Genomic DNA, 116,192 nt, shown 5'->3' with positions numbered 1-116,192 from the left:
TTCGGGTACCCTAAACCCGAAAAATTCTAACATTAACTACCCAAACCCATACCCGAACCCATAATTTCGGGTTTTGGGTACCCAAAAATCGTCGGGTATTGGGACTGGGTCGGGAATACCCGAAACCCGCGGATTAAATTTTCAGGCCTAAAAGCAAGTTTAGTAAAAGATTTGGCTAAAATATTTTCTGTATAGTATCATCCCATTTTGGTTGTGTTTCTTTTGTAAAACAACAAATTGAATCCTTGAATATAGCTAGGTGGATATGGAAGTTTGTGAGGTAACCAAGGAAATAGCAAAATGGGAGAGGGAAAAACTGAAAAACAGGCGCCATTTTGGGTGGAGAAAATAATAAGAGGCGGCAGTTTTAATCAAGGGTAGAAAAGTAAATTTAATTTTTATTGAACCGAAAATTTATGAATAAACCGGTTTTTTTTCTATTGAACCGGATTATGGTTGTACATAATGTGGTTGTCTAGCTTTTCCCATTCTAAAATACCTAACATCAGACAAAATTAATAAGATACCACATCAAGTTAATCAATATGCTTCACCGTCCAATAAAAGCGTGCCACCTGCGGAGCGCGTGGTGCGCCAACTCTCTCTCTCAACACCGGCTCGTCGTTGTCTTGGGAAGACGAGACGAGATGGAGACGCTGGTGAGTTATATTGTGGATACCCTAACAACAAAAGTCTCACCTCCAAATATTTACTCCTACTTAGATACTCCATTTTTCTATCTCTCTGCAACACCAAATTCGCTCTCGTCCACGATCGCACCATCATTTGTCTGCCTTATTCTGCCGCTAGAGTTTGAGTGAAGATTTCATATATGATTCATAACATTTTATCAATAAAATATTTAAGGAAAGTGAAGAAAATTTATGAGCTGAGTAGCTAGCCTTAATTACTAGGATTAGATAGAGTAGTAGGTAGTTGTAGGATATTATGAAATTACTATGGGGCATTTTTGGTTGCTTAATTAAGAAAACAGAAGATTATTTTTTTCATTTGAGTAATGATACTGAATTTCTGTGCGTACTTGATTAGTTTGGAAGTATTTTTCGAATATAAATTAATCATTAGTACACAAGGAAATACATAATTGATGGATTTGTATCAAATGATTAAGGATATTTTACAAATTATCATTAGTACCCAAGGAATACAAATCCAATTGGGATCATCTATATCATTTTCCACTCCATCTTATATTACATAAACATACTCAGATGATATAGGTGATCCTTAATGATACAAATCCATCAATTTTGATTACGAGAATAAGAAATTCAATAATGACATGTTTGATAGGGATGATAACTTATTTAGGGATGAAAATTCATAAATAAAAATAATATTTTTGTTCATGAATTTCCATCCCTAGTTTATCTTCTTGATATGATCATCATTTAATAACTAGAGTCATTGTTCTGGTAAAATCTTTTACGCAAAGTACCGCTAAAAGTCTCGAAAAAAGCATATAATAAATCAGAATTAAAGTATTAGGTCAATAATGAATCTTTTATATACTCCAGTCTCGGAAAAATGCTAAACACTCGGTTGATATCCAGTGGATGATTAGAAGCCAGAATCTATCACAGAAATGGGCGATAAAACGACTTTGACAAATTATGAGCTTATTCCCACGCGCCAATGATCGCGTGAACTTGCTGATTCCCCGTTCCAAAACTGCTGTAGATATCTATCTGTAAAGCTTCCAGCAGAGTCTCCCACATCTCGAACGTGGCCGGCTCTCTCCCTCTCTCTCCACTCCCACACATTGCCAGCTCACTGATTTGTGCTTCTGCTGCACTACACATGCATAGAACTACTCGTATTTGTTTATGGATGGCTCCGTAGATCTAGATCATCCTCGCACTTCGCCGCCGCCGATGGAACCCCCTGGAGGAGAAGCCACCTCTTCTTCCAGCTCCACTCACCTCTCCGTTAAGTTCGCCAATGATGTCGCTACCGCTTCTCCCCCTTCCAACGGTCGCAGCAACTCTTCAGGTGAAGCTAGGGCTAGAATAGTGGAATTTTAATTAGAATCAGATGTTTTCGATGATTTGCTTTTGTTAATTATGATCAGTAATTGTGTTTGTTTGAGCTATGCTTGTTGGATCGTTTATTAAATTTGCTGAATTGGCAGGGGGTGGAGAGGCGGTTTTCACTAGAGTGAATACTACGCCTGCAAAAATTTTGAATTGCGGGGAACTGGAGTCTCCTTCGGTGTTGGAACGGTCAAAAACTGATGGGCAAAGGCTTTACAATATACTCCCTGAAGAGGCTGCTCGGATTTATGACAACCAAATTTCTGTTCAGGAGAAGGTCAACATTCTTTCTAAATGGTCCATTAAGTCAGTAACTCTATCATATTGATCAGTAGACAGTGTTGCATGTTTAATGCTTTATAAAAATAAAAATATTAATCGCAGCACTTGAGACGAGTAGGTTCAGTTTTGAAAGCACTCTTTAGTGGTAAGCTAGTATAGATTCTGTTATTCTATGGGACTTTAGATGTCTCATTTATGCAGCAATGTATGTGCGCATGACCAGTTGCTTTATAGATGAGGGAAGGGGTAATAATCTGATTATCGAATACCCCCTCCGTCCCAATAAATATGAGATGTTTGGTTTTTGGCACGGGATTTTATGTAATGTTGTTTTGTGAGTTAATGAAGAGAGAGTAAAGTAAGATTGATGAAAAAGTAGAGATGAAGTTATTTCTACTCTAGGAAACGTTTCATTTTTAATGGGACAAGCATAAAAGGAAACGGTTTCAGTTCTAATGGGACAGAGGGAGTACTTCGTGTGTTGTTATGCTAACTACATGGAGTACCTTTTCGGATGGCTATTCCTAGCCTAAATTCTATTCTTTAGAGGGTGGAGATTGATCAACAACAAGTTTTATGATTTGGCTAAGTTGCAAGCACTAGGTGAAGCGTATGATATTGTAGTCTATATGAAGCAATATTTGTTGGAAACTTTCGCTTAGAGAGTTAGCTTACTTGCTTCATTCAAAGCTACCTGTGGATTTCTTGGTACTTCATTTTGCTTTGAATATTGCCAAGGCTTGCAAGGCTAAAATTAGTTTCAGCTCTTTTTAAACAGTAAACTACATACTATTAAAACACTTGTTCTTGTTCATGCTGATAATTAAACTTTTGGAGATATTTTATGTGTTTTTTATATTTTCTATTTTTACATCCTTTCAGTTCTGGTGGAATTACATATTGGGGAATTCGACACCATATCAGTTACATGCCTTAGAATTTTCTTTTGATTATTAAAAAAACTGCAACCAAAACTCATACATAGAATTTGCCTTGGGGAGTATATTAAATATTTTAAGTACTGCAGCTCAGCTTGTTGAACAGAATAGCTACTGTTAAACATGACGGAACTGTAGAGTTTGAAGTCCCAGTAGATGTTGAACCTCAAATTCTTGGAATTGACACTGAAAGTGTGTACAATGAAGCGGATGAAGAGCCTATTGATGCTACAGAGCTGCAATATATTCCTCCGTTGCAAATTGTAATGCTTATTGTTGGAACTCGTGGGGATGTACAGCCATTTGTTGCCATTGGAAAGCGACTACAGGTATACGAGTAGTTTAAAATAAAGATCATATTATATAGTTGAAGGCAAAGTGAAGGAGAAAGATTGATTAAAACATAAATTACTATAAATGGTGAAATGCCCAACGCCCAAACTCAAGTTCTATATGCAGTTGTTGATGAAGATACTTGGGTGCAGGATTATGGCCATCGTGTTAGATTAGCTACTCATTCCAATTTCAAAGAGTTTGTCTTGTCTTCTGGGCTGGAATTCTATCCTCTTGGTGGTGATCCTAAAGTTCTTGCAGGATGTAAGTTCCTAACAACATTCTTTTATCGGCTCTAGTTCTGAGGAAGAGTGTCTCTCATAATTTTGATTTTTGGTTCCCTCCTTTCATGGTAATTTTTTCAACAGATATGACTATCAATTCGGTGTTGTGTCTGTGTATACCATCTTTTGTTATGGTTCCAAGCCACTTGGGGTTTATATTTATATTATTCCTTAAATATGTGCAAATAGCGGAAAATAGCTATACAAGTGAATTATGACCTATATTCGGTTTCAGCATGACTCTTCGCTGCAATTGTTGAGTCTGAATGTCTTTTAATGGCAGCTGACCAGTTTACACCTTAAAAGTGTACTGATAAATTTATTATTTTCTTCTATAGACATGGTTAAAAACAAAGGGTTTTTACCGTCTGGGCCTTCTGAAATACCTGTACAAAGAAATCAAATGAAGGAGATAATTTTCTCTCTACTTCCAGCATGCAAAGAGCCCGACCTTGATTCTGGGATTCCTTTCAAAGCAGAAGCAATTATTGCTAATCCTCCAGCATATGGTTAGACTACATAACATTTGCTTTCTCTTTTTTGTTTCTCTTCTAACTAGCTGTCCTTATTTTTTATTGATTGATTACTTAGTGTGTATATTTATGAGATGTATGAGGACAACTTTATGGAGTTTAGCTTTTATCATTGGGCTCACCTTTTGGCTTGTAGTCATAGATTTATAGGAGACACAAAGATGAAAATCGAAGTTGCAAGGGTAGTTTGACTTTTGTTTACCACTTAATATATATTTCCGTGCTGCCATTGCAAGGTTTATTTTCTTATTTACTCATTTCCTTGGGGATGAGAAAACAGTTCCTTAGCTTCTCCACCTAAACAATTTGTTACTTTGAGTTCTTGAATGTTGATAAGACATTGGCTAGGGATTAGTGAGACCACAATAATTCAGGCATCCTGGATTGTATGTGAAAATGGTGTTAGACTAAGCAAATTGGTGGACATGGCTTGTTTTTGGTATGCATAGTAGGTGGTAGTTTTTCTAATGTTTTGAGGTATATAGGATATCTGAAATAAAACAGTATATTTCCAAGCTTATCATAAAGAATTCAAACAACTGCTTCAAAAACAGCTTCAAATACAGGATCAGGAAGTACGGTTTGTGGAACCTCAATATCCACAGGCTAATTAGCTGTGCTTCACTTGACTTCTCTCTCTTCCAATTAAGTTCATGAGCTTTTTCTTTCATTTCAATATCCAATCAAGGTCCTTGATGATTTACACATAGTTGCGTATTGATTAACGTTGCATTGGTTGTGCGTATTGAGTGAAAGTCGGAAGCACCGAGTGCATTCAATAATATGGATATTTATGAAATGTATTGAACCATGGATACAAATGGGAATAAATATATAAACTGAAATTGATAAAGAAACGAAAGGGACGAACCGTAATCAAGAAAGGAATGCCTAACCCTAATGGCTCTTGCCGGAACAAACTAATTGGTCCCTCTTGATCATTATCCCTCTTGATCATCCATCTATATATATAGATGAATATAGAGTTCTATTTCAATCCAAATCTAAACAAATAAAAAAGTAAATCAAATTCTAACTTACTTGAATAAATAACAAAATAAAGATAACTATTGGAATAAAAAATCAATGAAGATTTATTCAATATCTTGTAAATAGTTGTAATCTTCTCTATATCTTCACTGATATGATGAAGATATTGATTTGATTTATTTCCAAAGTTTAGGGATATAGGATTATTATTATAAATAGCATTTAAGAATTAGATCAGCTTATCTTTTGAGAGATCACTAATCTGGACGGTTGTAGACCGTGGCCTCTGCTGGAGGATTGGCCTCCTTCGGGGAGGATTATTTTCTTGTAGTTCTTTCTGTTCGAATAATTCCATTCAGTTCTTTCCAGTTTCTGTTCATGTCTTTCAATCTTAGAGGTTCTTTCTAGTTTATGTTCTTGTTCGTTGGTCTCAGCCTTTACTATGTATCATATTATTTTTGTTAAATTGTTACATTACATGTTTGCATTCTTTCTTCTCCACGTTCCATACATTACATGCTCTATGAACTTGTGATACATTCTAAATTGCTGGTCAATAACCAAACAAAACACCTGCCTGCTTTGACCTTCTGTGATGGCATTTTTCAAGTAATGAGAGTGATGTGCTGGTATTGTAGGTGTTTTTTAAGTTATGTTTTGGGTCACAATCAAATGTGGTGTTTATCATCATCCTTAGTCATAAATATGAACCTACTTATCTTTAATTATATACAGGTCATATACATGTTGCAGAGGCTTTGAAGATACCAATTCATATATTTTTTACAATGCCGTGGACGTAAGTCTTCTCTTGGAATTTCTGTTGATGGATATATTTGTTTTTTCTACTGCTGAAAACTAAAAGTTTGACATAAAATTATGACAAACAGGGACGGAACTAGGATCTTTAGAACTGGACAGACGAGATAAAGTTTACATCTTGTAAAACAAATTTTCACAAGGGAGATTACATTTATATATATGTAAAGCGGAGACTGAGATAAATATAAAATACATCATACTAAAATATAATAAAATAAATATACCCTGGGGCTTGGCTCCCCCTGATGACAAATACATTCATCTTGTCTAAATGATAGTTTTTTTCTGCCAGGCCGACCAGTGAATTCCCCCATCCTTTATCTCGTGTTAAGCAGTCAGCTGGATATAGAGTGAGTGATTCCTTTGTTTTCTTCTTACTGCATTTTATACTCCCTCCGTCCATGAAAAATAGTCCCATTTTGCCATTTTGGGATGTCCTCAAAAAATAGTCCCATTTCTAAAACTGGAAAGTTTATAATATCTCACACTTACCCACTTTTTCTCTTCTCTACCATACTTTACTTACTTTTTCTCCATATCTCTTACTTTATCTACTTTTTCTCCTTCTTCTTACTTTACCAATTTCTCATTAAAACTCATGCTATACACAAACGGGACTATTTTTTGTGATGGAGGAAATACTTGTTTAAGAATGTTGTGATTGTGCTTTATGTTTAATTATTTTTAATGAGTGTTTTTGCAGTTATCTTATCAGATAGTTGACTCCTTGATCTGGCTAGGAATAAGAGATATGATAAATGATGTTAGGAAAAAAAAACTCAAGCTACGCCCAGTAACATACTTGAGTGGATCACAGGGCTCTGAATCTGATATTCCACATGGATATATCTGGAGTCCTCATCTTGTTCCTAAACCAAAAGGTTTCATCTCTGAATCATCTACATTAATAACTTATTTAGCTCCTTTTTAAGTGACTCCATTCATATCTAAACTAGAAGTTCCAAACTTGTAATCTTCTTCTTAATTTTCTTCTTTTGCAGCATATGAATTCTGTTTAACTGTAAAAGACGCTTCCGTAGCATGTCTGCATTAGAGTTGCTAATTCCTGGCAATATTATTTGGCAGATTGGGGACCAAAGATTGATGTTGTTGGATTTTGCTTTCTTGATCTTGCGACAAATTACGAGCCACCCGAGCCTCTTTTAAACTGGCTTAAAGCTGGTCCAAAGCCTATATATATTGGTTTTGGCAGTCTGGTGAGTATCCAATTTCCAGCCCCTCAAACTCTCATTTATTGATTTTTTTATAATTGTTTTCTTTTCATTTATAGTACGTAAATGATCGATACACATTTCTCTTTTCTTAGATTTTAGTTTTTAAGAAGTGATTTGTTGTATTATTTGTATATTGCTCTCATGATATGTTAGAGCTATTATAATTGTGGTTTACACGCAATTAGTTTATTGTTGATCATTTCCAGTGTTTCATTTTATTTATTTAAAAAAATCCTTCCACTTTTTGAAAATCAATTAAGCAAAAATTCAGATCTTAATGGAATGGATTTTATGGACAGCCAATTACGGAAGATAATATAAAATCATGATAAATAGTCTTTTCTCAGGTAGTGCAAATGTATTCTGAATGCACACCTAGAATTTCATGTCCTAAAAGGAGTAATGGATTCTGCTCAGACTCAGAAGAAAGATTTCTTTTTTCTCTGTCTCCACCATGAAAAATGCTTCTCTTTTATTAAAGTTTCGACACTTAGCTCTTGTAAAAGGTTTTTATGTTTTGCAACATCCCTTTATTCTTGAGAATAATAAGGATGTCAAATTCAACCTTTCTTTTCAATAATTTCAGCCCGTTCAAGAACCAGAGAAAATGACAAAAATAATTGTTGAAGCTTTAGAAACAACTCAGCAAAGGGGCATAATTAACAAAGGCTGGGGCGGCCTTGGTGACTGTGAGTTTCCTTCTATGATCTTATTGGCTAACTCTACTTGATATTAGTTGTATATATTTCTAAGCTCGTTTAGAATATAACAAATGATCGCAGTGGCAGAAGGGAAGGACTTTGTATACTTGTTGGATAATGTTCCTCATGACTGGCTTTTCTTGCAATGTTCTGCTGTGGTTAGTTATTCTTTTCTCTTTGATCGCTTGACACTTGATTATGTGTGGTCGGCTACATTCTTTATTCGAACAGTTGTATTTGTAACCGGGAACATTTTTTATATTTATTTTAACTAACTAATAACCTAAGCCCAACCGTTTGTAACCAACCAATTGAGGAATCAATATAAAATACTCCCTTTGTCCTAAGAAAATAGTCTCATTTGTGGATGACATGAGTTTTAAGGAAAATCGGTAAAATATGAGAGAAATAGAGGGAGGGAGAAAGTGGGTACACTAGGAGAGAAAGAGAGAAACGTGTTCGAGAAAGTTCCCATTAATAGAAATGGTACCCTCTCCGTTCCGTCCCATAATAGATGTCATACTAATTTTGGTCGTTTTAGTTCCAGAGTATGGGGTTTGCTGTCTGCTACCAGCACTCATGGAAGACAGTTGCCCCAAATTGAATAAAAAATAATTATAAGCATATTGGGTCCAAGTGGTATGCAACCTGCTGCCTCTAAGATTGCCCATTGATGCATAATTAATGAACTTGATTTTCCTTTCTTTCCTTCTATGATTTAGGTTTCTAAAGTTTTAAGTTATTTTGGTATTTATTTGTTTTATTTGTTAATTACATTAAGAAGATGAAAAGATATTGACAATATTAATTGGCTTTGATATTCTTTCTTTCTACCAATTAGAGTTTTCTTTTAGTTTATTTCCTTTAACTTCTTTTTTTCCCTTATGTTTATGATTTCCTATGCGTATATTAAGGCCTCATTGTTGGACTACAAAGACTTATCAACGGTTCCTTTCCTTATACCCATTGTAGCATCATTCATCCACCTTGTATCAGTTCCACTCTTATCCAGTTTTTCACCTTTATCATTTGGTATCAAGAGTGTACTCAAGAGTCAAGACTCAAGAGAAATAGAATTCATAATTTATTAATCTTCGAAGGTGTATCTTTGTAGTTCAACAATAAGACCTTTATATAGGCAAAGGAAACCATAGAAATCCTAAACATAAAGAAAAATAAAACTTAAAAGGAAATAAATTGAAAGGAAACCCTTATTGGCAAAAGGAAATTATATCAAAGCCAATTAATATTGGTCAATAGTTCATCTACTTATTCCAATTAACTAATAAAGCAAATAAATGCCAAAATAACTTAAACTTTAGGAAACCCTAATGCATAGAAGGAAAGGAAAATCAATCTTATTAATTATGTCAACTCCAGCTTTCCGATTAGTGACAGAATGCAGATTCTATAGATGAATATCAAAGTAGATGAGAAAAGGGGGATGATAGAAGAGAAATGGCAGAATCAACTGCAAGAAACCGCTTTATTTGGATGTTAATGGCTAGTTAATTGATTTTCTGGCATTTAGATTTTGTCAACTGTTCTCAGCTCCCTTAAAATTAAATCTATCACACTGACCATGATTTATCTTTGATTACAAAATTGTCATCCAGTGTAGTTGAGATACGAGGTGTGGCTGGCATTGGCCCAAGTCAAGTGGCTGGGGCATAGGGAAAATAGAAGATAGGTTTATATTTATTGTCATTTACACATAGGTAATGTGTCTTTTGATATTTTAAACAAAAAATACTACTCCCTCCGTCCCCAAAGAATATGCACTTTGGGTTCGGCACGGGTTTTAATGTAGAATTGGTAAAGTAAGAGAGAGGTAGAGAAAAAGTAATTAGAGTATTGTTAGTGGAGAATGGGTCCTAACTCATTAGAGAGAAAACACTTTCCAAATTAGAAAGTGCATATTCTTGTGGGACAGACTAAAAAGGAAAGAGTGTATATTCTTGTGGGATGGAGGGAGTAATTAATTTCTCCCTTTGAAACTTAAGATTAAATGTCTATATTTAATGGGGAAAATTCTATAAATGGGCAGTTCTAATAATGTCATTTACAACTCCAATTAATTCTTTTGTTATTCTAATGTACTTAAATAATATAATATGCATGTTAAAAAGCTTACGCTAAATCCAACCTTGAAGAGCAGCCATTCACCAATACATGAGTGACCAAGGACAGTCGGAATCTCAGATTAATTAATGATATGCAGAAAGTTCACCCCTCTTATATTTAAAATGACAAGTAAAAATCTCAAATCAATTGCTGATCAGTTTGTATGGGTACAGTGTTGTTAGGCGCCAGGAAAATTTGTTAAAGTTCTGGGGCACGGAACGACAGAGCACGCCCCAACAAATCAGGGTGCAGTAACTGTTCATCTATAGAAAAATACATGGACACCTGTTCAGATAGCATGATTAAGAGATTGATCCAGAAAAAAATTTCATACATGTATTTTAAATTATTACTACAGTTGTTTGCTAATCATATTTACACAGTGCCACGATTACTCAAATCTTCACCTTTGGGCTATAAACTTTGTTTCAATTTGTAATAGGTGCATCATGGGGGAGCCGGTACAACTGCTGCTGGCCTTAAAGCTGCGGTAACTTTTTAACTCGTGACTGGTACTCACATCTGTGCAACTTAGTCATTAACAACTTGGTTTATTTGTTTGATGTTACCGATGCAGTGTCCAACAACAATCATCCCTTTCTTTGGTGACCAGCCTTTCTGGGGAGAGAGAGTCCATGCCAGAGGTGTAGGTCCTCCACCGATCCCGGTCGATGAGTTTTCACTTAAAAAGTTGGTTGATGCAATCAACTTTATGTTAGATCCGAAGGTATTTTTTGGTTTCTAATATTTTTATTTACTTCCTAATCAGCTTACTCAAAAGTGCCAGTAAGAAATCTTTTCAATAAAATGTAGCATATCATGAATCAAATGCAGCAAGAAGTCTTTTTAATTTTTTTGGTTTGTTAAATTAGTAAATGTGATTAAACCCACTATTTACTGCCTGGTAGGGTGGCACACTAACTAACCACTGATGCGAATTGTTTATGTTGGGTTATATATGTTTATAGGTGTTTATGCTTTCTCATCTAAAAGAAACTCTTCAAGAAATGTTTATCGGCTCAATTTTCTGAAATCTAAAATTTTGGCTTTGACTAAAGCCCCAGAATCCCATCCCAAATCCACACCTTTTATTTTCCTCTGTTTCACTTTCATTGCTATGGAGGCATAACTGAGAACTTGTGTGAGTTAACTTCAGCAAACGATACTACTGTTTTAATAAACACAGGATATGATTTGTTTGGCTAGATTTTCAAATAGGTTTAACTTATTGCAGGTCAAGGAACAGGCAATTGAACTTGCAAAAGCCATGCAAAATGAAGATGGGGTTAGCGGAGCTGTAAATGCATTTCTCAAACATCTATGTAGGAATCTCGAGCCTGACCACAGATCTGCAAAATCAAGCTTATTCTCAGTTCGTTCATGCTTTGGTTGTTCGTAGGTTTGGGTGGATGAGGTATTTACTATTCCCTCATATGTTGATCCCTCTGTTAACTATTATTATTTGATCTTGATTCTTTTCACCCCTTTCGCCACAATATTGCATCGCTGTTGTTGTATCAAAGTGTTTTGTCTTGGCAATAAGAAGAGTCAGTTATATCCTCTTTGAGTCTGTCAAAGTATCTTACATCTTCTTGCTATTATATTTGCTAGTTTTGCTGTGTGAATCAATAAATATGGCTCAATCGCCTGGGATTCTAATGAAAGCCAAATTGCGTTCAAACTGATTATTGCATTTATTCGAATTCCCAGTCTTTGGTAATATCAGAAAAAACTAAGATAAAATAATTGGTGCAAGATGCATATCAGCATGTTGATGAACTGATTAATTCTTGGAAATGATCCAGTGCCAGAGTATATATTTGGATTCTGGATTTATCGCATTGAGAATGTAAACCAAAAATAGAGCCAAATGTATCTTTTGTGCTGCATTGGACTTTCACTTTTCTTAGTTTAGTTTTGGAAGCACTGTTGTTAGTTTATTTGAGCAAGTATACTTGTATTAGTTTATAACTGAGACTAGTAATTGGAAGCCATTTAATGATATTCCATTGACAAAGCAAGGCTCAACAAATCTATCGATTGAAATGATAAATAGTTCAAGTTGTTAATATGCTTCGACAAATGGATCAAATGTCAGAATCACTTGTTCTGTAGGAGTATAGGTCTTAGAAATGTGAATAGAGACACAGCTGGGGTGGTGTGTATCCAGGTCTCAATTTCCTCTTTTTATGGCTTTCATTCATCCATCCCATCCATTGTTGAGCGACTAATTTGGCTGCTTATGGTTATATTTGAGTGGTTAGTTTTGAGTTATTCTCAAATGGATATTTCCGAGTTTCTCATTTGTTACAGTGTCATGGTTTGTGTCGAGATATTAATCGATCCCATAGATTGACACCGTTCTTATACCATGGTAAATTATGTTCCATCCGTCTCATTCAGTATAATGAAAATATGTAAATAGACCTCTGTCCCAAGGAGCATCATTGAATCTTTGGACCGGCTGTCTCACCCTTCCACCCTTCAAAGTACCTACAAATCAATAAGTAAAATAGTCACTGCTTTTGTCGACCTTTGGTCTAATAATCAAAATAAATATGTAAATAAAAACTAGTACTCCCTCCGTCCCATTCAAGATGACCACATTTCCTTTTTTGTTTATTCCAATCATGATGGCCATTTTACAATTTTGGAAATTATCTCCTCCCTCCTCTCTTCTCATTAAAATATTGAGGGAACATTTTTTATGGTCCACGAATTTTGTCAAAATATCATTTTAGGTCCGTGAACTTTGAAAATACCATTTGAGGTCCATCAACTATGGGTTAATATCATTTGAAGTACTTTTTTACTATTTTCAAATTTTTTTGGACGAAAATACCCTCAATATCTTAAGGGTATATATTTTAATAAACTTATCATATACTCATATTCTTTATAAAAATCTCTACTATATATTTTTGATGAATTTTCTAAATATAATTTGACCTTCAATATTATCACTTAATTTTGTGATATGCAAGAAAAGATTCTTATTCAATTTTTTATTATTAAAGAAAAATTCTTTATTCAATTTTAATATTCTTTAATATAAAAAATTGAAGAAGCAATTTTACTTGCATGTCACAAAATTAAGTGATAATATTGAAGGTCAAATTATATTTAAAAAATTCGTAAAAAATATATTGTAAAGATATTTATAAAAAAATACGAGTATATAATAAGTTTATTAAAAATATATACCTTTTAAGGTATTGACTATTGAGGATATTTTTAATAAACTTATCATATACTCATATTTTTTATAAATATCTTTATTATATATTATTGATGAATTTTCTAAATATAATTTGACCTTCAATATTATCACTTAATTTTGTGACATGAAGAAAAGATTCTTATTCAATTTTTTATTATTAAAAAAAAATTCTTTATTCAATTTTATAATTCTTTAATATAAAAAATTGAATAAGCAATTTTGCTTGCATGTCACAAAATTAAGTGATAATATTGAAGGTCAAATTATATCTAGAAAATTCATCAAAAATATATTGTAAAGATATTTATAAATAATATGAGTATATGATAAGTTTATTAAAAAGATATACCCTTTAAGGTATTGACTATTGAGTGTATTTTCGTCCAGAAAAACTTGGAAATAGTAAAAAAGTACTTCAATGATATTAACCAATAGTTGATGGACCTCAAATGATATTTTCAAAGTTCACGGACCTAAAATGATACTTTGGCAAAGTTTGTGGACCAAAAAAGATGTTCTCTCTAAAATATTTAACTACCTTTTTTCTTTCTACTTTATTCTACCTAACAAAACACCCTAAAATCCCGTGCCACTCAAGAATGTGGTCATCTTGAGTGGGACGAATGGAGTATATCAGTAACTATAATGATTTACAATCCCACTAATTGCTTTGTTGTATCATTTCCTCTCCCATGTATTACAAAATATAAAACCAGATAACCATATCCGTACTGATTACACTAACTTTGTTCTTTATTTTGAAATATAATTTGCTATACTTGGTGTGGAATACTGGCCCTTATCTATAATTGGCCTCAGCTATTTTTTTGTCATTGGTCTAATATATATGTAAAAGGCCCAATTTATCTAGTTGGCCCATTCTCAACTAACTGGAGTATTCCGATGGTTGCCATGTCGGTGCTCCCACCAGGATCGCCACTTCTGGCCGTTGGATTCAAGATGTGTTTCTTGTGAGAGCCATTTAGTCTCTCTCTATTTACTTTGAGCCATTCATTCAGTTCTAGACTTCTTCTTGTGTGTGATTAGGGCTTCCTCTATGCATTCTCTCTAGAATTTCTCTCTTTCGCTCTCTTTGTTCTTCGTCTTCGGTCTTCTTCTCCGAGCGTCCTATCTCTTCCTTTTTCGCTCTCTTTGTTCTTCGTCTTCGGTCTTCTTCTCCGAGCGTCCTATCTCTTCCTTTGTGAACATGAACGTCGATATCTCTAGCAAAGGTAACCTCTTAGGTTCCCTTGCAAAGTCACCCTAGATTGAATCTTTTACGTTCAATCTGGAAAGTCAGAGGAGATCTTGACGTTTTTTTGATGAGATTCGAGAGTCCTGTTGTGTTCTTGAGTGATCAAGACTAGGGTTGTCAATTTTTGGCACAACACGATAACCCGACATGAATCCGCACGAAATTAATGGGTTTGGGTCAAAGCTTATTGGGTTCAAGTCCGTATCGGGTCGACATGTTAAGGACACGACGTGTTCGGGTTACCTATTAAGAAATAATATTATTAATTTTTAGTGTTTTAAAAATTATATTTTTTTTGTTAAATTTCTACACTATGAATCTATTGATGTTAATGTTCATCAGATCACATTGTGTAATCAGATTTTAAGTTTTTAATTAGACTCTTAATGATCAGATTCACGGTTTTGTAAATTTTGTTAACCAATAGCAGTTGTTATCAGGTTCTACCGTCTTATTAGATCGTGTTGTTATAGTGTCGTGTCATGTACGTGTTGTTCTCGTGTCGTGTTGACCCATAGTGGTTCGTGTCGTTAATAGGTTTGTCTCGTGTCCGGGTTTAAGGGTAACGGGTCGTGTTCGTGTTCGGGTTTGTGGTTTTCTTAACGGGTCGTGTTCGTGTTTGTCCTTATTGGGTCGTATCGTTAACAGGTTGAACCCAATAACGACCCAACACGCACGATTTGCCACCCCTAATCAGACTTGGAGCGGTTTTGTGCGTCTGTGTGTGCTGAAGTGGTGGTGGTTGTGTAGTAATCGATGAAACCTAAGGTTTCTGAGACGAGCACTTCGGGTGTTGTGTTCTTGATGACCAGTGAGACTTGGAGAGGTTTCGTGCGTCTGTGTGTAGAGATGTCAAATGGGCCGGGCCGACCCAAGCCAGCCCGGCCCAGGCCCGGTATGGGCCGGCCCAGGCCCGGCCCACCAATGAAATGAAGCGGGCTTGGGCTGGGCCGAGTAGATGAATTGTGCTCCAATTGGGCCTTTTTACAAACCCAGGACCGGCCCGAGCCCAGGCCCGGCCCGAGCCCAGGCCCAGGCCCAACCCAGGCCCGGCAGAATCTAATTATTTGCTTGGTTTTATACTACTACTCCTATATTTTTTGTTCTTTCAATTGTTTTAATTGTGGATAACATAATAATATACTAATAACATGTCCATATCTACTATTTATTAATAACATTATGCATAAATATTCAATTAATCAATTATTACTCAACTTAAATCAAAACTTATACTAATAAATTTGATTTTCATATTTATAGAGTAGTATTGACTATTTTTTTTCAAAAATAGAGGATCCTAAAATTGATTGTGGTATAATTATTTTGATATGCATAATTATGGAGATTAGTTGTTAATAATTTATCTCTATCATATATAGTCCCTAATTATAGTGAATAGTGATGACTACTTATCTATTTTACTATTTATATGCAAATTGTAATATGCATTAATGTGTATGCCTTACGGTAGTAGTATTAGTTTCTATGCATATGACTATATGTGTATAAACAATGAAGATTGGATATTATTTCATGCATATTCATTTCTATTAATATATTGTTAGATGCATGATTATTTTATATTTTTATGTTTTCATAAATTTTTTATTAATGATATTATGCAAAAAATAATCAATTAATTAATTACTCAACCTAAACTAAAACTTATAACAAGTTTGATTTCCATAAATACATTTGATTTGCATAATTCAATGGTTAATTGATTTGCATAATTATAGATAGTATTAGTTTTACTTCATATATCTCAATTAAAAATAATTCCATAATTATAGTGTGTCATGATTCTAATTTTGTGGGATAATGTAACATTTATGTGTGTAATCTATAACATTAATACACAAATTTTGTGGGAATATATTAAATTGTAGCAAAATCTTGATTCCTTATTTTGTGGAAATATATATTTATAAATCATTATACACTATATACTATTCCAATATAGAAAAATTAATATTTATCTAGCACAATAAAAATTTTAAACTTGGCCCAAGACCGGCCCAGCCCAGCCCGGCCCACTTACCAACTGGGCCCGGGCTCGGGCTGGGCCCATTATTTATACCAAAACCCAGGCCCGACCTGGCCCGGCACAAACATGGGCCTGGGCCGGGCTGGGCTGAAAAGTCGCTGGGCCTCGCCGGGCCCGGGCCGGGCTGGGCCGGCCCAGCCCACTTGGCACCTCTATCTGTGTGTGTTGAAGTCGTGGTTGTTGTGCAGTAATCGATGAAACCTAGGGTTTTTGAGATGGGCACTTCAGGTGTTGGTTCCACTGGCTTATCTTGTGATTTTCAGTTAAAGGAGGGTTCGCGTGTGGTCGGTGCCGGTGTGAGCTGAGCCACTGCTACGTTCACATACTTGCATGCATTTGTGATTTCTATTCTGTACAATTAGATATTATTGTATTGTTATCTTATAATCCATCTATTGAGTGTACATGTGATACTCTTGAATTGCTTTGGCTTAGATCGGTAAAGATCTAAGTGTAGTTAGGGTGTATCCTTTTCTTATATTTGGATTGCTTCTCTGTTCAAGTGTATTGTTAAGAGAGACTTATCATTTTTTGAACATGTCTTGGTAAATAGTGAATTCTTGGTTATATAACTCTTACACTTGGAATAACGAAAAATTGATTGAGAATTTGTTTAGGATAATTCTGTTAACTCAAATGTGACAATTTTCAATTTAATTTACTCAGATTCCGAAAATATCTAAAATATGACTCTGATCTTAATATATTTGGAAAGACATGTTTATCATCATCCAAATTCCATCATTTAGAATGTGGAAATAGTATAAAAAATGACAACAAAAAATCCATGTCACTATTTTTAGTTTTAAGTCAATTTCTCACCAACTTTTCAGTTGCAATTTGAAAACAACATAAATTCGTTAAGCTATTTAGTATAGAAAGTAAATGATATTGTTTCCTTTTTCCTCTCAAGCTATTACACCTTATTAATAACTTCACGAAAATATACCACTAGTCTTGTAGCTAAGTGATATTTCGTCTCCTATTTGATAAAGCTGAGATTTATGTATGCAAATTCTAATTTTCCACCTCTTAATTAAATTCCAAACGAAGAAAGAAAAGAAAAAAGTGGCATATCTTTCTCAATATAAAAATTGGCATATTAAGCTATGATTTCGCTACTCCCGCATTCCCTAAATATAACATCAGCTGTAGTTCCGTTACCGGCGATAACATCACAGCATTCACATCGATCCTTCTGAAAAATAAAAAATAATTAAATACATCCAATATTTAATTCAAAGAAAATCATAAAAAATAGTTATACTATGTACACATCGATCCTTATCTTCGTGCCATCTTAAGTAGTAGTAGTATGAATTAATAAACTATACTCCTTCCGTCTCATAAAAATATGTGACCTTCTAATCCAACTGTCCAATGAAAATATGGATAGTTGTTCCCATCGATTTACCATATATATGGTTTTGATCTATGAAAACTAGATTTAAATACAGAAACGCAGAACACAGTCATACGTAGGGTATTTTTAGGTCATAGTTAGTTTATTTTTAGGTCATGCTAACAAAGCATGACCTAAAATGATCTTAACATGACATAAACCCGAATTTTATAATATGACCTAAAACTGCTTAACTATGACCTTCCGTATTTTTGGTTAATTATTGACCATTAGATCATCTAATCCTAGGGTCAAGATTTGGGCTGCATTTCTTGATTTAAGCACATACTTGTTTTGATCACGTTCCTATATATATATATATAGGGGTGTGTTAAAATGACAACACTCTTTATTGTAACACCATACCACCATTTTAGGCCATTGGATCTGAAAATCGTGTGCTTGTCATGCTGCCACGTGTAAAAACACGGAGGGGTAAAATAGGAAATTTCTAATTTTACGTTACCAGATTGCAGTGCTGTTCATTGAATATTGTAGTCTTACCACAACAATATTGCAGTTTACCACGACTGCAATATCTAATACAGTAGACTGCAAACCCGTGTTTTTTCACGAAACTTAATCCTAGGCGTCCATAGACGAGATCTAACGGACTATATTGGTGGTATGGTGTTATCCTATTCATGGTGGCACCCTAGTGTGCACCCCTATATATATATATAGGAACGTGATCAAATGAAAACTCTAAATACTGTACAAACTCAAAACTATGATCTGGACCATTGAAAAATGTCAACAGATAACAAAAATACATCAATAGGAAAATGTCAACAGAATTTTAACAGTAGTCAATGATTGATGTTGTGTTGATATTGTATTGATACTGTGTTGGCATTAAAATCTTGAAATTTTACAATGTGTTGATATTTTATTGAAACTGTATTGAAGCTGTGTTGAGGAGTTTTGAGTTTGTACAATATATTAGTTTGCATTCTATCACCGTGACACCGCTCTTAAAATGACACCGTGACACCGCTTATACAGCAATATTATAAACGCTACACAACAATATTACAAACACTACACATAGATTGTTGTATAGTGTGTCGAATATTGCTGGACAAGAAATATTGCTGGATAAAGACCAGCAAATTGCTGATCGTCTTTTTCCAGATTTTTTTTGGCCACGTGGCAACTTATTATTCATCCAAAACCCAGAACTTCAACATTATGTTGGAAATTTCTCAACATATAGATATAACTTTATCAACATAACATGTATATTTAAATCTCAACACAAAGATATAATTTTATCAACACAAATCTATTGAGAAAGTTTTGTCTTTGTGTTGATAATTTTGATACATAATATTGAGATAGTTCTGGGTTCTGGATTAGAAGGTTGGTTTTATTTTAACGCGACCCTATATATATATATATATATAGGTTTGTGTTAAAATGAAAACTCCCCTTAATATGACACCGTGACACCGCTTATACAACAATATTATAAACGCTACACAACAATATTACAAACACTACACAACAATCTATAGATTGCTTTGTATAGTGTGTCGGATATTGCTGTTCAAGAAAAATTGTTGTATAAAGACCAGCACATTGCTGCCCATCTTTTTTCAGATTTTTTTTACCACGTGGCAGCTTATTATTCGTCCACGTGGAATAAATGATTGGCTAGAAATGGTGGTATGGTGTTATTTTAAGGGGTGGTGGCACCCTAACATGCCCATATATATATATATATATCAATTTTTTATAACTCATGCCACTATGGTCCACTATTACAACTCATTAAACACTAATAATGTAGATCTCACTATCCAGTAATATTGTTTAACTATCCTTCTCTTTCTCTCTCTTACTTTACCAATTATGCATTAACTTCTATACCTTTTCAAATGTATGTATTTTTATTGTTAACATTCTATCATCAACTATAAAAAAATCAAATGTAAAAGTTAATAACACATCCTAATTACTTACCGAGCTCTCTAATTAATATTTTCATGTCGATCGATAAATGTCTCATTTGATTTTGACATATGAACATTGTTAATGTAATATGAGTCTCGTTAAAATACGTACCCCAATGCGTTTGGTGGCGGGGGAAAAGACGCGAATATGAGTTAGGACATCGGGACAGTGAGGGTCGCACCAGAGGCACGGGTTCATAGGGCGCGGGGCTGCACGCTCATAAGTGGTGATAATCCCGGGTGCGGAGTGATTGACAACGACATCCTTGAGAAAGAAAACATGGGGAGCTTCGCAGGGATCGCCGGTGGGCAAGCGGGTGTTGAACATGTAGAAAGGCGGGGGGCGATCGCTATCGATCCAAGCCGTGAACGTCTCGATGGGGCTGCGAAGGTGGCTTCTCGGCATCACCCGCTCGTACACGTGGGACGAGTATCCCCACGCGATGGAGATTGTCCACTGCTTTTGCCTCTCGTGGCACACCGTCTGCTGAAGTGTCCGCGACTCGTCTGCCGCGGACGCCTTCATGAGGTGGTGGAGCGCCTCCACTCGGTCCATATTGGGGAATAGTGGCTCCACCGTGTCAAGATGGTGCAGCGACATTAGTGGCGAATTGGAGTGGGAAGACAAGAATCCCGAGATATCACCATGCAGATCGATCTGAATAATAAAATGTTAGTATCATCAATTAAATAGTCATTCATAATTTATCACTAAATATGTTTTTCCAGATAAAAGAATTACTGTAATTAGATTTTCTATTTTCGATCTACATCGATGTAAAGCGATAATTGAAATTACTCCCTTCATCCGTAAAATGTCTCATTCTGTGTCTCATTTACTTTTTTTCTATTTTAGTAAGAGGACCAAACAATTCACCTAAATCATTATATTCACATTTTTTTTAAATCAATACCCCCTCCGTCCAATAGAAGGCCATTTTTTTTATTTTTTCTCATAAAGCCAAACAATTTCTTAAATTTAGTAAATTTGATCCCTTAAATTTGTAGCTCATATTCCACTAATTTACTTTTTTCATTTTTTTTCATAAAGCAAAACAATTTCCTTAAAATCTATGTCAAATCAAAATTAGACTATATATGACAGACAAATGGAGTACTATATAAGTCCTAGTCGCTCATCATATCACCAATTAGTTTAAGATGAAATCCTATAAATTGTTACTCCCCCGTTCGATAGTAGTGGAGTTAGTTTGTCATTATAGTAGTAGAGTCATTTCATTTTTTAGTAAAAGTTAGCACATTTCTTATCACTTACTTTATTCTCTCTTCATCTCTCTACCTTTTTCTTTTCCTACTTTATTCTTTCTTTATTTACACACTTAACACAATTTTTTCTTAATCTTCGTGACGAAAAGAAATGTCTCCACTACTATGGAACGGAGGAAGTATCATAATATTAGAGCGGGTAGGGCTGGCAATTTTTGACACGACACGATAACACGACACGAACCGGCATGAAATTAATGGGTTTGGGTCAGAGCTTATCATGTTCGTGTCCTTATCGGGTCGACCCATTAAGGACACGAAAATTTTGTGTCGTGTTCGTGTCGTGTTCGTGTCGGGTTCGTGTTATCCGCTAACAATGCGTGTTCGTGTTATCCGTTAACACATAATATTTTAATATTATTATTCTTATTAACACATAATATTTTAATATTATTATTCTTATTATTTCATTTTTCAATACTTATTTTCGTGTCACTAAAGGGTTCGTGTCGTGTTGACCCGAAACGGTTCGTGTCGTTAATGGGTTCGTGTCGTGTTCGTGTCTGAGGGTAGCGGGTCGTGTTCGTGTTCGTGTTTGAGGTTTTCTTAACGGGTCGTGTTCGTGTTTGTTGTTATCGTGTTCGTGTCGTTATCGTGTCGACACGATAATGACCCGACACGCACGATTTGCCACCCCTAAGAGCGGGTCATCTAGTGTGAGACAAATTTAATCGACAAACCAGTACTATGTGAACCAAATTTAACTGCAGCTAGACTGAAACTAAAATATTTCTGACTCGACAGTATATTTGGGCTTTAAATTTGAATTAGTTCGATAGAGACCTAAACCCACCCATTCAAAAAAAGTCCACCCTACAAGATTCACTTAAAGAATACCACCGATTAGTTTTAGTATGGAATCCTATGACTTTCTATCAGAGTACGTCATATTCCAAACATTTAGATATATCACAAGCTTTTAGTATTCCCTCCGGCACCCATTAATTGTCCACTTTTGTCATTTTCGTTTGTCCCTCATTAATTGTCCATTTTCATTTTTACCATAAATGGTAAGTAGTCCCACATTACTAACTTATTTTACTCACATTTTATTATAAAATCAATAAATTAAAGTGAGACCCATATTCCACTAACTTTTTAATTCACTTTTCTTTATATTTTTTAAAATCGTATCGGAACCAAAGTGAACAATTAATGAGGGACGGAGGGAGCATTTTGATAAAAACGGATTACCTGATGAAGTCCGTATTCGGGAGAGAGATCAACTCCAAGATCACCAATACACGCGTTAATTATGATGTCAGCGGTAATAAAAAACGGCGCATGTCTTCGAATACAATTGTCCATATCATCAGCCAACGCCTTTGCAAGAGGAAAGCTCAACACAATCCCAGCCCCACCAAACCCTTGATTAAACGAGAACCAAACATTCGACATGTAAAACTCCGACGCCGCACCCAAGTAGTAGTGCTTAGTATGATCATATCTCGCAACCACTTCCACCAAATTCTCCACAAAAAATATCGAATCATCGTCTCCGATCACCACCCACCTCACACTCCCATCGTCTCCGCCCACGTCTCTCACCACCTCCTTTATCCCGTGGACGATCCTCAGCACCATTGGGGCCGCGGCCTTCGCCTCTTTCGACAGCTCGGTGAGGTTGCCCGAAACTTTAAAGGGTGGGGACCGGGCCGGCCACGGGACGAGGTCTCCCGTGGGGGGCACGTCTAGGTACACGTGCCCTCGTGTCTGGTTCGGCCTCCACCACGACTCGATGTAGCTTCTGCGGAAGTGCCAGCCGCCTTCGGAAGCTAAGATTCCGAAGGCGAGGTGGCTGAGATTTGTGGGAGGAGTTGGTTGAGGGGATTTTGTGTGAATGGTGAAAAGGAAATTGGGATTGATTAGGTGATTTGGGAGGGAGATTGTGAATATTAAGTATATGGCTAGGCCTGAAATTATGAGGAGTTTGCAGTGTTTAGCTGCACTGGATTTGTAGGATGAAGCCATTTTCAGGATTGATCAATCAAGAATGATGGTATATACATGTATACTACATTTATATTTATAGGGTATGTTCGGTTTGCAAGATTATACTCCCTTTGTCCGTGAAATAATGTCATATTTTACCATTCGGTATGTCCGTGATTTAATGTCTCATTTACTTTTTCCGTTATAATTAATGGACCTCACCATTCACCTAATTTATTACACTCACATTCTATTATAAAATAAAGTCAATATATAAAAGTGGGGTTCACATTCTACTAACTCATTTTCTTATTTTTCCTTCACAATGTTAAACAATTTCTTAAAATTTGTGCCGAGTCAAAAGGTGACTATAAATAATGGATGGAGGAGTATCTTAGAATTAAATGTATATTGTGTTTGGTTCATGAGATTGAATCTCACAACTCAATCCTAGATGGATAATAATGTAAGAGTAATAATTAGACATAGTCCACCTCCAATTAAATAATCTCACAACTCAATCATAGAAAACATTTCATGATTATTTTGTCTAACAAACTAAATAGCATTAGCATAAGAGGGTACTAATTTCCTAATATCAACACTCAAATGAAAATTGAGACCATACCAATTCGTTCATTTATTAATAGTATTAGTTTGTATCACAAAACATATCCGTTATTGACTTAATATTACTAATATTTTGTGATATTGAAAATTAAGCAATCAATATACTTCTTCCGTCTCATAGAAATAGACTATTTAGGGTTGACAGAAGTTTAAATACGTAATTAGAAAGTAAGAGAGAAGAGAAAAAATAATTGAAATTGTATAGTAAATAATAAGATGCATAAATGATAAAATAAAGAAGGAGAAATACATTGCTATAAATAAATATTGGATATAGATTATTTTACGAAACAGACAAAAATAAAATATATTATATTTTTATAGAACCGAGAGAATATTGCATAATATCAACCGATAATAGTGAATCATCAAATTTATATAGCTCTCGGTTTAATCACAACCCACCTATATTTGTATGGTATATTAGTAATTAATAATCAAAATGTTCACATTAAATGCGAATTGTTGATTTTATCTGTTTTGCTTGATATAACTCATAATCAAAATCTTTTGCTGGATACTATATTAAAGGCGACTTGTTGTCTTATCTCTATAGTTATTTGAAACTGTCTCGTTGTTTAGCAATTCCAAAAAATACCTAATATTCCTTCCATCTCAATAAATATGAAATATTTTGTTTATGGTACGAGATTTTATATAATGTGGTTTTGTAAGTTAATCAAGAGATAATAAAGTAAGAAAGAAAAAAAATATATAGATGGTGTTATTTCTATTTTGTAAAACACTTAAGTTTTAATAGGACAATCCAAAAAGAAAAATTTGTCATTTTAATTGGGCAGAGGGAGTATTGATTGGATTAGAAGTATCCAGAATCATTTTTATATTATCAATATAATATTTTGTTAATTAAATATTTTTTGAGAAACATTTTTATAACCCAAGAATGATGCATTTGGTAATTTTTAAGATTTACTCTCTTTGCCATAATTAAAACACTCATTTTAAATTGACACGGGTTTTAAAAAATAGCAGAAAGAAAACTGGTGAAAAAATTACCCACTTTTATATAAATAGCTATAATTAAAAAACAAGTAAATAAAATTTTAAATTGTGGACATTCTAAAATAGAAAATCGTGTTTTTTCATGGATGGAGGGAGAATGAGGTGAGACATATTTAAGTAACCAATTAGCTAATGAGCCATAGTCAACTCGTTAGAAAAAAAGTGCAGTACTGTTCGATAATAAACGACGTTTTTTAAATGATGAATAGTAAAATGTAATTTAGGCGGGGATTAAATTGAGCAGTTGACAAAAAGTGAAGGAGCTTTTACTTTTTTCTAACACTTGATGCATGTACTTGTTTGAGTTAATACTAGTAAATATCTAATTTCTATTTGATATATTAAGAGCTATATATGATGAAGAGTAATAGCTAAAGATTGGAAGTTTTGGAAATAACGTAGAGAAGAACTAATTATAACTCTAAAATGATTACGAAAGAAAGTGTGTCAAGTAGAGTGGGATGAAGGGAGTATTCTTTTATAAATTTCGAGACATTTTAATTAAATTGTTTCATGATAGTTTGAATCATGTGTTGTGTTTCGTTAAGAGTTCAAACTAATTTTACCATTCTTATGAAAATTTAAGCTATTTTTATATACTCAATAAATCTCAGTAAAGCTCAATTCATGAACACTGATAAACAATTTTTATTTTTTATTTTTTTAATTTCCACAATGGAACCCGGTTCTATTAACCCGATAGAGCATCAAATGGGGCATATATTCTCAAATGAATTAAGAAATACTATCAATTTCTATTTCGAATTTTATCAAACAAGTAAGTTTTTAAACATATTATTGGCATAGTACAAGAACGTTGGGCTGATTTCGAAAGGTATTGTGTTTGCCATCAAGATAGATATTTTTGTATAATCTTTTATAATTTGGATAGTAACTTGGAAAACAAAAAATATATTTGAGGGAGGAGAGAAAGTAGAGAAGAAAGCTAAAATATTCTTTTTTATTAAATCCTCTTAGCCAATGGTTTACAACTTATATCTATATGATGTAGGTCTTCTTTTGGAAAATGGATATTGAATGACAATAACAAAATAAATATAAACCCAACTACGGGCAATGAATAAATACCCTCGATACCCTCGTTGTCATCAAACGAGTTTTTTAGTATTGTGAAATGGAATGCAATTCCTATTAAATGAGTTGTTGGGATAAATTGATATGTACACCAGAGAGAAGGTGATCCAATTAACGGTGGCGTACAATTATTTTGGAGAGGGCCTGGCCCAAAGGATGCCAATGGAGTTCAATTATAAAAAAGTGGAGAATATTCATTTTTTATTGTAAAATAAAAATAGTCATGAAGATGAAAATATAATTATTAGAGTGAATTTCATATAAGTTTTATAATAAAATATGGATGAAATAAATTAGTGGAATATGGGGCATACTTATTATTTATGGTAAAAGTGAAATGTGATTCTTATTATGGGACATACCGAAATAATAAAATGTGACTCTTATAGTGGGACAGATGTAGAATTAATTTAAGATAAAATAATGCTCCCTCCGTCCCACAATAAGAGTCACACTTTGTCATTTTTGTTTGTCCCACAATAAGAGTCACACTTCATTTTTACCATAAATGATAATTAGATCTCACATTTTACTAACTCACTTCACTCACATTTAATTATAAAACTAATATAATAAAGTGGTCTCATATTCCACTAACTTTTTCAAGTCACTATGCTTTACATTTCTTAAAAACCCTTGCCCACAATAGGAGTGACAAAGGGAGTAATAATTATTACTTCTTCCGTCCCAAAAGAATATGCGCTTTGGGTTTGACACAAATTTTAATACAAAATTGATAAATTAAGAAAGGGTTAGAAAGATACAGTAACTAAAGTATTGTTAGTAGAGAATGAGTCTCACCTCATTAGAAAGAAATGAGTTTTCAAAATTAGAAAATGCATATTCTGGTGAGCCGGACTAAAAAAAAGAAAAAATACAAATTCTTGTGGGATGAAAAGAGTATAATTTAATATTATATGAATCATATTTTAATTAAGTATATTATAAATATTTATCAATCACGAGTTATTAGTATTATAATAATATAATAATTAAATATGATTAAAACTATAATTATTCATAATTTGAATTATATTAAAAAATATATTAATTGTTAACTTATAACATAATAATAATAATAATAATAATAATAATAATAATAATAATAATGATGATGATAATAATAATGATAATAATAATAATAATTATTATTATTATAATAATAATAATAGTATAGAAGAAAAAGATAGAGAAGATATATACTCCATCCGTCCGTCATTAGGAGTCCATTTTTGGCGACACGAGTTTTAAGAAATGTTAAAAAAAGTAGATGAAAAAGTTAGTGGAATATGAGTCTCACTTGTATATATTAGTTTTACATAAAAAATGAGTGGAATAAGTTAGTGGAATGTAGGACTTTATTACCATTTATAATAAAAGTGAACATGGCCCTATTCGTGGACGGATTATAATGGTAAAATGAGACTCATATTCGCAGATAAAGGGAGTATATCATTTTAGGTTCTTTTTTCATGTATGCCTAAAAATGCCTTCATGGCGAAAATATGAATTTTAGAGGGTATTTTGAGTTGAAAAATCAGCATCAAGATCTCAAAATGTATTTTTATGTATAAAAGATGATATAAAACAAAGATCAAATACCATTTATTTACAAAAGTGAAAGATCACATATAATTTTTGAAGTGCACTCTTATTATTAAAATCTACTCCCTCCGTCCATGAATAGGAGTCCTGTTTTCTATTTTGGTCCGTCTATGAATAGGAATCCTGGTTCATAATTACCATAAATGGTTAAGAGACCACACATTCCTCTAAATCATTCCACTCACATATCATTTAAAATTAATATATACAAGTGGGACCCCTATTCCACTAACTTTCTTCCACCCACTTTTCTTAACCTTTCTTAAAACCCGTGCCGGATAGAAATGGGACTCCTATTAATGGACGGAGGAAGTACTATTTACTTAAATTATTCTCTTCGATGACGTGGCCAACTAACCCAATAGTCACAATATTGGAACAGCTCCACCTTCACTCTTTTCTCTTGCTTTTCTCCGCATTAACTTTTACAAATCTCCATATTAAATATGAGGTATCGGATCACTTAACTATCAAACGTTCCATGGACTATTTACGCACAACATTAACTAACTCAAAGCAATATCTAAACTTCTTAGTCGGCAATGCTTTCGTCAATATATTTTTGAAGTTTGCACAATTAAAATTGCAAATTAAATAAATTCACAAGAGAATCAATTTTAATAATTATTTAATTCATGCTTAGAACACATGCGAACATGATGATTGCGCATTTAATTCACATAATATAATTAAATTACAGAATTAATTCTTACATAATGATTCTCCAAATGATCGAAGTTGTTTGCTACGCCTCCACGTGAAGAATCTTGAATTGATTGTTGAACCACGAATCTTCTAACCTATGTCCCACTGTAATCTAACTTCCTTATGGGAGGAACTTGTTAGAAATGCAGAGATCTTGAAGGAGAAGACAAGATAAACCAATTGCACACTAGTGTGGAGGCTAGGTTTGGGGTTTTGTGTAGTGTGTACTCCTTGTCTACTCCTCCATCTCTTCATATAGAGTTTGTGGATGGACTAGGTTAAGGATCTATGGGGTTTGGACTGAGCCTCCCCCTTAGACCTTCTTCACTTATTAAATTATAAATTATAATTTAATATAAGGCCAAAGGAATATTTCTTGGACCACTATAGAAGAAATGTTGACCGTCTGTCCAATCCAGGATTACAAGCAATCCGGGTTACCTCATTAATAAATTATTTCCCATGTCAAAGACACCTATATCTATCAATTAATTTGTAGTCTGCAATGGACTTTAACTTAAATATTTTCCAAGAGTTTGTCCAGTTCAAGATGTACATTTAAATATATTTTTCCTATTATTATTCTTGGAATAAATTCCAAACCGGCCGGGTTTTGAATATTAACTTTTCCCGAAAACCTATTGGGGATAGAGTCAAACCACGCAGGCACACGATTCAATGCAATAACAGTCTAACCACGTAGGCACATGATTCAATGCAATAACACAACTGACATCATACTAGTTATTAATTACTATTATCCAAAGTACCAGGAATATTGGGCTACGAAAAATCCGCATCTACTGATAAATCAAAGTAGTGTATAATTAACAACGTATGTCCTATGTTATATGCAAAGATTAAGAAATAATAAATCACCAAGATTCTGTCTTTCAGTAGATAGCAATAATGATGTGTCTATGCTTTAGATACTTTTGGTGCTATACTACACTGTGCCATTAGCTTATCTCAAGGTAAAGATAACTTTTAGATTAGCAATGCAATCTTTCACGATAGGTAGTCAAAGCCTATCTAGGTTGTGAAAATATTTTACTTCTGCAAGGTATCGTGGGAGTCACCTACTGTGTGTTGGGGTTTGTATACTAAAAGATACTTCTAGCGTACATAATTCCTTTGTACAGTCAGTTTGTGCATGTATACAAGAAACACCACATCAACTTGTTTACCTAATTATGAGAGTAAATAATATAGTATTATAAAATATTTATTGAAATATAAATAAACAAGTCTAAGGCTTCTTACTAAGAAGGTTAAAGTAGGGGAATCTGATGATTTCTAATGGGTTCTCCAGTAGAGGACTTGACCGGATCTAGTAAGAAGAAAACGAGTTCACAACCTAAATAGGTTTTGGTTACCTATTTGTATGGTTGTAGTGTTTGTAATAATTCTCTCTTACCTAAGAATAGATTAGTAACACTAGTGTGGTAAAGCACTGAAAGGATCAACACGAAATATATTCTTTATTGCTATCTACTAAAAGAATATATTTCAGAAAATATAGTATTCCTTAGTCTATGCAAATAATATAGATATTGTTTATTTAATCAAACGCCACTTTGACTTATCAATATGTGAGAGTTTTTCGCAACTCAATCATGATATCTTGGTGGTAGTAATTGAATAACATGAAAATATTAGAATATTTTTTCATAGAATTCGCGTGCCCAGTGTGGTAATATTAATCCCCAAGAGGTATTTGAAAAAGGAATTTCTTATTCAGAAAACTGAGCGGTTGGAATTTTATTCCATGAATAATAAATAAAGTTTTAAACTAGAAAAGACTCTTTGGAGAATTAATTTAATTCAAGTCACATAGCAGACAAAGAATTAAATTAATGGATTAAGATAATCTTAAATGCGAGAAATATTATTAAATAAAATGGAACCCAAGTTATTCGTAATTTGGTGATTTAGATAGGAGTCCAATATTATTCTTTAGTGGAACAAAATAATATTCCATAGGATAATAAATTAAATCATGAGTTAATTGATTTAGTAGAATTTAATCTAATGGGTGAGCCCAACATCTAATTCACTCCATGGATCCCCATTCCCCACTCTAGCCCAAACCTAGCCCAACTTATAAATAGTGAGAAGAGATGGGAAAACACACATAACACATTCACACCCCTCAACCCTAACCCTAGCCGCCACTTGTGTGGCTTCTCTCTCTCTCTCTTTTGGCTTGATTTTCGAGTTCCAAGATAAGGGGAAGTTAGGGTTTTTGGTTTAATCTTGTCTTGTTCATTCTTATCCGTAGAATTGAATTGAAACAGATTGTTTTGTGCATTGTTCTTCCTAGATCTCATCAAAATATTATTGATTCTTTAAGATCAGTCCACACGGATGAATAATCAAGGACTTGGGAATAGAGTGGACGATTCGTGGTCAGTAAATCAAGGATTACTAGGAGGTGCTACTAGCAACGTCAATCCTTTAATGGATAAAGAGGTAACAATCAAATCTACATAAAATAGCATAATTTATGTGTTTAGATGTGTTTTACCTATAGATCTAGACTAATTGCATGAAACTGAAATTGAATGCATAATAATCTAAATAGATCTGTAAGGAACTGTTTGTTTTCTGTGTCTTTCGTTGCGGCAACCCCAACACTGTGATGACAAGTTCCACTACCCAGCCATCAATGTAGAAGACTTAGACTTATTTTACTATCCAGCATTTTAATTTATGTAATTAAACATAATTAAAATGGTGAATGTCCATTAAAGTAAAATATGTTGGGGCTACCGCAACGAAAGAAACGGAAAACAAACATATCCTTACAGATCTATTTAGGTGATTATGTATTCGATTCCAATTTCATGCAATTAATCAAGATCTATAGATAAAACACATCAAAACAAACATAATCATGCTTATTTGATGTAGATCTGATTGTAAGCTTTTTATCCATTAAAGGATTGACGTTGCTAGTAGCACCTCCCGGTAATCCTTGATACCATTCTATTCCCACGTCCTTGATTATTCATCCGTGTGGACGGATCTTGAAGAATCAATAAAAGTTTGATGAGATCTAGGAAGAACAATACACAAAACTATCTATCTCGATTCAATTCTATGGATTAGAATGAACAAGACAAGACCAATATAAAACCCTAGATCTCCCTATTGTGATGGCTCAAAAATCGAGGCAATGGGAGAGAGAGAGAGGCCGATTTCTCGGGTGTGCTAGGTTTCTCATCTCTTCACTATTTATAAGGTGAACATGCTGGGCTAGAATGAGGATCCATGGAGTGATTAGATGTTGGGCTAGCCCATTAGACAATAAACTTATCAAATCAATTGACCCATGATTTAATATATTATCCAATGGAATATTATTTTATTCCACGAAAGAATAATATTGAACTCCAAACTATATCACCAAATTACTAAGAGTAGGGATTCATGGAGTGAAATAGATGTTGGTCTCACCCATTAGATAAAATTCTAATTAAATCAATTAACTCATGGTTTAATATATTATCCAATGGAATATTATTTTGTTCCACTAAAGAATAATATTGGACTCCCATCTAAATCACCAAATTACGAATAACTTGGGTTCCATTTTATTTTATAATATTTCTCACGTTTAAGATTATCTTAATCCATTAATTTTATTCTTTGTCTACTATGTGACTTGAACTAAATCAATTCTCCAAAGAGTATTTCTAGTTTGAAACTCTATTTATTATTCATGGAATAAAATTCCAACTGCGCAGTTTTCTGAATAATAAATTCATTTTTCAAACACCTCTTGGGGATTAATCATACCACACTGGGTACGCGAATTCTATGAAATAATATTATAATATTTTCATGTTATTCAACAACTACCATCCAAGATATCATGATTGAGTTGCGAAAAACTCTCACATATTGATAAGTCAAAGTGGCGTCTGATTAAATAAAGAATATCAATAGTATTTGAATAGACTAAGAAATAGTTGTACTAAATTATCTGAAATATATTCTTTCAATAGATAGCAATAAAGAATATATTTCGTGTTGATCCTTTCAGTGTTTTACCACACTAGTGTTATTAATCTCTTCTTAGGTAAGAGAGCATTATCACAAACACTACAACCGTACCAATAGGTAGCCAAAGCTTATCTAGGTTGTGAACTCATTTTTCTTCATACTAGATTCCGGTCAAGTCCCCTAATGGAGAACCCATGGGAAATCATCAGATTCCCATATTTTAACCTTCTTAGTAAGAAGCCTCAGACTTGTTTATTTATATTTCAATAAATAAACTATTATATTATACTTCCTTTGTCCGCCATTAGGAGTTCCGGTCACTTTTGCACACTCGTTTTGTAAAAATAATAATAAATACTCCTTTCGTTCCTTCATAGTTGAGTCATTTTTCCATTTCGGGAAGTTTCTTCATAGTTGAGTCATTTCCAAATATGGTAACTTTTTTCTTTTTCTTACTTTACTCTCTCTTACTTTATTCTCTCTACCTTATTCACTTTATACTTTATTCTCTCTACATTTTCTTCTCTCTTACTCCCTTTGTCCCACTACAAGTGATGAATTTCTTTTGGACACGGGAATTAAGAAAATACTCCCTCCGTTCCATAGTAATAGAGTCATTTTGCTATTTTGGTACGTTCCATAGTAATAGAGTCATTTCCCTTTTTAGTAAAAGTCAACACATTTTTCCACGCCTACTTTACTCTCTCTTACTTTTTTCTCTCTTCATCTCTTTACCTTTTTCATTTTCTACTTTACTCTCCCTTTACTTAACTCACCTAACACAACTTTTCTTAATCTTCGTGCCGAAAAGAAACGCCTCCATTACTATGGAACAGATGGAGTAATATATATTGAGTTAAAGTGGAGAGAGTAAAGTATGAGAGAGGAAAGAGTAAGAGAGATAAAGAGAGAGAAAAGTAAGAGAGAGAGAATAAAGTAAGAGATGGTTGATGTTTTAATTATTTTTAGCTGAAAAAGGAAATTGATCACTTGTGGTGGGACAACTCAAAATGAAAAGTTGATCACTTGTGGTGGGAAGGAGGGAGTACTTTTTTATCTATTTATTAACACACCAACATTTCTTTTTAAAACTCCGTGCCGAATATTTCGCCTCAACATTATTCTCTTTCTTACTTTATGATGTGGTACCCATTGATGATGTTTGATCTACAAATTTTTGTGAGGCTATTTTCAATTTCTCAACACAAAGCAAAAGATAATAAAAGATCCTACCAACAAAAATTGAATCTAAACAAGAAAGGATGGTAGATTGGGAATGAAAAGCATGTGTATAAAGATAAGATAAAAGAGCTACAACCATGGGACCTTGACCAAAACAATGGAAACAACCCTAGGCAACTTTCATTAGCTCTATCACCCCTTGGCTCCACAACTCAATGGATACACCCCATTGATGCATACCTCTACTTGAATCAATCTAGGATGGAAACAAGCAACCTTAAAGGAAGGAATTGGATACAATCCTCAAAGAGGAAACTCTCTAGGGTAGAAACTTTAATTCAGCCAAAATCTAGCAAATAAAATGACATCAAAAAGCATTTATACTAAGGGTCCAAAAATAGAAAATTGCCACAAATCTAAGTATCGGCAGATTCGCCCGGCCGGCCGTTTGTCACAGGCCAAAACGCATGGTCCGGGCGTTCTCTCGGGAAATCACGCCGCTTCGCTATTTCGCCCGGTCGGCGTTTTTCACAAGCGAAAACGCCCGGTCAGGGCGTTCTCACTGGAATCATCGTCGTTTCGCCCGGTCTGGGCGTTCTCTCTGGAATACTCGGTTGGCCCTCGTTTTTCAGCACGATCCTCAACTTCGGCTCCTACGTCGTCCTAGGCTCCTCCCTCATGGACTTTTGAATGAATGTAGCAAGTCCATCCCGAAGCCGTCTCGTCATGGCCCTCGTCGTGGGTCCGCCACGTGAGTTCGTATCATTTTATCATTTGTCCACTTTAACTATTTATTATCATTTTTACAAAACAAGTGTGCAAAAGTGATCGAGACTCGTAATGGCGGTCGGAGGAAGTATTATTTATTCTCATAATTAGGTAAACAAGTGGACATGACATTTCTTGTATACATGATAAACTCATGTTTTAGTCGGTTTAATTGGTCTGTTGAGGTTCTTAATGCTGAGTTTTGATGCTTGAATTGTCTATTTCCAGCCAATTATCCTATATTTTGGAGTTTCATGTGTTTGTTGAGTGTTCTAGGCAGCAGAGCCTTCAAAGAATACACCCGGCCGGGTAAGATGGAATCAGCGTATATGGGTCAGAGAGGGGTCGAAAAACGGCACCAGGCCGGGTGGATTTCCAGCACAAATATCCTACCCGGCCGGGTAAGTCAGTTTGACGTGTTTGACTCCTGAAAACGTGATTTTTGACGGAAAAATCGGGAGAAAAAGGCTAGGGTTGCATTTTGCGAGTGGCATTCTACACTTACCGCCTCCAACACTCACACACACCTCCAAGAACACTTTTTGACAAAGAATTGAAGATTGAAGACTCTAGATCGGAAGATTGAAGACTTCATTCCTAGATTCATTCCACATGAGTTATTAGTATCCATCTCTTATGTCTTTCATTGAATTCTTTGTTTCAAACATGGTTTTTGTGAAGAACATGAGTAGCTAAACATTTCTTGTAGAATTCTTGGTGAAGATGCACTAATTTCATAGTTTTTATCCAATTAATTTTGTTCTTACCTTGCTCTTGTAGTTATTTGATTATTCTTGGGTTTATTCCTTTCAATTGCTTGATCACCACTTAATTGTGTGGGATTAATTAGATTAATCGGGAGATGAAATAATTAATCTGGAAATAAGAATAATTCACACCTTAATACAATAAAACTCGGGAGAGTTGAGGTTTTGAGTGATGTCTTTGACCTAATCGAGCTTTTGGGAGTTACGGTTTTTAGGATTAGAAGGGGACTCCAATCCTAGCACCTAATCTGTTGGTTTCTCACCTCGGGAGGGGGTTTAATCTATAATTGTGGTCGACTTAGTGATTCTAGAGACACCAAAAGGTAAGGCAATTTGATTAGATAAGAACTTGGAATTGTGCATCGGATCCTTGAGTTCTACAATTTTCTCCATATTATCTTTTCACTCCGTGTTTACTTGTTTTTATTTGTTTATTGGCTCATTATATGCTTTTCGTAGTGTTAGAAAAAAACCAAATCTTTCCCGATTCTCTAGATAGTAGTCAACATTTGTTCGTGGTAGTTAAGTTGATACAAATTTGTCTCTATGGGATACGATACTCTTGCTTGCTAATTGCTACACTAGCCCCGTACACTTACGGGTATCATTTGTGTTAAAATAAGTCGAGTCAAATTTTTGGCGCCGTTGTCGTGGCATCTTGGCCCACCAGAGGATTAATACCGGCTATTACATGATTAAGCATCTGGAGAGACAAGCAAAGAAGAATAGTGGGAAACTATGTTGTGGGGGTGTGGTCACCCACCTGGCCCTCAGTTTTCAGGTCGATGTGGAGGAGCGGGCTCCAGATTCGGGGCCAATGTCCATTGATTGAGATTTTTTGAAGAAGTCGGGTATGATCACGGTGGACAGTAGGAGCGCAGGGTACTTCATCCTAGGCCCGAAGACAGTTTTCCGATTCCCCGACCCTTTGCTTACTGCTGTCGGGGGGTGGACTTATCAGGATAATTGGAAAATGAACTCCGGTGACCATTTGGCAAAAATGGAGAGTGACCCTCCCCAGGGCGACGGTCAGCTACCTATGCGTGTGGGCGCTCATCTACTCCAACGCCCAAAGATCCCCGATGAACCCTTGCCTACCCGAGCTAAACAAGAAATGGACGAAGATGAAGAAGAGGAGGCTACAGAGCATGAGCCAGAGGGGAGCAGTCGACCAAAGAGAAGTCGTCCAGTAGGCCGCCCTTCTAGGGACAGCCGAATGGCAGACATAGCCTCAGGGATCCAGCGACTGCAGCTAGGTCAAGACAACCAATGGGAATTTATGCGAAAATGGCGAGAGGAGAACCAGCTATGGATGGCTCGATAAGAATCCCGTTTTGAGGCTTGTGAGACGCGGATAGAGCAACTTCAGGCTCAGGGGGATGCCAGATGGACTGAGGCGCAAGCCTTCTATCAAGCTTATTATGCGAGAGGTAACCCACACCATCCACCTCTCTTCAAACTTATTCCTTCCTCCGCATTGAATAAGTTTGGGGGGGTCTGACGTGTATTGGTGATGCTCTCCCTCCCCACTATCTTGGTGATGATGAACTTCTTGATTGGTCGATGATTCGTGAACTATTTTGATCTTTATTTTGTTTCTATTTGATTTGTGTATGTCCCTCCTATGGGACTTGAATATGGGGATATAATGATCGTATATTGATCCATACTGTGAGGTGTTTATTTTTGGGCGCTTATGATGATTTCTATTGTTGTCTGAAAAATGCTTTGTGAAAATGGCGGGAATATGCTTAATTGGATATGATTTGCTTTTGAGTGAATTGCTTGTTTACTTGTTCAATGCCAATTCCAAGTGAGATTTGAGCCAAACATTCGTTTGTGTGTGATTTTATCAAGTACTTGTTGTTGTTTCTAGAACTTGCTCCTAATCATTTTAAAGTCTACATAGTGAATTTGAATTTAGGAGATGACGTTAGGAATTCTTTGATTTTCCCTTCACAAGCGTAGATATTTTGTCTTAATCCTTAGTCAGCCCTCCTAGCCTAAAAAGTGTCGATTGTTGATTAATTGTGAAATCACTCTCAAAAGTGATAAGCCGACAAACATAAAAGCACATATGAGACGTTGTAAGAAAATAAGGGAGGTATAAGCTAGATGAAGTCTAAAAAAAAAATCAAATAATTTGTGGAGGCATAAGCTAGACGAAGTCTAGAGGAGTTTTTGGTTGAGTTTCTAAATAAGTGGGATTTGGATGGGAGGAAGAAGTTCGACAAAGTCGTACTTATCTGAGATTTGTATGGGAAATGGTGTTTGTTTGGGAATCGTAATATGTGGGGTACTTGTGCTTCGTATTCTTTTCAGCCACTTAGCCTAAATTTTCCCTACTGTCCAAAGAGCCACATTACAACCTTAATAAAGTCCTTTCTGATTTTAGATTCACTTTCACATTCTAGCAGAGGATATGTTTGATTTTGAGCAAGCCTATGGTAAACACTACTTGTATTTTGATTTGAGTGATTTTTATTGAGCCTCTATACACTTGAGAGTGAGAGAAGCATAAAAAAAATAATAAAAAAAAAATTTACACTTCATGATCTTTTGAGGGCATTGAAACCAAGTGATACACGACACAGTAACTCAAGGTAATGTTTGATTGATCTTTGCACACTTCCATGCTACTGTCTTTTTGAATTCATATCTGAAGCAAAGCCCAATTTCACCTCTTGTATGAGTTTATTGTTGTGATCTTCTTCTTCTTATTTGAGGACAAATAAGGTTTCAAGTTTGGGGGAGTTGATAAACTCATGTTTTAGTCGGTTTAATTGGTCTGTAGAGGTGCTTAATGCTGAGTTTTGATGCTTGAATTGTCTATTTCTAGCCAATTATCCTATATTTTGGAGTTTCATGTGTTTGTTGAGTGTTCTAGGACAAATAGATGAAAAAGAGGCAAAAATTCGGCTATTTGGGCAAAGGAGGCAGCGGAGCCTTCAATGAATACACCCGGCCGGGTGAATTTATAGTTGAAAAATCCTACCCGGCCGGGTAAGATGGAATCAGCGTATATGGATCAGAGAGGGGTCGAAAAACGGCACCCGGCCGGGTGGATTTCCAGCACAAATATCCTACCTGGCCGGGTAAGTCAGTTTGACGTGTTTGACTTCTGAAAACGCGATTTTTGACAGTAAAATCGGGAGAAAATGGCTAGGGTTGCATTCTGCGAGTGGCATTCTACACTTACCGCCTCCAACACTCACACACACCTCCAAGAACACTTTGAGACAGAGAATTGAAGATTGAAGACTCTAGATCGGAAGATTGAAGACTTCATTCTTAGATTCATTCCACATGAGTTCTTAGTATCCATCTCTTATGTCTTTCATTGAATTCTTTGTGTCAAACATGGTTTTTGTGAAGAACATGAGTAGCTAAACATTTCTTGTAGAATTCTTGGTGAAGATGCACTAATTTCATAGTTTTTATCCAATTAATTTTGTTCTTACCTTGCTCTTGTAGTTATTTGATTATTCTTGGGTTTATTCCTTTCAATTGCTTGATCACCACTTGATTGTGTAGGATTAATTAGATTAATCGGGAGATGAAATAATTAATCTGGAAATAAGAATAATTCACACCTTAATACAATAAAACTCGGGAGAGTTGAGGTTTTGAGTGAGGTCTTTGACCTAATCGAGCTTTTGGGAGTTATGGGTTTTAGGATTAGAAGGGGACTTCAATCCTAGCACCTAATCTGCAGGTTTCTCACCTCGGGAGGGGGTTTAATCTATAATTGTGGTCGACTTAGTAATTCTAGAGACAATTTGATTGGATAAGAGCTTGGAATTGTGCATCGGATCCTTGAGTTCTACAATTTTCTCCATATTATCTTTTGACTCCATGTTTACTTGTTTTTATTTGTTTATTTGCTCATTATATGATTTTCGTAGTGTTAGAAAAAAACCAAACCTTTTCCGATTCTCTAGATAGTAGTCAACATTTGTTCGTGCTAGTTAAGTTGATATAAATTTGTCTCTGTGGGATACGATACTCTTGCTTGCTAATTGCTACACTAGCCCGTACACTTGCGGGTATCATTTGTGTTAAAATAAGTCGAGTCAATACATGCACAAGCTGACTGTACAAAGGCATGTACGCTCGAATTATTTTTAAGTATACAAACCCTAACAGTTCATTCTACTAAAACAATACTCCCTCCGTCCCTTAAATTTGTCACACTTTGACTGGGCACGGTTTTAACAAATGTAATGGAAAGTTAGTTGAAAAAGTTAGTGGAGAGAGTGGGTCCTACTTTTATATATTATTTTTATAATAAAATGTGAGTTGTAATGAGTTAGTGGAATATGAGGTCCTCTACAATGACGCACCCAGAAAATAGTACCCGTGGGGTCGGATACAATGAAATTTAATACCCCCTCCGTCCCATAATGGATGTCACACTTTTCTTTTTAGTTTGTCTCACAAAAGATGTCACATTTCATTTTTTAGAAAAAGTTCACTTTCACATTAATATAAAATTATATTTTCTCTCTCCATTTAACACACAAAGTAAAACCAAAATCTCCTAAAATCTCGTGTCAGTCCTATAAGTTTGACATCTTTTATGGGACGAAGGGAGTAGATAAAAATGTACTAACATGGGAGTAGATAAAAATGTACTAACATTTAAATAAATATTTAAAAAACATTACAGTAGACACATTTTTTTGTCCGAGATTTTTTATGTGGAATAGTTGGTTTATATGTACATAAAAAAGTGACTAAGTTTTAGTACTCAATATTTTTCATTAATTTAAAAAAATCAGTAAAATAAAATAGAAATACTAATGAAACTAATAAAGCAAATTTTTTTAAAATAACTATGTTTAACTAATCCAGTACCAAAACTAACTAAAGTCCCATAATAAAATAGGTCCAAAACTTTTGGCCTTTAACCTAACTAAAGCAGCCTTTTGAAGGATTGGATGTAATTCAAGTTATCGTGGGGTCGAAAGTGTATCTGTGATGGATGGAAGATCGATTATGTCATTCTCCGGCAGTGCCCGGTGGACCGGCGGTGGGGTCGGTCGACCCCACTCGACCCCATCCGGGTCCGTCTCTGGTCCACTACAAAAAATGGTAAAAAGTGAAATGTGAGTAATTTTGTGGGACGGATGGAAAGGTAAAAATGTGACAAAATTTAAGGCACGGCGGGAGTATCATTCACGAGTCAAGGTCTGAGGTACTCTGCAACTAAATTATCAACCAAAGGAATGATATGGAAGTAGGAATACCAATCTATTCCGTCAAGAAGACCCTTAGTTACTTTTGGAAGACTCATTGGAAAAATTAGGAATCAAACTTTTGTTTTCGACTACTGTCCACCCACATACTGATGGCAAAATTGAGGTAGTACACGGAACTTTAGGATCCTTAAACTCTTGGTGAGTGAGAACAAGAAGTTGTTGGAACTATGTCTTCCTGTTTTGTTGAATTTTCTTACAACAACATTTGTCCATTCTACCACACACCACTCACCGTTTGAGATTGTTTATAACTTTAATGCTTTAAATCCAATGGATTTATTTACTTCCAATTTGCCTTTATCTCTTATTTGTGATGTAGATGGTCACCGTAAGGTTAAGTTCGTTCAAGAGCTTTATGCTTAATCGATTACTTGGCTTTGAAATTTAACTGAGCCACATTGGGTACAACGACGTATTTAGGGCTTCAAATTAACATTGAGTTTAAACTATTTTTCAGAATTTAATGGATTTAGATCTTTTAAGCTACACAGACAACAAATAGAGATTAATAATTTACTACATTTCGATATCAATAATACCGTAATGATAAATGGATGTTTGGATAAAGTTGTAATGTTAACGTCATGAAATATCATCGGTGAATTATAAAGTTGTAATGATATCATCATGAAACATCGTCGGTGAATTATAAAGTTGTAATGCTATCGTCATGAAACATCCAAGTCCAACATACTGTTACAAATTAGAATTGATTGCGTTATATGAAACTCGGACCTTCAAACTTTTGTGTTCAATACACAAACTCCAGCATTAAAATTATGTCGAAAGTAGTTGAAAATTGTAACTAATGGATTCGAAATATGATACTATCAAATAAATGCATGGAAAACAACGTCAATAATTTGTCATAGTTTGATTTTGAAGATGCTGAAAATAAAGTGCTTTTATAACAAAATTTTCCCATTTAATTAAAGATCAGTGGAGAAAAACTGGAAAAAGAAATAATTTCGTATAGTTCCTTTCTTGACTTAATGCCTTATCTCACAGTGATACACCAAAAGTTAATGTTGTTTCGTTCTAATTTATTCATGAAAAGGAATATGGAGTTCACGTGTGACCTTAATTTCAGGAAGTTGATTAACTTTCTTTTGTGTGCAATCGTTTTTCTTATTTTATTTCGCCATTTTTTCCTTTCTCTGTTTTTTTATTCAATAAATTATGTAGCTCGAGTTAAGGTGTTGCAATCTGTGATCAAATCGGTTGGATTATGAAACGGAAGAGAAAAAAATAATACTTCCTCTATCCCACTAGAAATAAAACGTTTTTTTTTTGTTGTCCTATTAAAAATGAAATATTTCTTAAAATAGAAATAACTTTATCTCTACTTTTCCCTATCTCTTACTTTACTCTTTCTTCTTTAACTTACAAAACAACACTATATAAAATCTTGTGCCGAAAAGCAAACATTTCATATTTATTAGGACGGAGGGAGTATATCTCAAAGATATGATAAATATTAAAATAATTATTATGTTTCCCTGGATTTGAGCTTTTGTTTCATTCTTCTTCTTGAGTCAGCTTAGCTCTTGCTTTGTAGATGTTGTTTCTCTGCTCTTCTTGTTATATGGTTAGTCTGTTTTTGTTCTGATGTTTTGCACTCTACCTTACAATGGTTTGTGGTAAGATTTTTTTATTATAAAAAAAAGAAGTATATATTTTAATTCATAAATACGCCTATATCAGGATGTAGAAGATAGGAATTGATTTGATACAAAATGGTAATTTTCAACCAATAAGTGGTTTAGTTGGCATTAATATTTCTTTATATTCGATTATCTAAACAATTAAATTTACATATTTTGTATCACTTCCTTCATATTGGCTTATCTAACAATGATATATTTTGTGTTACTTATGTTATGACCTCAGAAATTATCCTACTACATAATCCTTTTCAACAGAATAGGTTGAATTAGCAAAGCTCAACATTTCCCAGATTTTGAGGCACACCACGTGAAGTGGCTAATTAATTAAATTCTATTTTCGTCCACCCAGACCACTAGTATCAATAGCTTATCTTAGTCTTTAATTGTTTTATTCTTTTGTTTAAAAAATATAATAATATCAGAATCCCACATCAACCGTGTTACTACTATATTACTAATAATGTTCTAACATCTAAAAATAATAATTACCTTTGAATATACAAGCAACAAACTAGGCCGTTGATTCACTTGTTATTAAATTTTTCGGTAGATATATAGTTTTATCAAGTAATCCTTTCTTAATTGGGTTGCGATTAACAGATTAATAAATTAATTCAAATAATAGACATGCTGAATTTAAAACCACTAGATTATTTTCTTGTAAATCGCCAACGTAACTTTGAATTTCCTTATTCGAATTATAGCTTCACGAATCCAATTTTAATTTTAATTACTCCTTTAGTGTAACTACACACTTCGTTAGTATATTTGTAAAAGCTAGGTACTAATACACTGATAATAAAAAAAAAATATGAAAAATGTATAACGGAGGAATAATTGTATTGAAACATTTCTTCTTTGTATAAAGAATTCAATTTGGAATTTTGGACCATTGATTTTTACACGATCTATTGTAGCTATAAAAAGTGCAAATATTCCATGAGACGGGAGTACTTGTTACTCCATTTATTAATAGTGGGTTGAACTATTTTAAAGTTTTTTTTTTTAGTAATAAATTTTGAATTCAAGAAATTAATTAGTGATTGATTAATTTTTTTATCAGTTCATTTATTCTTTTGTACATTTGCATCATAATGTAATGAACTTCTACTGCCAAAGTATGGGAAGTCACTAACTAATATAGGATGTCCACCATCGATACCAACATTTTTATGAGTTGATCCATATACTAGTATTACTGCTATCATTATAAAGTTATTGTTACCAAAACTATGACTCAATTATTTTGAGATGTATCAATTCTCCATTGATATACCTTTCTTACAATTTGAGATATATCAATTCTTCATTGCTATACCTTTCTTATAATCTGGTTGTCAAAGAACACTCTCAGCGACACTCTTATATGCTAAATTGGAGATTTCACTTTATAATTTTCGTTGACAGCTACAATAAAAAGCGGTTATATATATACAAAAATAACAATCTTAATTCTATCCATAATAATAATCTCGTTGGGCCAATAATAATCTCAATTCATTTTGTTTTATTTAGGCTACATAATTAACAAAAAAAAAATTACTCTAAAGAAGCAAAGGTGGAGGTTTAGGTTAGTCACTTTTGATATACTCCATATAATTACAGAAGAACTTTATTATTAATCTTTTATTTGGGATTTAGCAATCTCCTCGTTTTTGTTCCGTAATGGTGAGTTATTTGCTTGAAAATGTTGATGCTCATCTGAGGCTGAGAAGAGTATGGAATTATGCATTATATTGATGCTTAATTAACTAATCCTATATGACATGAAAGTAACTACTGATACAAATTAAAACCACGAAATCGAACAATATTAATATAATCTAATTATATCTAATGTACATCAAACTTAAAGAAAATTTTTGTAAAACTAAAAAAGAGTTGATATTATTATTCTTAAATGTTAATGGTCATTGAAAACTACTGCAAGAATATTTTATTCTTCCTCGGTCCATTATCAATAGTCTCTTCATAGTGGACAACATGGTTTTAGTATAAAGTTAGTAAATTAGATTAATTATAGGGTTTAGCAAGAAAAGTGATTGAGCCCGCGGAAATATTTTTAAATACTAATTATTTTACATGTTAGACCTCCTTTATCTTCGTGATCCCATTTCCTCTGCTCGTAACTTGATCAAACCCAGATTGAAATGGACCAACTAGAAGAGAAGACTACTTATAGAAGAAAAGAATACAATTAAACTAGCACATTCAGATGTGTATACTAGCGAAAATACAGTAAAATTTTGAGTGGAAGCCGGTGAGAAAAATTCTACTTTGGGATGAATAAGTTTACAAACTTCAATAAAGACCATAATAGTATGGCCCAGACATTAATCTTTACTGATTTATTGAGGAAAACAATGCATTACCACATGACCTCTCTGCTAAATTTAAATTCCTCAATAAAAACACGATTAAAAGACAGATTGCACAAACCACGGAACACAGAATCCCGAGGAATAAAATGCCCAACTTTACTAACTCAAATGTGAATTGACCCACACATACACATTTCCTTGTCACATACTTGAAATTAATAATATGAAATTGAATTAATTCTCAAATTGAAGAAGAAGAAAGCAGAGAGATCGAGAAAAGTTAGAGGTGAAGGGAGAGACCCAATGCGAATGCAAAACCCCAGAAAATCATCTTGATTTTGAGGCCAACCGCAATGCCGAGGCATTTCTCCCTCCTCCGTCGCCGCCACCACCACTATTTCTTCTCTTTCCTCCTCCTTCTCTCAAACGCAGCCCTTTGTCCCATCTCCGCCGCCAAAACCGAGGTCGCCCTCCTCTATTCATGGCTCCACTCTTCTTCCTCCTCTTTTCCCGCCTTCTCGACCTGGAACCCTCGCGATTCCGACCCCTGCAACTGGTCATTCATCTCATGCTCCTCCGCCAAATTTGTGACGGAGATTAACATCCAGTCTCTCCACCTCGCATTGCCCTTTCCCTCCAATCTCTCCTCTCTCACATTTCTCCGAACCCTCACCATCTCCGCAGCGAATCTCACCGGAGAAATCCCGCCCGATATCGGCGACTGCGTTTCTCTCAGAGCAATCGATGTTAGCTCCAACAGCCTCACCGGAGCCATTCCGGCAACAATCGGCAAGTTAAAAAACTTGGAGGATTTGATTCTCAACTCTAATCAGCTCACGGGGAAGATTCCTCCCGAGATTGGCAGCTGCGCTAGTTTGAAAAATCTCCTATTGTTCGATAACAGGCTGAGCGGGAGCATCCCCTTCGAGATCGGGAAGCTATTCGGTTTAGAAATCCTGCGCGCCGGCGGCAATCAGGATATAGATGGAAGATTACCTGATGAGATTTCTAACTGTGAGAATTTGGAGGTGTTAGGGTTGGCAGAGACGAAGATCTCCGGTGAAATTCCAGCCTCTTTCGGTAAATTGGGGAAACTTCAGGTGCTGTCGCTTTACACGACTATGCTCTCCGGCGAGATTCCGGCGGAGATAGGGAACTGCTCGGAGCTCGTCGAATTGTATCTTTACGAGAATAGCCTCTCCGGCGCGCTGCCGCGCGAGCTCGGGAAGCTTCAGAAACTGGAGAAATTGCTTCTATGGCAGAACAATTTCGTCGGCTCCATTCCTCAAGAGCTCGGAAACTGCAGAAGCTTAGTCGTGATTGACGTTTCGTTGAACTCATTGACAGGAATTATTCCTCAATCGTTGGGGAATCTCACCAATCTCGAAGAACTGATGCTCAGCAGCAACAACGTCTCCGGCTCAATCCCCGCCGTCCTCTCCAAGGCGTCAAGCCTTATTCAATTTCAGGTGGACAGCAATCAGATTTCCGGCTCCATTCCCCGGGAATTTGGATCGCTGAGCCAGCTTCAGGTCTTCTTCGCATGGGACAACAAGCTCGAAGGCAGCATTCCGGCGGCATTAGGCGGCTGCAGCAGCCTCCAGGCGCTGGATTTGTCGCGTAATTCACTCACCGGAATCATGCCCCCGAGCATTTTCAAGCTCTCGAATCTCACCAAGCTTCTATTGATTTACAACGATTTATCCGGTGCTATTCCGCCAGAGATAGGCGAATGCAGGTCTCTTATCCGGTTGCGATTGGCTGGGAACAAGATCAATGGAAGAATTCCGGTAACAATCGGATTGCTAAGCAATCTGATGTTTCTAGATATCTCCAGCAACCGTCTCAGTGGTCCTGTTCCGGATGAGATCGGCAACTGCAACCAGCTTCAGATGCTCAACCTCGCCGGAAACTCGCTCACTGGAAACCTGCCTAGTTCGATTTCATATCTCAGTAAGCTGGAGGAATTGGACGTTTCGATGAATCAACTTGCTGGCTCAATCCCTAGCAGTTTCGGTGAACTTTTCTCTCTGAGTAGGCTTTTGCTCAGCAGCAATCTATTGTCAGGCGAAATCCCGGCCACACTCGGTCGCTGCTCGCGGCTTCAGTTGCTCGACCTGAGCCAGAATCAGCTGTTTGGGAGCATTCCGGTGCAGATATTTCAGATAGAGGCTCTTGAAATCGCTCTGAATTTAAGTTGGAACGCCCTAACAGGGCAAGTTCCGCCTCAGATTGTGGCTTTGAGCAAGCTCTCTGTTTTGGACCTCTCGCACAACCACCTCAACGGAGAACTCACGCCTCTCTCCGGCCTCGTGAACCTCGTCTCCTTGAACATATCCTACAACAACTTCACCGGCTACCTTCCTGATAACAAGCTTTTCAGGCAGTTATCGAGCACTGAGCTGGCCGGGAACCAGGGCTTATGTGGTCGGGGGCATGACTCGTGCTTCCTTAGAGACCGTGCACAAATGCCTCGTTCGGGGTGGCCCTGGAGGCTGAAACTGGCAATCGCGCTGCTCGCTGCGGTGACTGTCGCCTTGGGCGTGGTCGGGGCAATGGCGGTTATGAGGGTTAGGAGGATGAATAAAGAAGAGAGGGATGCTGAATCCGGAGGTGGTGGTGGTGCATTTTCTTGGAAGTTCACTCCATTTCAGAAGCTGAATTTCACAATCGAACAAGTGGTGGACTGCCTGGTGGAGTCGAACGCGGTCGGGAAGGGATGCTCGGGGATCGTGTACCGAGCAGAGCTGGACAATGGGGAGGTGATCGCGGTGAAGAAGCTGTGGCCGACGACAACGGTGGGGGGTGGGGTGCGGGACTCGTTCTCGGCCGAGGTGAGCACGCTGGGGTCAATACGACACAAGAACATCGTCAAGTTCTTGGGGTGCTGCTGGAACGACAACACGCGGCTACTCATGTACGACTACATGCCGAACGGAAGCCTCGGGAGTTTCCTACATGAGAGGAGGAATGGAGGGTGCCTGGAGTGGGACGTCAGGTACGGAGTCATAGTTGGCGCTGCTCAGGGCTTGGCTTATCTGCACCACGACTGCACCCCTCCTATCGTGCATCGCGACATCAAGGCTAATAATATCTTGATCGGCCTCCATTTCGAGCCCTACATTGCCGATTTTGGACTGGCCAAGCTCGTCCATGATCGAGATTTCACGCGATCTTCCAACACGGTCGCTGGCTCCTATGGTTATATAGCGCCTGGTCCGTCAATACATGCATATGGTTTTTCTCGCTTTCCATTTGCTAGGATAGATAACTCGTTCGTTATGGAGTTATCTTACCTAAAATTACTTAAAATGTTTATTCTTATCGTACATTTTTGTAATGTGCAGAGTATGGGTACTCAATGAAGATCACAGAGAAGAGCGATGTGTACAGCTTTGGAGTTGTGATGCTCGAAGTATTAACGGGCAAGCAGCCGATAGACCCTACCATACCGGAAGGGCTTCACATTGTGGATTGGATGCGGCGCAAAAGAAAGGAAGGAGCCGACGTGCTGGACCCGAGCTTAAGGCACACGACGGAGGTGGAGATTCAAGAGATGATGCAGACTGTTGGAGTTGCTATGCTGTGTGTGCATCCTTCACCGGAGGACCGGCCGACAATGAGGGACGTGGCAGCAATGCTGAAGGAGATTAGGCAAGAGAGGGAGGAGATTAGCAAAGGGTCAGAGATGCAGGAAAAGGGGAGCTGCAACGGAGAGCCATCATCAGCAATGCAGGGATTGTGTTTGAAGACTACTACTAACACTTCATCTTCGTTGCTGCAATCCAATTCCTCTATTGCCAAATTTGGCCTTGCTAAGGAATAAATTTTGTTTCTTTACCTGGCCTTGTACTTATACCGTGGTATTATTCTTTGTGCAAAACTCCAACTTGATGGAAAGAATAAAACTTATTGCACTACAAAAGCCAATGATCACACCTTGTAATTAGAGTAAAATAACATCGTCCTACGTAAATTTTTCATTTTAGCATGTACTTTAAAATTATGCATTTTCATTTTAGGTCACTTTGAACAATGGAATACTTCTACGTATCATTTTATTTACAACTTATACCATACTAATAATTAATAATATAATATATTGTGAACTTCACTATCAACTAATACTATTTAAATAAACACGGCTAATAATATAGATCTTACAATACACTAATACTATTTATCTTTCACCCTCTCTTTACTTTACCAATTACGTGTTAACAACGTGTTAACATCTACTCCCTCCGTCGCCGATTAAGAGTCACACTTTTTCATTTCGGTCTGTCCTCGATTAAGAGTCACACTTCCTACTTACTATATTTGGACATAAAAAAAATAGCTTTATTTTTGGTAAATTTACACAAAATGACATTACCTAACTCCATTTATTACACAAAATGTCATTACCTAACAAATTTATTATACACAAAAAGTCAAAGAGGTCCAACATTCCACTACCTAACTTCATTTATTACATTCAAACACTTCCTTAAAACCCGTGTCCGGTCAAAGTGTGACTCTTAATCGAGGACGGAAGGAGTATGTCGTTTCAAAAGATATTACTCCTTACGTTCCATTAGAAATGAAACATTTGTTTTTCGTCACATGATTTTATGTAGTTTTGTTTTGTGAGTTAATAAGGAGAGAATAAAGTAAAATAAAATAGATGAAAAAATAGAGATAATGTTGTATCCATTTTAGAAAACGTGTTGATTTAATGGGATCATCCAAAAAAGAAAAATGTTTTATTTGTAATGGGATATGGAGTACTATTTTTAGTTGACGTGAGTTATACAAACTCCACGTATTATCATGGTCGCCGACCGACACACTTTGACAATCTTTTCCCTCCTCATGAGCGACCGACACATTTTGACAATTTTTTCATCCTCATCATTTTGCATGTACATAAATGTATAATATAGATAATGGTGAGGCTGTGAGAGGGTCCCACCACAATCCAAAATGCTTATAAATGTTGGCTTTTGTAGTTGTAGTAAAAATCCTTGCCGAATCAAACGTTGACAACATTTTGCAAACAAAAAGGTAGAATATTTTAATTAAAAGAGAAAAGGTAGTTGGATGTAATAATTGATGAGAGAAAGTTGCATTATTATTTCTCAATTTAGACACATGTGATCTTATATGGGATAGACCTAAAAGAAAAACTTGTTATATTTACCGGTGCAGAGGGAATAGTATATCCAAGCTTCTAATCAGGCCTTTATAATGCAACCGAACAGGCACTAACTGTACAACATCTTCATGGAACAACAAAATGTACTAGAATTCAGAACTTATATACAACATCTTCTTGGAACAACAAAATGTACTAGAATTCAGAACTTATATACAACATCTTCTTGGAACAACAAAATGTACTAGAATTCAGAACATATATATCTTCTCATAACAGTCAAACTTACTTACTGACACAGGGCTACAAATTACTCGGTGTTTGTCAAGTAATAGCAATACAAACTACAAAGAAGAGTTTGAACCAAAATATTTAAGTACCACTATTAGGACCATCAATCGTTTCCCATCTACATGACTATACATAACATAGTTTTGGTTCTAAAAACATGATGATTATTCCCAGTCAAGACGAAGTCAATTGAAGCCAATAATATCATACATCACAAGTCATGCCTAAACTTCATCAATTCTCTTTCATGTTCCAATTTCATCTTACCGTTTGTCTGATTGGTGCAAGTGAGGAGCTGTTACCAGCAAGCGAGGATAAGCTGCGTATGTTTCTCCTTGCCGGCTTCTTGGCCTCCAATTTTCCACCCGGCTGTTGCACTTTCACTCCTCGTATCATCTGTATCATCCCAGCATTTGAATAAATAAGATACCTAGAAACGATCATGTAATATGTAGGATTAAAGGTTCTTGAATAGGGCAAAGTTGTAACTCACATATTTGCCACATTTCGTATCCGAGTAGATGACAATGAAATCTCCTTCTTGAAGTTCATTGACCCTCACAAAATCCCCTATGCATGAATAAAATAATAAGATTTGTTAAATCATTAATTTCCTAGTAGTAAGAATATGGTCAGATTGATGTACTCAGCGTTACCTGTGTTCTCAAGAAGGTACATTCTGCTTTTGTTATTAGACCAAAACCTGAAACCCTCAAAATCATATAGAAAGGTGTAGTTCTGATATCCAATTCGACTTAATTCAAAATCATACCTATATCGCATATTCCAAACACGAGAAGTTCCAATATCTTCCATGGCAATGGAAATCCCATCTCTTGTTTCCAGTTCTGGGAGATGGCTTTCAGCCTCTTTCTGGCACCACATTGCAATTTTTGTTCAATTTCCATGAATCAAGAATCCAACTCAAATACATTCTCTCCGGTCCCCATTAAATGTCTCATATTTGATCAAAGCGAGTTTTAAGAAATTTTAAGTGGGGGGGGGGGGGGGGGGGGGGGGAGTTACCCACTTATATATATTAGTTCTATAATAATTGTGAGTAGAATAAGTTAGTGGAATATGAGATTCACTTACTAAATAGTAGTAGTAAAAGTGAAATGAGACATTTATTGTGGACCGTTCAAATAAGAAAATATGAGACATTTAATGGGAACCGAATGGAGTATTAACTTTTATGAAATGGGACAGAGAAGGCAAGTATACTTACTTTTGGCAACACAATTCTTCCCAAGTTGCCAACATCACTTTGCTTCAACACTTTCTGCAGCAAACACTTCAAGTTCTTTTCAGTCTTCCAACCCTATTCACAAAAACCTAGTATTAATTCTAACTCAATCAAGCAAGAATTTCACATACAAAATTAGCAAACCTGTTGTTGCTGCCTATTAGAAGCAGAGACAGCTGCTGCTGCCTGCCGCTGCGGTTGCCTGTTGGAATTAGGTTGCGTTGCTGCGGCCATCCGGGAAGAGGCATCCAAAGACCAGTACCCCAAATCCCCCGGAGAAGCACCGTCATCACCAAGGCGAGGATCATTCAGTCGGTTTTGCAGTTGATTCAAGCGATGGCTTTGGTGTGAATACAAGGAGCGCTGTTGGCGGGCCATTCTCATCTTCCTGGCCTCTCTAGTTGCAGAAGAGCCGAGTCTCATCGACCTTTCCCCATTTGAACCGTGCATCACATAGGGATTACCGTACAAACTCTGCGAGAGCGACCATGACGGAGCTTGCTCGATTACCTGAGGATATTGGCATGGGATTCCATTGACAACCCCGTGCATTGGGTCCACCTCCGGCTGCATCCATTGGGTTGTGTTTGGATGAGGATTGTAGATGAAACTGGGGTTGGGATGGGAAGGAGATTGGGCCTTCTTGTGCAGTTGGTACTGCTCAACCCAGTCGAGGATGAGTTTAAGAAGCTGTTTCTTACCTTCTTTAGTGGTTCCTAAACGCTTGGAAGCGCTTTCAACGGTGGAGCGCTTCAGTTTGATGCTTCTCATATCCTCTGCAGAGATGTGATCCTTGTTTTGTTTCAGCCATTCGAAGAAGATCATCGCCAGTTCGCTGTTCCCTTGCAGGAAGCTCAAACCGCAGCTATCTTCCTCAGGTGGCTGCGCCACCGCCTGTTGATCTTCTTGAGGGCTGTAAACGGACGAGGGGTCCCAGAGCTCGTTACATTCGATCAGATCCATGTACTCCAAGTTCTCCATCACATCGATGCAATCCACGTTACCCAGGCAAGCGTCCATTTTCACCTGATCCTGGAAACATATCCTGGCAATACCGTCTTCATCCACCCAAGAGGTTGCCGAGGAGGGGGAGGAGCTTCCTGTTGTTAGAAAATGATAGAAAAATAAATATAACAATATCTCACACGGTGAAAAAAATGAAGTGAAAATTATATTCCTCGATCCATAAAAAGTATGAACATTTGGTTCGACACGAGTTTTAGTGTGTAATTGATAAAGTAAGAGAGAGAGATATAAAAGGTAGTTAAGTGTTAGTGGATCCACATCATTAGTAATGTAGTGCGATCGTATAAGTTGTAAATAAAATGATGTGTAAATATAATGTGTTTTTCAACCATTCTAAATTAGGAAGTTCATACCACTTCAACAAAAAGAACAGACATGGACACTTTTTAATGCTATTAAAGACTAACGCTATTTTGTTTGTCTAATTATATCACCAACACTCCATAAAATGTCTTTATTGTTGGAACAAAATTTGGGGTAATTATATCACCAACACTCCATAAAATGTCTTTATTGTTGGTGTTCCAACTAAAATTAGAGGACACAAATAGAAACATCCTAAAAAATAAAAGATTAAGATAATTTGTCCTCAACTTATGACGTTTTCTTTTGCGTCTTTGTTTTGTGTCCTTAAAAGATACCCCATCCGTCCCTGAAAAATATAAACATTTGGTTTGGCAGTTTTAATGCATAATTGGAAAAGTAAGAAAGTGATAGCAACAAAAAATTTTAAAGTATTGTTAGTGGAAAATGAGTCCCGTCTAAGAGAAAAAGATTTTTCAAAATTAGAAAGTTCCATATTTTTCACCGACTAAAAGGAAAATAGTTCATACTCCCTCCGTCCGCGAATAGGAGTCTCGGTTCTTTTATACAATAGGCATCATATTCAACTAGCTCATTCCCCTCACATTTCATTTAAAACTAATAAATACAAGTGGAACCAATATACCGCTAACTTTTTTCCACCTACTTTTCTTTATAACATTTCTTAAGATTCCATGCCGAAAAAAATAGGACTTCTATTCACAGACAAAGGGAGTACTTTTTCGGGATTGAATAGAGTAATTAAGTTTTTTGTAGTGTTCTTTTCGGTGACAGACTAATAAGAAAATAGCTCATATTTTTCAGAAACGGATGGAGTATAAGTCACTCTTAGTTTTAAGATGGAAGTTATGAATTTCTATAGTTGTATTAGAGCGGATCGTGGGCCCAATTTAACTAACCTAGCAGTACATTCGAATAGAAATTGAAAATATGACTAATTGAGGGCTAGTTCAACTCCAACCCTGAACCTTGAGGAGGTTGAGTTTTTCGGTAGGAGAGAGGGTGTTGGCAAATTAAAAATAAATACTAGTATAAAGAGATAATTGAAATCACTATTAAAACACATCAATTGGCTTTAGTCACCTGTAACTGGCTTCGGCTCCGGCTCCGGCTCCGGCTGCATGGAGGAGGAGGAGGAGGAGGAGGAGGAACAGGAGGACGTGCAAGGGAATTCCGGCAGTGAGGGGAAGTCATCGTAGAAAATTGAAGCTTCATTGACACCAAAAAGGCCGTCTTGATCTCTATCAAGCCACATTTCTTTGTCATCAATTCGGTCTTCCTCGAAACCAATAGGGTTTGCATTTTCAACACCGCCACCGCCGCCCACCTCCTCAGCTTCGTCACCTGCACAACTGAAATGCAGATCTTGCTCCGCCGCTGCAACTTTGACCATCTTTTATGTCTAAACGGAATTGGTTTCATTTTTGTTGGATATGTATGAGATAGATATAGATATAAGTGGTAAGTGGTATGGAAAAGAGGTTTAATTTTGTAAGTTGTTAAGGAAATAAGTGTGGAAATCTAAATGAGAAGCAACAAAAATCATCTGGATTTAAAAAGTAGCCACTTGCAAATTAAAAAAATCCAGATGCGAAAGCGACTCCTTTCACAAATCTAAATCTAAATCTAAATCATTAAACTAAACAAGATTAACTTGAACAACAAACTAGATTTACAATTGGTTTCCCTTTGTTTTCTTTCCTTGAATGGCTTTTTGTTGGTTTTGGCTGGAGTCTTGCTCCAATCAAAGTAAGAGAGAGAAAGTGAATCGAATGGGGTTTGAACTTTGAAGTTTTAGAGAGAGAAAAGAAGAAAACAACCAAAGTTTTCAGAAAACCTCGGGCTATAGTTCAAAAAAAGAAACCAAACTGATCAAAATATGTAATTGCAAGTTCCACAGTAGCTCAATTTTCTCTCCATTTATAAATAAATATTCAATGCCTATCATATACACATGCAGACATGGTTATATAGAGATAGAGAGAGAAAGATGGGGATTGGACCGAATGAGAGAAAGGCTTCGTATCTCTTTGCTTTTTCACTGCGTGTATGTCTATTATTCTTTGCTCGTAAAACTCAAATACAAATACAAATACAAATACAATGCCAATTCCCCTCTCTCCACTTGCATCTGCCAATAAACTATATTCGTCGTTTGCTGGGGATGAATCTTGTTGCACCAAAAGAGACAGTTGTAATATAAAATTAACTCTTTTCAAATATCATGATTATAATTAAGCTTAATATGTTCATGGGTTTGTTGTTGGGCGCCATGCAGTTTTATTTTTATTTTTTGCATGCGGTGTCGCGTTCTCGTGAATCAAGAGTTTTGTCAAATAGAAACCTGCCACGTCATATACTGTGATGCCGTGGCGATCTGTGGAAGCGGTAGAAATGCGGCGGAGGAACCCACCTTGCCAACTCTGTATTTAAACTGCTTTAGTGAGTGAGAATGAATTAGTGGAATATTAGTTTTATAATAAAATGTGAGTGAGAATGAGTTAGTGGAATATGATGTCCACTACCAAAAATGATAAAAATGAAAGGTGATAAATTTTTAGGGACGAACGGAAATGGAAATAAGTGACAAATTTTTAAAGACAGAGGGAGTAATTTGTAAATACAGTATTTACTAATTTTGTACTGTTCTAATTTATACTATTTCAGCACACTATATACTTTAGTCTTAAAGTTTTATTAGATATAACTGGATTAACTTTTCTACTATTAACTAGATCTTTGCTAAATATACTTTCTCTATCTAAAAAAAAGTAATTATTTATGGCCGATATAAACTCTAATGAGAAATTGGTAAAGTGGAAGAAACAACTCTGCTACAGAAAGACTGAGAGAGTAATATTTTTTATTGATGTTATTATTAGTATTATAATTAATTAATAACTTTCATATTTTGAAACAGATGATTAGTATTTCAAGAAATTATAATCCTGAACAATTCTTGACAAAACAAACAAGTACTCATAGTGTGATTTAAATCAAGAATTTATATGCATCACGCCATAGGCATTTACATCTCTGATTGATTATAAAAATTAATAAGCCTACATAATTTTTTAGTTGAATGTTGTTTATGCTGTAATAACGATAAGCAGGAAGACCACAATGAGTAAGTAATGTCATCTCAAAATTATGTCGTACTTTTGTTTAATTCTTTAATGATGTTATAAAACCTCTGTTTATAATTTATTTTACTATGAAATAAAGGATGGTGCCCATATTTTTGTCATGAATAGGCTTATCGACATTCATATAATTACGACTTACCTGAAAATCAGCATTGATTAATACTCCTTAATGGGCCAACATAGTTTACAAGTTCAAAATCAATACCGAGGCCCGTGAAAGTTCAATGCTAAAATTAGCCTAAATAAAACTAAATTTAGATACAAATAGTTGTGCAACGACCGTAATCGCGGGCCTAAAGCAACGTCAAACACCGCTGTCGATCCACTAGTCGTATGACCCGATACACACTCGAGATCCATTAGCTGAAAAATGCCATCATCGACGCATACCTGCACATGCACGAGCACGAGTGCGGGACATGAGTTAGACATGAGAATTTTGTACTTTATTGCACATTTTCATTATTCATTTTAAATGATCATGTGTAAGAACTTAAGATGAATGCTGAAGTTACCCATAAGCAACAAATCTTAGGTTAGTAGCTTACGTATTTTGAAAGTACAACTTTGATTAATTAATCAACAAGATTCATCATGATTTGCAATTTGCATCAACACGTTGCATTTCAATATATATAATTTTAGCTAATAATATAGTTTTAGGTTGCTGTTAAACATAAACAGATAACATTTTTGATAAAAATTTATAAGATCGTGATTAGGGGTGGCGAAACGGGTTACCCGCGGGTATCCGCACCCGACAAGTCGCCAAATTTGTTGTCCCAATACCCGCCCCGCGGCATATCGGGATTATCCGATACCCATATCGGGTATCCCGTACCCGACACTGCGGGTACCCGTACCCGACCCAAAATCCCAATAAAAAATCTGAAAACCATAATAACCGTCAACGTTCCCTAATTTACTTTATTAATATCGATGGTAATGTTGAATAGATTGAGAATAAAAGTGAGGGGACACTTTATAACTAATTCCGGTGAGTTTTCAATTGTATGTTCGTTGGAATATAAAAATGTTTTAAAAGAACTCTTAGATTATATAAAGTACTTCCATTATTCCCCCTTAATAGAGGCATTTCAATTTCTTCACTCATTTTGGAAATATAATAATAGAAATACTCTTCTCTACATTATTATCTCTCTAACTTTATTTTTTCTCCGTTCTAACTATTTATTTTTAATTTTTCAAAATGAGTGCGTATATGGAACGAAGAGAGTATTAAAAGATAGAATATGGCCAATACTAATAATAATGGGTATTATCGGGACTAATGGGTATACCCACGCGGGTAATGGGTATACCCGTTATACGAATCATATATTTTAGAATCTACAAATTATTTAGTTATATTTTGATTTACCATATCTTTTCCATATTTGTTAGATATTTATTTCTTGCTCAGTAAGTTAGGATAGTAGTATTAGAGTATTATAAATAGGAGCAAATTGTTATCATTTTTAGCCAATCAATTATCAATGAAATACTTTTCCTAAACTTGTCTTGAGCAACAAGAATATTATCTTTCGTCCCTAGTTGTTGTTTGTCGGAGAACGTCCGAAAATCAGCAATTCGTGGTCCATCTTTCGAGAATGTCGAAGGTTCGATCACCTTATCCCTCCGAGAAGTTAGTTAACCGGCCTCGTTACGAAGCACGTCTGTAACAATTGGTGCTCTCATCCTCCATCTTCGTTCATCTATATTTCCCAAAAAAAAAAAAAATTATCAGCCACAGCACCACCATCACAGCCACATCTAATCCTCCATATTCTCTCTTCCGTAACCCAAACACTCACTCATTCAAAAAAAAAAAAAAATCCACTTACAAAAAATCCTCGAACAGAAGCTACATTCTTTTTCTCTTATTAGTTATGGATATTTACCACCAATATCAGCCGCCGCACCAGATACACTCAATGTTTGCAAAATTTGATCGCCTATTGGACATGATAGAAGCCCGTTTGGACACAGCAGATCGGCGCATTAACAACCTCTGTCCACCCATTCACCCCAGGCCAAAACGCTTGGATCCACCTGATCGTCGCACATGGACGGGATACCCGCCCATTGGGTACCGCGATCGCGCGCAGGATGCACGGCCTCGACACCGCAGCGGCTACCACGAGAGGGGCCACCTATTTGATCGCAGAGATCAACGAGTCCAATTGGGGTTCGATCGCTACCCAATTCACACAACGCAGCCGCATCGCCCGAGGTGCTGGGAGCCGACGCAGCAGCAGGACCATGGTTACCCCCCCTTTGATCACCGGCCCCGACGCGCGGAGACGTGCTGGGACCGCCCTCACCATCAGGAGGAGGTGCGAGCGCCGCGAGGCCAGTCTGCCCGCCCCACCGCCGACCAGCCACCGCGCTTGAGCCTCCCGCTGCGGGACCTGTACGGTCAGCCCGCACGCCTGTCCAATCAGACCCCGCACCAGCCTCTATGCTCGCCTACCTGTTGGGACCCGTCTGGATTGCACACGAAGAAGGAATACCCGGCAGACAACATATCTTTTGAGAGATTTGGAAGTGATGATCTATGTTGGGGGAGAAGGTGGTCTCTCTCTCATAATATGTATATTGAGTGCTCAATGCCAAGTCCAGTGTTGAAGAAGAAAGCTACTCCTGGTCTTTGTTCCCGTGGGAGTCGGTGTGAACCAGATTACCAAGTTAGTGTTGGAATGAGAGAGCAAGAAGGAGATGAAACGTTTGATTCATCGAGTTTAGATGAGCAGATTGCATATTCATGTGTTGAAGGCAGAGTTCTTGACTGCATTGATGATCGTGGTAAGGGTGAAGAGGAGCTTTGTGATTCAAAGGATTCCATATTCGAGACAGCAGCCAAAGAAGCCATGGATCATGGCTTGCCTAATGAGAATACGGGATCATCTTTTGTGGAAATCTCCCTATCTTGCAGACCCGATATGAGTACAGAAAAGGAAGAAAAGACATTGTTGAACGATGTAGAGGAGGACAATTCCACTAATGAAGTGAAGAAGGTCGTCGCCTCACTGAGTGTTGTTCAAGTTCCATCAAAAAATGTTGCTGGAAATTATTGGCGCACTAAAGGAGATGGTGCTTACACCGGTTTGCCCGTAATTGTTTGTGTCTGTGTGGATGTGAATGGATGTGTGGCAGAGCTTCCCATTTTAGCATTGAATTTGGACGACCACATCAGTCCACCTTTGTTGATTTTTTACGGAAGTGATGAAAGGAGACGCTCAGTTGTTCGGTGTGTGTTTGATCCAGGAGGAGATGCCTCGCCAAAGTCGGCTTTCAACTCTCTTAGTTGCTTCGTTGTTCCCACCTTGAGGACAAGGTGGATTTCAACGGTGGGGGAGTTGATACGAATCATATATTTTAGGATCTACAAATTATTTAGTTATATTTTGATTTACCATATCTTTTCCATATTTGTTAGATATTTATTTCTTGCTCAGTAAGTTAGGATAGTAGTATTAGAGTATTATAAATAGGAGCGAATTGTTATCATTTTTAGCCAATCAATTATCAATGAAATACTTTTCCTAAACTTGTCTTGAGCAACAAGAATATTATCTTTCGTCCCTAGTTGTTGTTCGTCGGAGAACGTCCGAAAATCAACAATTCGTGGTCCATCTTTCGAGAATGTCGAAGGTTAGATCACCTTATCCCTCCGAGAAGTTAGTTAACCGGCCTCGTTACGTAGCACGTCTGTAACCCGCAAAACTCTAAAACACACCACCCGATCCCACCCCATTTCCCGTTATCGTCGGGTAGCGGATACTCAATACCCGGTGGATAGCGGGTCGAGATGGGAATTACCTATTACCTGCTACCCATTTTGCCACCCCTAATCGTGATACATTTTTTGAAATCTTGAAGATTGCTTTCAATTAAAATAACAATAGCTCAAGAATAGGTTTAATTTTCGGTAAATACATTAACTTTCAACATTTCTTCAATTTTTTTCCAAACTTTTATTTTTGATATAAATACATAATGAACTTTGAGATTTTCTGTTTTTCCCCGACAAAAATTTTCGGCTAATTTAAAGCTGATGTGAAGTACGCTTACTATATTATCATCTACATGGTGAAATCTGGCAAATTAATATAAAAGTTTTTAGCTTGTAATATATGAACTTTTGAAATTTTCCCCTAAATTTTCCTCTATTCTAATTTAAATACATGAATAATGCGATTTTCTACTTTTTTTTCAATGAATAATTTCGATCAAAATAATACTAATAATTTTTCCTTTCTTCTAAATCATAAATTTTGTTTGTTTTGAGAATAAATTTTTTTAATTATAACAATTGTCTAATATCTTGAAAAATTAATAAATTTTAAGAGATGTTGTGAATTATATAATATTACTGATTTTTGTGTCTTGAAAGTTCGTGTATATTTTTCAGCTTCAATATTTGCCATTGTTTGCCACGTTGGCCCTTCTAAGTACACGTCGGCTTCAATTTAAAGAAAAAATAACTTTTTGGAAAAAATCACAAAAATTAAAAGTTCATACATATATTCAGATTTAAAAATAAAAATCACTAGAAAAACTAAAAAATATTGAAAGTTTTTATATATATAGGCAAATAACCCCTTTAAATATAACTAAAATAATCATACTTCAATTTGTAAGTCACTAAAATCAGTTGCAAATATAGCTATACTCCCTCCGTTTTTTAAAAATAGCAACTCTTTCTATTTTAGTCCATTATTTAAAAATAATAACTTTCAAATTTTCTATTTAAGGAAATCTTTACACCCCTATACATCAATTTATTTACCACTTATACCACTAATAAAGTGGGCCTCATAATCCACTAATATTAATTTCATTACTTTTTTCTCTCGCTCTCTCTTATTTTACCAATTTTTCCTCTCTCTCTTACTTTACCAACTTTTTCTCTCTCACTTACTATATCAAATTGTACGTTAAAACCCCGTGCCATTTCAAATACTTCCACTTTTAAAAAATGGAGAGAGTACCTTTTATTTAAAGAGCGATATGTAAAAATTGTTTCTAGAGAATATAGGATATATTTGTGGTACTTCGTAAAAATAAATTACACTCGAAATATCTAGACAAAACTTTTTAACTTATAGAAAATACCTTTTCACTTTCTTTATTTTTTCTTTCCCATTTTATTTTTTTCAGCTTCAAGGGCACCATTGACATTTTTTTTAGCCGCCACTGACTCATTTAATTCGGCTACACGTTTGTCGATTTTTTGCCGATCTTATTTTATCTCTATATGTCTTATTATTAATTATTTGTAGAGGTAATGAAAGTATTGATCATCGCATGATTTAACTATTCAACTTGTCTTCATGTACACTTTTATCTCTCTTATTTTATATTTTATTTTATAGTTTTAATTTTAGACATTTTCTAAATTTTTTTTATTTTTAATTGCTCAGTTGATTCATTTTTTCATAGATAGAAGGTATTGAAGATTAGGAAGGAGATGATTTCAAAAGGAAAACGCAAATAGTTCTCTTAAAATTAATACTTGAAATTAATTAAATATTTCTCCAAATACCTTAAATAAAATTTATTTTCATAAAATACCACAACTCCAGAAGACAATTTTTTATTTATTTAACTTTGGCTTGAAGTTAGCGAGAAATGATTCTATCTAATTATCCGAAACACCAAATATCGGCCTAGCATTAATATGGATCAAGAGAGGTACATTCTAAAAATCGCAAAAAGCTTAATGTAGATATTTAATTCCAATTAAGGTAGTTTTGTCATCAATGATGTAAGTTGGATTGGTCATTAGTTAGGTAAGTTGGATTCGACTGCTTTAACTAACTACTAAATTATTTGTTGGGGGAATACTCTTTCGGGTGCAGACATAACATATTTATATACTTGTAGTTCCATATTAGCTTTATTTGTTTTCTGGTAATACATTTTAAAATCTGAAATTGTATTTGCACTTGAACTAAGAAAAGTGAAACTGAGTTCTATTGTACCTCTAATTTCTCCATTCTTAGTTGAATAGCTAACTTATTTTATGTAGTATGTTCGAGTAAAGATATGTGCATTCCAACTTATGTTTAATATCTCTGAATAATCATTTTAGTTAAGTAAAAGTTAATTCTAACCATAAAATAAAAATACCTAATTTAAATCAATTTTATGATAAAGAGATAACTTTTCCCTTTTTATTACTACATGCAAGTTTAACAAAACTATTGTGGTAAGTCATTGTATAAATTTCCAAAAATTAAATTAATAAACTCACCAAATTTCTTAACTTTTTTTCCTATTTTCTCCATATATTACTCCCTCCGTCCTACTTTAGAAGTCTCAGTTTACCATTTTTGGGTGTCCTACTTTAGGAATCTCGTTTGAAATATTCCATAAATAGTAATAGGTCTTACATTCCACTAACTTTTTTCCACTCATATTTTATTATAAAACTAATACTACTATATAAAAGTAGGACCCACATTCCACTATTTTTTTTCATCAACTTTCCTTTATATTTCTTAAAATCCGTCTCGAACTCAAATGAGACTCCAAAAGTGGGACGGAGAGAGTATTTGTTTCTGTTTAAGCTATTAGTACATATTCCCTCTTTCCCATTAGAAATGAAGCGTTTCCCTTTTTGGGTTGTCCCAATAAAAATGAAACGTTTCCTAAAAAAGAAACAATACTATTTCTACTTTTTCTTCTCTCTTACTTTACTCTCTCTTCATTAACTCACAAAATAACACTGTATAAAATCATGTGCCGGAAATCAAATGTTGCATATTTATTACTTTCTATTTCTTGTCTCCTAGTGTTATAAATTAGGTCAGACCTGTAGGGATCAGGATCACCGTGATTTCACTATTTACCGAGACCTTTTTTATCTTGAGCACAAAGAGGTGTTCAATCTCTCAAGAAAACATACCAAATATAAAGAGAAATATCACTATCAATACACGATAATACGGAACCCTAGCTACACTTGAAATTCATCCAGTTCAAGTCCAGGCTATCCGAAATATCACGTGAACACTAAGTAAAAACGTCAGATCCATGCAGATCTGTAACAAAGAGATGACAACGAAAACTAAACCAAAAGATTGAAGGAATAATGGCTTAGGTTGCACAACAACTGCACCGACCAAGGACTTTTTCAATCTCAACATAGAGTCATAAGCATAGAACCATAGGAATAGTTGAACCAGAAACCCTAGGGTTTCACCGACTACCAGTCTACCACTCGCCACGGCCAATTCAACACGAGATGACACCGCACTCTCAAGAACGCAAACAGAAGTTATATCTTTTCAACTTAGCAGGTGGAACACGATGGTTCAACTAGGCATCCGACTTCACAAGACAAAATAGGAGTTGCCTCTGCTAGAGATTCCCCGTTCTGATCTCACGAATAGAATTGAAGGAATGACTAGAGAGGATGATCGGAACCGATCATCGAAGAGAGTGAAAGGGCTCTAGAGATAAGTGATATCACATAGAGAAAGAGAGAGTAAAGGAATGAATGAAAGAGAGTGAAACGTCGGTGTGAGTTGTATCTCACAAAAGAAGCACAACTCCCATCGGACGACTCATATTCCGGATCCACATGGAGAGCCACGCGACGGCCATCAGTACACCCCCAGGTAATTGATTGGGCCTCACGCATTTTGGGCCTTGCAAAACATATTGGGCTAACATAATAAAACCATAATCGAACCAATAAATGTAGGTCAACAACAAATCCCACTGGGGTAATCAAGCACGGCTCAAGTCGGAATGGGTCAGTCCAGACCAGTTTATCAATGAAATAAAGCGACTATAAACTAGGTTTATTTGTTGAAGTTCAATTTGACAGTTTGTTACTTAGGCACATAACAATCAAAAACTTAATTCAAACCTAGCATAGGTCTGAATAAGACCTACTAATACTAATCTATATTATACTTTTTCCCGTATCTCTTTCTTATATTTTTCCTTCTCTCTCTTATATTTTTTATCATTCTCTTCTGTACAATTTCTCCCTCTCGGAGAAACCAACCTCTAGATCTCAAAACCAATATTCTCATGCTCTATTTAATTTTATAATTTATCCGATAGATATTATCCCTAATTAATATTGTACAAATCACACTGAAAACGTTCAATAAATTTTAACAATAATTTGAGCCCCTAAGAGTTAAAATCCTGGTTTTGACCACCACTGGCTACTCTTGTCGTTATTTTAATGCTTGGAGTCACGGGTGGAAAGATGGTCACAAGATAGCATAGTAAAAGCTAGCAAGCAAACAACATATGCTGCTGTCGCCCCTCACAAAACTATATCAATCCATTGGCTTTCTAACCATACGGTTCAAATTCAATCCCCCACTTTTATATAAATTCTCTTCATTAAAAATCCCATCACTTTTCTAGATTATATTTCCACAAACATCCAAATATATTCATCAGAGGCTCTCCACCAGAGAAATAATGTATGCCCACATAAAAATCATTATAAAATTAATGCTTAAAAAATATCCTGTCTAATTTGCCGGTGTGATACGCCAATTAGATATCCCTCACTTTCAATTTAAATACTTGTTGGAATAACATTTTATTTTATAAGAGAATGATTTCGTCTGGTGAATAATTGACATGTGAGATCGTCTTCCCTTTTCATAGCTCTTATTAATTAATATCATTAGGCCAGCTAGGGTTAAGGCTAGGCTTGAGTACAATAGAGTGGAAAATGCATCTTATGTTTAAATAAGGAAAACAAATGATTTGTTACATAGTTTTGTGCTATGCCATTGCTTTTATTTTGTGGAAATTTGTACTTATAAGCGATTTATCTAATCTTCTAATAGCTTGTAAATTATAAGTGAAATTTGGATGTTAAATAAAAAATCTTTTTCCATGGGTTTACTTATTATAAGATAAGTTGTGATATAATGATAAATAAAGTAGTACATTAAAATGAGAATTGAGAACAATATCAGTTTACTTTATTATAAGATAAGTTGTGATATAATGATAAATAAAGTAGTACATTAAAATGAGAATTGAGAACAATATCAGTTTACTGATTCATGAATGTGAGTTGACATCACAAAATATATCATTTTCAATATTAAAAATTTTAATTATATTTATGATTCAGCTAACTGATATTGAATCAACAACTAAAATATTTTGTTATGCCAACCAATATTAATAGATCAACGAATTGATATGGTTCTCAGATCTCATATTAGTGCCAATCTTAGGAGAATAAAACCTTATTTTCGATAATTTAAGGAAGTTTGAAAGCAATTCAGGATGTAGCATATCTAGAATGTTACCAAAACACTTTATATTTGTGATAGACAAGTTGGACTTTAATAAGTCTATCAAAACAACCCTTCAAAATTTAGTTGAATAGATCTTGAAAAATAATCCAATTACTTTTGAGAAACGTACAAGTTCAGAATAGATGAGAATTTATTTTAAAGAATTCATGGCTTATACTATAAAATATAATCTTTAAGAAAATGACATCCCATCCGTTGATTCTTATAGAGCAATTCCAACTAGATCTCTCAAATTATGCATAAGATTGCAGGTAGAGTTGCTGCACGCAATTAATCTCGTACCACTAGTTTCACTTTAATAAGTATATGTATAAATAAATATCTTTATATGTTGTAGGTGTGCAATATTAATCATTCTTTCTAGTGTGGCAAAATCCACCATTGCTTTGCTTCTATGGCTATGGATTTCATTTGTTGTTGAATTTACTCATTTTATCCATAGATCTTGGATCCTCACTTCACATTACATGAACATAGGAGATGAAGATTTATTTTATTCTTCTTGAAGTGTTGTTGATCCTGCAATTATGCGGATACATTTTGTGCAAAGAGTGCACCAACATTCCAACTCAATCTCACACTCTGAGATACCAACTGCTGACATCGAAGAACGAGACGTGGAAGCACGAGATGCTCTCGCATCATGTCACGCCCACGGATGATTCCTTGTGGTCGAGCTTGTTCCCGAGGAAGATGCTGCAGGAGGAGGACGAGCATAGCTGGGGCGTCGTGTATCGGAAAATGAAGAACTCGGGTGGAGCCAAAGGCGTGTTGAGTGAGGTGTCGTTGCACGATGTCAGATTGGACCCGAAATCCATGCATGGGAGGGCTCAGCAGACTAATCTAGACTACTTGCTCATCTTGGATGTCGATAGGCTCGTCTGGAGCTTTCGCAAGACTGCAGGCTTGGACGCTCCCGGCAGCCCCTATGGCGGGTGGGAGTCCCCGGACATGGAGCTTCGCGGCCACTTTGTCGGTAGGTCTCATTTGTAAACAGAGTACTCTGTTTTGTTTGATTTGATTGTAAATATTTTGTGTATAAGGCATTTATTGATTGATTGAAGGGCACTATTTGAGCGCGTGTGCGCAAATGTGGGCGAGTACTCACAACGAGAGCCTCAAACAGAAGATGAATGCTGTAGTTTCAGCTCTATCAGCATGTCAGCAGAAAATGGGAACCGGCTATCTTTCAGCTTTCCCCTCGGAATTTTTTGACCGTTTTGAGGCTATAAAGCCCGTTTGGGCGCCCTATTACACTATCCACAAGGTTTGGCGTCGTCTTTGCCTGTCTTGCGCAAGTTTTGTGTTTTGAGTTTTGCAAAGTGTTTTGTAATTAAGATTGATAGATGGATGGGAACTTTGGCAGATATTGGCAGGGCTTTTGGATCAGTACAGTTTGGGTGGCAATGAACAAGCATTGAAGATGAGTGTATGGATCGTCGATTACTTCTACAACCGTGTGCAGAACGTGATAGCCAAGTACACAATCGAGAGGCATTGGACATCGTTGAATGAAGAAACTGGAGGCATGAATGATGCTCTTTACCGATTGTACAGCATCACGGTCAGCTTAATTCGCCTCTCCAAAGGATCGTTTATGAATATGGAAAACATTCATTTTCGGTGTATGGTGTTTTGCAGGGTGATCAGAAGCACTTGACATTAGGCCATCTGTTTGATAAGCCATGCTTTCTAGGAATGCTAGCTATTAAGGTAACAATCTTCATTATATGATTAATGTGTATGTTTAGTCATCATGTTGTTGATGCTTTTTCAGTCTTGTTATCTATTTAGGCCGATAGCTTGTCCGGTTTTCATGCCAACACTCACATTCCGGTGGTTGTTGGATCTCAAATGCGGTATGAAATCACAGGCGATCCGTTATACAAGGTATTACGCAAAATTTCGACACAACGCTATTGTATTGTACCTTAACAAACAGTGAGGTTTTCAATAACTTGTGTCTGTCAGGAAATAGGAACATTCTTCATGGATACTGTCAACTCCTCTCATGCATACGCCACGGGAGGAACGTCTGTGTCAGAGTTCTGGTACGAAAATCAGAAATCCAAGCTATAATGTTCATACAAGTAGATTGAATGCTCCTTTATAGTGTCTCTAGATGACAAACAGCCTGATCCAATTCTATTTAGGTCTGATCCGAAGCGTCTAGCTGGTACGTTGCAGACGGAGAATGAGGAATCTTGCACGACATATAACATGCTGAAGGTGTGTTCTCTATTTACTGGTGTGATATATATATATAGGTGACTAAATGGCGATTGTGGGAATGTTCAGGTTTCACGGAACCTGTTCAGATGGACAAAGGAGATGGCGTATGCAGACTACTACGAGCGGGCTCTAACAAATGGTGTGTTGAGCATCCAAAGAGGGACTGAGCCTGGAGTCATGATCTACATGCTACCCTTAGGCCCTGGTACTTCCAAGGCTCACTCCTACCACAAGTGGGGAACGAAATTCGACTCTTTCTGGTGCTGCTATGGCACAGGTACAACAACCTTTTCTTGTGAAGTGAAGCTTGTTTTGTTTCTTGATGTATATCATAATCTTTCCTGGCAACAGGAATTGAATCCTTTTCAAAATTGGGAGATTCAATATACTTTGAGGAGGGAGGAAATACTCCAACTCTTTACATAATACAATACATAAGTAGCTCTCTAAACTGGAAATCTGGAAACATCATCCTGAACCAGCAAGTAGAGCAAATCGCTTCGTGGGATCCACGCCTTCAGATCTCATTTACGTTCACCTCGTCAAAAGAGGTACTATGTCTCACCCCTACGTCAACGTTTCTAATGACAAGGAACGTAAACCAGAAAAGGTTGCATTATTAGTCAAATTTCAACTGAAAAACTAGGCCTCGTTTCACTTGTTTTTGCAGCAAACCGCAAGCGGGACATCTACTTTGAACTTCAGAATACCTCTCTGGACATATTCTAAAGGCTCAAAGGCGACACTCAACGGCCAAAATCTGCCCCTACCATCACCTGGTGAGATTCATTTAGGCTCCAACAGCTATATACTTATAACCTAAAGCAATTTTTTTTCATTGCTCAATGCAGGCAGTTTTCTATCAGTCTCGAGAAGCTGGAGCCGTGGTGATAGTATTACTATTGAACTTCCTATAAGTCTTAGGATGGAGGCAATTAAAGGTATACACAAATATTCACCAAGCATAGTTTTGACATCCGCCATTGTGTCATTGCTAACAAGGATTCTTGATGGTGTTTAGATGACAGGCAAGAATACGCTTCGCTTCAGGCTATATTCTACGGCCCCTACCTCCTTGCCGGCCTCACTCAGAGAGACTGGGACATCAATGCAAAATCAGCCACTGCATTTTCAGACTGGCTAACACCACTCCCATCATCCAAGTACAACTCTCAGCTGATCTCTCTCTCTCAAGGACCCGAGGCAGCGATACTCTTCGTCTCAAACACAAACAACACGTTAAAGATGGCAAGCTTGCCTGAGGCCGGGACAGATGCTGCTGCGAGCGCAACTTTTCGCCTCATTTTGAAAGACCCCGCGGCTCATGAAGACCTCACAGAGCCATGGGATGCTATTGGCAAGTCGGTCGTGCTAGAGCCGTTTGATCTTCCTGGCATGGCCGTCGTGCATCATGGAGAGGGAAAGCCTCTAGGAGTAGTAGCTCACTCAGCTGAGGCTGATGGAGCTGTTTTTCGCCTCGTTAAGGGGCTCGATGGGAAAGATGCAAGCGTGTCGATGGAGTCTGAGGATAAGAAAGGCTGCTACATATGCAGCGGCGGCAGTGACAAGAGCAGCATCAAGCTCAGCTGCATCAGCTCAGGATCATCAGCAGATGATGGATTCAAAGAGGCTGCAAGCTTCACACTTAGAAATGGATTCAACGAGTATCATCCTATCAGTTTTGTGGCAAAAGGGATGAACAGGAATTTCCTTCTTTCTCCTTTGCTTAGCCTTATGGATGAATCTTACACAGTCTACTTCAATATACATTCTTGATAAATTGATTTAGGGATGAGTTGAAATAAATTCTATTTCTCTAAAGTTTCATGAGAATAGATTCAACATTAATGAATTGTGAATACTCATATTCACATTTTTAACCTTTTTCTCTTTCTATAATGTAAATTCACGTGTCTAAATTTCTTCAACTAAATCTTGTTAGACTCAAATTATTCATATTTACTTTTTCACAATAGTAGCATTGTAGCGCAGATGGCTGTCATCTCTGCCTTTCTGTGTTGCAGTCTATCCCATCGGTTGTGTGAAATTATGGTTTTCCATTTTATATAAACTTTTACTCCCTCCGTCCCTCATTAGAAGTCACACTTTGACCGGGCACGGATTTTAAGAAATGTAAATAAAAGTTGGTTTGAAAAAGTTAGTGGAATGTGAGACCCATTTTTTTATATTGGTTTTATAATAAAATGTGAGCGAATTGAGTTAGTGGAATGTGAGACCTACTTACCATTTATGGTAAAAATGAAGTGTGACTCTTAATAGGGGACGGAGGGAGTACTTTAGTACCACTGTTAGTATTTTCCATTTTTGTTTCCCATTTGTATATACGCTGTTTAGCAATTTATATATTAATTTAAGATTATTAAAAAATGACCTTTGCAATAAATAAATATAATTTTGTTCTTTTCCTTTTCATAATTCTTCACTTGTCTAATCGGGTTTCAGGTATCCAATTATCTAACTTTTCGGATTTAGATATCGGATATCTAATACCTGATATCTATTTTAATAGGCCCAAGTTTAGCTATTCATGAAATTGAATAGTAAAATCAAAACTATAAAGATTTCATGTCTAAATAAAAAAGAAACTAGGAAAATATTTGTCCATAACATTTAAATAGAATAGAAATATTATAATCTAATACTTTCTCCATCCCATAATAATTGTCACTCCTTTCCATTTTGGTTCGTCCCACAATAATTGTCACACTTCATTTTTACCATAAATAGTAAGTAGGTCGGTCTCACATTCCCCTAACTCACTTTACTCACATTTTTTATTATAAAATTAATATAAAAAAATGGATCTAACATTTCACTAATTTTTTTAATCTAACAATTCTTTACGTTCCTTAAAATCTGTGTCAATGAGTGTCAATTATTACGGGAGGGAAGGAGTAAAAAAAGTACTAATGGATAAAAAAGAAGTACTGGATGTGTAGCTTCAATTCTGGAGTTGTTAATACTTTGAAGAACTTTATGATTAGAGACTAAAGATTAAAATATTTTACGAAAATCAGTACCAAAAGCCAAAATAACCTGAAATAAATAAGGAAACTAAAACGGGTATATAGATTGGGAATATTTGCAGTCGCTGACTCTCACTCTGTCGCCGCGCCGGTGATCGTTAGTTTTGCGATTTTCATGTAAGCGTATGATTTTTTTCCTGATCCTTAGTAGGAGTATTATTTCGATGTTTGACTTTACATCCATTTAATTAAGCTTACATTTAGAATATTTGATCACTATCGCATATGATGGAATTAGTTGAGTGTTAGTGATAGCTCTTGTTCAATTTCCAGCAGATGACGTTCTGCTGTATTTCCCCTCTAAATAATCATTTATTGTGGTGTGCAGGTGTAATTTATTTCTGAATTTGTGAACATGTTGGGAGGTCTGATTGTATTTTTTCTGTGTTTCGGTTTGGCTTTGAGCCATAAGCTTTGCACTAACACCGGTGTGTTATCACACACTGCTCGCTATCAACGGTTTTTATCGAACAATTCATCACGGGAGGAAGAGAATGTTGCTGATTTACATTTGATGCCCACCGATGATCAAACGTGGTCCAACTTGATTCCGAGGAAAATGCTTTTAGAAGGCGGTGAGATTAGCCGGAATGCAATGTATACGAAAATGAAGAATGGCGGTGGTGGGAGGGGGAGGGGGAACGGAGGTGGATTTTTGAGGGAAATTTCGTTACATGATATCAGATTGGAGCCTAAATCAGTTCATGGTGTGGCGCAGCAGACTAATTTGGAGTATTTGTTGATGCTGGATGTTGACAGACTGGTTTGGAGTTTTCGGAGGACTGCGGGTTTAGAGGCTCCTGGCGAACCATACGGTGGTTGGGAGGCTCCAGATGTCGAGCTCAGGGGCCATTTTGTAGGTTGGTTTCATTTAGCTGCAAGTTTGACTTGATGTGTTGTTGGTTTCGATTTATGTGAGATATTTGGATGTTTTTGCTTATTGCAATGCACAAATTTGGAAGCATATTTAGAGTTGATACTGTGTTCTTTCTCTTTAGTATACATGAAATATAAATGAGGTGGTTTAGGTTTATTAGGAATGTATGTTTGAGATCAAGGAAATGAATCATATGGTTTTCATTCCATATTTCTTCCCATGTTACAGTTGAAGAATTGTACAATTTAATATTTTTGGGATCTTTGTGTAACAAGCGCATTGGTGTCTTTATTTCATTTTATTACTATCATTTATGTGAATTGTGAAATTGAGTAAGCATCTAAGTTATGCATGAAATTCGTGTTATGAATTGTATGCTTTGCCCTTTGCAGTCTGATCTGACATTAAAAGACACAGAATTTACTATTGACTAAATGGATTTTTAAAATTAATAGCTATTGTTGACATGAAATAGTGCATGGCCTCTAGTTTTTAGGCTTTCAAAAATTTTTCGGTGTAGGAGACTTACTCTTTTTTACTTAATGAAGGACATTATTTGAGTGCATCTGCCCTAATGTGGGCTAGCACGCATGATGGCGAACTTCAGAAAAAAATGTCCTCAGTGGTTTCTGCTCTATCAGACTGCCAAATTAAGATTGGAACGGGTTATCTCTCGGCATTTCCACCTGAGTTGTTTGACCGATTCGAAACTCTGCAAGAAGTTTGGGCTCCATATTATACAATCCACAAGGTACAATCTTCTATTCACAATGCAAATTTTCTGTAATGTGGCTCCAGATCTTATTCTCTCAAGGTTTTTGCAGATATTGGCCGGTCTATTGGATCAGTACACCATGGCTGATAGCGCTCGAGCATTACAAATGATGAAATGGATGGTTGATTACTTCTACAACCGTGTGCAACAAGTAATAAAAAAGTACACTATTGAAAGGCACTGGTTATCACTGAACGAAGAAACGGGTGGCATGAATGATATTCTTTACAGGCTATACTCAATAACTGTAAGGATGCATCACATGGAAATCTAGTACTGTTTCACTCGAAAAATTATCTGCTTCTCTTTTATTATTTAGAAGTGAATATTTATTGAATAGCTAACTCATTTGTTAGTATTTGCAATAAAAAAGTAGAACAAAGATATAATATTTGAAGGAGCAAATATATGTTTATTTTTATGTGTAAAGAATGGAGAAGTGAAAGGAGCACTGAATTATGTTGCAATTAGAATTATTTTTGTAGTATGTTAAGGCAACATGCCCTGATAAAAAAAATATGAATTTGCAGGGTGACCAAAAACATTTAGCATTAGCTCACCTGTTTGACAAGCCATGTTTTCTGGGATTGCTAGCAGTGAAGGTAATTACTTTTCTTTTAGAGAGAATGTTTCAACCTGTTGGGAATATCAAATCAGTCTTGTTCCATATAGGCTAATTACTTGACTTGTCTGAGAAAGGTGACTGTGGACAGATGCATCAGTCTGAATCTCATGTCTTAATACCTTATTTTTCATTGTTTTACCTAGGTCATTGGTTCATGCTACTTTTTAAACTGATTAGTAACATCCATTTTCAGGCTGATGATATATCTGGTTTCCATTCCAATACACACATTCCAATTGTTGTTGGGTCTCAAAGGCGATATGAAATTACTGGCGAACCACTTTATAAGGTAAGACTGTAGTGTCTTATTGAGTTGCAAGTGATTGGGAACTGAGTTCATGGCCAAAGGGCATGTGCACAACATATATCTCGTCCCACCTTGATGTAGTGATAAAGAAAGTGGAATGTCCTTCAGTAGAATCTGGCTATAAGTTTTCATGGGCTAAAGGAAAACTTACATCATTGCACTGAAAGGTTAGAACTTGAACAAAATACGACCACTCAAAAACAATGTTTCAAAATCATTTCTTCTAGTGGTGTTTGTTCTCTTTTGCTGAAACAATTTGGTCTGACCCTGGATCCACATGTGATATGAAAGAGGGCTGGGGAGTGGGCTGCGCAGCAAGAGGTACCAAGCCATACGTGCCTACGTGAAGGCTCCCTAGAGTGTGAGACCATGGAATTTGGTTCTCAAGGGGGTTCAATTCAATTGTTTTGATTCCACATTGGATTTACAAGCAATGTTGATGGGTACTTAAGTTAGGAGTCAATTTTCCTCGTCTATTGTACTGCGCGTACTCTCCTGCATGTTAACTAAATTAGTCGGTGTAGGGAAATCGTCATCAAGGTCAGCTACAATAAACACTTGCAGAGCCTTATAGCGATGTCTCTGACCATACTTAGCATTCCATCGAAAAGTAAAAACGATTCAGCAGCTCCTTTGCTAGGTACTGTAGAATAATTAAATATAGACGTATGTGGAAAAGTATACAGACATAGGAGACAAAAGTAGTAGGTCTGTTTCATTACTTCATAATGCACATGTATATAGTACAAAAGACTAAGCCTGATTGGGACACATAACTGATGTGAGATACTTATATTCTATAACAGGTACTATATTAATAAGGCATTTTCCGATTTTATCCAATTTTCATCTGATCCATGTTAGACCCTAACAAGTTGCTAGACCTAGTAGGAAACTGAGATTTTCCTCTACCTCCAGATGTTATTACCACTTGTTGCGAAGCTAGTTTTATTGCTGATCTAATAGTTCCAGGAGCTCTTTGGGATATCTCATCTTGCAGCCCACATAAGAACAACCCTAAACAGTAATTGCTTGTGTATTCAATGTGGGATCGTAACATACCCATATATGTATCTGTTAGACTTGTATCATCCTGTTTTGCTGACTATTGATATGGTATACATGGATTTTGAAAATTATAGTGCGTAAAAAGTTAAGTAAGCTTGGCTATTAGGATATAGAAATGATTTTCATAAATGCTCAACACAGAAAGCACAACCTCGTGTTGTGTCTAAAATATTGAATGTATATAGTTTCTACATGCCATGAGGGGTCATACTTTGAAGATCAGATTCATGCTGTGTTATGGTGTTCTGTGAATATCAAAAAGTCAATACTACCTCCAAATTACAACAACCTTTTTTGGTTTATCATATCTTTGTTTCCCATTGATGAAACTTCTTTCCTGCTGAGACCTAAAGTCATCGCTGTTTGGTAACATAAAGATAACTTGGCGTCTACATGTCTTTTAGGAAATAGGAACCTACTTCATGGATATTGTCAACTCATCTCACAGCTATGCTACAGGAGGAACATCAGTTGATGAATTTTGGTAAAACTTAAGCTTTCTGGGAATTTATTTTCATTTTATAATTCAAAAGGTAACCAGTGTTGAAATCATTCTTCTTGTTGTATTGATCACACCAAGTAATAATGTTTATTCTCTTGTTATATGTGGTATGACTTATTTGAGTTTGTAGGTCTGATCCAAAACGATTGGCCAACACACTCAAAACTGAGAATCAAGAATCTTGTACAACTTATAACATGCTGAAGGTGTGTTTTGTATCTTTGTTTTTTTCCTAAGGCAGTAGGTTCACCACGGCTTACTATTATGTGCTATATATTTAGACACCTGAATAAAACCATTTACTTTGTGTCACCAAGTTGCTGAGTATTGTTTGATATGATCAATGATCTTGGTTTTTTCTCTTTGCTTCCATAGGTTTCTCGTCACCTCTTTATGTGGACCAGAAAAGTTGTATATGCAGATTATTATGAAAAGGCCCTGACAAATGGTGTCTTAGGCATCCAAAGAGGCAACGATCCTGGAGTTATGATCTACATGTATCCCTTACACCCTGGTGGGTCCAAGGCTAAAAGCTACCATGGATGGGGAACCAAGTTCGATTCCTTCTGGTGCTGTTATGGGACTGGTAAAAACCATTAACTTTTCTGGCATCCATTATCCATGTTGGGCATTTATCTGGATGACCCCAAACTATAATAAAGAGATGTTTACTTGTCGACAAAATTTGTTAAGCTGTTAGGAATTTAATTCAGTTGCTAGGACTTGTTCAACTCATAATTAATTTTGTGCTTTCCAGCTGTTATTATATCAGATTAAGGATCATGTCGTTTATTTCTCCAATTTTCTCTATTCTCACTTACAGGAATCGAATCATTCTCGAAATTAGGAGACTCAATATACTTTGAAGAGGAGGGAGAAGAAAAGGCACTTTACATCATACAATATATACCTAGCACACTTCATTGGAGATCTGGCCAAGTCAGACTGAGTCAAAGAGTAGAACCTGTACTTTCCTGGGATCAAAGGCTCCAAGTAACAGTTTCTATATCTTCAAAGACGGTAAAGAAATCAATGATTAGCTGCTACTTATTGGTTACGTCCTTTATTTCATTGTTAAATCTTATTGAGGCATAGTCTATAGTGGTTTCCCAAAGCAATAATTTGTTCCTCTTCAAAATGACAAAACAAAGTAATTCTGTATGTGGAGGTAGAGCTGAGGCTTCTACACAGGGATTGCAGATGGAACTTATACCAAAAACTCCTTTTTGTGCATATATTTGTCCGCCATGGGGTTTAATTGTCTTTCTTGGTTGAGAAATATGAGCCACTTTTCTCCTCTCATATTCTGTCAGTAAATTTTCATCTCTCTGCTCTTTCTGAGAACAATGCATAAACCATTGATATATCTGCAATCTCCTCTAAAGTTCTGCTTAATGCAGGAAGCAGAAGTAACACCATCAACACTCAACTTGAGGATTCCCTCGTGGACATCTTCAGCTGGCTCAGAGGCATCTTTAAATGGTCAAAATTTGTCTGTGCCAGCATCAGGTAAATTCCAACTGGCTTGTAATTAGCATTATTTTAATATGTGTTCGAGCTGATCTGGCTGTCTGCTAAATTGTTTCTTATTTCTTCCATTGTGATAGAGAAAACGACAAGTAACTAATTGTTTTTCACTCCCTCAAAAGAAAGGGAGAGGAAAGAAAGTGAAAAACTGATTGTTTTTCATTCATTCGCGCAGGTAATTTCTTGTCCATCAGTAAAAGTTGGATTCTGGGAGACAAAATTGAACTTCGCCTGCCTTTGAGCCTAAGAACCGAGGCTATTCAAGGTATGATCTTTCAGTTTCTTAATTAAAATCTTCATTGTGTTCCTCTTTTCAGGCAATCAACAAGTTCACTTATTGCAGATGATAGGCCAAATTATGCTTCTCTTCAGGCTTTCCTCTACGGCCCCTACCTTCTTGCCGGACTTTCAAATGGTGATTGGGACATTAAAATAAAGTCACGTACTTCTCTTTCGGAATCAATCTCTCCAGTTCCTGCTGATTACAACTCTCAACTCATTACTCTCGCGCAAGCATTCAGGAATTCTACCTTTGTAGTATCAGAATCTGATGAACTTATAATAATGGAAAAGTCTCCTGAAGTTGGGACTGATGCTGCTCTCAGAGCTACATTTAGACTTGTTGTCAAGAACTCGAATTCCGAAAACTCTCCAGCATCAATAGATCTCATAGGCAAGTCGGTCATGTTAGAATTGTTTGATTTTCCAGGTAAATTTGTGCTGCACAATGGGGAAGGTAAGAGTCTTTCAGTATCTAAATCCTCATCCATGGAAAAACAATCTGTATTCCGTTTGGTTGCTGGGTTAGACGGAAAGGATGGGACGATATCGTTGGAGTCCATATCCCCAAAGGGCTGTTTTGTTTATAGAGAGCTTTTGAGTGATTCTGGAGCAAGTGTGAAACTAAAATGTGGCTCTGGTGCATCAGATATCGAATTTCATCGAGCGTCAAGCTTTGTATTGCAAGATGGAATAAGCAAGTATCATCCTATTAGCTTCATTGCAAAAGGGGTGAGAAGAAACTTTATATTATCTCCGTTGTTTAGCTTGAAAGATGAGTCTTACACAGTATATTTTAATACATCTAAGTGAATTATGGTGGAAGTGTAAACTCTTAAATAGATTAAGTTATATTGTGTCACGTTGCGATTTATGGTGCTTGTAAGTTGTAAAGATGTAGTAACACATATTTGGGAATAAACTACTTCATTCACATCGTTCATTTTTATTTGAATTCAACTCAAGTTACATAATATGTATATTTTTGTAAGAGATTTCCATTGACACCTGCATTAACAGCAGTAGATCTAAACTAAATGTATCAATAATGGGCTAGGAAGAAATAGTTTTTTGTTGCTGTTTAAGGAACAATAGGATCTGCTGTACAAATTTGCATAGTAGAGGATCTAACCGAATAATACTCCCTCCATCCCAAGATAACTGAGTCATTTCTTTTATCGTTAAAAATTTTATTCTCTCTCTTACTTTACTCTGTCTCCATCTCTTTTACTTTATCTTTTCTCTTACTTTTCTCTTTCCACTTTAATCTATAATAAATCAATTTCTTAAATCTCGTATAAAAAAAAATGTCCCTACTACCTTGGGATGGATAAAGTATATGACACATAAACAGGATATCTACAAGGAGATTACTAAAAGGAGGTGGAGATTTTACAATAAAGTCAACTCAATAAGCTATTTTATTAATACTCTTATTTGGACGAAAATTATCGTATTGATAAAAAGAGGATATTCTTATTCATGTTATCTCTTGCTATCTCGAAAAAAACTTCAACTACGAAAATCTCATAATACAAAAAAGAGTACATTCATTTGTTGGAATGCAAACGCATCCCACATCAGAGAAGTTAGAACCAATATATATGTGTTGTCCAATTCCAATGAGTTTGAGTCATTTTGGAAATGGCCTAAAATCAAATTTATGTGACTTTGATCCAAAGCGAACAATATTAAACTAATGTGCAATCCATGATCCTAACAAGTGGTATCAAAACCCATGTGTCTTAGCGGCTTTAGGGTGGCCCTAAGTCACATGGGCTTTTGGTTTGAACTCAAAGTCAAATCCGTGGGGACTTAACCCCAAACAGACTATATCAAACTAGTGTGTAGCCAACGATCCAAACAAGTGGTGCAGAGCCCAAGTGCCTTAGGAACGAGACCAGAAAAACTCAGGATAGAGTCGAGCCCTAAATGACCCAGAGGTTGGGCCATAATGAATTATGTTCGAGTCGGGCCTGGAATGACTCGATGTATAGACTTGATCCAAAACGGACAATATCAAACTAATGTATAAGTGGCAATCCAAACAAGTGGTATCATAGCCATGTTGCTTAGTGTTGGGCCCTAAAAATCTCAAGTTAGAGTCGGTCTCCGGATGACCCAAAGGTTGGACCCAGAATGAATTATGTTTGAGTCAAGTCTAGGATGACTCAAAGTCGTGTTTGGAACGATTCGATGTGTGGGTTACATTCCCGATATCAGTTGTGGGGAGGTTTTTGGGGTTGCAAACCCATCCCACATCGGAGAATGGGGGAAGTTGGAAGCAATATATAAGTGCTGTCGAACTCCAATTAGTTCCACAAAATAAATTCGTGTGGGCTTGACCCAAAGCGGACAATATCAAACTAATTTGTAGTCGACGATCCTAGCAAGTGGTATCAGAGCTCATGTAGTTTAGGGTCAGGCCCTAAGCCACATGGTATTTAGGGAGTGATCTAAACATTTATTTCATGTGGACTTGACCAAAAGCTACAATATTAGATCTGTGGACGACGATCCTAACAAGTGGTATTAGAGGCCCACGTGGCCTAGGGAAGGACCCTAAGCCACCTAGGAGGGACCCAAAATCAAATCTATGTAGGCTAGACTAAAAGCGAATAATACTCCCTCCGTCCCACAAGAGTATGCACTATTTCCTTTTTAGTCCATCTCACAAGAGTGTATACTTTCTAATTTTAGAAAAAAAAAATTCTCTCTAATGAGGTGGACCCATTGTCCACTAACAATACTTTAATTAATTTTTCTTTCTATATCTCTCATACTTTACCAATTATACATTGAAATTCGTGTCCAACCAAAAGTGCATACTCTTGTGGGACTGAGGGAGTATCAAACTAATGTGTAGTCGATGATCCTAAAAATAGGTACCAGAGCCCAAGTGTCTTATGGTCGGCCCTGAAATAATCAGGTTAGAGTCGGACCCAGAATGACCTATGTTCGAGTCTAGTGCAGGGAGGCTCATGTAAGAGTCGAGCTTTGAATGACTCAATATGTGGAATGTGTTCCTAATGTGGTCCTGATTTGAGGGAGACTTATTGGGTTGCAATTCATCCCACATCGGAGAATAATGTGGTCCTAAATTTAATATTTTTGGACGAATACCACTTCCGTAAATCACAATATCATTGTATGCTTTCTCTCTTTAAAGTCATAAATTTAACAATGTTTCCACTAGGAATGGAAATATCTGCTTCACTGATTGTCTCGTCCGAAATACTCCCTTCGTCCGCTATTAGGAGTCATGGTTTATCATTTTAGTCTGTCTGCCATTAGGAGTGCCGATTCACTTTTATGATTAATGGTAGGTAAACTCCACTTTCTACTAACTCGTTCCACTAACATTATATAAAATTAATATATAAAAATGGATCCCAAATTCCACTATATAACTTATCTCACACACTTTTCATTACATTTTTTAAAACTCGTGTCAAATTTAAAATGGGACTCCTAATAGTGGACGTAGGGAATTTTGTTTTTGTTTGAACTTGTGAACTATCATGTGAAACTGATAGAGATACATCCAAGATGATGCATAAGGATAACAAGATGAATCATTTAAGTATTAAGGAGTTTTTGATACTTTTAGTAGAGTTGAAATAAAAGTCTAACTCCAAGACCATTCTATAATGTGCTAAATGATGAATATTGTCCAAGTCAATGGATTGGCCAATATGCACGAAGTTTGGACAAATTACATATCACATTTTCGAGTACCAAATTAAAGATTAAAAAAATGAATTTTCGTTTAAATGTGAGTAGCAAACATGAAGAGTCATTTTATATCACATTTTGTGTTATATAAGTGATTTTAGGAGAACTAGAGTGACATTGATCATAAATGAAATTAACTTTGTCTTTATGAGTTCAATTCTCTTTGTTGAGTATTTCACTTGTTTATAATTTATCAAGATATTTGAGCAAGGTCTTATGGCGCTTAATCATATTGAGATACTTGACTGATCATATAGTTAACGGATTGAGGTTTCTCTCTACCTTAATCTAATCTAAGGAGTGCTACCAATCCATATAATTAAGTCTTGACTCTTGAGGTTTTACATCAATATATTCAATAGATCATTCGTATCCAAATCCATATCATGATTTGGAAGCACTCATTTCCAACCCAAACTAGAAAGGGTTGCGTACGATGGGGATGAGTTTAATAAAATCTTTTTAAGTGTAGATATTTAATAATCATTGCAAGCACTATAATTCAACGGCATTTTTCTAGGACCACACTGGCTTGGTTTTATTATCCAAAATTTTCAAGTAGATAATTCACTGAGCCACAATTCTGAGCTTCAAATTATGTTGTGTTTGATGATCTTGTGCATTCATTGAAACTCAATAATCCCAATATTTTTATTAAAGTTGATTGGTTGTACAAAAATTAAATTTTGCACCTCCAAGATTGAAAACTTGGAATTCATCTGATTAGCAACAGTGGCAACAAACGAAACACTGGAACGTGGTCTATTTGTTTGCAGGAAGCGCAGTTGGTTTCGGAGGAGTAGAATTGCAAGAATGGCTAAGGATCGATTCTCACTATTGCCGTGTAATTGCAATATCTCTCAGGTGCAAGTGTGAGGCCTTGGGAAGTAGGCTTCTGGCAAGACAAAGTATTACGACCCTCCTTTTAACGGCCATTGTGTACCTTGATTGAACATCTCTTACAATGACGGCCATTGTGTACCTTGATTGAACATCTCTTACAATGCTGTCGGAGTGGGACTCGCGGGTCCCTTTTTGGCTGGAGATTCAACCTTCTTTTTTTTTTTCAAGAAACAGGGAACGTGGTCCTCCCATGCCATTTTTATGGTGAACATCATTATTACACAATACTGCAGTGATCAGACCCATACAATACATGTACGTAAAATTTATTACTATTAGTTTTTTAATCATAGACATACATTATTTTAGCTTCAGAATAGGTGTTACAATGAATAAATAGCGTGTATTGACGGCCAAATTTTGTAGAAAAAATAATTAAAAGAAAAAACTATAATGAAATGGCCATATAAGAAAGTATAAAATGACCGTTATTTGTTCAGTACTTCAAGATGGAGGCAATATACATTCATATTGATTCCCACTTTCCCGTATATGCATGGGAATGTGTGCATTGATTATCTAGTTAGATTTTAAAATATGCATTAAATATATTTTATGATTCAAAAAAAATTTAAAAAATTATACATAAATATCATAATATTATGCATGTTCCCTATACTATAATAAATATGTCTAATTTTTTAATTAATTGTATAAATAAATTATATTTTTTCTCAAATCAACCAATTTTTGGTTGTACAAAATTTGGTTGCATAACTTTATTGTTTTATTAAATAGGCGAGCCTAGCTTACATTAATATATGCAGCGGGATTGATTAATGTGTAAAATAGGAAAAACAGTAGTAATTTAATTTATCTCCAACAATTTGATTAAAAATGCTGTACTTTTGTATTATATCTGTATTATCTCTCAATATATATACTCCCTTGGTCGTCAACTTAAATTGCTACTTAATTTGATTCAGTGCAGGTTTTAAGAATATGAAATAAAATGAATTAGATTATGAATGGACTGAAATGGAAATGGACAGGGGGAGTGAATATATATAATCTATAGCATTAATTTTGGTTGTGTTGAGCAATTAACGGAGTGTTTTGTGTTAACAGGACCTTATATTATCATGTAAAATGATAAATATACAATGAGTATTAAATAAATATTGATAATAATATTGAAACAAGATAAGCTGACGCAAAACATTACTCAAAATTTCAAACTAACAAGGTTTAAGCGGTTTCCCACAGAGGCAATCATTGTATGCAAACGACGACGCTTCGAGATGATCAAACGGAGCCCCCGCCGGTATGGCCCCACAGAGGTGGTTATGGCTCACGTCCAGGTGCCCTACAAACGTCGCCGCCGATATCGACTTCGGAATCCGCCCGGTCAGATTGTTGTACGACAAATCCAGCACAGTGAAGTACGATCTCGCCCCGAACAAATCCGGAATGTAACCTCCAATCTCGTTCCTGCTCAAATTCAGTATACTAATCCCCGAACCGATCAGCGTCGTCGGAATCGGACCGGAGATCCTGTTTCCGTCGAGGTTTAATGTGGCGAGAACCGCCATTTTGCCGAGGCCGGCGGGGATCGGACCGGTGAGGCTGTTAAGAGACAGATCCAGATCGGAGAGGCGGTAGATGTAGGAGACCGAGGGCGGAATTGAACCGGTGAGCTTGTTCCTGCTGAGCAGTGCGCGGCTCAGCATTCTCAGATTCCCGAAATTGGGCGGGATCTGGCCGGAGATCTGGTTTCCGCGGAGGTCGAGGTGCGTGAGGGAGGTGAGATTGCCGAAATTGGCAGGGATCTGGCCGGAGATCTGGTTGTCGGCGAGGTTGAGGACGGCGAGGCGGGAGAGGCGGCCGATGTCGGCGGGGATCTGGCCGGAGAATTGGTTGCCGGCGAGGTCGAGGACGCGGAGGAAGGGGAGGGAGGTGAGGCAGGGGGGGATGGGGCCGGAGAGGGCTTTCCAGTCGGCGAGGGTGAGGGCGGAGAGACGGGGGAGGAGGCAGACGGCGAGGGAGATGGTGCCGGTCATGTAGCCGGAGGAGGTGTTGGACTTGCGGAAGAGGGGATCCTCGGACTCGCCGCGGAGGTTGATGTCGGCGACGCGGCGGGTCTCGGGGTCGCAGCTGACGCCGTACCAGCGGTGGCAGCAGTTGCTGCCGGACCAGGTGTCGAAGAGGTGTAGGTTGGACTCGTGGAGAGTGGACTTGAAGGCGAGGAGGGCGGCGCGGTCGGAGGGGAAGCAGGCATTGCTTAGGGAGAGGAGTGATAATAATATTAATATGGCGGATAAGGAATAGAAGGCGTTGGTGGCCATCGGCGGTGGCACTCTTTCTCTCTACAAGTTGGGTAGTGTGACAGAGGTTTGCATGTGAGAATGCTACTTCACTGCAGGCATGCACGTTCAAGTCCAGAATAAATACTACTTCACCCTCCACAAAAAAATAGTTTTATTTTACTCAACATAAAATGTTCTCATTTCAAATAGAAAGTTTATCCCAAATTATTACCCTATAACTGTATATTATACCGTCTCATTAAGGTATATCGAAGTTTGGTACAATATGTTGAAATATTGATACGATAACGGTAGTGATATCACTCATACCGAAAGTTTGGTATATCGTAATTTGGTATACCGAAACTTTCGATACGACAACGATATGAAATTCTTTCATACCGATATTTCGGTACGGTATACGGTATACCATTAGCGGTACGAATATACCGTACCAACCTAATCCTAGATATACCACACCAAAGTCATTAGTTATCATAGGTAAGAAAAGCTCTCAGAATAGCACTGCAACCACCGTTCACGATAGTTATTTAAGGTCTATCTAGGTCGTGAAAATGTTTTAATTCTGCAAGAGATTGACCGAGTCACCTCTTGCGAAGACCTATTCCACTAGTCGGCTAACAATACAAAAACCTAAGACTTGTTTATATTATATGTTTCATATACTCCCTCCGTCAGCGAATGGGAGTTCCGTTTTTTCATTTTAGTCCGTTCGTAAATAGGAGTCCCAGTTTACTTTTACCTTTTTTCTTTTTTTTTTCAATTCACTTTTACCTTAAATGGTACTCCCTCCGTCCCGCTTAAGATGACACGTTTTCCTTTTTAGTTTGTCCCAACTAAGATGATACATTTCATTTTTTGGTAACTTTCTCTCTCCAATTAATACACTCAACCACTTTTTCTCACTCCTATTAAAATATCCATTTTTCTTTATCTCTCTACTTTAATACTTACACCCACCTTCTTTCTCCCCAATTAAACGCTTTAACCAATAACTCCTCAAATCTCGTGTTGGCTAAGCAACGTGTCATCTTAGCCGGGACGGAGGGAGTAATATGGTTCTAAATTCCACCAACGCATTCCACTCATATTTAATTTAAACTACTAATATATACAAGTGGGACCCACAGTCCACTAACTTTTTTCTACCCAATTTTCTTAACATTTCTTAAAATCTGTGTCGCCAAGGAATGAGACTCCTAATGACGGACGAAGGAAGTTTTTATTACTCCCTCTGTTCCATAGTAATAGAGGCATTTCATTTTGTGCACTCGTTTTGAAAAAATAATTATAAATAATTAAAGTGGAGAAAAAGTAAAGTAAGAGAAAGTATATTATAGATAAGACTCTTCTCTACACTATTCTTTCTCTTACTTTACTTTTTCTCCACTTTAATTAGTTATAATGATTTTTTCAAAATGAGTGCGCAAAATGAAATGTCTCTATTACTATAAAACGGAGGAAGTATAAAATAAACCATTATTAATTTTATTTAATCTTATTTGGGTTGTAAGTAGATCTAAGATTTCTCGTATACATAAGTTGAGTAACTTGAGTAACTGTACAAGTACTTGTTCGCTCGAAACAAATTTTAATATATAAACCTCAGTGGAATGTTCCATATTTCCATTTTAAGTGGAAAGTTTTCTATTTGGCACCAGATTTTATGCAGTTTTGTTTTATGATTTTAGTTGAAAGAGAATAAAGTAGAAGAGAGAATAGCGCAGAGATAATGATATTTTTATTTTAGAAAATATGTCAACTAGAATGAGATATTCACAAAAGGAAAATATATCACTTAGAGTGGGACGCAGGGAGTATATAAGAGTAAGACCTACATTCCACTAACGTTTTTCTCTCACTTTTTTTTATAAAATCAAATCATGAACTTTAGCCAAATTCTGGTATCTATTACGAACAGTAAAATTGATAGTATAAAACAACATAAACTTTACGTTCTGTATGTTATTTTTTACGGCAGTTCAATAACCATATCGTACTTAAGTACATGTCTTTTTTTTGTATCATATTTGGCACTACTATATCAATGTGGCTCTTTCTACGTGGTTTTTTTTTATCATACTTTCTACGAATTTAAAAGTGGCCAAAAGTATTATAAATGTATCATTATTATCATAAATGTATCATTATTATCCATGTAGAATAATTTTTTACCAAAAATATTTTATATTAGTCCGATTGTAAAATAATAAATAAAATATAAAATTTATGATATTTTAGATTAATTTTAAAATTCAATATCGAACCTGGATCCATGATTTTACTGATATGTTTTTAAAAATCTGCACTGGTCAATGGGACCGGATGAAGTAATTGACAAGTTTTACATGAAAAAGCAGAAATATAAAAATATTACGATTAATACACTGCGAATTTGAGGATAATGTCAGACACTGACTTATCATTGATTTATTGTTGCCACTAGATTTATCAATTTTACTACAGCCATGACCCAGATTCTCGCCTCACTTTAATGAATCGGGCCACAATAATTGAGGAGCAATGTTGGGCCCATAATTTATCTTAACATGGTTAGTTAGCCACCGTAAAATTGGCCATAATTGTCCACCAAAAACTATAAAATATTTAAATTCCATGCAGGAAATCTGGTGGATCAGATGTTACATAGCATACTATTTTCAAGGATATCATGTACATATACAATTTATATATATTTATTTTTATAAATATAAGAATAAAGATAACATGCATAAATTATAGAGAATAGTAAATGTTTTAGGAGACAAACTTAGTGCGGACACAAAACATTTTCTGGGTAGAATCTAAATTTGTATTACCTTTAATCAAGTTACCACCGTTGTTTTTTGGGGGTTTGTATCCCCAAAATACCATCTCGAACCAATCAATGAGGCCCAGAAATTAAATCCCGAGGGGTTTCGATCCCCAAAAAGGGACGGCCAGGGGGATCACTCCCGGAGGTCGCAAACCCGGGGGGGCCGTAGTGCCCCCCAAAATTTCCCCGGGAAGACTTGGCACCTTAACGAAGGGTAACCCCCCGGAAATTGGCTAAACCTCTTTTTTTCCCCTTTCTTAAATTCCTGGCCGGGCTTTTGTTGGGGGGAAAGAACCGCCGCCCCGGTCTGCTCGGCTTCCCCTTTTCCCCCGCATGATTGTGTTTTGGGGCCTTTTTTTTCTTCCGCCGTTTTTTTCTTTCTTTTTTTCCCAAGGTGTGTTTTTTTTTAAGCTTTGTTTCGTTTTGGAAAAATTACCTATCCACCCCGTCCCTTTAACCGCCCAAAAGTGCCCCCGCGCCCCCATATAGGGGGGATCGGAACCGGAAATCCTTTTCCTGGGGTAAAAGGACGATGGGGGAACTCACCTAGACTTGATCTTCGTGTCCGGGATCACCGGGGTTTCCGGGTGTTTGCCGCTAGCTTCACCCGGTTTTAAAGCATAAAAAATCTCCCGCATCTTTGTTCCTGGGATTCCCAACGCTATTTGTTTAAATCCACTACCCCCGGAAAGGGTTGTTCCCTTTTTTCCCCTTTGGAGTGGGGGAAGTTCTTTTGGTGTGTTAAAATTTTTCCCCAAAAGATAAAACCTTGGCATTGTCCCCTTAAAGGGAAAAATGATTTTTTTAATTTTTAAAAAAAAAGGGTTTAAAAGGGGTTCCCCCGATTCAAGAAAAGGTTTTCAAAACTATCAAGGGGCCCTTTCCCCAAAAATATTTTCCCAGAAAAAGGCAAATGAATGAATTAGCTGGGGTTTAAATTTTCCTCAACCTCCCCGACCCCAGGATCGTGGGGGCTATTGAACCCCAAAGGAGATGTGACTAGCCGGAAAATTCTCTATAATCGAATTCTATGTCCCCCGGATTTATCCCCCCGGAAAAGCTTTTTAATTTTAAAATTTTTGATCTTTAAAAGGGACATAGATGATAATTTTGATATTTTTAAAAAACCTGTCCAAATTAAAAGGTCTGGAGAAAAAAACATTGATGAAAGAAAGAAAAAATTTTCCAAGCTATCCCCGATACTTAGGTGATGTTAAGGAAAACCTTAAAAAGAAAGGGAAAGGGGTTTTATTCCTTTTGACATGATAACCGCCTTAAAGTCAAAAGAATTGGAACTTAAAGAAAATTTTTTAACCCTAAATCTTCTCAAACAAAGGCTTAATGGAGAGGGAGGTCTAAATTTTGGAGGGAGGAAAATTCCCTAGGAATGGTGTTAAGTCAAACAAAAAGGCGTGTTCCAGTCAAAAAGAAAGACCCTAAGTTTAAAAGAAAATTTTTTAAATAGGGGGGAAGGGGGTCATTACAAGGCGAATTTACCCCCCAAAAAAGGAAAAGAACCCAAAGGGTTTAAAAACCCCGGGGAGTCTCTTGGAACCGGGGATGATGGGGAAATGGTGTTTTTTTTATTTAACCATGAGTGTTTTCTCAGAACCCCCGCTCAGTGTTTCTTCACCAAATAGACCGGCAAATTTGGATTGGGGAATTTTTCACAACCCCCTTTTCAAAGATGCTTTTTTTTCTCTCAAACCCTTGGGGAAAATGTTGTCTATGGCTAATGACAAGAAGTGAAAAATTTTCCGCTTTTGGACGGTTTTAAAGTTTGAAATGGATACTTGTCGCTTTAAAAACGCGGTATGGGGCCCCGTTTAAATTAAAACCCCCATCTTCCCCTTTTTGGTTTTTTTAACCCGGGGGGTTTTTGAGGGTGGGGGTTTGGGCAAAAGGGCCCGTGGGTGGTGGCCGGCCTGTTTGGGTCCGGGGAAAAGTGTAAGGGGGAATGTTCCCCTGCTCTAACTAGTTATGATCATAGTGAAAACCGTTAAAATGGATGGCTTTACGTATAATGTTTAAAAGGCTTTTAGAGTCGGGGGGTTAAAACTTTTGAAAAACCCCGATTTTTTGGAGGAGTTGGATTTCAAAAATGAGCTTCCCTTTTGTGAAATTTCGGTTAAAGGAAAACAAAGAAAAGGGGGTGTTTTTTCCCCCCCCTGGACGAAAATGTTAGCCAATTTGGGGTTTTAGACTTGCATTTTTGGATGTTGGGGCCCGGCCCGGGGCTCTACCCACCCCGGATTCGTATTTTCTATCCATTGGATGATTTTTCAAGAAAGTTTGGGTTTTCTTTTAAAAAAATAATCTATGTTTTTTAAACCTTTTCAAATTGAGAGTTTTAATTGAAAACAAACCGGGAAAAGTATCAAGACCATTGGAAACGATAATGGCCTTAATTTTGCAATGCTCAAATGGATTCTTTGGTCAAAAAGGGAAATTAAAAGGGAACCTTTTCCCCCCCTCAAAAAAAATGGTGTTGTCGGAGGGTGAATAGACTTTTCTTTGAAAAGGTTAGGGGCTCTCCCCAAAAAATGGTTTGGCGTTTGGGGTTTTGGGGGGTTTTTCACCGCCGTTATTTGATAAATAGATCCCCTTTTCCCCCTTTTCCTCCGATGTTTCCCCCCGGAAGAAAACCCAATCCCCACCTATGGTTTTGGGGTGCTTTTTTTCATTCAAAAACCCCAAAAAAGTTAGATCCGGTCTAGGGAAAGGGGGTTTTTTTTCAAACCGATTTTGGGTTGGGGGTTATTTGGGGCTGGGGGGGATTTTTCCTGGTTTCGGGTTTTGGTCGTAAAAGGGTGTTATCTTCAATGAAGATTTTTTTCCCCTGGTATTTCCCCGGGCCCCCGCTTCTCCATCCCGAAAACCCTTAATGGGGGGGAACGAGGAAATTCCCCAAAGGGGGGAGCCCGGCGCTGGGGTGCTTCCACCGGAAAGGGGGGAACCTTTTCCCCCATCAACCCGATCCTTTCCCCTGGAAATTTTAGAAAAACCCAAAACCCCGACCATGAAAATGTTTTTAATGATGAGCCACAACCCGAATAATCCGCATTTACAAAATTACGCAACTAGGGGTTAAAGAAAGGGGTTTAAAGCCCCCGATTTGAAGGGGTTTTTTGAATTTAGTTACCCTAGCTTTCAAGTGTTTTAAACTGGAAAAGAGCCTCAAAAACCCTTTAAAAAGGGGTCAAAAAATCCAAGTTCCGGGGTTTTTGGTTTAAAGCTAGCAAAAAGGAAATCCACTCTCTATTCAATTTAAAAATACTTTGGGTATTTTCGCTCCCCCCCGGGGGCCCCGGTGAAAGGGTTAGTGTGGCCGTTTTAAAATTTAAAAATTTTTATTGAGGGGGGAGGTACAAGGTGGGTTTGGTCCAAAGGTTTTCCCCAAAAAAGGGGATTGATTATACGTAAATTTTTGCCCCGGGGGGTTTACTAATTAAGAGTGATGCGCCTTTTTTCCATTTTAATTGGGAATTAAAGCAAAGGATGTCAAAAACCCCTTTCTTCATGGGAATGATAAAACCCAAAATACATGAAACAACCAAAAGGGGGTTTTTTGGATCCAAACTTTCCCCAAACATGTGGCCCCTTAAAAAAGGGTCGATGGGCTTAAACAATTCCTGGGGTGGAATATTAAGTTTAATCTTTGATTTTAAGGGTTGGGGTTTTTAGGGGATTTTTAGCCGCTTGTATGTGAAAAAAACTTTATAAAGTGCCTCTGTTCTTGTTGAATTGGGGTGATAGTTGATTACGGGTCCTTTGCATTAAGTCTATTAAACATGGCAAAGTGCTTTTTGGAAAATTTTGACATGAAAGATCTTTTTGATGCTAAAAAAAAATTTTGGGGGTCAATATCCTTTAAAAGGGTTGGGAAATCCCTTCTCCGGGGCCCCTTTATCGGGAAACCCATTTCAAAAAATTTTTTAAAAGTTTAATATGCTTTGGGGCTAAAATTGGGTTCCTTCCCCTTTAGCTCCCCTTTTTTGGGTAAAGGGCCTTGTCCCCACAACCAATTCAGGTTAAAAACTATGCAAAAGGGGCCCCTTTTTCCCAAAGCTATTTGTCCAAAGTATCTTATGGAAACGGGGCCATATTGCCTTTTGCCGTTTTCTTAGTAGATACATGTCTAACCCCCCCGGGGCCAAAAGGATCGGGGGAAACTCTTGGGGCCCTTTTGGGTACCCGAAAATACTTTGGGGATGGTTTGGGTTTTTTTAAAAAGATCAAGGGGTTTAGCCGGGGGTTTTTTTGATTCTCCATGCTAAAAATAAGGACAAAGGAAATCCCAATTCCCCTGGCCCGGGTGTTTTAAAGGGGTTCCCTTCAGGACCGGGAAAACACAACCGCAACACATCAGAAATGTTTACAACAAAACCGAGTATATACCAAAAGAAGGTTTAAAAGGGGGCAATTTGTTTAAAGGGGGTTTTCCCAACTCAAGTTTATTGTCCGGGCCCCTGTTTTACTTTGATAGTCCGCCATCCAACTTTGTAAAAACCCCGTTTTTCCCTGATGAACCAAAAAATATGATGTTGGTTTCATTTTATTGAGATGTTGTGGAAAAAAGGGAAGTTCTTTTTTAAAAAAGCAATACCGATCATAACCCCGAGTAGGGTACTAAAGCCTTCCTCGGGGTGTTGTTGTCATGCATAAAAAAAATTTCACTTTGATTTTGGTTAACATTTTATCGATGTCCCCTTTTGGGGAAAAACTTTGTTTTACCCTTTGGGGTTTCAAGGCAACCCCCAAATCCTACAAAACTAATTTTGGTTTTTCCATTTGGGGGTTTTGTTGGCAACCCCCGGGATTTCTTTTCTAATGAACTTTGGTTTTTTTGGTGAGGGAATGCCTTTTTAAATGAAGGCCAGTGACCGTTTTCTCCCCCCCTTTCTCCGGGAAGGGGCCAAAGGGGGGAAAGTTAATATTGGGCCCCTTTTTGGGGGGTTTCCTTATTAATTGGGGGCCCAGGTTTTTGCCAAGCCCATGTGAATCCCTACACTATAAAAAAAAACTTAGCTATGAATCCACAAACTCGATCAAGCAGGATTAGATTCTGCCAAAGACGGGATCGTTACACCTGTGATTAAATCCAAAAAAAAAAAAAACATAGCTAGATTTATGTTAAAAGATTTTTGCATAATAATTTATACTCCATAAAATATTAAATTTTTAGTAATTTTAAGAGAATAAAAAAAGTTATTTGCCTTGATAAGAAGCCTAAAACTAGAGCAAAAGGTTCGGTCGGTATTACTCAGAAATCAGTCAAATTATTTTTTTCTTTACAACATGAAGAAATGATTGCATGTGAGTTCATGTTCTATAATGATAGACAAACAAATCTTTAATCAATGGCATACTATCTCTGAATTTGCCTAATTAAGGGACAATTGACTGAGACTGTCTTGTAATTCAAAATTACTTTTGGCTGACTGCACGTCTGCACTAAGTTAATTTTATACTTCATCCGTTCTATAAAAAATATACATTTTTTTTCTTTTCAATCCATTACACAAGAATATGCATTTTTCAATATTAAAAACTCTTTTCTTTTTAATATGGTGGGACTCATTTTTCACTAATAATAATTTAATTACTTTTTCTCTATCTATCTCTCTTTTACTTTACCAATTTTGTAAAACTCGTGCCGAACCCAAAGTATATATTCTTTGGGGACAAAAGAAGTACTACTAATTAACTAGCCTCTAAATTCCTAAACTTTTATGGAATTCTAGTTTTGCATACATCCTCTAAAACTTTTACCGCCAAAATCTTAAGTGATTGCAAAATCAGATCAAATCAATAATTTTATAATTTACATGTATGTTTTATGCAAAATCAAAATTTTATAAAAAATTTTTGGAGTTTTATAGACAAATAATCCTTATATTGAAAAATATTCAACAATTTAAAATTGGTTTTAATAGCGATTTAATAGTTTTATATAAATTAATGAACTTTTTACTTGAGGTTTATATATTTTATTTTTGAGAAGACAGTCTAAGGTCTCATTGTACAGGTGTTATGTGGTGGAGTTAATTTCTCCAAACTTTAGGGATTTTATTAATTAATTATTGTGCCTAATAATTAACGAAATCCACATGGTATATCCATGTGAAAGTAGACAGATGATATTGTTATAAAGATATTTCCATGTGGCATGGTTCCACACTTCCACGAGCGCAACTTTTATTTGACCACAAAATGATGTACTATTTACCAAGCATTATCTACTACAACAGTCAACAAATAAATTTGGACAACTTCAATTTTGATTAGTGCACGTAGACAGTCTATCTAGTATAAATTATTCCTTCCGGGCGAACTAAGTTAGTATGAAATTTTTGAATGATTTAAAAATTGTGTTGCATACATTAAATTAAAAAAAAAATAGTAAGGATAAGAGAGAATAAAGTAGGTGATGAAATAAAGAGTGTTTGAATGTTTTTGTTTTTAGTAAAAAAAAAAAATTATTTAACTTTATTGGAATGTCCCACGAAGAAATAGACGCGCGCAACCAATGGCGGATCCAGGAATCGATAACTGTGGGGTCGAATCGGACAAGAAAAAAAATATAGTAATATTTAAATAATTATAATTTAATAAAAAATATTAAAATTTATAATCTCCCCATCCCATAAAAAAATATCCCTTCTATTTTTGGTAACTTCTTTCTCTCTTATAAGGTGAGTCTCATTCTTCAATAACAATACTATAATTAATTTTTTTGCCTTTTACTTTATCAATTGCGCATTAATTATCGTGTCATTCCAAATGTCATTATTTTGTTAGAAAGGAGGAAGTATATCGGTTATGTATACTCCATTTTTTTCAAGATAGTTGACATCAATAAATATACACATTCTGCAAACAACTAAAAATTGTTTCATTAAACATTATTTACAATAATTTGGATATATTTTTTAAAAGTATAAAAATCATGATATATCCAACCATTTATCCTTGGTAACTATAACACTTTTAATTAGTCTCATTAAGGTTAAGATAAGTAAAATAATGAATTCAATAAAAAATGTTAATGAGAGAAAAAATAGGGAATATAAAAGCATCCACGATGGGGCGGACGATGCATCGTCCGCCCCTTAGTCCTCCATTGCAGCAACCCACGGACTATGCCCATTCCTTAGTCCGCGGACTATGCATCGTCCGCGGACTATGCACACATTTTTGCATAGTCCGGCCTATAGTCCGCCCCATTGCAGGGGGGGGGGAGGGGGCCGGACTATAGGGCGGACTATGGACACATTTTTCTTTTTCTTTTTTTTATTCTTTTTTTTTATATTTTCTTCTATATATATCACCAATTTTTTTACTTCATTTCACACATTTCACTTTACTCTCTTCCCCATCTCAATTCTCTCTAAATTCAATAATGAATTCCGACGATTTCCATATTTGCAAGCATAAAACATAAAAAATAAAAAATAAATACTGACAATAGGATATGCCTTTAATTTGTGGTGTTTTTATATTTTAATTCTTGCTAATTGATATATTTGCAAACATAAAAAATAGGATTAATGAATTTTTGTAGTGTTTAAATATTCAAATAATAAGTAAAATGCTTAGGGCGGGCTATAGTCCGCCCCATTGCAGGTGGAAGAGGCGGAGGATAAAATACTGATGTGGCGGTGCATAGAGCGGGGCTTAGGGCGTCGTATAGTCCGCCCCATTATGGATGCCCTAACAATTATTGATTAATATAATATAAATTGAAAAAATAAAATACTAGTAATGATCTTATTACATGAAACTGTAAAAGATTCAATTTAAAAGACTTGAGTTCATGTTGGAAATTATGTTAATGTTGAAACTTAAAATAAAGCTATCGTTAAATTTCAAAAGAAAACTTAAATTACCATTGGAACTTGTATTACTAGAATATAAGCCGAAAATAAAGCGGGTTCTAAGTTAATCAACAATTAAAAAATATAAAAAAAATATAAAAGTAGAGGAAGGCCCAGTTTAGGAGCCCATTTCACAGAAAACTTATGAAAAACTCTTTCTGAGCATAAGCGCCGCCAGGTTCTGGATATAGAGGATGGGGCAGATACGTGAAGGTGGTGGAGTCAGCAGCTGATGGAGGGCGTTTTCCGGCCACTCTCCGGCGCATACGATGGGGTCGGCCGACCCCACCTAGATCCGCCGCTGCGCGCAACTTGAGTTGATAGAGTCAGGAGAGAGTCGTTTAGGTTTTGAGAGGGAGAATGAGTCACTGAGATAAGGGTGGGCTGGTCCTCACAAAATAGACTTGGGCCTTTTCCTTGATTATCCGAGTTGGGCCGAGTTCTAACTTTTTGTGGGCTTGAAATAAATTAAGTTGTGGCTGCCCATTTCTCTAGTCTTTAGATGAAGTAAAACGAGAATTATGCTGACTTGATTAAAGGTGGGGACTTATTATTGAAAGTAGGTAGTTCATTGAATTAATTTGCTAAGTAGGTAGTTCATTGAATTAATTTGCTAAGTAGGTAGTTTTGCTCGTATTTATGGTGGACTTTTTAAATTAATGTACTGGGCTTCTTTAAATTAAATTGTTTATGATCTATTATGAAGAGGTTTGATTTCGGATTTAATTAAACCCAATTGATTAAACTCATGAGTTTCAATAAATTAAATAACCTGATTTAATTAAGTCTCAAGTAACTGAATCATCTTGTATAGTTAGACCCAAAATCCCGATTAAGTTAAAACTGAAGTATTCAATCTCTTGACTATTTAGGCCAAATAACTAAATAGAGAACTTATGAAATCTCCGAGAAAAATGTTAAAGTAAGTAGGGGTACTAAATAAAAATAAAAAAGAATTAAATATTTTATTGGAGAAAAAGTGTTGTTGAAACTTGAACGTATTAATGAATGAAAAAAAGTAGTTTATTATTTCCAAATAATAAAAACATGTCATTTTATTTGACACATTGTTTCCAAATAAGTGTATCATCCAATTTGAAACAGATGGAACAGTATTTTATACTACCAATTTTTTATTCTCTTTTTTAAATTAGGGATATAGTACTATTTTCTAGGGGGTGGGGATTCGGTCGGTTCGGTTTCGACCGACTGAACCGATTAGTCGGTTAACCGAATCCCATTTTTTCCAAAATCTAAAACTGGAACCGCACTCTTTGTCGGTTCGGTTCCTTGAGGAACCGATCGGTCCTAACCGACAGGTTCTTCGGTTCCACCAAAGGAACCGAATGAGAGAACATCGGCGTGGAAAGTTGGACAACAGCCTCGTTGGAGAGAGCAGCGGTGTGGAGAGGGCAGCAGCCTCGTCGTCCCCGGCGCAAGAGAGAGAAGCGCAACGAGGAGAAAGCAGCAGCCTCGTCGTCGCCGTGTGGGAGCAACTGTGTCGGCGTGCTACGAGAATTTAGATGAGAGAGGAAGATAAGTCAATGTACCTATATCATTATGAGATATTTAAGTTATTTATTAATGCTCCATATTTATCTAATACGTTAAATTCTAAATTTTAATAAACAAAGTAGATGTCGTGAGATTGGTTATCTCTCTGATTTGTGTATTCTCTTGTTTAAAATGCATACAAATTATATGGACATAAAGTTTGGTTTCTATTAAGTTCTTTGAAACTTGAAAGATAGAGTTTATGAAATTAAAATGAATCTATAAAAAATCAAAATTGTACACACTAATCGGTTCTTCGGTTCTAACCTTTCGGTTCTCGGTTAGAACCGAGAACCGCCTAAATCCTAAACCCACTAATCGGGACCGAACCTGAATCTTATTTTTTCAGTTCTCGGTTAACCGATAACCGAAAAAATAAAGTTCGATTCTCGATTAACCAAGAACCGAGAACCGTTTTCCCACCCCTACTATTTTCTATCGTTGAATGATATCAATAACTTATTATTTGTAGTCCATACAAAATGGACAGGTGTTAGTTCGATGAACGGCAAACGATGTGATATAATGATATGCCTTCTAATTAATTATTTCTTCGAACATATAACAATTAATAATGGGGAGTGTAAAGTCGCGGATAAGTAGTCCATCATTCAAATTTATTCAGAAGTTTATGCTTTTATAATATTTTATATGTTCCAAGAAAGATGATTTCTTGTTTGGGCGTTAAAGAATTTTATACAATTTCATGTTGCGTATTAAGTAAAATAAATAAAGTAAGAGATATGAAATAAAATAAAATAGAAACAAAAGTATTTTTATTTTTAGTAATGAATCGTATTAGTTGAGACAAATAAAAAAAAAAGCGAGTCATTTTCGAAGGGACAGGGTGAGTACTTATTTTTATCACATTCTTTATTCAAGCAATATTCCCAATTCTTCATTGATTCACTCAAGTATGTTGTTCAAGTAATAAGTCAGCAATGCGACCTTCAATTGTTTTGGGGTGTAATTTCTCACGTTGCTTGGTCCAAATATCCAAAAAGAGGGCATATATTCAATGAAATGGCATGTCGGGGAACAAGGAGCGTTTGGTGAGAATCGCCGGCTTGTGCTCGTGCCTTTGCCGCCTTCGTTCCAACCGGACCGTGTCGAAGCTTCGGGCTCATCGCCCCTCACTTGCACCCATGGATTGAGCCTCGCCACTTATCGAATATTGACCCGAGAAAAAGGGATAAAATGAAAATTAATTTTATCTAAAAAAGTGAAAATAAAAGTTTGTCAAATGAATTAAAATCTTAGTCCAGATACTTTCATGCAATTTATTTTCATGAAGCACTATAAATATACATTCTGTGCATTCGCGGATACCAAATATGAAGTTTACTCTTTATATTTAGTATCGAATGATTACATGTTACTTAAATAACATAAAAATGGATTATTTGTATTCATTGCATGATGATTAAAAATATAAGGAAAACTTCCTCCGTCCCGGTTAAAATATTAACCCTCCGTTCCACAATAAGTGTAACGATCCGCCCTTCTAGGGTATAATAAATACGGCGGTCGCTACCTAGGCGGACTTAAATGCAACAAAAATCATAGGCTAGGGTTTCATTTAAAGGGATTTTGTCAAAGTATTTAATGAACAATTAAGTAAGAGAAGAATAATGCCTTAGCAATGAAATTCAATGATAGAATGGTTATCACAATTAATATTCAAAATGACAAGGTTTCAAGATAATCCAATCCGTATCACGTCTCAATATTCTAACGAAATGAAATAGGTTCAAACTCAAACAAACGATAATAAGTTTCATGTTTCAGCAGAAGCAACCAAGAGAAGGGTAAAGCTATGTATGAAGACACAACTACACTCGGAGTTTCAAACTAATCATATTATTCCAATTACTTGCTCAACACCGCCAACCGCTCGTCACCGCTCAACCTGCACATAGGGAAAACACATGCAGGGCTGAGTACTATAAACATACTCAGTGGACTTATGCCGAAAACAGTTTTATCACAAATATAGTTATCATGCCATTTTCAAGTGTCCATAGGGGTTTTATCTTTAGAAATGCCCGATGCACCACAATATATCATTTATCCAAAATCACGGTCGCGCAACCATTTTTCAATTCGTTTTAATATTACCATTCAAAATCAAGGCATGATTATCACATCACTCTTTATTCGCACTACAACTCCAGATCTATTATCAAAATATGTCACGCATGAGTGTTTTACAACACACATCACACGCACACACACGCACACCGAGGCACGCACACACACACACACGATCCACTCACACACACATACGCATCCCATTCATCAATTGGTTTTCCCTTTTCACTCGATCTATATGCATGAGGGTTCAAGAACATTGATTAATCGGTTAAATGAGAAAAGATAAATCAAAATACCTCTTCTTGATAAAAACGATCGGTAGAAACAGAGTAGAATCTTGATTCTTCAATAATTCTTGAGGCTTCAACTTGAATTCTTCTCAAAAGATGAAGAAATCTTGGAGAAAAGTAGAAGAAAAATTGAGAGAGACTGGGAGAGTGGGGGGCGTGATTTTGAGAGAGGGAGGGGACGATTTTTCTGATTTAGGTTTAGGGTTTCACTCTTATTTATAGAGTACAAGATATAATATCTTTAATTAAATAAATTAAAGATTTGAGAAGATATGGAGGAGTGTTGTTGGCGTTAATTTTGGGGAGAAATAAGGGGGAATTCGAATTTCATGCTATTTAATTAGCATATGATTTAATTTGGTATTTCACGGAGTAGAATAAAATATCACGGAGCAGAATAAAGTAATAAATCTCTCAATAATAGTAGGAAAGTGGCGTGATTTTTGAATCTCTCCACAAGGAATCAAATTAAAATCCTAATTTGAATAGGATATGACAAGATCTCCTTAGATATGGTAAGATATGCTAGAATATTTATATTTATTCATGGGAGAGAATAAATAAGGGATCACATAATATATTAAAATAATTCATTCTCCCATAAATAGGAGATTTTCGAAAATCTCCATGCAACAAGGTGGGTTTCGAAAATTCCATAGAGGAATTAGAGAATAATTGGACTTTGGATTTAATTTGGATAATTATCCCAAGCAAATAATTAAATCCAAGAAAAATAGGATTCCATCTCCAATAATAATAGGGTCGAAAATTCCAATAATATGTGTAGGATATTTATGGAAATCCTATTTAGTCTCACTCAACCCTTGAGAAATAATTCGCCACAATTATATTACTCCGCATCAAAGTATTCACACAAAATCAACCATTTTTACTTCCACCTCATTTTCTTAACACATTGACCTTTCAACGGCCACATCATATTTTCCACATATTTGACTATTCAACAACCATGTCATATTTTCCACATTTTTGACCATTCAATCAATCTCAACTCCAAAATGCAATTAGGTCACAAATCATGTAATTAAATCACTCATCAATTAATCCACATACTCCATAGCATTAAAAGCATTTAATGCAAAAATTTTATAACCCAAAAATTAGGGTTCAAAAAAGCGGGGCGTTACAATAAGAGTCACATTTTGCCATTTTGGCCCGTTGCACAATTAGAGTCGCACTTCATTTTTACCATAAATGGTAAGTAGGCCCCACATCCCATTAACTCACTTCACTTACATTTTATTATAAAATCAATATAAAAAAGTGGGTCTCATATTCCATAAACTTTTCCAACCAACTATTCTTTACATTTCTTAAAACTCGTGCGCACAATAAGAGTGACTTGATGGGGTTTGGTGCCCCTTGCACAGCGGAAGACTTGTACAAAACAAATAAATCAGATACGGATCTATTTGACCGATTATGCGATTAATCAATTCACATGTTAAACCGATAATTGCATGCTAGAACGCAAATAATTCACGCTTAGAAAAAGTAAATCCTAAACATGAATTCTACGGTTTAGAGTTACCGATTTGATTCTCAAAAGAATCGTCGATTGCTCGCGCCTTCTCCACGTGATGATCTTCAATACTAGACCACGGATCTTCTCTCTGGTTCCCGAACTGTATCTCCATATCAGGGTGGGATGATCTAATCAAAATACTAGGACTCGAATAAACTCTACTAATAATTGTGTTTCTGTCTCTCCTTTATTCTCCTATTTATATTAAGTTCATATTAGGCCCAGTCAGAGATCTATGGAAGGTTTTGGATATGGGCTCCTCCAATTAGCTTTTTACTAATTAAATTGAACCCCAATTTAATATAAGCTTATATTGGAATATTACGAGCAGCCACTACAGAAGTAATATTGCACTCCCCATCCAAATCCGAAATTACAAGTAATCCGGGTTTCCGTTATTTATATTATTTATTTCCCGCGCTTAAGATATAAATGTCCATTAATTAATTAATGTCTGCTATGGACTTAATTAATTAACATCTTATTAATTCCAAGAGTGGACTTAGCAAGAAACACTTATTTATTATTCATAGAGCGATAAAACTCCAACTGGCCAGTTTTCCGAATAATAAAACCTTGTTCGAGCTCCTCTTGAGGACATTATCAAACGAGACTCACCTCACGCACGATTCAACATAATAGCAATCCTAGCACCGCTAGATATTAATCACCACTACCCAATATATCAGGATTATTGGGTTGCGAAAAACCCGCACCATTTGATAAGTCAAAGTAGTGCATAATCAATACCGTATGCTCAATGCTAACCTATGTAGATTAAGAAATAGTATTTTATCAAGACCTAGTCTTTCAGTAGATAGCATAAAGACACGTCTTGCTGTTAGATCCATTCAGTGCTATACCACACCAACGTCATCTTATTTCAGTAAGGCTTAGAAATAATCGGACCGACATTGCAACCTTTCACGATAGGTAGTCTAAGCCTATCTGGGTTGTGAAATTCTTCTTTTTCTTTTCCAAAGTATTGCATAGAACCGACCGTGTTACCTTAAAGTGGACGACGCCCACAACCAGTCTACTAAGCAAAAGACTTAGACTTTGTTTGCTTCTTATACATTTAAATGTTTATAAAACATCTTATAAATGCACAAGCAAACACAATGTAATAATATACTGATTCTATTCGTGCGAAACTGCTCGAATAATACTGAATCGGGTTAAAAGTGGATTATAGAGTTTTACGTATACAAGCAAGATTCTATTCGAGCGAAACTTGCTCGAAACATGATTTTCAGTATACCAAACCTAACAATCTCCCACTTATACTCAAAACATGCTTTCGAGTATACCCACTGCCAAAAACTCTCCCACTTATACACAAAGCAGGTATTGGTACTAGATATATCGAACCACCATTCATTTCACATCATGTTTGAACATGCTGCCACAAATGCATTTTATGTGAAAAATCTGCTTGGTTGTTCTCTGATCATATCTTTTCCACCATAATGTCTTTGCTGCGTACTTGATCTTTAATTAATTTCATCTCTCTATGTGATTGCTTAGCTTTATTAGCTCGTGTGTCCCTTGAGCTAGCCTTTACTAGAGTCATACTCCAAATGTAATACTCATAGGCATACCCAAACTTACGATTAAAGCTATTAGGAAGATACTCCTAAGGTGAACACATATTCAAAGGATGACTTACTCGATCACTGATTAGTCATAAAACTAAGTGAGTGTAACCCCAAGGACATTACATGAATGACTGGTAAACTAGAATATAGCAATTAGTCTTTCTCAAGCACTATGGTATACTCTTTACCTCAATCAAAGTCCTTTGCCATGGTTAATATGATATACGCTTGTCATGCATAAGATAAGTACCTCGTTAGTATCCCTATCCACCATATCATCCCCCCAAACTTATTCAAAGCTATGAAAAGAATAAGTTTGAAAAGTTGGTGGAGAAGGGAGACTTACATGGTATGAAAGCAACACAAAACACACCAAAAACAAACTAAAACGATAAAATTAAAAGTTACCTACTAGGGGTTACCTCCCCTACAGTGCCTTTGGTTATCGTCGTTGGCTCGACGTCCTCCATGAGCTGCATCATGTCACGCCATAAATGGTGGTGTTGGATTTTCTGCCAATCTTGGAAGCATAGGATCTCGCCAATCTCTTCTTCCACCAAGTATTCTTCAGAGCTCCATCAGAAATTTTGGTTTCCACTTTGGGTGAATTTTCAGCTTTTGTTTTCTTCTCCTTCACTTTGGCATTTGATGCAGTCTCTTCTTTAGAAATTGATCCACCACATGAACCAAACATCCACTGCGGCAAAGAGAAATCCTCAAATGTGGACTCAATTTCTTGTGCCTTTTGGACTTCTACAACATGCACAGCTTTGCACTCCTTCTTCGTAACCAGTTCCTCTTCCTCACGACTCTTCATAGCATTGTAGATAGATAAGATGTGGCGTTTGTTGCCCATATGAAGAGTGAGCTCTCCCCTCGCTATATCTATTAATGCTTTTCCCGTTGCAAGGAATGGACGCCCCAGGATAAGCGGTACATTCACGTCTTCTTCCATATCCAACACTACAAAATCGACGGGAAATATGAAGTCGTGTACCTTCACAAGAACGTCCTCAACAATTCCTTTAGGATAGGTGACGGTTCTATCTGCCATCTGCAGTGTGATTGTAGTCGGCTTGAGAGTGCCGATCTTCATCTTTCTGAAAAATGATAATGGCATCAAATTTATGCTCGCCCCCAGATCACAAAGTGCCTTTGTCTGTCTGTCATTTCCAATGACGCATGAGATGTTGAAACTCCCAGGATCTTTAAGCTTGGCCGGTAGCTTTTTCTGAATTATGGCACTACAGTTTTCAGATATGTTCACCGTCTCATAGTCAGTCCACTTCTTCTTCTTGGAGAGCACATCTTTTAGGAACTTTGCATATGTAGGCATTTCTTGAAGTGCCTCCACCAATGGGATATTCAAGTTCACCTTCCTGAAGATGTCTAAGAACCTCGAGAACTGAGCATCTGTCTTCTTCTTCTGAACACGTTGAGGATAAGGGATCCTCACTTCAGCTGGAGTATGAGCTGTAGGTGGTGTGGGTGAAGGTATAGTCGTGTTCTCCTTAGGTGGAGTAGAAATTTGCACTGTCTCATCTTCTTCGACCAATTCCTCCTCTTCAGCTCTCTTTTCTGCTACTCTACCCTCATTCTCGGATGGCATTGAAGGTCCCTCGTAGTTTGTTCCACTCCTCAGATGTATAGCTTTGCAGTCCTTGGGATTGATGATAGTGGTAGAAGGGAATTTTCCCGGTTGCGTAAGAGTGCTCACAGTCTGGGAAATCTGGCTGATCTGAATATCAATGTTCTTCAAATGAGTGGTCATTCCCTGTACATCCGCCTCGACCTTCTCCATCCTTTGATTGTTCTGCTCCATGACCTTATTAGATTGTAGCATGAAGGACTTGAGTATGTCCTCCGTGGTCATCTTCTTGGGGTCGTTCATCATCCCATCAGAAACTGTGAGTCCCGGAGGAGGCTGCAGAGCATTATTGTGGTTCCCATAAGAGAGATTGGGATGCCCCTTGTTCCCATATTGGTTGTATCCTCCCCCATTAAAGTTCGGGCGTGAGTTATTGTAATACATGTTACCCCCCTGTTGCACATAATTCACATCCTCCATACTTCCTTGGGGCTCTTGAGACGGTTGCCCCATCGCCATGCAGTCGAACTTCATGGTTAAGGCATCCAGCTTGTCGGATAGGGTGCTCATTGTATCATGATCTGTGGTATAAGCCACCCTATGCACCTTACTCCTTTCGTTGCTCCATCCTTCATCACTGGATGCAAGCTCTTCAATCACTCTCATCGCCTCCTCCTCTCCTTTCTTGAGAAGATTACCTCCCGCGCTAAGATTTAACTCCCGTTGTGCTTCAGGTATACATCCCTTGAAGAATGTAATGACTTGCACTGTTGGGGACAGACCATGATTGGGACACCTCTTCAGCAAGGCTTTGAATCTCCCCCATGCATCTCTGATAGTCTCCGTAGGAATCATCTGAAAGGCAATGATCTCGTGTTGCCTCTTAATAGCCTCACTAGGAGGGTAGAACTTCTCCAGGAATTTGTGGACCATCTGGTCCCATGTTCTAATGGACCCCGGTGTCAAACTCTCGAGCCAATCCTTTGCCGCATCTTCCAAAGAAAAAGGAAACAGTCTCAATCGGATCTGATCATCTGTCACTCCATTCATTTTCGTCGTGTTGCAGATCTGAATGAACTTGGTAATATGCTTGTTAGGGTCATCTGAGGATTTGCCCCTAAAAGCATTGTTTTCCGCCATCTGGATCAGTCCTGGTTTCAGCTCAAAGTTGTTGGCGTCAATATTGTTGAAGACGGTTGGGTTTGCCACTCCGTGGTATACATATTGATTCTGCACCGGCACAGCTGGTTCACGATTAACCTGTCGGCGCAATTCCTCCAGCTGTCGTAGAAGCTCAGCATTGGTGGGAGGAGGGGGTGGTGGGCCATTGTTGCCTCCGTTGTTGTTCCCTTCTTCGTGCTCCATCAGAATAGGAGAATCAGGATCAAGCTGAATATGATCCTGAACTGGTGATCGAATAGGTGAGAGGTCCCTCCGATCTGAAGATGCTCCTACGCGGTTTGGCGAAGAAGCTTGAATCTTCTTTGTGAGTCTCCTATATGCGTTCCTCTTCCGGTTCGATGCTTCGATCTCAGAGTCGAAAGGTTCTAGAGGCAAGCCTTTAGAACGTGTGTGCATACACCTGAATAAGAAACACAATTGTGAGAACTCGAAAAATTAAAAGAAAAGAAAAAAATATAAAGCAGTAATGTCTGAAGTAGTAGTCTTGATTATTATCACGATATCAAGCTATATAACACAAAAATTATCCCCGGCAACGGCGCCAAAAACTTGACTCAACTTTATTTTACCCAATTAATACCCGCAAGTGTACGGGGCTATCGTAGCAAACAGCAAGCAAGAGTATATCGTATCCCACAGAGACAATTAAGTGTAAACCTAAGTACCACGAACCAATTTCAACTACTATCCAGACGATCGAGAATTTTGGTTTTAAACTAACAACTACTAAAAGCATATAAAAACAGAGATTAAAATAAGCACTTAAACAAGAAAACAAAGAAGCAAGTTGTAAAAATGATAGAGAAATATGCAGAATTCAAGGATCCGATGCACAACTCATAGCCTAACCCAATTGAAACCGATTTACCATTTAAAGTCTCCAGAATTGTTGAATCAATCACAAATATAGATTAAACCCCCTCCCGAGGTGAGAAATCCGTAGATTAGGTGTAATAATTGAAGTCCCCTTCTAATTCTTAGACCTAACTCCTAATAGTTCGATTAGATTAAAGATCCCACTCAAAACCTCAACTCTCCCGAGTTTTATTGAATTAAGGTGTGAATTATTCCTCTTTCAAGATTAATTATTTCACCTCCCGATTACTCTAAGAAACCCTAACACTACCAATTGGTGATCAAGCAATTGACAGGAAAAAGCACAGGAATAAACCAAACAATTACAAGAGCTAGATAAAAACGAAGTCAATTGGATTAAAACTATGAATCAATGCATCTTCACCAGGAATTCTACATAAAAGATGTTTAGCTACTCATGTTCATGGAAGAAAACAAAAAGAAACTAAGCAAAACAATGGAAATCATGATCCGAATCGCAATTGGCGGAGGAATTGAAGCTTGAATCTTCAATCTTCTTCCAAGAGTTCTTCACAAAAAGAGAGCGTGTGTTTTGTCGCTTGTCGAGAATGAATAGAATTGACTTAATTCTTCCTTCTTATTTTCCTCTTCAAAAATAGCGTTTCTGCTTTGAAAAACGCCAAAATGACGGACCCGGCCGGGTGGAATTAATCCACTGGAAATACACCCGGCCGGGTGGGACTTCTTTGGTACTCTCTGGAATCTCGCAGGCATAATTACGCCACCCGGCCGGGTGGAATTATAGGACAATAATTCACCCGGTCGGGTGATATTTTCTGGACAGCGCAGTGTTTGTATAACGGCCATAACTTCTTCTACCGAACTCCGATTGAGGCGTGTAAGATACCTACGCGAAGCTCTTTCGAAGACGAAGAGATTGGTATTCATTAGGGGCTGATTGGACTTCAAAATCTCCCGTAAATATTGTCTCAAACCAAGGCTGCTGCACATCCACATATTTTGTACCTTTTTCTACACATTCTTAACAAAATGGTCAACATACCAACATAATAGAGAAGTAGATATAAACACGCCTAATAATAGACGAAATATGCTCCAATTCATACAAAACCACCCTCTAAAACCATGTAAAATCCAAGTATGTCAATCAACGGAGGAGATTTATCCTCACGTATCATCAAAATCTTTGGAGGATTTCAAAAGATTGGGCATTGACGGCTAATGCAGAAAGGTCAACGCCTAGTATAATCCCTCCATTCTCAATACACACTTTAGCCATAAGATCAACCAAGGAGATATACGCCTCTGACAGCCAAATCCATGAAAGATACAATTCTCATATAAAATACGGATTTGGATCCCCTGCTGTGGAGGAATCACAGCAGGGGATGCTGTGCTCTCCCATTCCAATATTTTATTCATAAAGTATAACATTAAAAAATTAAATTATTTTTATAATTAAAAATGATATGTGAGAGGCACAGCACCCCTGCTGTGATTCCTCCACAGCAGGGGATCCAAATCCATAAAATACTCAAAAAGCTGGCAGCAATATTATAATGCCATGAGACTTCCTATCACTGTAGAAAATCTTTGACGCAAATATGAGCATTTAAGTAGCCCAGCAACTTGACCGAACCCAACAAGTATATGAACCCCTGAAAATTTCCTCAAATCAGCCACCATCACTACCAAAATTCTCTTCACACACACCAACATAGAATAAAGGAGGAGGAGTACAAGGAGGAAGAGTTGCAGATAATCGTAGGATCAAGCCCCACAATCCAACAAAACTTTGCTCCCACATCAAAAGGTAAACACCAAGCCCTTCTTTTCTTTCATATGTACAAGTCTGCATACATATAGTTGCAAGTAGATTCTGCCCAAAGTTAAAAATTCACACCAAGATTTACATGTTTCACCATGAGTCTTCCAAGTAACAACACATTATTCAAGAGTCACCAAATCCATAGAGTAGACAAACCAAGTCCTACCACCAAAGTAAGCACAAGCTAGGAAAACTTATCTCACGGTCATGAATCTGTCAGATTTCGGGCGAGCTAGGAAACCGTCAACCAACGATGACAGCTCAACCTCCTTCAAATCCATCACTGATTTCGCCCCTTCACAAATCTACAAGTTAAAAATACCAAACCTTGAAATTAAAGATTTAATCTTTAGAAATAAAACAAAAGGGATAAATGATAAACTGGCCTACCTTACCTGTCGGAGAATGGCGAGGGAGCGGCGGATCCGAGAGAAAGAGGGAGATAGGTAGAGAGGTCGGCGGCGGCGGTCTAGGTGGTGCATGGCGGTGACGGCGGCGGAATCCGAGAGGGGGAAGGCAGCGACGGCGAGCCGCCGCGCGCACAGCAGCGGCGCGTAAGCAGGGCCGAGGGAGGAGAGAGGAGTGAGAGAAGAAAGAGAGAGAGAGAGGAGAGAAAGAAGAGAGACGAATGGAGGGGAGAGAGAGAGAGAGGGCCCGCCGGAGGCGGCGACGGCGGACGGCGGCGGCGGCAGTAGCAGGTGGTGAGAAGTGGGAGCTTCTCTCGCATCATTTCTTTTGGTTAGGATAAAATGAGGAGGAAGAAGAAATACTATTTATTTATATATGGGTTTTATTTTTCTTGTTGTTGGACTAATAAATTAGTTATTTGGGCTAAGGGAATGGAAGAATTTAAATTTGAGCCCAACCCCTTTTAACAATTGGGGCTGCAGTAAATAAATGAAGGGAAACCCAATTCTGAAATTTACTTATTTTTTGGGCTGAGAATAAAAGAGGGTCTTGGTTTAGTTAAGAAAATAATATTTTTTCAGAGCGGATCTAATCTTTAATTTTAACCTAAGTTTTAAAATAAGATTTATGTTTATTAATGTTTTTATGATTTCTTCAAATGATGTAACTAAGCTAAAATAATTGTTCTTTTGATTTATTTTAGAGTTTTGCGTAAGAGTATATTTTCGAAGTTAAGTGTAAAGTTCATTTCAATCGAAGTCGAGAATAATGAAAGAAGAAGCATTAAATAGTATGCGAGTTTTAGAAATTTCTTGGAGGATAGCGAAAAATTAAAGGGATTAATTAGAAGGCATGCATTCCTATTAAAGTTTAAGATTTTCTTGAAGTCTAATTAAAGTCTAATTAGTGTGTTATATTTATATTGTGATGTTTTCAAAAAAAGGTTGTCACCGCAAGTCAAGGTCAGAGCAAGAAATTCAAGTTAAGAAAAAATTAAACGAACGAGGTGGGCTTTCGAACTAAACTTTTATTGTGGGCTTTCTTTCCTACATTATTATGTGGGAAAATATGATTTCAATTATTTAAATTCAAAGTATGTTTTGTCTTGCCATGTTTTTGTTTTGAGCATTACCTATCTGTTCGTCTAGAAAGGGGAGCGACCCTACTAGACCAGTTATGTTGTGAATCGAATTCGGGTCTGAGTGTGGGAGTGATTCCCTGCTCAGGCTAGTGTACACCAGGGACCGGGAGCCATCTTCGAGTTGGCTGGTCATTGTGACCGTGGAATGTGGCCACATTCCCGGCACCAGAATGAAGTTCAGATATGGTATATGTTCCAGGAAAAATGGATGCGACCGATCACAGTTTTTAAGAGAAAATGATTTTAGTGTTCTCGGGCATTTTCAATAAAACCCCGAGTTCACTCAGTTATGGCTTGACAAAACCAGTTTTTATGAAAATATATTTCGGCATTGTGTTCACTGAGTACATCAAGTACTCAGCCCTGCATATGTTTTAAAAATGTGCAGGTTAAGCGGTGATGACGAAGGGCGGTGTTGAGCAAAGATGGCGAATGTGTTTCAGTATTATAATGCACGGATGAACCGTGTCTCCATACACGGTGTCATTCTCTCTTGACTCTTCCGCTGCAGTATAAAAGTTGAACTTATGTTCCTTTGTATCATGCACTCTGATATATTTTGTCAGTTATTCCAATTTGATTTCGTTCATATCAGTTTTGCCGAGATTATCCTTTCTTCCCCGCTTCTTTAATCCTCCCCTAGTCGCGCGATAAATCGCGTTTGCTATCCTTAGAAAAGTGCAGTCGTGACAACCAATAATACCATACGTAATGCACTTTCAACTTCCTTGTGCTTATAGCACTGATAAGGACATAAGTCAAATTCCAAATATTTGACAATTTGATTAAACACACATACTCTGATTTAGATGCTTGCCTAAGACCATGAAGGTCTATATAAGCTTCTCGTTTCTTGCCCTTAATTACATATCCATTAAATGTTCAGTAGATGATTTCCTCAAGACTTTTTTATAAAAGGGTTTGCCTTGACAATCATAATAAATTCTAATTTATGTAAGTTCAAATTTGGAAAAATATGATCGATTAAACTGGGGGCCAACAATATTTTAAAGATAATTCTCTTTGGGCAAAACCCCTTTCCATTTCACCCCATTGGGGACCCACATTTACACTTAAAAGATATTTCTTCCTTTTGACACAAAAAGGGGGTAGCATTGTAATTATTGTAAAATATGTTGTCTATCATAGTTTTGTAATATGGAATCTATCACCTTTTCAAAGATGATTAAAAATTAACCAATCCGGTGGTTTAAAGGATTATGTTCAAGTTAATCAAAGGCTGGGCCCAGAACTCTTAGCCCCTTTAACTTGTTGTGTTCCGGGGAACGTTTCCCACTACGAAGGTTCTTACAATTTTGGGTCCCAAAGTTGATTTTATTAGTGCAAAAGTTTCTAATGGTAGTTTTTGGTAATGTGGAAAATCGATATCTCTTTTTTTTTTGAGAGTTATCCTTTTTTAAAAGGCTTGCGGTTCATCTTTTGGGATCTTCATACAAAATTATATCTTTGAAGATTCGGAAACTTAAAACCCCAACATCTTTTGGGGAAAACCCAAAACATGCCTGGGTTAAAACTCCAATTTCTTGGACATTTTTAAACACGTTTTGGGAACAACATTACCCCGAGATGTGCTGACTAGAGACACCCCAAGCCCACAACCCCCGTTTTTTTGTAAAAGGGAATCGATGTTGGTATTTTTCTTTTTTTTATCAATGATAAGATTTTAATGAGTAAAACTCATCACTTAAAAAAGCTTGAAAGAACTTCGATTCCTTCTTACATAACTATCTCATTAATTAGATGAATGTTTGGATTCGTTAATGGAGATTAGACTCTCCTACGATAAAACCCTTTTCCCTCGCCCTCTTATGGTGAAAAACCTTTGAGACTTGCTAGTCTTTATATTTTGGGCACTTCTAAAAAGTTTTCCCCAATCTCTTGATAAATCAAAAGATTCTAATTTTCCTTGGTGCATCAAAGATTTTCTCCTCTCAACTTTTTAAAAAATTTTAAAATTTGATAGCCCTAGTCATTTAAAATAATTGCAAATATTTTTTTGGGGCCTTAAGACTAAGAGCCATAAATACCTTATCATTCAATGATTGGGAATGTGTTGTTGAACCCTTTAACCTTTTCGCACTTATATTATTTTAATACTATGATCCCTTAAGCATCAAACCAAAAACAATTTTTTGAGCTTTAAATTTGTTTCCCAAAAAAACCCAAACCGGGTTAAAATCTCTTACTTAAATTTGCAGAAAATGAAGTCATTTTCCCCCTTTTTTAAAAGAGGTCAACCCCAACTTACAAAGCATCTTCATTTGCTTAAAACAAACATTTGAAATTGGCTCTCCCCATTTCCATATCTATTTTTTTTAAATAAACTGGGAAACTTAAGAAAATCGGCCTTTATGAATTAATCATCTATCATTTTATTTTCCCTCAAATTGTAATTAATGACAAATTTTTTAAAAGATTTTCATTTTTTTCGGAAAAAACCCTTTCGGTGGTCATTTCTTATTACTTTGGGCGATGACTTGTGTGTCAAAACTATTTGAGTGATCAAAAGATCCTCAAAACATTTTTGTCACTCAGGATTTTCCCAATCGAATCATCTTGAAAAGTTCTATTTATATCCATCTTTCATCGTCATTAATAAAAATTTGTCGAGCTATTTAAAAAGGAAAATAATAATTTTATTCCTAAAAGAGCTTGTAAATACATGCATAATGCTTTCCAACATTCTTCATGGAGTTATGTCGAGGAAAAGGGGAGGAACTTAATCTTTGAGTATAAACCCCAAGTTTTTGGAGGAATCTTACCATTTTAATTTTTCCCAGCCTACAAAATTTTAAAAGGCTTTGAGTTTACTTTCTTTAAGGATCGAGAAAAATATTAAATGACATAATGAAGATTTGGAAAATTTAATTTTTACCCTACTTATGCTCAATCATAATCGCAAATAACCACAAAACAATTATGTATTTGGGTAAACCCAATATAAATCCATAGAAAAGATAATATTTTTAGAATTATTAAAATCTTTTAAGATTTATCTGGAACAAATCCATATAAATCTATAAGATAAGGATAAAATATTATATTATCACTATCCAAACCCCAATCTAGAATTTATCTTAATTTAAAATTCCCATAAAAACCCAAAAATAGGGTGAATAAAATAATATTATCTTTAAATTCTAAATCCAACTAAGGTTTGTCTAGGGAATAAACCCCTTTAAAAATCCATGGGATAAAGAAAAAAAATTAGATTGTCTTTATCCAAATTTAACTAGGATTCATCTGAAAAATCCTTACAAATCCAAAAAACAGGATAAAATCTATAATTAATCCAATTTAATCAAAATCAAATCTTATATAATATATTAAATCCACAAGATATTTTCAAATCTTAATTCCCAAATTAATCTTGAATTATTTCCAAAATTTAATCCAAGGATTTGAAAATCCCCAATCAAATTTGGAAAACCCCGGGTTTGAGGCAATGCCCTACCCTCTTTTCCCCCTCGAAAACCCTCGGTCCGGAACGCCCGGGGGTCCTATGGTTTGCGAGCCCCCGGGTTTCGCGGCCGCCAAACTGCCCAACCTTTTGGGGCATGGGCTGCCCGCAGCCGGGAGCCCTCCGACATTGGGCTCCCACCGATTGCAAGCTTCCCGGGCCCGACTTCTCCGGCGCGGCGAAAAAGGGGATACCGGGGACCCTTTGTCGCTGCGTCGTTGCCTCCGCCGCTGCCCGATCCCCCCTGCTGCTGCAAGCCACCTTTTTGGCCTTTTGTGCTGGGAAGTGGGTGGAGAAACTGCCGCTGATGTGTTTTTAACACCTGCCGGGAGCGATGCAATTCCCTTGGAACTTGGAATATATTACGTAAAAGGGGAAAAAGAAAACACAATTCAAACTATTGAATTAAACAAACCGGATGAACTCTTATGTGAATCGCCGCAATTAAATCCACATATTTTAATATCAACAAAGATATAAAATTGGGGCATCATTATGGAGAATTACAACCCCAAGATTGTTCAAATTTGCGCCGAACACAAGAAAAAAACAAATTTGAGCTCGGGTTCAAATTTTACACAGGTTATTATTATTCATACGAAAAATAAACAATCACGTAATGTACAAAATTAGATTTAAAAATTCGTATAACAAAATTAACCACATTCCGGGGGCCCAAAAACCCGGCTCGATCCAATTGAAATTTTTGGGGCCCCCGGGGGTTTAAAAAAGACTTGTACAAAACAAATAAATCGAATCGGGTCTATTTGACCCATTATGCGATTAATCAATTCACATGTTAAAAGATAATTAATTTCTAAACGCCAAAAATTCACGCTTTGAAAAATAAATCCTAAACATGAATTCTCTGTTTGGTTCCATTTTATTCTCCAAAGAATTTTTCCATTTTCTCCCTTTTCCACGGTGATCTTCAATACTAGACCCCCGGATCTTTTGGTTTAACCCCCTCTGATATCGGGGTTGATTTATCAAAATACTTTTGGACTCAATAAACTCACTCTTTAAATTTTGTTTTTCTCCCTTTTTTCTCCCTTTTTTATTAAAATTAATTTTTTGGGCCCCTTAGGATCATGGAAGGGTTTTGGGGTAGGGGCTCCTCCAATTTGCTTTTTTCTAATTAAATTTCAATTTTAAAATAAGCTTATATTGGGTATTTTGAAGACCACTACAAAAGTAATATTCAAATCCCCTTCCCAAAACCAAATTTCAAGAATTTGGGGGTTTGTTTTTTATATTATTTATTTCCCCGCTTAAGATATAAATGTCCATTAATTAATTAATGCATCTTTTGGACTTAATTAATTAACATCTTATTAATTCCAAGGGACTTGAAAAACACTTATTTTTTATTCATAGAAAGGGTAAAAATCCAACCCGGATTTTTAATAATAAAACCTTGTTCGGAAACCCCCTTGGGCATTATCAAACGAGACCACCCCCCCGCGATTCCATAATAGCAATCCAGCAGCTTGAAAATTAATCCCCCCCACCCAAATATCGGGGTTATTTGGAAAAACCCAAACCCTTTGATAAGTCAAAATAGTGCATAAACAATCCGGAGCCCAAATGCTAACCTTTTTGTAGATTAAGAAATATATTTTTTTCAAGACCTACGAGATAAAATAAAAAACGCTTTTTGTTTGATCCATTCGGCTATACCCAAACGTATCTTATTTCAAAAAAGGGTTAGAAATAATCGGGCCCCGGGTTTGGAACCTTTCACGATGGGAGTCTAAGCCTTTTGGGGAAATTTTTTTTTTCTTTTGCAAAGCATTGCATAGAACCCCGGTTCCTTAAAGTGGACACCCCCAACCCGCCTTACTTTAAACAAAAGAATTTGACTTTGTTTTTTTTCATACATTTAAATGTTTATAAAACATCTTTAAATGCACAAACAAAACAAAGAAAAATATCGGGTTCTTTCGGTTCCCCAAAAATAAAACCAATCGGGTTAAAAGTGGATTATGAGTTTTACGTATCAAAACAAATTCTATTCGAAGGGGAAATTTTCAAACATGCTTTGATCCCAAAACCCAACATGAATTCCCTTTTTGGAACGGAGGGAGGCCCTTTCTTAGTTCCCCCAAATTTTTTGGGGTTGTTAGTTAATGTATTTAATTAGAAAGAGAAAATTTTTAATAAATATTTAAAGGGAGAGAGAAAAAAAATTTGATGTTTTAATTAAGGGGAGTTATTTTATTATTTTCAAAAACAAAAAGTGTCATCTTATTTAGAAAAAAATTTAAAAAAAAGTATGTGATCTTAGTTGGGGTACGAGTAATATTTATTTAAAAAAATATATAATGGAATTTTCTGGGCTCAACATTTTATCGGTTTTGAGAGAATTTGGTTAAAAGGGTTCTAATTTAAAAAGACCATTATCGTAACTATCTAGTATTTTGAGATAAGTTTTCATGGTTGGTTTTTAACATTTGTCTTTAAAAATTTTGTTAAAGTTTAGTATACCCAAAATGAAAATTTTTAACAATGTGTTTTCTTATGCATTTATAAGATATTTTGATTTACATTTAAATATTTGAAAGCAAAATGAGTAAAAGTTTTGCTAATGACTAGTTGTGAAAAGGTTCACGGGGGCCCCCTTTTTCTTGAAAAAAAAAAAAAATTCACAACCTAAATAGGCTTTGATCATTTTCGTGAAAGATTGTGACTTTTTAAAAAAAAAAAATTCATTCCCTTAAAAATGCTGACATCGGTGGGGTATATCTTTAACATGTCAAACGGGGAATAAATTTTCCCGAGCACAATAAAAGTGCTCTGTTTAGAGCAAAAGAAAGGGTTTCAAAGTGTTGGTTGGTAAACAATGTTTTTTTTTTTTTTTTTAGTGCATATGTTCTTGTAATTAAAATATCTAAATTAATTTAAAAATTTTGGGGAAATTAAAGACCATTTGTTATGATCTTCTCTTTATACTCATGCCCCCAAAGGGCCACTGCCCATTAGCATTTTATCCTCCCAAACCCTTCACATGCGAGGGGGCCCTTTGCCCCAATATATCCGCTCTAAACATTTTATTTATTTGAATATTTAAAACACTACAAAAATTGGATAAAAAACTTCATTTCATTGAAAGTGAGAACATTAAGTACGAAATAAAAAAACTACAAATTCTCAATGGTCGTTACGGTTCCAAACTTCTTCAATCATGTCGTTCATGAGCGAGCATGAGCTTATTGGTTGCGCTTTGAGGCCCGCCGATAGAACCTCATTGAAGCCCATCGGTAATCCTCGAACGTGGGCGAGGGCCGTCTTGGAGCTAGACCCAAACTTCATCATCGCCCAACTCGGTGACTCTTCCACCTTCGTGTTCGACTATCATTTTATGCAAGATGATGCACGCATACATGACATCGGCGATGACGTCCTTGTCCCCGAACGCGTTAGACCCTTCAATTTTGAAATCGCGATTGGAGCACCCCAAATGCCCTCCACATCCTTCGGAAAAACCCTCTTGCATTTTGGGAAAAAACTCTCCTGTCACCTATTAGGGTTGATCGTCTTAAAAAAAACATGCCACCTTGGGTATATGCCATGGGCTATAGTATCCCATGTGATATTGGCGTCGGGCAGTGAACTCGAGGGCCGGCTTACCATTGCATAGCTTGGTGAAGGGGTTGGAGGAGTTGAGGACGTTGATGTCGTTGTTCGACCCTACCCAAAATAAGCATGCCGGACCCAAACCCGGATGGTCGTGACGACCGGGGATCATCGTCGGGTGGGCGCCCTTTATCCGTAAATTGGCCTCTCTCAAGTCGAGCGGTTCTTCCACTCCGGTCATACAATCGATGCTCCCTGCATTTCGGGAAAGTCGTGCGCCATCTCGTGCATCTTCATCGGGGCCGGCAATCCGCTGATCGGCTTTCGCAAATATGTGTTGCTAAAGCCTCCACAACTCCCCTACAAAAATTCTTCAAGCCCTCCGGCCGGGTTTTCTCCCCCCACGTGAAGGTACTCTCGAACATATTCGCCCTGAGTGCCGTGGGTTAGGGGCCGAGCCAGGTGCCTCACGCGGCGTAAGTCCGGGTTTCGATGCCATCTTCCCGATCGGAAGTATTCATCACGAGCCTCCAACGTTTGGGCAAAACGAGAAATAGTTCTTCAACATTACGAAGCGGTGAAAAACGGGCGGGCCCCCGTGGGTTTCTTTTTCAAATAGTCGCGACAGACGTTGGTAAGCAGTCATGCTTCAGGGCGGATAAAGTCGCGTCGGTCGGCCTCGGATCCGCTCGCGCCTCGCTCGCGCTCCATTTCGGCCAAGCATTCCAGCGACCTCGTGAGCAATCGAATAAGGCCGAGTCGGCTAAGTAATGCCCCCGATGTATCCGTATTGGAGATTAATTTTTTTTTTGAGAAAGTTTAGGGATAGAAATATTGGAAAGTGAGAGATGGGAGAGAATAAATTAGTGTGGGAAATGGAAGTGAAATGAGGGGTTTTAAAAAGATAAAAAAAAAAATTTAAAAAGGGGAAAAGCATTGCATCGTCATAGTATCGTCCGTGTCTTTGGACAAAACTGAGACGTGTCGATAAATTATCATTTGGTGGGTATCATAGGACCCAGCGATGGATTAGCCATCGTCGCATGGCTATAGTGGCGGACGATAATCCACCCCATTGTGGATGCTCAGACCTATTTTCGTGCAAATTGTATGTAAATTACAAGAAGAGTAAATTAGACTTGAAAATTTCAATAAGAAAAACTACCTATAAAATGTTAATGAAATTAAACCCTTTAAAAATTCGAACTCAAAGAACTTATCCCCCTCTTACCCCTCTCTAAGATAAATATATATATATATATATATATATATATATATATATACGGACAGGGGGGCTTTTATTTAATCAGCGTAAACCTA

The 116,192-nt window shown here is 36.5% G+C and overlaps 9 protein-coding genes across 13 annotated transcripts; 4 read left to right on the top strand and 5 right to left on the bottom strand.

Moving 5' to 3' along the window:
- Window positions 1-1,596: 1,596 nt before the first annotated feature.
- Window positions 1,597-11,856, top strand: LOC125201074 (sterol 3-beta-glucosyltransferase UGT80A2-like). Of its 2 annotated transcripts, none has more exons than XR_007172836.1 (14): window positions 1,597-2,013; window positions 2,153-2,331; window positions 3,364-3,603; window positions 3,760-3,871; window positions 4,230-4,400; window positions 6,150-6,213; window positions 6,529-6,586; window positions 6,940-7,117; window positions 7,323-7,453; window positions 8,058-8,160; window positions 8,254-8,330; window positions 10,470-10,542; window positions 10,739-10,786; window positions 10,874-11,025. XR_007172836.1 is itself a non-coding variant. In XM_048098975.1 (14 exons), the coding sequence occupies exons 1-14, from the start codon at window positions 1,848-1,850 to the stop codon at window positions 11,693-11,695; spliced, it is 1,842 nt and encodes a 613-aa protein (XP_047954932.1). In that variant the 5' UTR covers window positions 1,637-1,847; the 3' UTR covers window positions 11,696-11,856. The 2 variants fall into 2 exon arrangements, 1 of the variants encoding a protein (XP_047954932.1); XM_048098975.1 differs by lacking the exon at window positions 10,470-10,542 and adding an exon at window positions 11,531-11,856 and having other exon boundaries at window positions 1,637-2,013; window positions 10,874-11,023.
- Window positions 11,857-17,729: 5,873 nt separating this feature from the next.
- On the bottom strand, window positions 17,730-20,717 carry LOC125186285. The gene is made up of 2 exons (XM_048082669.1): window positions 20,291-20,717; window positions 17,730-18,019 (listed from the first exon to the last, which is right to left on the bottom strand). The coding sequence occupies exons 1-2, from the start codon at window positions 20,702-20,704 to the stop codon at window positions 17,924-17,926; spliced, it is 510 nt and encodes a 169-aa protein (XP_047938626.1). The 5' UTR covers window positions 20,705-20,717; the 3' UTR covers window positions 17,730-17,923.
- A 1,900-nt stretch (window positions 20,718-22,617) lies between these two features.
- On the bottom strand, window positions 22,618-23,436 carry LOC125197175. The gene has a single exon (XM_048095888.1). The coding sequence runs from the start codon at window positions 23,434-23,436 to the stop codon at window positions 22,618-22,620; it is 819 nt and encodes a 272-aa protein (XP_047951845.1).
- A 21,194-nt stretch (window positions 23,437-44,630) lies between these two features.
- LOC125201517 (LRR receptor-like serine/threonine-protein kinase RGI2) lies at window positions 44,631-48,269 on the top strand. Its single transcript, XM_048099668.1, has 2 exons — window positions 44,631-47,645; window positions 47,777-48,269. The coding sequence occupies exons 1-2, from the start codon at window positions 44,783-44,785 to the stop codon at window positions 48,253-48,255; spliced, it is 3,342 nt and encodes a 1,113-aa protein (XP_047955625.1). The 5' UTR covers window positions 44,631-44,782; the 3' UTR covers window positions 48,256-48,269.
- Window positions 48,270-49,743: 1,474 nt separating this feature from the next.
- LOC125211724 (B3 domain-containing transcription factor ABI3-like) lies at window positions 49,744-54,343 on the bottom strand. 3 transcript variants are annotated; one of them, XM_048111644.1, is made up of 7 exons: window positions 53,537-54,343; window positions 51,248-52,203; window positions 51,086-51,178; window positions 50,630-50,730; window positions 50,514-50,536; window positions 50,351-50,427; window positions 49,744-50,253 (listed from the first exon to the last, which is right to left on the bottom strand). In XM_048111644.1, the coding sequence occupies exons 1-7, from the start codon at window positions 53,844-53,846 to the stop codon at window positions 50,116-50,118; spliced, it is 1,698 nt and encodes a 565-aa protein (XP_047967601.1). In that variant the 5' UTR covers window positions 53,847-54,343; the 3' UTR covers window positions 49,744-50,115. The 3 variants fall into 3 exon arrangements, with proteins under 3 accessions (XP_047967601.1, XP_047967592.1, XP_047967608.1); XM_048111635.1 differs by having other exon boundaries at window positions 50,514-50,560; window positions 53,537-54,339; XM_048111651.1 differs by having other exon boundaries at window positions 50,514-50,560; window positions 51,248-52,161; window positions 53,537-54,339.
- A 10,864-nt stretch (window positions 54,344-65,207) lies between these two features.
- On the top strand, window positions 65,208-69,073 carry LOC125200874. Its single transcript, XM_048098686.1, has 12 exons — window positions 65,208-65,889; window positions 65,978-66,180; window positions 66,280-66,477; window positions 66,555-66,626; window positions 66,708-66,803; window positions 66,885-66,964; window positions 67,067-67,142; window positions 67,212-67,422; window positions 67,497-67,696; window positions 67,816-67,924; window positions 67,997-68,086; window positions 68,167-69,073. Exons 1-12 carry the CDS (start codon window positions 65,394-65,396, stop codon window positions 68,919-68,921), a joined length of 2,586 nt encoding a protein of 861 aa, XP_047954643.1. The 5' UTR covers window positions 65,208-65,393; the 3' UTR covers window positions 68,922-69,073.
- Window positions 69,074-70,149: 1,076 nt separating this feature from the next.
- Window positions 70,150-77,095, top strand: LOC125200930. 2 transcript variants are annotated; one of them, XM_048098766.1, is made up of 13 exons: window positions 70,150-70,309; window positions 70,521-71,052; window positions 71,618-71,820; window positions 71,894-72,091; window positions 72,375-72,446; window positions 72,663-72,758; window positions 74,249-74,328; window positions 74,477-74,552; window positions 74,722-74,932; window positions 75,170-75,366; window positions 75,747-75,855; window positions 76,049-76,138; window positions 76,217-77,095. In XM_048098766.1, the coding sequence occupies exons 2-13, from the start codon at window positions 70,548-70,550 to the stop codon at window positions 76,963-76,965; spliced, it is 2,586 nt and encodes an 861-aa protein (XP_047954723.1). In that variant the 5' UTR covers window positions 70,150-70,309; window positions 70,521-70,547; the 3' UTR covers window positions 76,966-77,095. The 2 variants fall into 2 exon arrangements, with proteins under 2 accessions (XP_047954723.1, XP_047954724.1); XM_048098767.1 differs by having other exon boundaries at window positions 70,197-70,315.
- Window positions 77,096-81,894: 4,799 nt separating this feature from the next.
- LOC125211746 (DNA damage-repair/toleration protein DRT100-like) lies at window positions 81,895-83,151 on the bottom strand. The gene has a single exon (XM_048111660.1). It carries the CDS (start codon window positions 83,073-83,075, stop codon window positions 81,969-81,971), a length of 1,107 nt encoding a protein of 368 aa, XP_047967617.1. The 5' UTR covers window positions 83,076-83,151; the 3' UTR covers window positions 81,895-81,968.
- Window positions 83,152-104,767: 21,616 nt separating this feature from the next.
- Window positions 104,768-107,422, bottom strand: LOC125197165. The gene is made up of 3 exons (XM_048095878.1): window positions 107,386-107,422; window positions 106,662-107,035; window positions 104,768-106,571 (listed from the first exon to the last, which is right to left on the bottom strand). The coding sequence occupies exons 1-3, from the start codon at window positions 107,420-107,422 to the stop codon at window positions 106,461-106,463; spliced, it is 522 nt and encodes a 173-aa protein (XP_047951835.1). The 3' UTR covers window positions 104,768-106,460.
- Window positions 107,423-116,192: the final 8,770 nt, after the last annotated feature.

The sequence above is a fragment of the Salvia hispanica genome, chromosome 1 (assembly GCF_023119035.1).
Source record: "Salvia hispanica cultivar TCC Black 2014 chromosome 1, UniMelb_Shisp_WGS_1.0, whole genome shotgun sequence".
Lineage (NCBI taxonomy): Eukaryota > Viridiplantae > Streptophyta > Magnoliopsida > Lamiales > Lamiaceae > Salvia > Salvia hispanica.
The sequence above is the reverse complement of the archived record's forward strand: the minus strand, read 5'-3'. Positions and strand labels throughout refer to the sequence as shown.

What these genes read in the sequence shown, in the direction of transcription:
- LOC125201074 (XM_048098975.1), top strand. Translation starts at nt 1,848, where the DNA reads ATGGATGGCTCCGTAGATCTAGATCATCCTCGCACTTCGCCGCCGCCG. An exon ending in TCCTAAAGTTCTTGCAGGAT is followed by an intron (nt 3,872 to 4,229) that starts GTAAGTTCCTAA and finishes TTTCTTCTATAG; the next exon opens with ACATGGTTAAAAACAAAGGG. An exon ending in TCTTGTTCCTAAACCAAAAG is followed by an intron (nt 7,118 to 7,322) that starts GTTTCATCTCTG and finishes ATTATTTGGCAG; the next exon opens with ATTGGGGACCAAAGATTGAT.
- LOC125186285 (XM_048082669.1), bottom strand. Translation starts at nt 20,704, where the DNA reads ATGAAGGCGTCCGCGGCAGACGAGTCGCGGACACTTCAGCAGACGGTG. An exon ending in CCGCCACCAAACGCATTGGG is followed by an intron (nt 18,020 to 20,290) that starts GTACGTATTTTA and finishes TTTATTTTTCAG; the next exon opens with AAGGATCGATGTGAATGCTG.
- LOC125197175 (XM_048095888.1), bottom strand. Translation starts at nt 23,436, where the DNA reads ATGGCTTCATCCTACAAATCCAGTGCAGCTAAACACTGCAAACTCCTC.
- LOC125201517 (XM_048099668.1), top strand. Translation starts at nt 44,783, where the DNA reads ATGCCGAGGCATTTCTCCCTCCTCCGTCGCCGCCACCACCACTATTTC. An exon ending in CTATGGTTATATAGCGCCTG is followed by an intron (nt 47,646 to 47,776) that starts GTCCGTCAATAC and finishes TGTAATGTGCAG; the next exon opens with AGTATGGGTACTCAATGAAG.
- LOC125211724 (XM_048111635.1), bottom strand. Translation starts at nt 53,846, where the DNA reads ATGGTCAAAGTTGCAGCGGCGGAGCAAGATCTGCATTTCAGTTGTGCA. An exon ending in GGAGCCGAAGCCAGTTACAG is followed by an intron (nt 52,204 to 53,536) that starts GTGACTAAAGCC and finishes TTCTAACAACAG; the next exon opens with GAAGCTCCTCCCCCTCCTCG. An exon ending in GAAGAATTGTGTTGCCAAAA is followed by an intron (nt 50,731 to 51,085) that starts GTAAGTATACTT and finishes ATGTGGTGCCAG; the next exon opens with AAAGAGGCTGAAAGCCATCT.
- LOC125200874 (XM_048098686.1), top strand. Translation starts at nt 65,394, where the DNA reads ATGAAGATTTATTTTATTCTTCTTGAAGTGTTGTTGATCCTGCAATTA. An exon ending in CAGGCGATCCGTTATACAAG is followed by an intron (nt 66,804 to 66,884) that starts GTATTACGCAAA and finishes TGTGTCTGTCAG; the next exon opens with GAAATAGGAACATTCTTCAT. An exon ending in ACGTCTGTGTCAGAGTTCTG is followed by an intron (nt 66,965 to 67,066) that starts GTACGAAAATCA and finishes AATTCTATTTAG; the next exon opens with GTCTGATCCGAAGCGTCTAG.
- LOC125200930 (XM_048098766.1), top strand. Translation starts at nt 70,548, where the DNA reads ATGTTGGGAGGTCTGATTGTATTTTTTCTGTGTTTCGGTTTGGCTTTG. An exon ending in ACAGGCTATACTCAATAACT is followed by an intron (nt 72,092 to 72,374) that starts GTAAGGATGCAT and finishes ATGAATTTGCAG; the next exon opens with GGTGACCAAAAACATTTAGC. An exon ending in CTGGCGAACCACTTTATAAG is followed by an intron (nt 72,759 to 74,248) that starts GTAAGACTGTAG and finishes CATGTCTTTTAG; the next exon opens with GAAATAGGAACCTACTTCAT.
- LOC125211746 (XM_048111660.1), bottom strand. Translation starts at nt 83,075, where the DNA reads ATGGCCACCAACGCCTTCTATTCCTTATCCGCCATATTAATATTATTA.
- LOC125197165 (XM_048095878.1), bottom strand. Translation starts at nt 107,422, where the DNA reads ATGAACTTTACACTTAACTTCGAAAATATACTCTTAC. An exon ending in CTTCGAAAATATACTCTTAC is followed by an intron (nt 107,036 to 107,385) that starts GCAAAACTCTAA and finishes ATAAATAAATAG; the next exon opens with TATTTCTTCTTCCTCCTCAT. An exon ending in CCCTCGCCATTCTCCGACAG is followed by an intron (nt 106,572 to 106,661) that starts GTAAGGTAGGCC and finishes TTTAACTTGTAG; the next exon opens with ATTTGTGAAGGGGCGAAATC.